The 130974-nt window shown below is 34.4% G+C and overlaps 12 protein-coding genes and 2 non-coding genes across 19 annotated transcripts in view; 9 read left to right on the top strand and 5 right to left on the bottom strand.

The window, feature by feature from the left end:
• The window catches only part of LOC18108053 (uncharacterized), a 257452-nt gene extending 247843 nt beyond the window's left edge, over positions 1-9609 (top strand). The window contains exons 29-31 of the mRNA XM_052449711.1: positions 4653-5195; positions 5375-5917; positions 6097-9609. Coding sequence (XP_052305671.1) covers positions 4653-5195; positions 5375-5917; positions 6097-9495 — 4485 coding nt within the window. The 3' untranslated portion in view covers positions 9496-9609. The remainder of the gene's footprint in view (positions 1-4652; positions 5196-5374; positions 5918-6096) is intronic.
• Positions 9610-15908: 6299 nt separating this feature from the next.
• Positions 15909-19388, bottom strand: LOC18108148 (squalene monooxygenase SE1). 2 transcript variants are annotated; one of them, XM_024592148.2, is made up of 8 exons: positions 18721-19371; positions 18463-18574; positions 18201-18363; positions 17881-18049; positions 17300-17515; positions 16805-17080; positions 16345-16626; positions 15909-16224 (listed from the first exon to the last, which is right to left on the bottom strand). In XM_024592148.2, the coding sequence occupies exons 1-8, from the start codon at positions 18952-18954 to the stop codon at positions 16093-16095; spliced, it is 1584 nt and encodes a 527-aa protein (XP_024447916.1). In that variant the 5' UTR covers positions 18955-19371; the 3' UTR covers positions 15909-16092. The 2 variants fall into 2 exon arrangements, with proteins under 2 accessions (XP_024447916.1, XP_024447918.1); XM_024592150.2 differs by lacking the exon at positions 17300-17515 and having other exon boundaries at positions 18721-19388.
• A 2646-nt stretch (positions 19389-22034) lies between these two features.
• LOC7465918 (squalene monooxygenase SE1) lies at positions 22035-26893 on the top strand. Its single transcript, XM_024592399.2, has 8 exons — positions 22035-22656; positions 22803-22914; positions 23014-23176; positions 23328-23496; positions 25386-25601; positions 25821-26096; positions 26255-26536; positions 26653-26893. Exons 1-8 carry the CDS (start codon positions 22423-22425, stop codon positions 26782-26784), a joined length of 1584 nt encoding a protein of 527 aa, XP_024448167.2. The 5' UTR covers positions 22035-22422; the 3' UTR covers positions 26785-26893.
• Positions 25680-33646, bottom strand: LOC112325600 (probable disease resistance protein At4g27220). 3 transcript variants are annotated; one of them, XR_008058175.1, is made up of 4 exons: positions 33369-33646; positions 29567-33031; positions 27776-27855; positions 25680-27180 (listed from the first exon to the last, which is right to left on the bottom strand). XR_008058175.1 is itself a non-coding variant. In XM_052449387.1 (3 exons), exon 2 carries the CDS (start codon positions 33023-33025, stop codon positions 29588-29590), a length of 3438 nt encoding a protein of 1145 aa, XP_052305347.1. In that variant the 5' UTR covers positions 33026-33031; positions 33369-33646; the 3' UTR covers positions 25680-27855; positions 29567-29587. The 3 variants fall into 3 exon arrangements, 2 of the variants coding, with proteins under 2 accessions (XP_052305347.1, XP_052305346.1); XM_052449387.1 differs by having other exon boundaries at positions 25680-27855; XM_052449386.1 differs by lacking the exons at positions 25680-27180; positions 27776-27855 and having other exon boundaries at positions 29393-33031.
• A 6463-nt stretch (positions 33647-40109) lies between these two features.
• Positions 40110-61457, top strand: LOC7465917 (patatin-like protein 2). Its single transcript, XM_002325714.4, has 9 exons — positions 40110-40270; positions 40363-40490; positions 40597-40886; positions 41029-41272; positions 41396-41539; positions 41689-41964; positions 42165-42277; positions 42401-42802; positions 61375-61457. Exons 1-8 carry the CDS (start codon positions 40267-40269, stop codon positions 42456-42458), a joined length of 1257 nt encoding a protein of 418 aa, XP_002325750.2. The 5' UTR covers positions 40110-40266; the 3' UTR covers positions 42459-42802; positions 61375-61457.
• On the top strand, positions 49385-52192 carry LOC18110583 (patatin-like protein 2). Its single transcript, XM_024592392.2, has 8 exons — positions 49385-49464; positions 49586-49713; positions 49831-50117; positions 50282-50531; positions 50645-50788; positions 51027-51305; positions 51616-51728; positions 51849-52192. Exons 1-8 carry the CDS (start codon positions 49461-49463, stop codon positions 51907-51909), a joined length of 1266 nt encoding a protein of 421 aa, XP_024448160.1. The 5' UTR covers positions 49385-49460; the 3' UTR covers positions 51910-52192.
• On the top strand, positions 57838-61457 carry LOC112325601 (patatin-like protein 2). Its single transcript, XM_024592393.2, has 9 exons — positions 57838-57936; positions 58638-58843; positions 58936-59063; positions 59170-59459; positions 59602-59845; positions 59967-60110; positions 60260-60535; positions 60736-60848; positions 60972-61457. The coding sequence occupies exons 2-9, from the start codon at positions 58840-58842 to the stop codon at positions 61027-61029; spliced, it is 1257 nt and encodes a 418-aa protein (XP_024448161.1). The 5' UTR covers positions 57838-57936; positions 58638-58839; the 3' UTR covers positions 61030-61457.
• Positions 58380-58499, top strand: LOC112325604 (small nucleolar RNA snoR86). Its single transcript, XR_002979583.1, has one exon. It is a non-coding gene; the product is annotated as a small nucleolar RNA snoR86 (small nucleolar RNA).
• Positions 61458-64578: 3121 nt separating the features above from the next.
• On the top strand, positions 64579-70922 carry LOC7465915 (patatin-like protein 2). Of its 2 annotated transcripts, none has more exons than XM_024591169.2 (8): positions 64579-64715; positions 64811-64938; positions 68377-68663; positions 68823-69069; positions 69193-69336; positions 69730-70008; positions 70348-70460; positions 70581-70922. In XM_024591169.2, the coding sequence occupies exons 1-8, from the start codon at positions 64712-64714 to the stop codon at positions 70639-70641; spliced, it is 1263 nt and encodes a 420-aa protein (XP_024446937.1). In that variant the 5' UTR covers positions 64579-64711; the 3' UTR covers positions 70642-70922. The 2 variants fall into 2 exon arrangements, with proteins under 2 accessions (XP_024446937.1, XP_052305485.1); XM_052449525.1 differs by lacking the exon at positions 64811-64938 and adding an exon at positions 65047-65174.
• A 13121-nt stretch (positions 70923-84043) lies between these two features.
• LOC127904795 (uncharacterized) lies at positions 84044-97086 on the bottom strand. The gene is made up of 3 exons (XM_052449665.1): positions 97050-97086; positions 94068-94321; positions 84044-84940 (listed from the first exon to the last, which is right to left on the bottom strand). Exons 1-3 carry the CDS (start codon positions 97084-97086, stop codon positions 84440-84442), a joined length of 792 nt encoding a protein of 263 aa, XP_052305625.1. The 3' UTR covers positions 84044-84439.
• On the top strand, positions 96709-98192 carry LOC18110579 (peptidyl-prolyl cis-trans isomerase CYP19-3). The gene is made up of 2 exons (XM_006388840.3): positions 96709-96814; positions 97516-98192. The coding sequence occupies exon 2, from the start codon at positions 97538-97540 to the stop codon at positions 98060-98062; it is 525 nt and encodes a 174-aa protein (XP_006388902.1). The 5' UTR covers positions 96709-96814; positions 97516-97537; the 3' UTR covers positions 98063-98192.
• LOC112325603 (small nucleolar RNA snoR86) lies at positions 97258-97377 on the top strand. Its single transcript, XR_002979582.1, has one exon. It is a non-coding gene; the product is annotated as a small nucleolar RNA snoR86 (small nucleolar RNA).
• A 1209-nt stretch (positions 98193-99401) lies between the features above and the next one.
• LOC7487163 (patatin-like protein 2) lies at positions 99402-103044 on the bottom strand. Of its 2 annotated transcripts, none has more exons than XM_024591314.2 (8): positions 102824-103044; positions 102546-102667; positions 102104-102426; positions 101798-102032; positions 100683-100898; positions 100310-100585; positions 100023-100138; positions 99402-99917 (listed from the first exon to the last, which is right to left on the bottom strand). In XM_024591314.2, the coding sequence occupies exons 1-8, from the start codon at positions 102846-102848 to the stop codon at positions 99860-99862; spliced, it is 1371 nt and encodes a 456-aa protein (XP_024447082.2). In that variant the 5' UTR covers positions 102849-103044; the 3' UTR covers positions 99402-99859. The 2 variants fall into 2 exon arrangements, with proteins under 2 accessions (XP_024447082.2, XP_024447083.2); XM_024591315.2 differs by having other exon boundaries at positions 102836-103043.
• Positions 103045-108653: 5609 nt separating this feature from the next.
• On the bottom strand, positions 108654-112716 carry LOC18110585 (patatin-like protein 5). The gene is made up of 8 exons (XM_006388838.3): positions 112570-112716; positions 112286-112410; positions 111743-112005; positions 111263-111545; positions 110985-111131; positions 109880-110152; positions 109227-109339; positions 108654-109123 (listed from the first exon to the last, which is right to left on the bottom strand). The coding sequence occupies exons 1-8, from the start codon at positions 112571-112573 to the stop codon at positions 109066-109068; spliced, it is 1266 nt and encodes a 421-aa protein (XP_006388900.1). The 5' UTR covers positions 112574-112716; the 3' UTR covers positions 108654-109065.
• Positions 112717-130974: the final 18258 nt, after the last annotated feature.

Genomic DNA, 130974 nt, shown 5'->3' on the forward strand with positions numbered 1-130974 from the left:
ACTTATTAGTTGTATTAAAAATATTAATTTGTCTATCAAAGTGCTAATGAGTAATGCAACTCAAAGTCGTTCGATTTACTGTGCTCTTGGATATTGATAGCTCTTATTTAAGGACTTGGAAAGAAAGCATATCTCCTCCTGCTGATTCGTTGCCATCAAATATTGATCCAAAACCCTCTTTAACCATGTTGGTGATTGATTAGCTAGTAGTTTTGGTATAATTCACGAGCATTTTTGTGCTATAATGGGCCCAAACCCTCTTTAACCATGTTGATGATGTTTCTAATTTGCAAGTGCTGATACACACACACCACAAAACGTAATGTATATAGCTCACATATATTGACACATGAGCATAAACTACCCATGAATAGGAGGAAATTATCATAACAAATATTAGGAGCTCAATGTTTCTCAAAAATTGATTTGTGATTTAAGTATCACCGGTTAAGGATTAGAAATGATGATATTCCTAAATCTGTATTTAGAACTTGTTATGGACACTATGAATTTCTAATATTGTCTTTTGGGTTAGCAAATACACTAGTAACCTTTATAGACATGATCAACAGTGTTTTTAAGCCATTTATTGATAGATTTGTTATTGTATTCATTGATGATTTTTTAGTGTATTTGAGGAGTGAAGAGGAATATGAAGAGCATTTGTTACTGGTTCTTTAAACTCAGAGAAATCATCAATTGTATGAGAAATTTTTGAAAAGTGAGTTTTGGTTGGAGAATGTTGGGTTTTTGGACATGTGATGTTGAAAAATGGGATAGAGGTTGATCCACTAAAGGTGAAGGCAACTAAGAAGTGGCCTAGACTGACTATAATATCTAAGATTAGGAGTTTCTTGAGTTGAGCACGATACTATAAGTGGTTCATGGAGAGCTTTTCACAAATTGCAGCTTCATTGACCAAGTTGACAGAAAAAAATCAAGTTTTAGTGGCCAAAATAGTGTAAGAAGAGTTTTCTAGAGTTGAAGGAAAGGTTAATTAAGACTTTGATTTTGATAATACCTTCAAAGTTCGGTGGCTTTACTGTGTATTGTGATGCATTAAGAATTGGATTGAGTTGTGTTTAAATGCAAAATGATAATGTAATTGCTTATGCCTCAAGGAAATTGAAGAAAGATAAACAAAATTACCCCACACATGATTTAGAGATGGTTATGGTAGTGTTTGCTCTTAAGATTTGGAGACACTACTTGTTTGGAAAGACATGTGAGATGTTTTCAGATTATAAGATTTTTCAATATATCTTCCAATAAAAGAATCTGAATATAAGACAAAGAAGGTGGATAGAATTTTTAAGTGATTATGAATGCATGATTCAATATCACCCGAAAAAAGTGAATGTTGTTGCCGATGCCTTGAGCATAAAATCTATGGTGGTTTGGCTTATATTCAAGAGGTGAGGAGGCTATTGATTAGGGAGTTACACAAGTTATTGGATGAAAAGGTTAGTTTTGAGATTGGGGAACTAGGAGCATTGTTGGCTCACTTTCAAACTAAATCGAACTTGTTAGACCAGATTGAAGCAATTGACGAGAGATGAGCAGCTATATAAGATTCAAGATGAGTTAGAGTTAGGAAAGGCTCCAAGTTTTGTTGATGGTGAGGATGGTTTGTTGAGATTAGGTTTTTGTGTGCTTGAGGTGAATGATTTGAACAGAAATACGATGACGGAAGCATATCAAACCACCTATAATGTACATCCTAATTTTAACAAGATGTATAGACTTGAAACAATTCACTAATGAAATGGCATAAAAAACATTATTGAGAATACTTAACCTATCAAAGAATTAAAAGCGAGCATCAGAAGTTATTAGGGTTTTTACAACCATCGTTAATTCCTGACATTTTCAATCATTATTGATTTTTGAATGGAAATGATATAAACTCATTATAGATTTTATGTCAAGTTTGTCTCGGAAGAGTTATAATTCAATTTGGGGGATAGTTGATTGTTTCACCAAGTCAGCTCATTTGTACCTTTCCCATGAACTATCTGAATGAAATTAATTATCTGGTGGAATATTGTTGGTGGTATCCGACGTGATTAAAGTTACGTAACATGATCCATCATCACTAGTCTCTCCTCATTGCTGCTATCCGACATGATCAAGGTTTCCAAAGGGAGAACCTTTAATTTGGAAAATTTTATCTTCATCTGAAACCATTTGAGCCCATGATCTGGACTTTTGTTCTACTTTTTAAGCCTTTGTCTTTGTCTTTCTGTTTAGATGGCATTGGGTCGTCTTCCCTGCCAAAAAAACCTCTTATAAAGGTAGGAAATTTGAATTTTCTTTATACATTTAATATAGAATCGAAAATGCTTAAAATAGCTTGTTTTTTTGGGCAAAAGATATCCCATTTATTCTAACTCTTCTCCAAATAATCATAGGATTTATGCATTTTATGCATTCAGTCACGCTTTTTCTAGCTATTGAATGGATTAATTATTTTAATACACTTGAATCATTTATTTATCTGTATTGATTTAATTTTTTTGCTGTGATATTGCTACTCGTGTATATTGTTGTTGTCATTAAATTTTATTGATAGGAACAATTATTAATTTTATAAGATTTAAAGTTAATGACTATATAAACATCTAGTGATCTTGATATTTTTGAGATTTGAACTGATGATATTTAAGGAGTAAATCTAGAAGCTGACCAGTTAAAGATGAAGATTGTTAGGATACAAAAAAGATATAATTTGTTTTTTTATTTAAAATTGTATATATTTTAAAAATTTATTTGTCTTGAAAAAATATATTTTTAATATAATAACATTAAAAATAAAAATAAATTAGTTTGATTAATCAAATCTCCAAGCAACTTTAATTTTCCAGGCAGCTTCTTCAAAGTTTCAACATTAGGGGGGTCCACACGTTAACTTTCTATATCTTATAATATAATGCTTGGTAGGTAAGCGGAGGGTTCCTTCCTAGCAACTTCCTTCCTTCCTATCAAACAATACAATAATTATTTATTTATTATTATTATTACCATTCTCTGTTTTCCTTTCCCTCTCAGCACTGCAACTTTATTATTTTTCTAAATCATATAATCTTCTCTGATTTGTGATTTCTCCTCTTTTAATCCTCAGGACGTACTAATCATCTTCTACCTATTTTCTTTTCCACATATCTTATATTCTTCTCTGATCTGTGATTTCTCTTCTCTTTTTTTGGCTGATTACTGCTCAAGCAAACCAGCCCTTGAAGAACATCTTGAATCCAGGTAAATTATTTGTACTTCATCTTCTTCATCTTGTTGGTGTTTTTGTTTTTATATTTGTAACTATGGTTTGAATCTTTAAAGTAATCCATGATAAATAAATTGATCTTTTTCTCAGATTTGTCATATGTATATACTCTTCTCTGATATGTGCTTTCTCTTCTTTTTTCACCTCCTGTACTATTCATCATGTACTTGTGGTGAGATGGAAGGAGTTCCCACCATCTGTAAAAAAGTTTATTTTTTCAATCAGGAAAGAAACATCATAGCTTGAACATGAACCCAGCAAACTAAACATAAGTTTGTAATGCTTCATATTGTTTGCGAATGATTTTGGATTCAGGAGTCAATATTTTTGTAATCAAGCTGCTGTAATTCCTAATATAGACAATATACAACAAGAGAACTTCGTGCCTCGGCACTTTGGAAACTCTACTAGGTACTGATTGACTTCTAGCTGTTGTGTTTTAACACAATATTAATACCTTTTTGATAATTAGATACACCATTGATTTTTGGTTTTATAATATGATCACTTCATTTTTATACAGGTCACATATGGATAACCTCAAACTCAGAGGATTGCAAAATCAAACTACTAGGTCAAATGCCTCAAATCCTGGCCTTGACACTGCCCTGCAAAGTCATATTAGGGGTTTAAATGCTCAACAAGTCGGATATGATTCATTTTGGAACTATGTTGAAGAAAGGGCTGATGATGGTAGAATGAAGTGTAAGTTTTGTCCACATACATATGCCATTAAAACTTCCATTTCAAGGATCAAATGGCATTTATCAGGAGCAGAAGGGCATGGTGTTGCCATTTGTCGTGGGGTGTCTAAAGAAGTTCAAGAAGCAGCCTTTCTAGCTATGTGTGGTGGCAACAAAAGACTTAAAAGGACAGAAAGTTCAATCAATGTTAATGATTCTGGAATTTCAACTTGTCCACAAGAACAAGACATTAAGATTGAAAATATGGGAGGAGGTATTGGAAGGGTACAAAGAGAAGTTCAGGTTGTAGAACCTGGAGCAGAGGAAGAGAGGATTTCTTCACAAGCAATAGCAAGAAACGACGAAGTAAGCTCCAACTCCGAGGATGACCTCCAAGTCACAGGATTGCAAATTCAAACTGCTAGGCCAAATGCCTCAAATCCTGGCCTTGACACTTCCCTGCAAAGTCAACTTAGGGGTTTAAATACTCAACAAGTAAGAAGTATAACTGAATTATCGTCGTCTTCCCCCCCCCCCCCCCCCCCCTCATGATTGTGCAATAAACTAACTATCAATTTTAATAGTAAAATAAGGGTAACAGAGCTGAAGTAGTTTCTCATCCATCCGGATATGGTGTAACCTCCATCGATTTTTACTCTTTATTTTGACCCACATTTTTTTTTCTATAGGTTGAAATGGTTGGATCAAAGGATCCATTTTGGAATTATATTGAAGATATGGCTGATGGTAGCATGAAGTGTAAGTTTTGTCCACATACATTTGCCAATAAAACCTCCATTTCAAGGATCAAATGGCATTTATCAGGAGAGGAAGGGCATCATGTTGCCATTTGTCGTGGGGTGACTAAAGAAGTTCAAGAAGCAGCCTTTCTAGCTATGTGTGGTGGCAACAAAAGACTTAAAAGCACAGAAAGTTCAATCAATGTTAATGATTCTGGAATTTCAACTTGTCCACAAGAACAAAACATTAAGATTGAAAATATGGGAGGAGGTATTGGAAGGGTACATAGAGAAGTTCAGGTTGTAGATCCTGGAGTAGAGGAAGAGAGGATTTCTTCACAAGCAATAGCAAGAAACGACGAAGTAAGCTCCAACTCCGAGGATGACCTCGAAGTCACAGGATTGCAAATTCAAACTGCTAGGCCAAATGCCTCAAATCCTGGCCTTGACACTTCCCTGCAAAGTCAACTTAGGGGTTTAAATACTCAACAAGTAAGAAGTATAACTGAATTATCGTCATCTTTTCCGCCTTATGATTGTGCAATAAACTAACTATCTATTTTAATAGCAAAATAAGGGTAACAGCGCTGAAGTAGTTTCTCATCCATCCGGATATGGTGTAACCTCCATCAATTTTAATTTTTATTTTGACCCTCTTTTTTTTTCTATAGGTTGAAATGGTTGGATCAAAGGATCCATTTTTGAATTATATTGAAGATATGGCTGATGGTAGCATGAAGTGTAAGTTTTGTCCACATACATTTGCCAATAAAACCTCCATTTCAAGGATCAAATGGCATTTATCAGGAGCAGAAGGGCATGGTGTTGCCATTTGTCGTGGGGTGACTAAAGAAGTTCAAGAAGCAGCCTTTCTAGCTATGTGTGGTGGCAACAAAAGACTTAAAAGCACAGAAAGTTCAATCAATGTTAATGATTCTGGAATTTCAACTTGTCCACAAGAACAAAACATTAAGATTGAAAATATGGGAGGAGGTATTGGAAGGGTACATAGAGAAGTTCAGGTTGTAGATCCTGGAGTAGAGGAAGAGAGGATTTCTTCACAAGCAATAGCAAGAAACGACGAAGTAAGCTCCAACTCCGAGGATGACCTCGAAGTCACAGGATTGCAAATTCAAACTGCTAGGCCAAATGCCTCAAATCCTGGCCTTGACACTTCCCTGCAAAGTCAACTTAGGGGTTTAAATACTCAACAAGTAAGAAGTATAACTGAATTATCGTCATCTTTTCCGCCTTATGATTGTGCAATAAACTAACTATCAATTTTAATAGCAAAATAAGGGTAACAGCGCTGAAGTAGTTTCTCATCCATCCGGATATGGTGTAACCTCCATCAATTTTAATTTTTATTTTGACCCTCTTTTTTTTTCTATAGGTTGAAATGGTTGGATCAAAGGATCCATTTTTGAATTATATTGAAGATATGGCTGATGGTAGCATGAAGTGTAAGTTTTGTCCACATACATTTGCCAATAAAACCTCCATTTCAAGGATCAAATGGCATTTATCAGGAGCAGAAGGGCATGGTGTTGCCATTTGTCGTGGGGTGTCTAAAGAAGTTCAAGAAGCAGCCTTTCTAGCTATGTGTGGTGGCAACAAAAGACTTAAAAGGACAGAAAGTTCAATCAATGTTAATGATTCTGGAATTTCAACTTGTCCACAAGAACAAGACATTAAGATTGAAAATATGGGAGGAGGTATTGGAAGGGTACAAAGAGAAGTTCAGGTTGTAGAACCTGGAGCAGAGGAAGAGAGGATTTCTTCACAAGCAATAGCAAGAAACGACGAAGTAAGCATGACCGGAGTGAGAGCACATGAAGATAGTGTTTCCAAAGAGGCACTCGAGAGTAGACTGAGGACAGAACCAGTGGATCGAGCGTTGGAACAAAGCAATGCAGTACTTGGCAATTTGGCAGGGTGTGCTGGAAGGATACAAGTGGGAGTTCAGGGCATGGAACAAGGTCCCGGAGAAGAGAGAATTCAGTCACATTTACAAGCAGAAAATGACATAGAAAACACTGGTGAAGGATCTTTTCAGCATGATGCATTTGAGAGTATACCAAGAACAGAGCAAGTGCAGCTTCTGGAGCCGCGAGGAGATTCATCCCAAATTTGTCTTGACATTGGAAGATGTTATGGTCAACCTTGTGCTTCATCAGTAAACAATGAGGTAACTATGCATGATGAGCAGGACATGGTTAGAGTGAGGACAGAACCAGTGGAGGAGGAGGATGTGGAGAGTAGTGGAAGATCAGTAGTGCAGGCTGGCGCAGGAGCTAGATCTTCTAAAAGTCTGAAATACAACAATTCTACAGGAGTTCCATTACCTACTAGCTCTACAAAGCCAGTGGGTCAAGCATTTGAAGAGAATACAAAGGTGATATGGTCTTTGTTAATGGATGATGAAGTCCCAACTATTGGTGTTTATGGGATGGGGGGAGTTGGTAAAACAACAATACTGCAACATATCCATAATGAACTTCTACAAAGACCAGATATTTGTGATCATGTTTGGTGGGTGACCGTGTCTCAAGATTTCAGCATTAATAGATTGCAGAATATTATTGCTAAACATCTTGATCTTGACATTTCAAGGGAGGTTGATAATCTGCATAGAGCTGCCAAATTATCAGAAAAACTAATGAAGAAACAAAAATGGATTCTTATTTTAGATGATTTGTGGAACAGTTTTGAGCTCCAAAAAGTGGGAATTCCTGTCCGGTTGAAAGGATGCAAGCTGATTATGACAACTAGATCAGAAACAGTTTGTCATCAGATGACTTGCCAACACAAAATCAAAGTGAAGCCACTTTCTGAGGGAGAAGCTTGGACTTTGTTCATGGAGAAACTTGGAAGTGATATAGCACTTTCACCAGAAGTTGCAAAAGCTATTGCTAGGGAATGTGCTGGTTTGCCTTTGGGAATTAGTACAGTGGCAAGAAGCTTAAGGGGAGTGGATGACCTACATGAGTGGAGAAATGCATTGAAGAAATTGAGAGAATCAGAATTTAGGGACAATGAAGTATTCAAGTTATTGAGATTTAGTTATGATCGGTTAGGTGATTTAGCACTTCAACAATGTCTCTTGTATTGTGCATTATTTCCTGAAGATTGTGAGATTGAAAGGGAGATGTTGATAGGTTATTTGATCGATGAGGGAATAATTAAAGGAATGAGGAGCAGGAAAGATGCATTTGACGAGGGCCACACGATGCTTAATAAACTTGAACGTGTCTGCCTATTAGAAAGTGCTCAAATGACACATGTCAAGATGCATGACTTGATTAGGGACATGACCATTCATATACTGCTAGAGAACTCTCAAGTCATGGTTAAAGCAGGTGCACAATTAAAAGAGTTGCCAGATGCAGAGGAGTGGACAGAGAATCTCACAAGAGTCTCACTAATGCAAAACCAAATTAAAGCAATTCCTTCCAGCTATTCACCTAGGTGTCCCTATCTATCAACTCTATTGCTTTGTCAAAATCGTTGGTTGGGATTTATTGCAGATTCATTTTTCAAGCAATTGCATGGGCTCAAGGTCCTCGATCTGTCTTGCACAGGTATTAAAAATTTGCCAGACTCTGTCTCTGATTTGGTGAGTCTCACTGCATTATTGCTCAATGATTGTTGGAAGTTAAGACATGTTCCATCATTAAAGAAGCTCAGAGAACTGAGAAGGTTGGATCTCTCTTGCACTACACTTGAAAAGATGCCTCAAGGAATGAAATGCCTAACCAACCTAAGGTATCTTAGAATGAATGGATGTGGTGAAAAGGAGTTTCCTAGTGGGATATTACCAAAACTCATTCACCTGCAAGTCTTTGTACTAGAAGAGTTTTTTAAGGATTTTTATGCTCCAATAACAGTTGAAGGAAAGGAAGTAGGATCCTTGAGAAATTTGGAAACTTTGGAATGCCATTTCAAAGGTGTCTCTGACTTTGTGGAGCATCTCAGATCTCGGGATGGGATCCTATCATTAAGCACATACAGAATTTCAATAGGAATGGTGGATGAAGATTTTTGGGAATACATTGATTTTTTTCCAAGTAAAACAGTTGGGTTGAGTAATTTGAGTATCAACAAAGATAGAGATTTTCAGGTCAAGTTCTTAAATGGCATTCAAGGACTGGTTTGTCAATGTATCGATGCAAGAAGTTTGTGTGATGTTTTGTCATTAGAGAAGGCAACTGAACTGGAGGAAATCAGCATTCGGGGTTGCAATAACATGGAGAGCTTGTTTTCATCTTCTTGGTTCTGCAATGCTCCACCACCATTACCATCATATAATGGTATATTTTCTGGTCTTAAAGAGTTTTATTGCCGTGATAGTAAGAGTATGAAGAAGCTGCTCCCACTTGTGTTGTTGCCAAACCTCGTAAACCTGGAAATGATTGATGTTAGTGATTGTGAGAAAATGGAGGAGATAATAGGAACAACAGATGAAGAAAGCAACACCTCCAGTTCCATCGCCGAATTAAAACTCCCAAAGTTAAGAGCTCTGAGACTGAGATATTTACCAGAATTGAAAAGCATTTGTAGTGCAAAACTGATTTGCAATTCTCTTGAAGATATTACTGTAATGTATTGTGAGAAGCTGAAGAGAATGCCGATTTGTCTTCCGTTGCTTGAAAATGGCCAGCCATCCCCTCCCCCTTCTCTTAAAAATATCTATTCAAGTCCACAAGAATGGTGGGAGACAGTAGTGGAGTGGGAGCATCCTAATGCAAAGGATGTCCTTCGTCCCTTTGTAAAATTTTGGCCCTTAATATAATATAATATAATATAATATTATAGAATAAAGGGTAAGCATCATCTTTTATGTCATGTTAATTTCTGATTGATTGGACTCGTTAAGCGTTTATTAATAAGAAATATTTCTTATTTATATCGTGTGTTTACAATTAACATAAATAATATTTTTCATTTTTTTTAATATAATTCATTATCTTTTAAGACTATTGAACTATCATTTTTTTTTTTGAACTCTGATAGATAAATAATTATAATTTTAAGTTTAATTAATATTATATCTTCATCCTTTTGAGCATCTCCAAGATGAAAATCCCCAAAAAACAAATACTATAATGATTTATTAACCTAATAAAATAATAGATCTATTCACTAGTACAAATCATCTTATATCATCAACTAGTAATAAATTATTTTAAAAAATATATATATAATTCATATTAAAAAGAAGAGAGAGAGAGAGAGGACACTTTTAAAAATAGAATGATAATACTTGAAATTTTGAAATCTTTACAAGGATATATTTATAATAAAATTCCAAACCTCCATCTATTTTTCTCATGTTATGTTGTCTTATTTGGAGGGATAAAAATTCGTTCTATTTTTTTTTTATTTTCCTCATGATTTTTAAACCTACCAATATAAGAAAACTAAAAAGATTGGTTAATCCACTATACATGAAAACACATGTTCCTGTGAATTATACTAAGGATTTGTTTAAGAGGGGTGAAAATTGCGTATACTTTGCATTTGAAAAATATTAAAAAAATATTTTTTTAATTTATAATTTTTTTTTATATCATCATATTAAAATAATTTAAAAGTATACAAAAAAAATTAATTTAAATTTTATTTTTTCCAAAATAGTTATGAGCATTTTTCCATTCTGTTGGGGGTGATGTTGGTGGGCTTGGTGTTGCCTCAAATAGCTTTTAGTCTTATTTAGTTGCTTTCCAAAGTTTTAACAGTACAGTTAATTGCTTTCCAAAGTTTATCATTAAAGTAACGTAATAAAATAATACATCTATTCACCATTACAAATCATCTTATATCATTAACTAACAATAAATTATTTTTTAAAAATATATAATACAGATTAATAAAAAAAAAAGAGAACGAAGATACTTAAAAAAAAACTGATAATCAATTACATGACTTGGAATTTTGAAATTTTTATAAAGATATATTTAGAATAAAATTTCATATCTCTATTTATTTTCCTTGTGTCGTCTTTTAGTTGGAATTTGGAGGTATAAAATTCATTCTAATTTTTTATATTTCTTATGATATTTTAATTTGTATTTTTAAGCTTTTTTAACCTTTATAAACAACATAAAAAAACTAAAAGGATTGGTTAATTCACTATACATGAAGACATGTGTTTTAAAAATTGTGTTTTTTTCATTAGAAAATATATTGAAATAATTTTTTTAAACTTATTTTTAACATCGTTATATCAAAATGATTAAAAAAATTAAAACAATTATTTTAAAGAAAACAATTTCCAAAATAATTATAATTTGAAGTTTAATTAATATTATATTTTCATCTTGTTAAGTATCTCCAAGATGAAAATTCAAAAAAAAAAAAAACCCTATATAATTTATCATTAAAGTAACCTGATAAAATAATAGATCTATTCACTAGTACAAATCATCTTATATCATTAACTAGCAATAAGTTATTTTTTTGAAATATAAAATTCATATTAAAAAAATGATAATCGAATTATATGAAGGATATATTTAGAATAAAATTTCATTCCTCTATCTATTTTCCTTGTGCCGTCTTAGTCTTCTTTGAAGCTACAAAAATTCATTCTAACAATTTTTAAATTTGTATTTTTAAGCTTTTTCTGTCTTTATGAACAACATAAAAAAACTAAGAGAATTAGTTCATCCACTACACAGACACATGTTCCTTAGACTGAGAGGTTTTTTTTAGGAGTATTGTAAAAATTATATTTTAAAATGTATTTTATTTAGAAATATATTAAAATAATATTTTTTTATTTTTTAAAATTTATTTTTAATATTATCATATTAAAATGATATAAAAATATAAAAAATTTCAAAATGGTAATGAGCATATTTCCGTTCTGTTGGGGTGATGTTGGTGGGCTTGGTGTTGCCTCAAATGGCTTTCCAAAATTTTAACATTACAGTTAATTGCTCCAATTCTTTTGCACATTAACTTTTACAGAGCAGTTGAATTGAGAAAAGAATTAATGAAGAAACAGAAATGGGTTTTGATTTTAGATGATTTGTGAAACACTTTCTGTCAAAGTTAAAGAATACAAGCTTACTCTCACAACTCGATCAAAAAAGATTTGTCAATAAATGAATACCCAACACATAATCAAAGTGAAGCCTATTTCAGAGGAAAAGGCTTGGACTTTGTTTATTAAGAGCCTCGGACATGACATAACACTTTGTCTAGAAGTGGAACAAATTGCAAAACCTATCACAAAGGAGTGTGATGGTTTGCCGCTAGGAATTATAATGGCTGGAGCCATGAAGGGGGTGGATGCCATAAATGAGTGGAGGAATGCTTTAGAGGACCTGAGGCAATCAAGAGTTAGGGAAGATGATACGGAAGAGGATGTATTCCCTATAGAGGATTTGATAGCTTATTTGATTGATGAGGGAGTTATAAAACGGCAGAGTAGGGTGGCAGAAGTTTACAAAGGCCATTCGATGCTTAATAGACTTAAAAGTGCTACAAGATATGGGGATTGTAGCTGTGTCGCGATGCATGACTTGATTTGGGACATGGTCATTCAACTACAACAAGAGAACTCTAAAGGCATGGTTAAAACAGGTGCACAACTAAATGAATTGCCGGATTCAGAGGAGTGGACAGAGAATCTTGTGAGAGTTTTACTAATACAAAACTAAATTGAAAAAATTCCTTCGAGCTATTCACCAAGGTGTCCCCGTCTTTCAACTCTATTGTCATGCAATAATAAAAACTTGAAATTTATTGCCGATTCATTTTTCAAAAAATTGCATGGGCTCAAGTTCCTCGATCTATCTTACACAGATAATGAGAATTTGCCTAATTTTGTCTTCAATTTGGTGAGTCTCTGCATTGTTTCTCATTGCTCATTGCTTGTGATAAGTTAAGACATGTACCCTCGTTAAAAAAGCTTACGGCACTAAAGAGGTTGGATCTCTATGGTACTGCACTTGAAATGAGTCCTCAGGCCAAGGAATGTGTATCCGACCTCAAGTATCTTAGACTCAATGCATGCGGTCAGAAGATGTTTCCTACTGGGATATTGCCTAAACTCCCTCACCTGCAAGTCCTCGTGCTACAGCAATTGGGTCTCGATGGATTTGGTGTTTGGCGTGCAGCTCCAGTAACAGTTAAAGGAAAAGTGTTGTAAAAATCTTATATATAAAGAACAGATTAATGTTTATGAACTGAGAAAAAAAACAAAGAACAAAGTCTTTACAGTTGAAAGAACCAGGAGGAGAAAATGTCTCAGTTGGTTACTGCCATCCCCAATGTTTTATTTATAGAAGGAAACAAACATTAAAAAAAAATAAAACACTAAAGAAACGTACCAGCTATGTTCTCCTTTATCAAAGGAGTTGTATAACAAGCTAGTCTAATCATAGATAAGCTTAAACAAATGAATTGAAAGAAACATCCTAAACTAGATAATGCTATCAGTTAACAGATAGATAGCAATGCAGTAAATTACTACTAAGTAATCCTGTTCCAGCTTTGGTACCAAACTTCAACACTCCTCCTTGGTTCCAAAGCTACACATTCCAATTCTTCCCCTCAGATCTTCAAACCTATTTCATGTTTCTAGTTCAACTGCTGCTTTAAATTTAACAAACTTAGCAAACACATAAGATTTTGATTTCAAAAAGTAAATCCAGCAGAATCTACTATAATCATCAACAAATAGAAAAAAAAACTTTGAATCATTCAATGATTCATTATGCATCGGCCCACACACATCTGTGTGTACAAGCTGGAGTTTTGACAGTGCTTTGAATGCATTGTCAGGAAAAACAACTCTAGTTTGTTTTCCTAACTGATAGGCTTCACAAATACTCTTTTGTTCCTGTATATCTGGTAAACCGTGAGTCATCTGCAGGTCAGCCATTCTTTTTAAAGTTGTATAATTGAAGTGCCCCAACCGTTTGTGCCAAAGAACAGATTCATTGTTCTCACAAGTGTTAGCACTCAAACATACTTCTCTCCAATCAACATTAAAACTTATGTTCATCATTTTTGCAGAAAGCAGTAGCACTCCATTTTTATCTTTAATATCACATACTCCATCATTAAAGAATATTGAGTAACCAGATTCAATTAATTGTCCCACACTAACTAGATTCTGATTGATCTTGGGCACATAAAGAACATTTTTAAGAGTTTTTCTACCTGACAAAGTTTCTACTTCAATTGCTCCTTTTCCTTCAACCTTCACATAGTCTCCATTCCCAATTCTAACTCTAGATAGATAGCTTTTATCCAAATCTTTGAATAAGCTCAGATCTGCAGTCATGTGATTAGTGTAGCCACTATCAATAAGCCATGATGAGTCATTTGCCTTGGTTGTGCTACACATCTTCTGTATTGTAGCCATGAATAAAAAATCTTCCTCCACTTCTGAACTCTCGGCTACTTGAGCTTGTTTTTTTGGTTCTGCTTTATTTTTGCAGAATCTTTGAATGTGACCAAATTGCTTGCAGTTTCGACATTGTGCATTCTTGAGCCAACACCAGGCTTCAAGATGATTTGTTTTCTGACAGAATTTGCAAGCAGGAAAATGTTCTTTCTTCTCTTTCCTTTCAGTGAAGATGTTGTTGTTGTTCTGTTGCCAGTTATTAGATTGCCAGCCTCTCCCTTTTTCTCTTTTTTCTTCTTGATTGTTTCTGTAAAAATTCTTAGCCCGACTCTTCTCCTTGTAAACTGCAACAAGAGCTCCTTCACTTGTTCCTTCTTGTCTATAAGCTTGTCTTTGCTCCACAGCTTGCAATGCATTTACCAGTTCTTGCAGACTCATTTCTGAGAAATCTTTAGAATCTTCTAAAGAGCAAATTTTATGTTCAAATTTCTCTGGTAGACTTACCAGAACTTTCTCTACTATTATTGAATCTGGAAAACCTTCTCCTAAAAGTCTCACTTGATTCACAAGTTTTGAAATTTGAGAAGAGAAGTCTTTGATGATATCGGTTTCTCTCATCTTCAGACCTTCAAACTGCCTTCTGAGATTTAAAACTTGCATCTTTCTTGACTTCTCATCACCATGAAATTATGCTTTTAATTTATCCCACGTTTCTTTGGTAGATTTACAAGCCATAATCCTTGTGAAGATTTCTTCACTCATAGCATTATGAAGACATGTAAGAGCTTTGAATCGCTTTGCCTTTTCTTCATTGAAAAATTTCATCTGTGCAATCGTAGGATTGTTTTCTAGTGGAGTGGGTTACCTATCACTCTCCACTATCTCCCACAAGTCAAAAGCTTTGAGATATGTTTCCATTTTTACAGCCCACACACCATAATTCTGCCCTGTGAACACTGGTGTTTTTGCTGGAAAATTTGCAGAATCCATTGCTTAAAAAAAAACTCACTTAATCTCTCGTGTTTCACTCACAAACCCTTCAAAGCAGAAAGCTTTGATTTAACCTTATTATTCTCTCATGTTTTCACTCACAAACCCTTCAAAGATCAAAAGAGCTCTGATACCAATTGTTGTAAAAAACTGATATATAAAGAACAGATTAATGTTTATGAACTGAGAAAAAGAACAAAGAACAAAGAAGAAAGAACAAAGTCTTTACAGTTGAACGAACAAGGAGGAGAAAATATCTCAGTTGGTTACTGCCATCCCCAATGTTTTATTTATAGAAGGAAACAAACATTAAAGAAAAATAAAACACTAAAAAAAGTACCAGCTATGTTCTCCTTTATCAAAGGAGTTGTATAACAAGCTAGTCTAATCCTAGATAAGTTTAAACAAATGAATTGAAAAAAAACATCCTAAACTAGATAATGCTATCAGTTAACAAATAGATAACAATACAGTAAATTACTACTAAGTAATCCTGTTCCAGCTTTGGTACCAAACTTCAACAAAAAGAAGTAGCCTACTTGAGGAAGTTGGAAACTGAAGATGAAGACAAGTGAAACGTTTAGAGAGGAACACCTCATCCATTTCTGGCAATTTCAGATATAAGGTTTTCTCGATGCCTTCATACTCCATATTTTTGTTGTTATCCTCGAAACCTTATAGCTTCTTCTTCTTTTAGTTTATTGATTGCTCTGTTTATTTATTATTTTTATCAATATATATTTCATCTGGAATCGGATGACTATTTCTGGAGTCAAATCGTGAAGACAAAGATCTTTCATGTTTGTGTACAATATCAAAACCCTTTCTCAACGTTATTTAACTAAATGGATTCATGATCATTAACAACAACATTTATATATATTAAACTCAAAATACAATGGAGATACAATTTTGAGATTCATCTTATTCGTTTCATGTGGTACATCATGAGGATTGTTTCATGTTTGTTCATTTTGTACCTCATGCTTCATAAATTCAGCTGATAAGAATCGGTTCCTTTACCAATAAAATAAACAACTATTTCCCTGTTTCTTTATCACCAGTGGATTGGACAGGAGGAGTTCTGTAGTAAGCAGGCTTGGTTGCCGGGAAGAATGTTGCTCTTATTCCTTCTGCCTTTAGTATAGGGAAGATGATGCCTGATCCAACCTGAAAATTGACAAAAATAAAAATAAAAATTTAAGTTTGTGTAGGAAACTCATGGTGAGAATAATAGTTCAAACAAATAAGTTTCTGATAGTAAGAGTAATGAAAGCTGGAAATACAGACCAAAATTAGTTTTGCCGCAATACACATGCGTTTTGGTGTAGGAAATGGAAGCAATAAGCGGCCAACAGCATAGGCAAGCATGGCAAAGCAGTGGAAAACCAAGCTCAACGGGTCAGGGTTGAGACCAGACAGAAGAGCCATCAGTCCTTCTGAGAACACGCCTCCAAGGCTCAAATAATTGAAGAATGCTTCTTTCATTTCCTTCCTTGATGGATCCTGATCCGATGAAGAGAATACTATGTGCAGGGTGCTTGCCAATGTGTTTATTGCAAATGCCGTTGGCTGCATCCAATATTCAGTTATTAGTATCTACCAACAGCATAGAAATATGGTTATGTTGTGTTTCACTCAGCAATGCTTGAAATATGAAGTTTCTTTAAGCAATTCCTGTTCAGAGTTTGTTCCGAGGAAGACTGGCAGAAGAAATATTAGATAAGCTTGTGCATGCAAAAGCTGATACCTTACGCAGAATGTAAAAGGATTCAAGATATTTGCAAATCGAAGCTGCATTGCTAAGATCATTCAGAGGCCTTAGAAGATCTCGCAGTAGAACAACATCAGAAAGTCCCACAGTCATTCCTCCTCCAGTTACAGCATGGCGCATATTCAACGAATCCCCTATTAGAAATGCACCAGGGGTTGGATAGGGAGACGCAGACATGATTCTGTTTGGCATTGTTCTTATGTTGCCCTTATCAATTGCACATATGAAAGCATTATATAGCTCAGGTGGCATCTGAAATGTGCAGATCTCTGCATTAGTTCAAACAACATATCTATATTGAATAAAAAGAACTAGCAAAGATGCTAAAATGTCGCCTTGGACTGGCATTATGAGACATTTTGCATTTTGCTTTCTGATATTATTAACAATAAATTCGCGATCAAGCATGCTCTATAAATTAATCAGAATAAGCTTCAATTCAGTAACATTATGTCAAGCAACTATACATACTTGAGGTGCCACCACTGTTTTCAAGTAGCTTGCCATTTCGCCATTGAAAATAGGTGGTTGTTTCGAGCCAGGTACATCAACTAAACAACGAATTTCATTGCTGCTAATAGGATAAGCTATGACAATTGTATCCTTCAAAATAAAGTACGCACGATTTGCATATGGAAGATTATAATCCTCCAGGAGCAAACCAACAAAGTAAGATGGGACTTCAATCTAAAAGAAATGTAACGAACATGTGTTAGATAATAATATTAAATTAATTTTAGGTTGAATTAGTTCTTTGATATAATATCAGAGTCTTAATAACCAAACATTCACAAGTTTGAATCTTACTGCTCTCATTCTAACTAATTATATTAATAATAATTAAGCCGAAAATAATCATGGTTCTGTGCAAATTTCAAGTTTAAAAAGATTTTAGTTCGACAAAAGTATTTTGAAAAGTAATATAAAACTATTATTACCGATTCACCTATAAGGTATATCTACCGGTCTATATCCTTACCAACAAAATAAAAAATTATAGTACCTTCTCTCATTAATTACATCTAAATTTACTCATAATGCAAGATTTTCACCTTTGGATTGCAGAGATTGCGTCGTAAATTTGAAAAACAACCATCACATACTATTGTGAGTGAAGCTGAAGCTGCTAACTCCTGGCCTGCCTTTGTTTTGTATAGCACACCTTTGATACTGCCATTTTCTTCGACAAGAGATGTTACAGTTCCTTGTTCGAGTTTAACACTGCACAAACATCAAAGAAATCTGAGAAAGAAAAATCTTCACATCATGAAATGATACCGACTAACATATATTCAGTCCATGGTTGGTTATATTGAACTCAGTACTCGCAGGCTACTCTGTTCCTATAGGTTGCAGGGGAAAGGACGAATACTTGGGAAGAGATGCAGCTTTTTCACGTAGTTTTTGGATGAAGCGGCCATTGTGAAAGCTTCTGCCACTCGCATTGGAGGGATATGAAATTGCAGTTCTTTTTCCATCTTTGTTAATAGCAGCGAAACTGAGGACTATCTGAGAATCAATCCCATCTAGACAGTCTGCTACCACACAAAATGTTGGACATAAATAAGAGTAGTTGTTGATTAATTGAACGGAAAGTATGTTCAACAAAATTTCTACAGCTAGTAATTCTTCACCTTCAAGACCTAACGCGGCCAATTTAAGGCAACCGCCAGCATGCAAGAGCTCACCAACAATTCTGTCGGGCTCAGCCAAGTCTCTTTCAATAACTTGCACGCGCCATCCATCCTGCAGTTGTAGGAGAAGACAAGGTTGCTGTTGCTTAGCACACACAGAACAACAATAGCTCTGCTTGCTAGGTTTCGGTCTTTGAATTATAAGCAAGATCAGGCACTTAGAGTTAAGTGTGTTACCATTGTGAAAGAGGTTATTACCTTTGCGAGAGCATAAGCAAGAGCTGAACCAGCAACACCAGCACCTACGATGATCACATCAGTATTTCCAGCAAAATTTGATCTGCACACTCCATTTCCAGAGCTTTTCAAAGTTTTCTTGCTTCGATTTTTCTCTGAAGCTTTGATATTCTCTCTCCCTCTTGAACTGTAGAGGACAACAAACCCGAACAAGAAAGCTGCTACAACTCCTCCAAATATATGTTTGGAGTCCATTTTTCTCTTTCAGTACAAGCTCTCTCTCTCTCTGGATGTGTTGTCGAGAACCCTGCAGTGCTACCAAGGCACATAGTATGGTATCATTTATGGGTTTTTTGAGTTACCAAAAAGACTACTATTTATACAGCTGAGGAAACGAAGAAAACTCCGGTCAAATGGGAAAGAGAAATGCTGATAGACATAAAATTCATATCATTTTTTTCGTCATACTGTGATAGAAAACTAGTGATAAAGTGATAGAAAACTGAAGAGGGAGCTAATGAATTTTAAGAAATATGAGCTTTAGCGGTTATCATAAGCATCTGCAGGGGAGCCACCTATGGACGTAAGAGAGTGACTTTATTGGTAGAAGAGACATGCAAATGGATAGGTTGTTGATAGGGTTGTCTTCCTCTGCATGGTGAGATTATTTTTTTCCTTGGAAGTTTATGGTATACCCCAGATTCCATAATAATTTAGTTTAGCTGTTCTTTGGGGAAATGATAGTCATTTTAAATGGTTAGTCCAATTATTGAAGGAGTGGAAAAAAGAAAAATTGGAAACAATTAAGAAAAATACAAGCTTCTCCATCCCTCTCAACCAAAAAGTGGGGTTGCAAAGCTCATCATTCATAGAAGATCGAGTGGATCTGGTAATCAGCTTGGATTGTTTCTTCCAAATTTTTTTGGCCTTCTATGGCTAGTTCTTGTATTGTTTTTGAGTGTTGTGGTGATATGGGATTTGAATTGCCTTCCATTTTCTCTTCTTTCGTTGGATTTTTCTTCTTCTTTTATCTCTGCTTGTTTGAGTAAAAATTTGTCGAGTAAGAGACTTTTCAGGTATGATTATGATAGGGGGTTTTATCTTTGTAAGTACGTTTTCTAATTCTTTTGAGATTTTGTATTCTCTTCTCAGTTAAACCATGTTCTAATCGGCAATAACAATTGTTTAATAAATCTCTCGGATTTCATTAAAAAACAAAGTGCCAATTCTCCACTGGAAAAGTTTGCTGCCAAATAATTGTTATTTGAAAATCACGTTCTTGTTGCATTTTGCTCTAGTCGAGAAGACCATAACATGCATTGCAAATTACAAGCAAGCTAAATTACATCAGACGAGGTGTGCACATTCTACTAAAACATGAGATAATCCTGAGCTAATCCTCGGAACACACTTACTTGAATTCATAATTTTATAAAACAGTGCAGCATGAAATCCAAATACTCAAACTTGAAATCCATAAACTAAAAAAGAAACCGAATACATAAATCTAACATAAAATAAATCCATAAATATGGAAAAACATTTATATTTGCGTAGTTAAGCTAGATTGAACAAAATTGAATAAAAAAAATAAACTAATAGCCTCAAGAACAAGCGAGGCATACCCAACTCAAAGTAGTAGGAAAAAAACAACCAAAGATCTTGCAACTGAAACTAAACTAAAAACCTAAAAAATAATAAATGGAGGGGTGAGTCTAAATATTTAGTGAGAGATAATAACTATTATACATGGTAACATATAATATGAGATATGTGAATATGACTGTACAAAGTAGGGTATATAATAAACAAATATATTCCAAGGATCACAAATAAATGATGAACAAAAGTAACCCATAAAATCCTGACCTGTAATTTGTCCTAATTCTATCCAATTTCAACAACACATTCAACAACATTAAAATAGTTCTAACCCAACCCTAAACAATCTAGATATATATAATAAAATATTCTAACAAGTTTTTCATAATTAATTCCATCAAAAACATCATAATCATTCTAACCCCAAATTCATTCATTAAGCCATAGCATGCCAACTTATTGTTCATAATTCAAAAACCGAAGAGTTAGGGATCATCTTACCTAAGAAATTGCATAGAGAAAACTCCAAAATTCACATTGCTTGTTTAAACATTGTTTCCCTTTTACTATACCAGATGAGTTCCCTTAAATATTTGGATTATGGACTGTTTTGACTCAGTAATGGTCTTGAGCTCTTTTAGCCCCTAAGCCACAACCTGGGTTTTACAACACCTAATAAATTAAAGTGAAAGATGCATCAATCAAATTAATTCATTTGTTTCTTATTCTTATTCCTAACAACAATTATAGATTGAACAGAATTCAATAGCATATATGTTGTCTCAAACAATTCAATTAACATGGACAAAATTCAATAGCATAGATTTAAAACCAGGATGAATAAGTACTTGAATGAAAAAAGAATTACAAAGACAAGTGTTACTTCTCACAACAACTAAGGGAGATAGATTCTATTCCCCTCGTGAACTCAAGAATTATTTGTTTATCCTCTAGGAATTTCCAGGCGCTAAGAAGATTTTCCTCCTGTTGTAACATAATGATCTCCCCTATTTTTATTCCAATAGATAGCTTTTATGATAAAATATCAAGGAAGAAAATTAGGAGATTGAAAGCTATCAAGAACCTCCCTCTAATCCCATTAGATTTCTTCTTAATGATAAGAATCCTCTTGTCTTTTTTGAAAACTCAATGGAACCGTCAAATTTGACTTCAATCTCATTGTAGCAAGATGCGTTTTTTCTTGTTATAGATAGCAGTTTGTTTGGACTTTGAGCAGTAGCTGGACATCTCCATCATACTGTCATGTCACCTGCTGGCCGGCAAGTGGAACCCCAAGAATGCAATCAAGCGTGCCAATTGATAAGGGGAAAGTGATAGAATGCATGTGGTTCATAAAGACGGATAAAACTTAAAAATACAAATTAAAATTGGATGAAAATATAATATTAAATTTCGAATTACAATTGTTTATCTATCGATTGTTTTTCTTACAGGAAAAAAGTACGACAATTCAGTAGTCTTAAACGATAATGAAACAAAAAAAGAAGCTTGAAAACGACAATTCAGTATTTTTCTTATTTGATTTCCAATTTTTCTTTTTCCCACTCCTTCAATAATTGGCCTAACCATTTAAAATGACCATCATTTCCCCAAAGAACAGCTAAACTAAATTATTATGGAATCAGTGGTATACCATATACTTCCAAGGAAAACAAATCTCATCATGCAGAGGACTGACAACCCTATCAACAACCTTTCCATTTGCATGTCTTTTAGCAATAAAGTTACTCTCCTACTTCCGTACGTAGGAAGCTCCTCTGCGGATGCTTACGATAACCGCTAAAGCTCATATTTCGTAAAATTCAATTTGAAAATTGTGTAGCCATCATAGCCTCCTCCAGTTTTCTATCACTTTATCACTAGCTTTTATAATATAAACAGTATGATGAAAAAAATGATATGAATTTTACGTCTCTGTCAGCGTTTCTCTTTCCCCTTCGACCGGAGTTTTCTTTGTTTCCTGAGCTGTATAAATATTAGTCTTTTTGGTGACTCAGAAAACCCATAAATGATACCATACTACTATGTGCCTCGGTAGCACTTCAGGGTTCTCGACAGCACATCCATAGAGAGAGAGAGAGCTTGTACTGAAAGAGAAAAATGGACTCCAAACATATATTTGGAGGAGTTGTAGCAGCTTTCTTGTTCGGGTTTGTTGTACTCTACAGTTCAAGAAGGAGAGAGAATATCAAAGCTTCAGAGAAAAATCGAAGCAAGAAAAGTTTGAAAAGCTCTGGAAATGGAGTGTGCAGATCAAATTTTGCTGGAAATACTGATGTGATCATCGTAGGTGCTGGTGTTGCTGGTTCAGCTCTTGCTTATGCTCTCGCAAAGGTAATAACCTCTTTCACAATGGTAAAACAGTTAACTCTAAGTACCTGATCTTGCTTATAATTCAAAGACCAAAACCTAGTAAGCAGAGTTATTGTTGTTCTGTGTGTGCTAAGCAACAGCAACCTTGTCTTCTCCTACAACTGCAGGATGGATGGCGCGTGCAAGTTATTGAAAGAGACTTGGCTGAGCCCGACAGAATTGTTGGTGAGGTCCTGCATGCTGGGGGCTGCATTAAATTGGCCGAGTTAGGTCTTCAAGGTGAAGAATTACTATCTGTAGAAATTTTGTTGAACATACTTTCCGTTCAATTAATCAACAACTACTCTTATTTATGTCCAACATTTTGTGTGGTAGCAGACTGTCTAGATGGGATTGATTCTCAGATAGTCTTCAGTTTCGCTGCTGTTCACAAAGATGGGAAAAGAACTGCAATTTCATATCCCGCCAATGCGAGTGGCAGAGGCTTTCACAATGGCCGCTTCATCCAGAAACTACGTGAAAAAGCCGCATCTCTTCCCAAGTATTTGCCCTTTCCCCTGCAACCAATAGGAACAGAGTAGCCTGCGAGTACTGAGTTCAATATAACCAACAATAGACTGAATATACGTTTGTCAGTATCATTTCATGATGTGAAGATTTTTCTTTCTCATATTTCTTTGATCTTCGTCCAGTGTTAAACTCGATCAAGGAACTGTAACATCTCTTGTCGAAGAAAATGGAACTATCAAAGGTGTGCTATACAAAACAAAGGCAGGCCAGGAGTTAGTAGCTTCAGCTTCACTCACAATAGTATGTGATGGTTGTTTTTCAAATTTACGACGCAATCTCTGCAATCCAAAGGTGAAAATCTTGCATTATGAGTAAATTTAGATGTAATTAATGAGAGAAGGCACTATAATTTTTTATTTTGTTGATAAGAATATAGACCAGTAGATATACCTTCTAAGTGAATCTGAAATAATAGTTTTATATTCATCTTTAAAATACTTTTTTTTGAAAACTTGAAACTTGTTTACACCATGATTACTTTCGGCTTAATTATTATTAATATAATTAGTTAGAAAGAGAATAGTAAGATTTAAATTTGTGAATATTTGGTTATTAAGAGTTTGATATTATATCAAAGAACTAAGGCTCCGTTTGTTTGCAGAAAAGTTGTTTCCTTTTGGAAAGTGAATTCCGGGGAAAATGAATTCCGGGAAAGTACCTTCCGATGTTTGGTAGTGTTATGGAAAATGAACTGGAAAACACTTTCCAGTGTTTGGTTATGTTATGGAAAATGAACTGGAAAATAATTTATTAATAAATTAATTTTTTTTTCAAGTTTATCTAATATATATAAAATATTTAATATAAATATTTAATCACTTACAATAAAAGAATGAAATCTAAAAAGTATAATGATGAATTTTTTTTATTATAATATATATTCATACATAGCTTATTTTATAAAATATAACTATATATGTCATATCATATTATATAGAAATAAGCTTGCGAAATGTTTTTTAAGTAAAACCTATTACTATATTTTTTTTAATTTTAAAAGCAAAATAAAACAAGCACATCTATACATATAGCAAAATAAAACAATAATTGTGGCAAAAAAATACATGCTTTTTAGTGTTATCAACGTTTTTATATTTGATTATGTTAATTCCTCTTATTAAACTTCCTCTCGGTCTCGGTTCCCCTGTAATCCTCATCTAATTCCCCTTCCCCCGGTTTCTCTCATCTAATTCCCCTCCCTTCCCCTGGTTTCTCTCTTCCCCTTCCCCTGGTTTCTCTCTTCCCTTTCCCCTTCCCCTTCCCCTGTTCGGTTTCGGTTTCGGTTTCTCCCTTCCCCTGTCATCCCCTTCCCCTTCCCCTTCCCCTGTTCGGTTTCGGTTTCTCTCTTCCCCTTCCCCTTTCCCTGTTCAGTTTCGGTTTCTCTCTTCCCCTTCCCCTTCCCCAGTTTCTCCCTGTTCGGTTTCTGTCATCCCCTTCCCCTTCCCGCTCCTCCTTCCCAGTTCTTCTCCCTCTCTCCCCCGACTACTTCTACTGGGACTTGAAAAAAAAAGAGCAAGGGTTGATTAATTCCTTGATATGGTGGCTAATTCCAGTTCTACACATTGCCTCTCTCTCTTTATGCTTCCACCCGGGATATGGTGGCTGGATCCGGGGACGGGGAAACCGGGTAGGGAATGCTTTTTGCTGGGGAAGTTTGGCCAGTTTGCTTTGATTGATTCACAGTCATCTTCAGGGTAGGGATTTTGCTTTGATTTGTGGTTTGTTTGGTTCTGCCGGTTCTGCAGAATGTGAGTGAGGAAGAATGGAAAACATGTGTGTTTTTATGGCTTGCTTTGTGAATTTGGGTTGTTTTGAACACAATGAATGTGACGAGAAAAGATGAAGCAAATTGTGTTATGTTATGGGAAAAATATGACAGGCAGCAGATTTATCAAGAAGATGAAGAATTTATGTTATGAGAAAAATATGTATAATGAAAGAAAAGGAAAATGTTTTCCGGTTCTTATCAAAAGGAAAACATTTTCCTTTGTTAAAGTTGTGTTTTCTGTGTTGACCGGAATTAAGTTTCCGTTGACTAGTTTTCCATGTTGTTGCCAAACATGGGAAAACAAGGAAAGTGAATTCCAGGAATTCACTTTCCTGCAATCAAACACAGCCTAATTCAACCTAAAATTAGTTTAATATTCCTATCTAACACATGGTCGTTACATTTCTTGTAGATTGAAGTCCCATCTTACTTTGTTGGTTTGGTCCTGGAGAATTATAATCTTCCATATGCAAATCGGGCATACTTTATTTTGAAGGATACAATTGTCATAGCTTATCCAATTAGCAGCAATGAAATTCGTTGTTTAGTTGATGTACCTGGCTCGAAACAACCACCTATTTCCAATGGCGAAATGGCAAGCTACTTGAAAACAGTGGTGGCACCTCAAGTATGTATAGTTGCTTGACATAATGTTACTTAATTGAAGCTTATTCTGATTAATTTATAGAGCATGCTTGATCGCGAATTTATTGTTAATAATATCAGAAAGCAAAATGCAAAATGTCTCATAATGCCAGTCTAAGGCGACATTTTAGCATCTTTGCTAGTTCTTTTTATTCAATATATATATGTTGTTTGAACTAATGCAGAGATTTGCACATTTCAGATGCCACCTGAGCTATACAATGCTTTCATATGTGCAATTGATAAGGGCAACATAAGAACAATGCCAAACAGAATCATGCCTGCGTCTCCCTATCCAACCCCTGGTGCATTTCTAATAGGGGATTCGTTGAATATGCGCCATGCTGTAACTGGAGGAGGAATGACCGTGGGACTTTCTGATGTTGTTCTACTGCGAGATCTTCTTAGGCCTCTGAATGATCTTAGTGATGGAGCTTCCATTTGCAAATATCTTGAATCCTTTTACATTCTGCGTAAGGTATCAGCTTTTGATGCACAAGCTTATCTAATATTTCTTCTGCCAGTCTTCCTCGGAACAAACTCTGAACAGGAATTGCTTAAAGAAACTTCATATTTCAAGCATTGCTATATTTCTATACGGTTGGGTAGATACTAATAACTTAATATTGGTTGCAGCCAACGGCATTTGCAATAAACACATTGGCAAGCACCCTACACACAGTATTCTCTTCATCGGATCAGGATCCATCAAGGAAGGAAATGAAAGAAGCATTCTTCAATTATTTGAGCCTTGGAGGCGTGTTCTCAGAAGGACTGATGGCTCTTCTGTCTGGTCTAAACCCTGACCCGTTGAGCTTGGTTTTCCACTGCTTTGCCATGCTTGCCTATGCTGTTGGCCGCTTATTGCTTCCATTTCCTACACCAAAACGCATGTGTATTGCGGCAAAACTAATTTTGGTCTGTATCTCCAGCTCTCATTACCCTTACTATCAGACATTTGTTCGAACTATTATTCTCACCATGAGTTTCCTAGACAAACTTAAATTTTTATTTTTATTTTTGTCATCTTTCAGGTTGGATCAGGCATCATCTTCCCTATACTAAAGGCAGAAGGAATTAGAGCAACATTCCTCCCGGCAACAATGCCTGCTTACTACAGAACTCCTCCTGTCCAATCCACTGATGATAGAGAAACAGGGAAATAGTTGTTTATTTTATTGGTAAAGGAACCGATTCTTATCAGCAGAATTCCACCCCGGTTATTCTTTAATCAAACAAGAAACAAATTATAAAACCTGCAGTATTTTAATGTCACGACCCGAATCCCGGATCCATGACCGGCACATAGGCAAGGTTCCTCTCCAAAGTTCTATACCTATGCGAACCCAAACTTACATACCAACTTATCATAACTTAATAAGAGTTCAACGCAGCATTAATAACAAAATCAACTTCATAATATAATTGAATTGTCTTAATACAAGAATTAATATAATTCATAGTTTTGGAGCACTAACTTGACATAAAAGGAAGATACAAATTACAACTAAAAAGCAGGTTCGAAAGGTTCAACAAAAATAACCTGCTATCAAGCTATAAGCCTGAAAAGAATAATAATGAGAGGGTGAGTTCAACAACTCAGTGAGTAGATAATGTTCAATATACACACACAAGGTAATATATAAATAAGAAATATATATACAAGTATGGCTCTAGGTTCTTATAGAAAGGTTTCTCAAATAAACCATAACAAGAATATCATATGGTAAAGCTCGTTAGAAAATCAAAATGCAATGAGCATGAGGCTCCGTACTGTGGGATGATCAGTCCACACAGGTTGGTGACTCCCCTGACCAACTAGGGTTCAGATGCGATGTACACAAAGACTAACACTACCCTGTTAGCATGGGTATTCTGACTGACATACCATAGGTTCATAATCATAATCAAACAGACATATTCATTTCTCAAGGCTCAACTCATGACATCAATCAAATGAGGAGCTATCAATTTAGAAGTCAATTCAGAATATATATATACTGGTTCATATCAATAATTCGGATTCAACAATTGATCATGCTTATCATAACAAGGATAATAATCAACATATATATTATCAAGAAGCATGATCCAATTCATATTAACAAATTAAATATTTATAATATTTCTCATGCATATGGAAAATTATACACTCACCTGACTCGAAAGCAACAAAACTCAAAGCTGATATCGAAGAAAATCCTACTGACGTCCCGCCGGTAGAATATCAGGATTATCTGAATATAAAGGAGACATATTCAAGAATGACTCAAAAGAACATATAACCTATTTAATACACTTATCTAAGGGTATAGTCCATAACCCTATATGTTTTTGAACTAACTAGTCAATTTTCTCAAAAACCCAAAATTTAACGGTTTTCCCGAAATCTAATCCATAATAAAACAACTAATAAAATTGATAATAATTCACTAAATAACCCTCAATTATTCATCAAACCAATCTGACAAAGCTAATATTACAGCTAGGGACTAATCTGTAATTTATCATATTTTTAAGGGTCAAATTGCAACTTTTGTCAAATTGGAGGACCAAACTAAACATATCATAAATCCATTACTATACTGAATTTCTGACCATAATTAGTCCTCATTTCTGTCCAGATCATCTCATTATACTCCAAGGACCATTCTGGAATTTTACCAAATTTTTAGGGTCAAATTGTAATTTTTGTCAAATTGGAGGACTAAATTGAAAGTGTTAAATTCTCTTATCTATACAGTAATTCTGTCCATAATTCATATGTTATTCTGTTCAGAATCTCGGAATAGGCTCCAGGGACCAATTTGTAATTTTCCAAAGTTCGGGGACTAAACTGTAATTTTCACAAATTGAGGGACCAAATTGAATTTTCGTCATCTTCAACCTCCAATCCAGAATTTTAACAGAAACCTACTGTTCTCCCCTGATTTTTAACTCAAAAATCACCATTCAAACAAAACTATAACTCAAAATCATCACAATCTTCCATAATCAACTAAATCATCAATTAACCACAACAATTAACCCTACAACATCCAAATTAACTCATCAATCAAACTCAAAACACAAATTTCATAACCCTAACATTTATCAAAATCAAAATTAAAGCTTAATTAACACATATTTATACATAATCTTATCTTTTTACTTATTTCCTTCAATTCCTTTCTATTTCCCTTCCAATTTCCATCTTTTCTCTTCTTCTTCTTCCTCCTCCTTTTCTCTCCTGCCGGTTTGCTCTCTTAATTTCAGATCTCTCTCTCTCTTTTTTTTTTTTTTACTTCCAATTTATTTTTATCAAATTTTATTGAATTACCTCTATACCCCTTATTCATTTATTCCAACTTTTAAGCCTCCAAGAGCTTTATTGTATTTTCCTACCCCTTTAATTCAAAACATTACATTTAAGATATAGCTAGTTGTTTTGCACTTTTTTTTCTTCTTTTTATAATATAGCAGTACCGTTGGTGTTCGAATTCCCTATAAGCTTTTGAATTCCCGCTAACCATCTTTTGACTATTTCTTTTTTATTTCTTTTTTTGCTTCAAAAGAAAAGGGTCCATAAGTCTAATCATGACAGATACCATTTTTTGCTTCCATTTTCCATAGAGGAAAGGGTGCAGAAAGCGATCACAAACCAACCAGATGCAAGCAGACTAACTTAACCTGTATAAAACAAAACGATCGGACCATGAAATAGCCAACTACCCTTCTACACAGAACTTGCATAACATAATCTGCTTGACATGTACTGGAATGAAACTTAAAACCAACTCAGAAATAATATATTTATTTCATATCAATCAACGTTAATAAGATGTTAATTACATGTTAGTTAGCATAAAGACATGAGAAGAATCAATAGAAATGCAGACTTGTGCCACTTTACACGCATAATTCTATTACCACATTCACTAGCACCATGAATTAAAACAAGATGCTTACCAGTAATTCAATAATATATCGTCATTTAACAAAGGGACTAAGGACTTCCTTAGCGTTAGGATTCTCCCACTCTACCACTGACTCCCACCATTCTTTTGGATATACTTCAATTTTTTTAAGTGAAGGGGGAAGAAGACGAATTGGCAACCTTCTCAGCTTTTGACAATTGTCTACAATAATTTCTTCGAGGGAATCGCAAATCAGTTTTGCACTGCAAATGCTTTTCAGTTCTGGTAGATTTATCAATCTCAGAATTCTGAACTTAGGGAGTATGAATTCCATGATGGAATTGGAGCTACTGCTTTCTTCATCTGTTGTTCCTATTATCTCCTCCATTTTCTCACAGTGTTGAACTTGAATCCTTTCTAGGTACATAAGGTTGGACAGCAACACAAGAGGGAACAACTTCTTCATACTCTTACATTTATAGCAATAAAGTTCTTTAAGACCAGAAAATATACCATTATAAGATGGCAACGGTAGTGGAGCAGAGTAGAACCAAGAAGATGAAACCAAGCTCTTCATGCTATTGCAACCCTTAATGTCGATGCGCTGCAGATCAGTTGCATTCTCTAATGACAAAACATCGCCTAAATTTCTTGCATCGATACATTTACAATGCAGTATTTGAATGTTATTTAAGAACATGACCTGAAAATCTCTATCTCGATTGATATTCAAATTACCCAACCCAACTATTCTACATGGATAACAATAATTATTTATTTCCGAATAAAAATCATCGCCCAGTAGTCCCACAAAAATCTTGTACGTGCATAATGAAAGGGTCTTATCCCGAGAGTTCAGATACTCCACAAAGTCAGAATGTTCTTCAAAATGACATTCCAAAATTTCCAACTTCCTCAAGCATCCTACTTCCTTTCCTTTAGCTGTTACTAGAGCATACATTCTTAAATCCCTAAAAGACATAAAGTCCTCTAGTATAAAAACTTGCAGGTGACAGAGTTTAGGTAATATCCCACTAGGAAACTCCTTTTCACCACATCCATTCATTCTAAGATACCTAAGGTTGGATAAACATTCCATGCCTTGAGGCATCTTTTTAAGTGAAGTATGATAGAGATCTAACCTTTTTAGTTCCCTGAGCTTCTTTAATGATGGTACATGCCTTAAGTTCTCACAATTATTGAGCAATAATGCAGTGAGACTCACCAAATCAGAGACAGAGTCTGGTAAATTTTCAATTTCTGTAGAAGACAGATCAAGAACCTTGAGCCCATTCAATTGCTTGAAAAATGAATCTGCAATGAATTGCAACCAACGATTTTGACATAGCAACAGAGTTGATAGATAGGGACAGCTTGGTGAATAGCGGGAAGGAATTTCTTTAATTTGGTTTTGCATTAGTGAGACTCTTGCGAGATTCTCTGTCCACTCCTCTGCATCTGGCAATTCTTTTAATTGTGCACCTGCTTTAACCATGACTTGAGAGTTGTCTTGCAGTATTTGGATGACCATGTCCCTAATCAAATCATGCATCTTGACACATCTACTACCATCATACTTCATTTTAACACTTTCTAATAGGCAGACATTTTCAAGTCTATTAAGCATCGTGTGGCCCTCGTCAAATGTTGCTTGCCAGCTCCTCATTCCTTTAATTATTCCCTCATCGATCAAATAGCCTATCAACTCCTCCCTTTCAATCCAATGATCTTCAGGAAATAATGCACAGTATAAGAGACATTGTTGTTGTGCTACATCACCTAACCGATCATAACTAACCCTCAATACTTGGAATACCTTCTCATCCATGTCCCTAAATTCTGATTCTTTCAATTTCTTCAATGTATTTCTCCACTCATGTAGGTCATCCACTCCCCTCAAGCTTCCTGCCACTGTAATAATTCCCAATGGCAAACCAGCACATTCCTTTGCAACAGCTTCTGCAATTCGTTCCACTTCTGGTGAAAGTGCTATGTCACGTCCAAGATTCTCCATGAACAAAGTCCAAGCTTCTCCCTCAGAAAGTGGCTTCACTTTGATTTTGTGGTGGCAAGCCATCCGATGACAAACCGTTTCTGATTGAGTTGTCATAATCAGCTTGCATCCTTTCAACGGGACAGGAATTTCCACTTTGTGTAGCTCAAAATTGTTCCACAAATCATCTAAAATGAGAATCCATTTTTGTTTCTTCCTTAGTTCTTCTGACAATTTAGCAGCTCTATGCAAATCATCATCTTCGCTTGAAAGGTCTAGATCAAGACGTTTAGCAATAAGATTCTGCAATCTATTAATGCTGAAATCTTGAGACACAGTCACCCACCAAACATGATCACAAATATTTTGTCTTTGTAGAAGCTCATTATAGATATGTTGCAGTATTGTTGTTTTACCAACTCCCCCCATCCCATAAATGCCAATGGTTAAGACTTCATCATCCATTAACAAAGACCACATCACCTTCATATTCTCTTCAAATGCTCGACCCACTAGCTTCTTAGAGCTAGTAGGTAATGGAACTCCTCTAGTCTCACTTGTGTTGTATTTAAGGCTTATAGAAGATCTAGCTCCTGCGCCAGGCTGCACTAATCTTCCACTATTCTCCACACCCTCCTCCACTGGTTCTGTCCTCACTCTAACCATGTTCTGCACATCATACATAATGACATCATTGTTTACTGATGGAGCAAATAGTTGATCATAATATCTTCCATGATCAAGACACAAAGGATCTGTTGGTTGGGATGAATCTCCTCGAGGCTCATCAGCTTGATTAATTGATGGCCTCTCACAAGAGCTACCTCTCTCCAGACGCTGCACTTGTTCTGTTCTCGCTACAGTTTCAAATGCATCATGCAGACGCTCCACATCCTCATCTTCCTGCATTAAATAGGTAGAGATTTCATTCAGCTTCTGCCTCTTTGAAAGGGCAGAGTGTATCTGAACCCATGTACCATCAGCAAATTGATCCACTAAATCTGTTCCTTGTGTTGCTTCTCCTCTATTCTCATGAGCATCAACTCTGAGTCTCCAAGGAGAGACACTTCTGTCAACATGCTGAAACGATCCTTCACCAGTGTTTTCCATGCCATTTGCCTCTTCTAAACGCGAATGAATTCTCTCACGCCCAACACCTTGTTCCATGCCTTGAACTTCCACTAGCATCCTTCCAGCATCCCCTGCCAAATTACCAAGTACTGCATTGTCTTGTTCTCGTGGACAGGTGGAAATGGCATAATCATTAACATTGCTTAAACTTGCTATGCTTTTATGTCTTTTGTTGCCACCATTCATAGCTAGAAAGGCTGCTTCTTGAACTTCTTTAGGCACCTGACCACAAATGCCAACACCATGCCCTCTCTCTCCCGAAAAATGCCATTTGATCCTCGAAATGGAAGTATCCTTGGCAAATAAATGCCCACAAAACTTACACTTCATGCTTCCATCATTCATATCTTCAACATCATTCCAAAACGGATCATTTGGTCTAACCATTTTGTCCTATAGATAAAAAGGGTCAAAATATTGAATTAAAATTAATGGAAGTACATTAATTGGAAAAGGAAGGTTGAAACTAAAATAATAAGTTACAAACAGCAAAGAAACTATGAAGAAAAAACAATGAATTCAAGGTTAACTTGGGGTCAATTTATTATGAACTCCAGAAGGCATGGATTGTTACAACTGAGAAAGATCAAATTATTTATTTCTGGAAACTGTTGATGATCCTTTCTTCAAAGTTTCTCATTAGAATTTCTACAACTTGTGTTTTACTTGAAAGATTCAAACCATAGTTGCATGTGAAAAACAAAATGAAGATGTATTATAAATAATCTACCTGGATTCAAGTTGTTCTTCAAGTGCTTGTCTGCTTAAGTAGTATTCAGGAAGAAAAACAAGAACAGAGAAGAATATATGGTTTAAAAATAACAAGGAATTTTCAAGATGTTTAGCTCCAGATGATTCGATTCAATCAGAAAAGGAAGCACTGATCATCACAAAGGTTTAAGAAATTTGATGAGGGAAATTGGGAAATCGGGAAATCAATGGTATAATGAGATGAATGTTACAGTAGCAAAGATTATTGTATTGTTTGACAAGAAGGAAGTTGCTAGGAAGGAAGCCATAACTTTACCTAGCAAAGATTATATGACAAGATACAACAAAAGAATCAGAAAATAATTGCTGACTAAGTTAACGTGTGGACCCACCCCATTGTTGAAACTTTGAAAAAGCTGACCTGAAAATGTAAGAGCCTGAAGCTTAGCTTCAAGAGCTGTAAGTACTATGCTGGGAATGATGCCTCTCACTCCTCCCCCATCAATGCCAAGGATTGTAGCAAAGTATTGACAGTCATTATCTGATCCACTCCAACTTCCATTCCCTAAAAAATTAACGAAGAACAGCATTAGCAATAAAAATAGTTATTGGGGGTACTGAAACAACCGTTTTATATACAACTTAAGAAATTCTAGTTATGAATACCTACTTAGTTCACACCTTGACCTTGAGATATCAGGCAGCAACACAAGTTTAATCGCTTCTAGCTAGGTTCAAAAACTGCTTTTCCTAGTTAGCATTTCCATAATGATTCCTGAGCAGTAAGCATCCTATTCGTTTTAGTTTTACAACTAGTTTCGTCGTCCAAGCTTTTTATGGGTTCGGATTTGAGGTGTCAGCAACGTTCTTATGAGCATAATTAAAAAAAAAAAAAAAAACAGAAGGCGTATATGGTTATTATAAGGCATAATCTTGGAAAGTGTGAGTGCTTTTTTGCCTCTATGACATGGATATGGCTTGGAAATTATAGAGAATCTGTGAGCAGTTGGGTATATATCTTGGTGTGCCTCTCGTTAGTGAAAAATCTAAATGCTGTTTATTGCACGCTGCTAATTGGGAAATACAACACCACTTCACAGCAGTGGAATTCCACAACCTTGGAAGGAAACCATCATTACAGTGCTGTAATTTTGTTTCCAGCAAAAAGTAACAACACTCAGCATCATTTTTCAAAAGGGTTGAAGACAACAACTGACGCTGTGAGTTGATGAGTGGCCTCAAATATTCGTAGAAAGAAATGGAATATTCCCCCGTATACCCACACCACAAATATTCCAGCCTGTAATCTTCATAGAAAGAAATACAAAACCTTGAAAAACATCAGAGCACGTCAAGTTACAGAGTGGCCCTCCATTCCTCTCTCTCCCTATCAATCTGTTCTTGCAGATCATTTGTGTACGTCCCAAGTTCATGTATGTTCCCAAGACTAAACTTAATTCCCCCCACTAGAATCATATTACTGATTTCCTCAGAATCAGCCAGTCTCTCTTGTGCTGTGTGATCATAATTGGCAAGGAGTCTGTGCTTAAATCTTTCAATAGCTGAGGTCATTGAGTCTTCTGAAGCAACATCAACTGACCCATGAAGGCTTCCACCATTAACAAATCTTTTCATTTTTCTCCTTCCATGGCAAACAGTCACGGTTTGGCTGTGTCTTGTGATTGGGGGCCTGCTCTGTTTCCCTTATAACACCAACATTACTGCTGCTGAACTAATAGAAAGGCTTGGGCTGAGTAGCTTAGTTGGAATATTTGGAAGGAAGCCCACGGAGTTGAGTGGCCCAAATACACAAGGTCCAGCCCACCTTTTACAAACGGGGAGATGTCGAACGTTGGGCTTGTATCGGTGAGTCCAGATTCACATTTATTAAGACCAACCCTGCTTGAATGTACAGAAGTGACTAAGGGATAATAACATTTTTATATCTATTATACTATTTATTTTTATGGTTTAAAAATATTTTAAAAATATTTTTTTAATATTTTTAAATTATTTTTATGCAATGATGTCAAAAATTATTTTTATAAATAAAAAAATATTATTTTAATATATTTTTAAATAAAAAATACTTAAAAAAAACTAAAATTATATACTCAAACACCGCTCGTGGAGGTGAAGCTAGAATAGAGTCAGCCGCAATTTCAGGGTTTAAATCTTGATTTCTTCCATCTAATTGGTTTCGTGTCACCAAAACCTTTTTTTATTTTAAAAGTATTTTTAAAATATTTAAAAAAATTAATTAATATTTTTTGTATTTTAAAATTATTTTTATATGTTAATATTAAAAATAATTTTAAAAAATATTATTTTAATATATCAAAATAAAAATTACTTTAAAAAATAATCTCAAATAAATGCTTAAAAAAAATGACAAGATTGCTTTGGCTGCCCGCTGAACATAATCCTCTCTCTGGAGGTGCCTCCCTGAATGAACTCGCTGTTATCATACAACTATGTATGAAACTTATGTGAAAAGAGAATGACACGGTTTTTTTAAAAATATATATTTTTTTTAAAAAATTAATTTTTTATTTTTTTAAATTAACTTTTTATGTTTTTAAATTATTTTACCGTTTTAATGTCAAAAATAATTTTTAAAAAATAAAAAAAATATTTTAATATATTTTTAAAAAAAATATTTTAAAAAATAACAGCCAAAAATCCCCTAACTGCCACGTTGTCTCCCGCCATTCAACAACTACTCCTGCTTTAGCTGTATCCCTCTAACGTGGCAACCATATTGATAACAAAAGCATCCAAAACAAAAGCACCAATTATATGCCGATTAGCACAACTATGGAGACCATTGTTGTTCAGCTTATCTCACTGCTCACCAAGTCGTTGCCCTTGAGGCCAGCAATACAATAATTAATATTAGTAATATTAATCCGCTTAGCTCATTGAGCTGACGTGTACGTTGGGTGACCGTACAGTAATTAATATATTCTTTAGGTATTAATTAAACAATGTATTAATTATTTTTTCTTAATGAATTTGATGTATTTATGATCCAATCTCACTTTCAATTTATCAAACTGGAGTATGATTAAGAACTTGTTACGAGTTTTGGATATAGCAGCAATTTCTTTCACGTCTGATCTCATTATACTATCGGCATTAATTTCTAGTTTTCGATGCAATCCGCCAGAAAAAGCTGAAAGTTTTTAATAATTAGATCAAATTATACAAATATTTTAATATATGTTTTGATGGATTAGTAAGGCATAGTAAAGTTTAAGAAGAGATTTGCTTGTGCAAAACTATTATAATAGCAATAAAAAATAATATTCTTTTATTTAATTATTAGATCATACTCTAATTTTTTCAAAAAAATTCCCGAGATCGAATTTCATAATACTGCTTCACCAGGCTAAACAATTTGCTAAATATTATCATTGGTTGTGTTTGTTTCCATAATCAAAACACATTTTCTTCTTCGAGTCTCGGTCTTTTATATCTTTAGAGATAGGGGTGGAATTAAGGGGAGGCAAGCAGGGCTCAGCCCTGCAAAACATTTCAATTTTTTTTATTATTTGGTTCTTAAGTGTGGGAAGATAGAATTTTTTTATTATTATTTTAAATAGATGGCCCTTCCAATAGTAAATGTGTTTGCTATCATTGACTTTAAAACTCTTTATTTAATGCTATCTATGTGTAAAGAAAAAACATAAAGTTATAAACATCTTTTTCAAATAAATTGACTTTACAGTCATTTCTGTCTGAGCCCTAACATGTCGGTAAATAATAGAAATAAAAATATAAATTTTAAGCAAAATGGTATTAATTTATTTTTCATCAAATAAATAAGATAATTGGTTATTAGTAACCCAAATTAAAAAAAAAATCAGTAACAATTATGCATCACTATCAAGTTGATATATTTACTATTATCATTGATTAACTATTACAAGAGCTAAATAATAAATTCAATGAGCAGGCGATCGAGCTTCTTAAGTTAAGCACAACTTTAGATTCTAGAAATAGCTATAAATTATTCAATATTGAAAATATATGTTTACTTGTTGACAAGTTCTATCTTGAAGATTTTTCTTACAAAAAAAAATTATTTGAGATTTCAATTGCAGCATTATAAGCTTGATGTACTCAATCATCCAAAGTTAAAGAATATGTCATCGATTGTTGATTTATGTCAAAGATTGGTTAAAATAGAAAAATTAACAATTTATCCTCTCATTAACAGGTTGATTCAACTTATTTTGACTCTTCCTGTTCAACAGCAACTACTGAACGAGCTTTTTCAATGATGAAGATTGTTAAATCAAGACTTTACAATCGGATGGAGGATAATTTTCTTGCAAATTATTTGATTGTCTATATATAAAAGGAATTGCTGAAAGATTCATAATTGATATGATAATCGATGATTTCTATTCTATGAAAGAATGATAAGCACAATTAAAATAAATATATAAGAATCATTTTTTATTATTTTTTTTTACTTTATTTCAAAGTTTATCAAACATAAATAATGCTTCAGTTTAACTAATATTTTTTATATGCTTTGTATGTTTATATTTGATAGATACAAAGACTAGCAAGATTAAAGTGATGGATAGATTATGAAAATGAAATTAACTTCATTGCTTTGACTCAATTTGGTATTGCTCTAAACCTCTTATTCTGTACAAAGATCATTATATGTTTATAATAAGTTCATCGGATAAAACTAAATTATATAGTTTTTTTTACAACTTATATACAATAGATTAAAAAAATATTATATCTTGTTATATTAGTTTTGGCCCTCCCTAACAACTAATCCTAGCTCTGCCCCTGCTTGGAGAACAACTAAACACTAACTATAAATCATGAGTCAAAACCCAAACTCTATTTTCAATTCAACCAGCTGAAAATAAAAGTTTCAAAATAGTTTTTACTAAGGTCCCGTTTGTTTGCTGGAAAGTAGTTTTTTTTGGAAAATAGTTTCTTTGAAAAGTAGATTCCTGGAAAGTGAATTATTCTCGATGTTTGGTAGTGTCATGAAAAATAAGTTGGAAAGTATTTTCTAGTATTTAGTTATGTCATGGAAGATGAGCTGAGAATAACTTATTAATGTTTTCTATTCAAGTTTATTAAAATAATAAGGAATAAATCTTACAAATTAAAAGGTTGAATGAGAATGAAATTGAAAAAAAAAATATAATTTCATAAATTATCTCAAATAAAATAAATCACAATCAAAATAATTGAAATCAAATCTACCACATAATATTGAAAGATGATGAAATTAAAATAATAATAAAAATAAAAATTTCATAAATTATTTCAATTTTTTTTATTATGTGGTTCTTAAGTGTGGGAAGATAGAATATTTTTTTTTATTTTAAATAGATGGCCCTTCCAATAGTAAATGTATTTGCTATCTTTGACTTTAAAACTCTTTATTTAATGCTATCTATGTGTAAAGAAAAAACATAAAGTTATAAACAACTTTTTCAAATAAATTGACTTTACTGTCTTTTCTGTCTAGAGCCCTAACATAAATGGTTAATAATAGATATAAAAATATAAATTGGAAAGGTTGAAGCAGAGCCACCAATTAATTCATTTTTCATTAAACAAAACAAGGTAAATGGTCATTGGTAACCCATTTTTTTTAAAAAAACTCAGTAATAGTTAAGCATCACTATCAAGTTGATATATTTACAGCTATCATTAATCAATAATTACAAGAGTTAAATAATAGATTCATTGAACAGGCAATTGAGCTTCTTAAATTGAACATAGCTTTAGATTCTAGAAATAGCTATAAATTATTCAATGTTGAAGATGTATGCTTATTTGTTGACAAGTTCTATCTTGAAGATTTTTCTTACCAAGAAAAAATTTATTTGAGATTTCAATTGCAGCATTATAAGCTTGATATACCCAATCATTCAAAGTAAAAAAAATATGTCATTGATTACTGATTTATGTCAAGGATTTGTTGAAACAGAAAAATCAACAATTTATCCACCCATTAATAGGTTGATTCGGCTTATTTTGACTCTTTATGTTTTGACAGCAACTACTGAACAAGCTTTTTCAGCAATGAAGATTGTTAAAATAAAACTTTGCAATCAGATGGAGAATGATTTTCTTGTGAATTATTTGATTGTCTATATAAAAATTTTTTTAAAAAAATTTTACAATTGATATGATAATCAATGATTTTTATTATATAAAAGAACGACGAGCACAATTAAAATAAATATGTAAGAATCATTCTTTATTATTTTTTACTTTTTTTCAAAGTTTATCAAATATAAATAATGTTTCGTTTTATCTAATGTTTCTTATATGCTTTGTATATTTATATTTGATAGATACAAAGACCAGGAAGATTAAAGTGATAAATACATTATAAAAAAAAAATTAACTTCATTGCTTTGACTCAATTTGATATTGCTTTAAACCTCTTACCTTGTACAAATGTCATTAAATGTTTGTAATAAATTTTTTGAATAAAACTAAATCATGTAATTTTTTTTATTTTTATAACTTATGTACAATAAATTAAAAAAATATTATATCTTATAATATTAGTTTTAACCCCTAATAAATAATTCTATCAACGCCACTGGATGAGACCAATGAGAAATGTTATATGATCGGACAAAATTTAAGCAGATGAGATTTTTGTTTTTTTCTTTGATGTCGGTGTGAAAGCAGCTCAATTTAATCTGATGACGTTTGACAATGGCAACCTAAGTTTCAATCATGTTCTAAGCATATTCAAGAAAAACATTAAAAAAAAAAAAAAGACAATACTTTTGTTGCTAAGCTACCGTACGAAGCCTCAGTAGTGCTATAAAAGGGGAGCGAAGCAGATGCTAAAGTTGTAGTGAAGCAGAAATAGTCACAGACTAAAATACTTTTATTTCAGTTTTCACAAGATGGGTGGGCACTTCATTAACCCTATTACTAGAGTTGTAATCATAGAGATTAGACTATGTAATAATCAAAGCTAATTTTGTTCTTGTTGTTCTTAGGGAATGGAAGTTCGAGTGGATCAGGTCGTGATGATCAAGGCTTTGCAACAATCCTCAGCATTGACGGGGGAGGAGTGAGAGGCATCGTTCCTAGCGTAGTCCTTACTGCTCTAGAAGCTAAGCTTCAGGTTCTTGAATCTATCAAAAACTCTAGTGTTACCCTCTTGTTACTTTTAATAACATCGATCAGAGAAGCCTTATACTAACTGCTATTTTTGCTGTATGTATATATAGAAGTTGGATGTGGATAACAAGGATGCGAGGATCGCAGATTATTTTGACTTTGTTGCTGGGACAAGCACAGGAGGTCTTATGACTGCCATGCTCACTACTCCGAATGCTGAAAAACGACCAACTTTTGCAGCAAAGGATATTGTCCAGTTTTATCTGGACAAGAGTCAACTCATATTTCCTCAAACCACCGAACAATATGAAGACGATGAACTTTTCGATGATGAAGCTGCGATCAATTCTGTCCTGGATGAAGCAAGAAACCAGATCCAGCAATATAAAAATGAAATGAGGTGAATTAAATCAAAGGGTCGGGATTGTGCACTTAATTTTTTATTTAAACAATATATATCCTGACAAAATACTAACATAATTTTTTTTCAGAAAAAAAGTTTAAATTTCGCATAATTAAATCGATGTGATTCTCTTAAACAGGAATCATATCATTGTAGATCCTCTTATTTCTGTATTACGGTTTCTTTTAAATTGGGGATTGCTTCCTAACTTTATCCGTAAGAAACTTCGGAGTCTAGTTTTTCCAAGGTATGATGGTGTCAAACTACATGAGATAATTAACGAAGAAGTGGGACAGAAACTTCTCAGTGATGCTCTGACTAACGTGATAATCCCCACTTTCGACATCAAGCTTTTTCAGCCAATCATATTCTCCAGCTTAAAGGTCATTGATTCTTTTTAATTATGTAGCTAATAAACACATACCAATATTCCGAAAGGTGCTTCACACACACACACACACACATATAGTGATCTCATGCATCATCTATTGTGAATAAAATTGCAGGCACAACGAGATAAATCAACGGACGCTCGAATAGCAGACGTTTGTATTGGCACGTCTGCAGCGCCATATTACTTCCCTCCATATTATTTTAAAACAAAAGTTGATTTCAACTTAGCTGATGGCGGTCTTGCAGCCAACAATCCTGTAAGTTAAGGGTTGCTATATGTTGCTATACAGGTGTTGTTAACGTTGCTAAGTGGATCTAAAACTCTCTGGAACACTTGGGTTGAGTTTTGTGTGCTTGCTTAACAGTCAGAATGCTTTCTTTCAATTAATGTTATAAATTTTATCAGTCATTGCTAGCCGTGTGTGAGGTGATGAAAGAACAAAAGATGGATGGTCGTAAGCTTCTTATTCTTTCACTTGGAACTGGAGCAGCTGACCAGAGTGGCAGGTATGTGGTTGGAGATCCCAGCAAATGGGGCCTCTTAAGATGGCTTTGGTATAGCGAGAACAACGGCAGCCCATTGATTGATATCTTGACAACCGCACCAGATGAGATGATTTCTACGTATATATCCACAATCTTTAAATATTGTGGTTGGGAAGATAACTATTATCGGCTTCAGGTATGAGTGACTCACATTTGAAATATTTTTCCAAATATACATATATATTGTAGGTGTGTAGAAATTAAGGAAAACATTTCCAAAGATTTACCTCAGTACGTATTTAAACTGGAGAGTTTCAGTCATAGTCTTTATCATGCACTTGTATTTCATGTTCAAATGATGTGCTGCAATTTGATAATCAACACTACAATTTTCAGGCTAAGATGGAACTCACTGGGGCCAGGATGGACGATGCAAGCCAAGAAAATCTGAAAAAACTTGAGAAGATCGGTAAAGATCTTGCAGCAAAGCACGATGCCGAACTTGAAGCGTAAGAGCTTGATTAAATGATAAATTTGTATTACTTTTTTTCTTTGGTGGTTTTGCTCCAAAATTAATAGCCTTGAGCGTTATGTGGGTCTAATTTTGCAATCTTTGCATTGATTTTTTGCAGCCTTGCGCAAAAACTGATTAAGAACCGGAAAGCTCGCTTGGCCAGAATTTCTGGTTGATACATTCTGAAGTACACAAATGTTTCTCCTCTGAAGACACTATGATATCTACTATTTTATATGATGTTTTTTATTTGAGAAATAAACGGAGGCCTGCAATAATGTTAGTGCTGGAGTCAACATGATGTCGAGGCCGGCATCGTTGCAAAACCAAAGCCATGTTGTGTGTTCTAAATTCAGGCTTCTTTTGTGAGTTTGTGTGGAGTGATCTGTTTGAAATTAAGACTTCTTGACGACTTGGTGTAAGAAAAATAATGTATTCTTTTCTTGAGTTTACCATAAAACGAAAGAAAAAGGATCTCCATGGTCGTGTTGTGTAAAAGTTCATGTGTTTTGAATACTAGGTGATGAAGTTCTATTTGGGTGTCTGAGACATGGCAAGTTTGTGTTCTTTACTTCAAATTAATGCATATTTTGGTATGATAAATTGTATGATTTTCTCAAACTGAACCCATTGTAACTTTTTATTCTTTCACCCAAAAAGCTTATTCCATGCTCAACAAGTTGCCTCGAGATGAACTTTAAATTAGTGTTATTAAACCCAAATTGGATCAATAGGTCCGACCAAAAATCTGGTGATCTAGCCATCAAACCAGTTTGTACTCGGATGAAAGACCAAAACGGCAAAACCCACAAGAGATACTCTCCAAACCGGTTAAAACCGGCCAAGTCCAATAAAATATAGACACTTTAACCAACGGGTCAAGCTCTGACTCATTTATAAAATAAATTATTTTAAATTGTAAAATTTTAACCAGTTCGTCATTAATTGTATTCCATGCTCAAATGATGTGTTGCAAGAAAAAAATTATATTATAGTACAATTGAATTGATTTGATTAGTGATCAAATTATTAAACTGGTAGATTAGAGACTCAATAATTGAACCGATAACACAAAGACCTAGTAGCTTGACCGGTCGTTTTCTAGGTTAGATTTAATACCATTGTTTTAAAAAGTCGAGTTAGTATATAAGGCATAGAGTTCCTACATTGACAAGCATGTCATTATCTTTTTTTGGAGCCAAAATTTGTTTTGCATAAACTAGTAGAAATTTTGAAAACATAAGATTTATAATTTAAAACATTCTGAATTTCTTGGTAGTGATTTGTTTAATTAAATCTTTTAGACTTTAAAATTAATCTTAATCTTGATAAATCTTTGAGAATTTAAATTTTGATGTCTATTTGCTACGATTAGAACGTATCTGTAAACTTTAATTTTAATTTTTTTGTGATAAATCTAAATTTTAATAGATTAAAAAAACCTTAAAATTGAAATATTGAAATATTTGCAATAATGCAAGTTTCCAAACATTTTACGGACTTTGGAAAATTGTTAGGGTTGCGATATCCATAAGCGATAATATTATACATCTAAATAAAACAAATAAAACATAGTAAAATGAGAAATAAGATACATAAAGATTTATATGTTTCATCCTATGAGATTCATGAGCAAGCATAAAAAAAAACCCATTAAAAAATTATAAGAATTAGTAAATTACAATTACTCTCTATTAATGAATTAATTAATAGAAGAATAATTAATAAGAAACACCTCGCATCTTTTTCTCACAAATAGCTCATAAAGTGTCACTCTTTTCTTTTCTTTTTATGGTATCATGGAAGATTTAGAATACAGCCTATTTATAGGCTAAGCATCCCAGCCATTGCAATAATTTGGCACCGAATCAGTGCCTATCAATTTTGACTTTAGACACCAATTTAGTGCATGCACATGCTTTGTCAGGAGACCCTTTCTTTCTGCCAACAAAAAAGGGCATTCCAAGATCGGACTAATAAATCTCACTTCGTTTTGGAGTTTTTTGGGTTTTTTTTCTAGCACAGTTAAAAAACAATTGGTAATGTAACAAACGATAAAAAATATTTGGGGATATATATAATTTCATGAGTTACAGATATTAGTTATGATTTTATTTAAAATAATACTTTTAATTATAATAATATAGTGAATAATGATATTAATGCCCACGCTATATTATAGGTATGTTGTGGGTCTGTATTAATTTTTTAGTAAAATATTTAGATGTCATAAGTAATTTTTTTTTAAAAAAAAATTAATAACTCATGTTATAATTTCGATCAACTAAATAAAATGATTTTATTTGAATCATATTTAAAAAGAAGACAATGATAGTAAACAAGAAAATATATATATAAAAAAAATAATCACAATAACATGGCAGAAAAACTTTTATCCAAAGGTAAATAAAAAAAGAGGTCATTTACTAAGTTGTGTTTAATGAAAATTTTTATTGAAATCAATTTATAATAAAAATCGACACACATAAAATTTATTGAATAAAATAAAAGCAAAAAAAAATATTATACAAGACTGTATATATTAAAAATATAATAAAAATTATAAATAAATCATAATAACCTCTTAAAAAATTAAACACATTCATTATAATTAAAAAAAAAATTTCTATTTAAAAAAGGTCTAAAAAACCAAAAAACAATACTAGAGAAAAGGTATTTATTAAAGCATAAATTTTAAAAAATATTTTAAAAAAGACATATATAGAAGGAATTAACAAAAAAAAATAAAAAAAGAGAAGAAAAGAACCAAAATGAAAAAAAATACATTATCAACTTGGATTGGAAATTGAAAATAAAAATTATATGAATAAAAATCAAATTGAAAACACCAATACATGATAAAAAAAAATTGAACAAGTATAATTTCTCAACATGTTTTTTGACATCAACAAATTTACAAATGTAAATCGAAAAACTTATTTACCCATCTAATTAAATAAATTACAAGCCATTACGTAAATAAATGTAAACAAAGTCATTAACAATAAATAAAAACATAAATAAAAAAATGAAAAACTAATATAGATCAAGATATTTTATATTACAATAGAAGTCATTTACTTGGTTGTGTTTAATGAATTTGTTTATTAAAATCAATTTATAATAGAAATCAACACACACATAAAACTTATTGAATAAAATAAAAGGAAAAAAAATACTATACAAGGTTGCAAATAATAAAAATATTATAAAAAATAAATATTTAATCTATATAAAATAAATAAGAAAAAATTATAGATAAATTATACTAATCTCCTAAGAGAACACATTCAATATAATTAAAAAATAATTGTTATTTAAAAAAACTAAAAATGCAAAAAACAAAAATAGATAAGAGGTATCAACTAAAATATAAATCAAAAAAATATTTTTAAAATACCTAAAAAAGATATTTATTTTAAAACATCAAAAAAAAATAAGATCTGATATTTTTGGATCTGGTAATTCAAGCCAAATACATGTTTCATCAAGCTCACGTGAGTTCATGATTTTTTCACTCAAAAACTTATTTAAAGCTAATTTTTTATCCAAAAAAACCTATGAAATATTTTAAGAACCATGTTAATCTAATTCATGGCTTTAAAAATGCAAAAAATCGCCCCAAAAGTTTTCAAGTTCAAATATGTTTTTTTTAATTCTTTTCAAAGTAAAAAAAACATATAATTTTAACCTCTTTTATTATATGGAATTATTTAATATAAAAATAGGTTGTTTTGATGATTAAAGCCATCCTAGGTTTGAATGAAGGGAGATGGTGAATGTAGGTGGGATCCAGAGTGATTCAGATTCGTCACTTGATCTTGATCTTAACCTGCCCCAGCCACCAGAAGTCGCATGATTTTGTGGTTTTGTATAGAGGTATCTGATTTTGGAAGTCGTTTTATGGCTGCAGTGCTTGTCTAATTTCCTGCGTACGACAGGGTTGGGAAACTAAACCTAATCCACCAAAAAGAAAAAGAAAACACAACGACAAACAAATCAGAAAGAAAATAAAATCAAGCAGCGATGCATTACGTCTATAAATTGCTATTGTTATTGTATGGAGAGGCTGAGGAGAGGAGTTTACAGTGGAGAGTTGTTTGTTTTCTCTCTCTTCAAAGTAACGGTTCCTTTCTTTCTTGAGTGGGAGATGCGAGCATTTAATATTACTCCACGAGAAAAAGAAAAACTAATGGAAGAGCAGAGGGAGGGCCAGGTATGGCGGAGGAAGGAGAGTGAGATCGTTGCTGTAGATGAGAGGAAGCCGTGAGGCAGTCGTCGATATCAAAGATTTTCTCTTCAGAGATAAGGAATTTAGGGTAAAACATGGATGAGTGACAATTGGCATGCCGCTGGTGGTCTGGAGAAAACATATATTGCACTATTGCAGTGCAGTATATCTTTTCGGCTGAAATCGTTAAAACGTTTTTGAAATCGTGTTTTTACACGATTTCATTTGATTTTAATTTCATTCATTTTCAAGTTTTAATTTCATCCATTTTCAAGTTTGTTAAGTATGTATTAACTTGTAAAATTATATAATTTTATAAATTAATTCGTAATTTTAACAACCTTGTTTCTTTTTCTAAAAAAAAAATACGACAACATTTGAAATATAAAAAGGATAGGATAACATTTGAAATATAAATTCAATATATTTTGGCATCTTTACAGTTTTTTTATTTTTGATAAAATGGACTTTCATATATTCAATGAAAATGGTCGTGTTAACCCCAAGTTTTTTTATTAATAAATGAAGATTACCATTAGAAAAATATTACACGACAAGCACATGATAAGAAAAAAATTCATGTATTTTTTATTAGTACTGTATTTAGAAGTGTGGTAGGGGTTATTTTTAAAAATATTTTTTATTTAAAAATATATTAAAATAATTTTTTATTTTATTTTTTAAAAATTATTTTTGACATTAGCATATTAAAATAATCTAAAAATACCAAAAAAAATTAATTTAATAGAAAAAATAAAATAAAAATTATTTTTTAAAAAAATATTTTTAAAATACAAAAACAAACAACATTCACATTAATATAAAAATATTTCTTGTGATTCATTTACTTCTGATCTCGAGAGTGTTTTTAAAAATCAATGGCTAGATGATGATGCCTAAGGAAGTGTTTGGGAACGCGGTTCAACCCGTGTTCCCAAAAAATTTTAATTTTTTTTCTAAAATTTAATATGGTTTGTACGTTTTGGATCGTTTTGATGTGCTGATGTTAAAAATAATTTTTAAAAAATAAAAAAACATCATTAACATGCATTTTGGTACGAAAAGTTATTTGAAAAGCACCTACAACCATACTGCCAAACACGCTCTAAGTGGATCCAGTGCGGGTGTGTCCTATTGTAATGTGTAGTATTGCAGTCTTTATTTGTGACTCTTGAGTTGTAGAAGAAAAATGTAATTATTGAGTTATATATTGTATCTGTGACGACTCGTGTTGTATTTTTTATTTGTGACTTGATTACATATACTAAATTTTTAAATAATTTTTCGCATTTGCTACTGTACTAAATTTGTTTTCAACCATATAATAAAATACATTTAAAGTAGGGATAACTATCACTTTAAAAACAAGGAAACTTATTTCCTTAATTAATAGTCATTTATCCATTTTCAGTTTTCCATACACACCAACATTTCTAATTAATGGTAAATTAGAAATTTTATTTACATTTCTTATAAATTTTTAATAATTAACCATACGTGATAAATACTAATTATTAATAAATTTTATTTTTAATTAAGCACAAGTGATGTTAAAATGATATAAGAAAAATCTGCATACCAAAACATCTTAATATATCAAAATTTTATATAGTAAGATTGATAGTTTGAGTCTCATAAATCTTAGAACTATTAAAAATTTATATAATTATTAATTTTAAAATTTATAAAATTAATCGAGATGCATATAAATTATCTAGAAATTCATGTTAATAATAAAAAAAAATATGTTGTCATTTTTTAGTGACCATTCATTAGACACAGGCTATATATAGCACAAAGTACGTAACATGAACGGGAGAAGTCAAGCAGACAAGAAACACTTGACATTGCATGATTCTTCCATCTTTCTACACTAGGTTTTGAGTCTCGATTTTTTTATTTATAAAATCCTAATTTTAAAATTTAATATAAATATTTGGTTATGTGAACTCTAATTAACGATGGAAAAACTATATATAAAATTTAATTTCTTAGTCATCAAAACTGATGACGGGATGAACAGAAGTTGTCAAATCGCAAAGGCCATGTTATGCATCCTCCCTTTCTTTTCTTTTCTTTTTTCTTTTTTTTGATAATCTGCATCCTCCCTTTCTTAATCACAAGGAAAAAAAATTATGTTATGAAAAAAATGAATATAACTTGTTTTATTATATTTTTTTGTTTTTGTTTTTTTTTCCTTTCATAACTTCAATTTTAGTTGTTTTAGGTCAAATTAATAACCGATCATGATCAATCTAACATAAAACATGGACGGAAAGGATTAAACTAACCTACATTTGAAACTAAAGGGTTTAACGTGGCCAAATTCAAACAGTAGAACAAGTATAGATTATGCATTTCAAATTTTACCGAATTTGATAATTAATTGAGCATTGGTTTTATTTAAAAATAAATAAATCTTATTGTGTTTTAATGGTAAAATATAATTTTATTTAAAATTTTAATGAATTTTTAGTAATGAATCACATACAATAAGTAAAAATTAGTAATTAAACACAAGTTGCCAAACATTTTAATATGTAAGAGTTTTATGTATTATTTGTTTAGTAGCCATTTATTAGACACATTATGATAACACAAAGTAACGTGAGTGAGAGAAATGAAGCAGACAAGCAACCCTTGACGCTGCGAAAGAGACAACCTGCGACATTTCACATTGCATTATTATAAGAATTACTAAGTCTTGAGTCTCGATTTAAAAACAAAATCCCAATTTTAAAATTGAGTTCATGCTTGGTTGTGGGAACTCTAATCAACATTGAGCTGACTTTACTAATATTATGGTAGCAATTTCTTATACATCTGATCTCATTATGCGCAACCTGATTTGAGCTATAAAAGGGCAGCAGAGCCGATCCTTGCTGCTCAAGCTGTAGTGAAGCAGAAAGAGTCGCGAAACAAAAAGTTGTATTTCAGTTTTGACAAGATGGGTGAGCACTTGATTAACACCATGTTTCTATATTTTTCTGTACAACCCTATGACTAGAGTTGTAATCAGAGATTAGACTCTGTAATTATTAATGCTACTTTTGTTCTTTATTAATTTTTCAGGGAATGGGTGTTCGAGTACATCAGATCATGATCATCAAGGCTTGACAACAATCCTTAGCATTGATGGGGGAGGAGTGAGAGGCATCATTCCTAGCATAGTCCTTGCAGCTCTTGAAGCTAAGCTTCAGGTTATAGAATCGAAAACTTCAGCGTTACCTTCATGTTACTTTTAAAAATATCCATCAGAGAGTCCCTGATTGTTACATCCTAATTGACATTTTTGTTGTATGTATATATACATATAGAAGTTGGATGTGGAAAACAAGGATGCGAGGATTGCAGATTATTTTGACTTTATTGCTGGGACAAGCACAGGTGGTCTTATGACTGCCATGCTTACTACTCCGAATGCAGAAAAACGACCTTCGTTTGCAGCAAAAGATATTGTCAAGTTTTATCTGGAGAAGAGCCCACTCATATTTCCTCAAACCACCAAACAGTCACTTGAAGACGACCACCTTTTCAATAATGAAGCTGCGATCAACTCTTTATTCTATGAAGCAAAAAAGCACGTCCAGCAATGTTACCAAACGTAGGTCAAATGATTAAAAGGGTCGGGTTTAATTAGTACTGGCATGATTTAAACAATATATATCCTCATAAAAATGCTAGAATAATCTTCTTCTTTTTTTTCAATTCGTAGAACAAAAAATATTGGTTTTTTCATAATCAAATTAATGTCATTCTCTCAAACAGGATGTGTCATGAAATTATAGATCATCTGATAGCTACACTGCGGTATCTTTCAGCGTGCACATGGCTTCCTAACTTCTTGCGTGAGAGACTTGGAAAGACTCTACTGTTTCCAAAGTATGATGGTGTCAAACTACATGAGGTAATTAACGAAGAAATGGGACAGAAACTTCTCAGTGATGCGCTAACTAACGTGATAATCCCCACTTTCGACATCAAGCTTTTTCAGCCAATCATATTCTCCAGCTTAGAGGTCATTGATTCTTCTTCATTATCTATTAAACACATACCAAAATCCAGGAAGGTACTTAGCATATATATATATATAGTGATCAAATGCAGCTTCTCTTGTAAATAAAATTGCAGGCACAACGTGATAAGTCAACGGATGCTCGAATAGCAGACGTTTGCATTGGCACGTCAGCAGCGCCATCTTACTTCCCTCCATATTTTTTTAAAACAACCGTTGATTTCAACTTAGCTGATGGCGGTCTGGCAGCCAACAATCCTGTGAGTTAAGAATTTGTATGTAGTTGCTACTCTTTAAGATGAAATTGATTAGCCAGTAGTTAGTTAAGAGTATGCAAGTATGAAGATTACAAAAATGCGGTATAGAATTTTTATTTCATTTCAAGATGATGGCTTGAATCTAAAGATCTCTGGAACACTTGAGCTGAATTTTGTGTTGCTAGTCAGAATGCTTCCTTTCAATTAATGTCTTGTCTCCCCTTGTTTTCAATTGTATCAGTCATTGATAGCCGTGTGTGAGGTGATGAAAGAACAAAAGACGGATCGTCGTAAGCCTCTTATTCTTTCACTTGGAACTGGAGCAACAAATCAAAGTGACAGGTATGAGGTTGGACCAGATCCCAGAGAATGGGGCATCTTAAGATGGCTTTGGTATAGCGAGAACAACGGCAGCCCATTGATAGAAATCTTGACAACTGCATCGGATGAGATGATTTCCACGTATATATCCTCATTCTTTCAATATTGTGGTTGGGAAGATAACTATTATCGGCTTCAGGTATCAGCGGCTCGCATTTGGAATGGAATATATAGCAATTTGCCAAAATCATGAGAATTATAGAATTTAGTTAACTTACCATATATATATATATATTCCCCCCCCCCCCCCCCCCCGTATGCATGCTATAAATTATTTGAAGTAATCATTTATCTATGTGTAGCTAGCCGTAGAAAATAAGGAGGGGATATTCCAAAGATTTACCTCAGTACCTTTTTAAACTGGAGAGTTTCAATCATAGACTTGGTCATGCAATTGTATTTCATGCTCGGAAGATGTGCTGCAATTTGATAATTAATACAATATTCAGGCTGAGATGAAACTCTCTGACGCCAAGATGGACGATGCAAGCCAATCAAATTTGAAAAATCTTGTGAAGATCGGTGAAGATCTTGCAGCAAAGCACGATGCCGAACTTGAAGCGTAAGAACTTGATTAAATGATAATTTTTTATTATCTTTATTTTTTCTTCGGACACCCAAATCAATAGGATTGATCATTATGTGGGTCTAATTTTGCAATCTTTGCATTGATTTTGTGCAGCCTTGCGCAAAACTTGATTGAGAACCGGAAAGCTCGCAATATGGCAAGCATGGCTGTTTGATGATTTGTCAAGTACACATATGTTTCTCCTTTGAAGAAACTATGATATCTACTCATTTTTATAGCATATGTTTTGATGATTTGTAAAATAATTGGAGGCCTGCAATAACGTTAGTGCTGGGGTCAACATGATGACGTCGAGGGCATCGTTGCAAGACATTAGACATGTATTGTGTGTTTCTTCTTTTGTGAGTTTGTGTGGAGCGATGAGTTTCGTGTTCGAGTTGTGTCAAAGTTCGAGTTTCATGATTCTTTTAATTAAATCTTTGAGATTTTAAAATTAATCTTGATAAGTCCTTGAGATTTTAAATTCCGATGTATGTTAGCTACTAGGTATGTTGAAACAAAATAATAACGTTGAAAAGCACCGCACCCGTACAGGCAATTAGAACACATGCATCTGTAACTCTAACTCTAATTAATCCCTTTGCATATATTATCTTACCTTTCTTTAATCAACTTTTCCTTTTTAAAAAAGAAAAATCTTCTCCAAAACATTGTATATCCTCCCCTCCAAGAAGTTTTGGTTAGAGACGCTTTTTTATCTATGTTTCAAAAAGGAAATTTTGTTTTTCTTCATGACAAAAGATGATGCGGATCTCCAGAATTGGGCAAGTAGATCATCAATAACCATATAAAAGCTTTTGTTATCAAGATTTTTAAAAAAAAAAAAAATTGTTGTGGGTATCCGGGCCAGCTTGCGTGCACCGTGACTAATCTCACGGGCCCTAAAGTTAACAACCATGTAAGCCTCTAGTAGCCTGAGATTTATGAAACTTGAACTGGTGACCTCTAGAGAACAAATCTAGAGTCTGACCAGTTAACCGACACTCCTCATGGTTATTATCAAGACTTTCTTGATTATATGAGAGAAAGGAATTTGAAATCTAAACATTATTTATGTGATTATCTTCTCAAATGATGGAACAGTTTAGATGCCAAGCAAGGGAGATGTTTGTGACTTAATTATTTAATTGTAGTAATGATAGCGAAAACTTTGAAGTAACTAGATCTAGAGATCTAGAATAAACATATTTTAAAAGACATGTTCTATTATTCAATGACAATTCAAACTTGTCTTCACATGGCAGTTTTAAGAAAGACGATCATGATTTTGGGTCGAAGTACTAATACAAATATCGAACATATATGATCGTGGTTTTAACATTGAATTCTTCTAGATATTTGTAATATAGTCCACTTATGCAAAATTGTATTATCAATATTAATTATGAAGTATGTAATATCTATGGAGAGCAGGCTTCTTGTTCCTTTTTGTGATTCTCATTTTTTAAATTGTCCTAACTAGGCTTTTTTTTTTTCTGTTAAAAAATGATTCTCAAGGGCAATTTATTTTAATTTCTTATGGGTAAATAGTTTTTTAGTATTTGAGATTGTATTCTAGAAGAAAGTAGTGGGATAGTTATATATAAAATCTCAAACCATTTTATAGGTAGAGAAATATAAAAAATTAAATACAATCAATCATAAAAGCATTTACGGAATTTACATGATTCAACACCTTATAATCTTATACTTTTTTATAGTAAATATCTATAAATAAAAAATTACAAAGTGTCGCACAAAATTGTTTTTTTACGTAAAATTCAAAAGTAACCCAATTTTTTTTTTTTGACCTCTCTCTATCCAATAAAGTGTAAAGAATGGAAGCACAAACAAATAAGTTTTACCCTGAAATATGATAATTTTAGACTTTAATATGGACTATGTATATGGGTATTTATTTTGTCACTTGGACCTATAATTTAAGACAAACCCAACAAATCTCAATATTATCTTAAATTGAGCAAACTTATGAAACTTGAATTCTTCTTTGCTCACCTCCACCGAGTACCTCTCAAGTACTACACAATCCAATTTAGTTTAAGCAATGATTGAACTTCATTGTAGAAATAGACTTCATCAGCATATTCGATTGATATCTAGATTGAAGTGATATCTCACATTAATATGTATGGTCATTTCATGATACATTTAATTCTTGACCAAATGAATAGAGCTCTAACTATTACTATGCATAACGATCAACTCATGTAACAAATAGTGATTACCAACCAAATTAACCTCCCAACCATAAATCTTCTTTAACTACCTCTTTCAATATCATATATTTACCCTCTATTTTAAATAAGGTAATAGTGGATTGTGGAATTTCTTTTCAACTAATGACATACCTTAAAAGAGTTAAAACATAACTTGTTAGTGACCTCCTATCTATATCACCAACATATTTTGAATCTACAAAATTCTCAACACTATTTTTAGTTCTATAACCGTTGCTATTTATCAAACCAACATATGTAATACATCAAAGATAACAAAGCATCAATTCAATAGTCTACTAATGAAGTTTACCAAGATTTTTCACAAACTTGTTGACCATATTAATGATATGTGAAATGTCTAGATAAGTATAGACCATAGGATACATAATAATTCCAACTACATTAACATATGGAACACTTGACATGTGCTTCTTCTTCATCTTAGTTTTTTATAATAAAGTTGAAGAAAACTTGAAATGGGATACAAGTAGAGTACACTTTGACTAGCAATCTTGAATATCAAATGCTCAAGTATCTTCTCAAGCCAACACTTCCACCTCTACGTAACTTTATACCCATAATCTTTTTAGTTGAGTACAAATCTTTCATTTTAAAATCACAACCCCATCTTTTGAATTGTTGATCCAACATATGTTTTTGGAGGGAATCAATATATATCAACAAATACGCAAATGAATTATTTAAGAGCTTCTTGGAATGCATACAACTATTATAAATTATGAAGCATACACAATAAATACATATTATTAATAAATTTCAATTTTAATTAATCACCATTTTTTTTAACAGAAGGATATGTAAATAATATATATTCAATTTTGAGTGACCATTTATAAGGCTTAGATTATGGTAGCACAAGTTCATTAATATGAACGAGAGAAGTCAAGTAGACAAGCAACCCTTACACTCCACAAATGAATAAAAACTCAAGCCGACAACCTGCACCATTTCACAATATTGCAGTATTCTTCCATCATTGTAAGAGTTACTAAGTGGTCATTTCACATTGCATTATTCTTCCATTATCGAATCTCGATTTTTTTTAAAATAATCCTAATTCTTAAATTTAATTTAATTTAATGTTTGGTTGAGGGAACTCTAATGGGTAATATAAAAACCATATATATAACTAGAAAATTCGTACATAATTAAATAGAATAAGACTTAATTTAATTCTTATACTTTTTAATATAGATATCTTTAATTAATAAATTTTATTCAATTCTAAAAACATAATTTACTCTAATTCCTTCTTTTCTTTTTAATTGTAACTTATTATTAAATTATATAAATAATTTATTGTTTATTTGAGCAATTGATGTTTCTATATACATTTGATGAAATTAAAAATCAAACTTTTAATACAATTATATTTTTATAAAGTATTTTTAAAAATTGAAAAATTTATATGTGTGTGATAAAAAATATATTAAAAAACTAATAAATTAAAAAAAATAAAATATATGGTTTAGAATCAAGCCCAATCACTACTAGGATTGGAATCAAGCCTAGAACCCTCGGCTGAAATATTAGTTTTTGGCTTTATTTTCTTTAAAAAAGAAGAAGAAGACTTAAGATAACTCTACTCAACAATATAAACATAAATTTAACATTTAAAATCACTTTTAAACAACTTATCAATACATAAATTCAATTTTAAACTTTTTAGATCTAGAATTTCAAATCCATATATATCTCTCAAATCCGATGAGAAAATTGTTCAAATTCTATGTGTATAAACTCCTTGCGATGAGAACTTTCATTTGATGGTGATTTTATTCAGTAATTTAGCTGGATTCCATTTAGTCGACATTTCTCTTTCTTCTCCCTTTTCTCTTTCCTTCTCTTATTTATATTTCTTATATATTTTTTTAAGAATTTTGCTTTTATATTTTCTAGTTTTCAGATCTAATAGTGTAAATTGAGTTAATTAAATTCAATAGTCCAGATATGAATATAAAGATAAAAATTTAAAATATAAAATGTTTAAAGAAATATTTGTGAAAAACATTAAATTGAATATCGTTGTTTCTACCTTTTTGTCTCTCCTTTTTAAAGGAATACTTAGAAGATATTGTAGTTTCGTTCTTACCTGTTCATTTTGCTATCAACTTCAACGAACATATCTAAGAACAAGGATCGAGAATTTCTTCCAAATTTTTATTTCAGATTATTACCTGGCAGTCTCTTTTTCTGACAATTATTTTGAAATCCATTTGTTACTCAAAATTTATTATATCTGAAGGGCCGAAGAAGAAAGAAGATGAAAATGGTTAGACAAATGATCCATTTTGGGATTATGTTAAGAAGTTAGATGATGGGATCTTATAAAATTCAAAATCTCAAAAGATAAATTGCAAGTGAAAAAGAAAATTAATAAACATGTTTTACATAAAACAAATATAAATATATAAATGAAAATAAAATATGAAGAATGAGCTGCTTATTATAATAACATTTGGTTAATTTCTCAAAATAAAAATAATAATAGGTATAATAAAGAGATGAGATGAAATAGAAGACAGATATTGACCTGTGTTTAGTGATAATATACAAAACAAAGTGAGTATTTTTATATTTTTTTAATTGATAAAGAACAAGACAAAATAAACTCTAGAAAATTTTATTTTATTTTTGATATATATTATCATTAAACTTAGAATATTTAAAACAATAAATAGATTTTTTTTACTATAGTTTATAAAAAGTGTTATTTTATTACATTAAATTAAAATAAAAATTTCTATCCTTGTTAAAATCATGTTGAAAAAAACATTTGTAATTTATTGCTAGGAGCATATAAGTTATTTTAAAAGATAAATTGAAAGTGAAAAACACCACAATCAAGAATTTTTTTAAAAAAGAATTATAAGAAATAAATTTGTCAAAACTCTATAAAAGATAAATAAATCTGTAAAATTTAAATACTGAAAACCCGAAACATGTGATACAAAACATTGTTTTATGCTATCAATTACGCTTTAAATTACATAAAGTTAGAAAATTAAACTTACCAAGACATGTTATAAATTGGATTACCAACTTTCTCGATAATCTAGATTTTAAACTTTAAATGGTTTTTGCAATTTAAAATACTTTAATAAATCATTGTAATTTATCAAAAAACATTAGATGGGGGCAATTGCCTGCCTTTTCACAATATATATCTTTATTTATGCTTAATTGATGTTGAAAAAAAGAAAAGAAAAATAAATGGTCTCCATTGATACTAGAATGAACCATCATCCAACTCTTAAAAAATCCTGGATGTGAAATTTATTAACCGACCATAGTAAGGAAACTAATAATAATAATAATAATATTAAGTAAAAAGAGAAATTAGAAGAGTCATGTTGCAAGCCAAGTAATTTTTTTTTTAATAAAGTTGACTTAGTAGTTTGATTTTAATTAATTAATTAATTTAATATTTGTTTTGTTTGACTATGATTATAGCTAGGTTTAGTTTTGCTAGTAAGTTCTCCGACTCTCCCGAGTATTATTTTTGTACTTTTCTATGGTAAACCATGTTCTTAATGGTTATAATAATTAATTAATAAATATCTCATATTTTAAAAAAATAAAAATAAGAAGAGGATTCCTGTTTGCTTGAGGAATCTAGCTTGAGGTCTCATGTTTCAGTTTCATTACTATCCTTTTAAAGATATGTTAAATATACATTTAATTGGCCTTTGTGGGCTCTTAAATTAAACTTCAAGGCTTTTTGGTCCAACATGCATCAAGGCTTCCTTCCATCTTTTAGCCCGTTCTTGTGAAGGGCGATAATGAAAATAGTCAAAACATAAAGGGGTACAATTGAACAAATAAAAAAGTTCCTTGTAAAACCCTAAACCCCCAACACCTCCGCCTATATAAACCACAGCTAAAATCCTTCTCCTCCATCTCTTCACCAAGCCCCTGCAACTCCAATCTCACGTGTCAAGGTGCGCGCTTTCTCTACACTACTTTCAACCTCTCTCTTTCTTGTTTCACAGTTTGCGCTGCATTTTCATTCTCTTTTTTATTAATTTTGAACTAATTGATGTAAATCTTTCGTGTTTTGAGTGTTGAAGAGCACATATCGAAGGCTTGCAGGTGGTTTATTTCAAAAAATCTGTGAGCTCAAAGCTTGTGCAATATCATAAATCACCCATTAAAAAAACCCTTTTGACAATATACCTGTTTGCTTGAGGATTTTTTGTGGGGTGATGCACATTTTTTGATTCATTTGGTATTATTTTTGAAGGTTATGTTTTTGTATGGATTTGGGTCTTCGTTTTTATAAGAAATGAATGTTTCTGGATCTGGGTTTTTGCCTGTCTTTATGTTTGATGGCTTTATCTCTTTGGAATTTTATTTTTTTTGGGTTTTGTAAAGCCAATTTGCAGAGCAAGGGTGTCGAAAATGGCACAACTTGCATTGAAGGTTGGCAATACTAATAGCAATTCTCCGTGCCTATCAAATCTTGATTTCATTTTGATTATGGCCTCGAACAAGTTGCTACATTAGTTATTCTTTTCTTTGTTCTTTTTTATTCTGTTTTGATGTTATAGTTGGTGTGGGAATCTAGTGTATGAAAATAGGCAATTAGGAATAGTTGCTAGTTTAGGTACTGAAATTCCTTTGTTCTTTTGATGTTTAACAGGGTTTGAATTGTGTGATTGAAGATGTTCAGTAATGTTCTAAGCATATTCAAGAAAAACATAAAAAAAAAAAACAATACTATTGTTGCTAAGCTACCATACGCAGCCTCAGTAGTGCTATAAAAGGGGAGCAAAGCAGGTTTTCAAGTTGTAGTGAAGCAGAAATAGTCACAGATTAAAAAGTTGTATTTCAGTTTTCACAAGATGGGTGAGCACTTCATTAACCCTATTACTAGAGTTGTAATCATAGAGATTAGACTATGTAATAATCAAAGCTAATTTTGTTCTTGTTGTTCTTAGGGAATGGAAGTTCGAGTGGATCAGGTCGTGATGATCAAGGCTTTGCAACAATCCTCAGCATTGACGGGGGAGGAGTGAGAGGCATCGTTCCTAGCGTAGTCCTTACTGCTCTAGAAGCTAAGCTTCAGGTTCTTGAATCTATCAAAAACTCTAGTGTTACCCTCTTGTTACTTTTAATAACATCGATCAGAGAAGCCTTATACTAACTGCTATTTTTGCTGTATGTATATATAGAAGTTGGATGTGGATAACAAGGATGCGAGGATCGCAGATTATTTTGACTTTGTTGCTGGGACAAGCACAGGAGGTCTTATGACTGCCATGCTCACTACTCCGAATGCTGAAAAACGACCAACTTTTGCAGCAAAGGATATTGTCCAGTTTTATCTGGACAAGAGTCAACTCATATTTCCTCAAACCACCGAACAATATGAAGACGATGAACTTTTCGATGATGAAGCTGCGATCAATTCTGTCCTGGATGAAGCAAGAAACCAGATCCAGCAATATAAAAATGAAATGAGGTGAATTAAATCAAAGGGTCGGGATTGTGCACTTAATTTTTTATTTAAACAATATATATCCTGACAAAATACTAACATAATTTTTTTTCAGAAAAAAAGTTTAAATTTCGCATAATTAAATCGACGTGATTCTCTTAAACAGGAATCATATCATTGTAGATCCTCTCATTTCTGTATTACGGTTTCTTTTAAATTGGGGATTGCTTCCTAACTTTATCCGTAAGAAACTTCGGAGTCTAGTTTTTCCAAGGTATGATGGTGTCAAACTACATGAGATAATTAACGAAGAAGTGGGACAGAAACTTCTCAGTGATGCTCTGACTAACGTGATAATCCCCACTTTCGACATCAAGCTTTTTCAGCCAATCATATTCTCCAGCTTAAAGGTCATTGATTCTTTTTAATTATGTAACTAATAAACACATACCAATATTCCGAAAGGTGCTTCACACACACACACACACATATAGTGATTTCATGCATCATCTATTGTGAATAAAATTGCAGGCACAACGAGATAAATCAACGGACGCTCGAATAGCAGACGTTTGTATTGGCACGTCTGCAGCGCCATATTACTTCCCTCCATATTATTTTAAAACAAAAGTTGATTTCAACTTAGCTGATGGCGGTCTTGCAGCCAACAATCCTGTAAGTTAAGGGTTGCTATATGTTGCTATACAGGTGTTGTTAACGTTGCTAAGTGGATCTAAAACTCTCTGGAACACTTGGGTTGAGTTTTGTGTGCTTGCTTAACAGTCAGAATGCTTTCTTTCAATTAATGTTATAAATTTTATCAGTCATTGCTAGCCGTGTGTGAGGTGATGAAAGAACAAAAGATGGATGGTCGTAAGCTTCTTATTCTTTCACTTGGAACTGGAGCAGCTGACCAGAGTGGCAGGTATGTGGTTGGAGATCCCAGCAAATGGGGCCTCTTAAGATGGCTTTGGTATAGCGAGAACAACGGCAGCCCATTGATTGATATCTTGACAACCGCACCAGATGAGATGATTTCTACGTATATATCCACAATCTTTAAATATTGTGGTTGGGAAGATAACTATTATCGGCTTCAGGTATGAGTGACTCACATTTGAAATATTTTTCCAAATATACATATATATTGTAGGTGTGTAGAAATTAAGGAAAACATTTCCAAAGATTTACCTCAGTACGTATTTAAACTGGAGAGTTTCAGTCATAGTCTTTATCATGCACTTGTATTTCATGTTCAAATGATGTGCTGCAATTTGATAATCAACACTACAATTTTCAGGCTAAGATGGAACTCACTGGGGCCAGGATGGACGATGCAAGCCAAGAAAATCTGAAAAAACTTGAGAAGATCGGTAAAGATCTTGCAGCAAAGCACGATGCCGAACTTGAAGCGTAAGAACTTGATTAAATGATAAATTTGTATTACTTTTTTTCTTTGGTGGTTTTGCTCCAAAATTAATAGCCTTGAGCGTTATGTGGGTCTAATTTTGCAATCTTTGCATTGATTTTTTCCAGCCTTGCGCAAAAACTGATTAAGAACCGGAAAGCTCGCTTGGCCAGAACTTCTGGTTGATACATTCTGAAGTACACAAATGGTTCTCCTCTGAAGACACTATGATATCTACTATTTTATATGATGTTTTTTTATTTGAGAAATAAACGGAGGCCTGCAATAATGTTAGTGCTGGAGTCAACATGATGTCGAGGCCGGCATCGTTGCAAAACCAAAGCCATGTTGTGTGTTCTAAATTCAGGCTTCTTTTGTGAGTTTGTGTGGAGTGATCTGTTTGAAATTAAGACATCTTGACGACTTGGTGTAAGAAAAATAATGTATTCTTTTCTTGAGTTTACCATAAAACGAAAGAAAAAGGATCTCCATGGTCGTGTTGTGTAAAAGTTCATGTGTTTTGAATACTAGGTGATGAAGTTCTGTTTGGGTGTCTGAGACATGGCAAGTTTGTGTTCTTTACTTCAAATTAATGCATATTTTGGTATGATAAATTGTATGATTTTCTCAAACTGAACCCATTGTAACTTTTTATTCTTTCACCCAAAAAGCTTATTCCATGCTCAACAAGTTGCCTCGAGATGAACTTTAAATTAGTGTTATTAAACCCAAATTGGTCAGTCCGACCAAAAATCTGGTGATCTAGCCATCAAACCAGTTTGTACTCGGATGAAAGACCAAAACGGCAAAACCCACAAGAGATACTCTCCAAACCGGTTAAACCGGCCACGTCCAATAAAATATAGACACTTTAACCAACGGGTCAAGCTCTGACTCATTTATAAAATAAATTATTTTAAATTGTAAAATTTTAACCAGTTCGTCATTAATTGTATTCCATGCTCAAATGATGTGTTGCAAGAAAAAATTATATTATAGTACAATTGAATTGATTTGATTAGTGATCAAATTATTAAACTGGTAGATTAGAGACTCAATAATTGAACCGATAACACAAAGACCTAGTAGCTTGACCGGTCGTTTTCTAGGTTAGATTTAATACCATTGTTTTAAAAAGTCGAGTTAGTATATAAGGCATAGAGTTCCTGCATCGAAAAGGCATGTCATTTGTCTTTTCTGGAGCCAAAATTTGTTTTGCATAAACTAGTAAATTTTTTGAAAACATAAGATTTATAATTTAAAACATTGTGAATTTCTTGCTAGTGATTCGTTTAATTAAATCTTTGAGATTTTAAAATTAATCTTGATAAATCTTTGAGAATTTAAATTTTGATGTTTGTTTGCTACATGTATATTGAAACAAAATAATAACATAGAGAATCTTTTGTATAGGCAATTAGAATGCATATGTAAACTCTAATTCTAATGTTTTTATGATAAGATCAAATTAAACGGATCTAAAAACCTTGAAGTTCATCTTTTTTTGAGCTCAGCGGACCCATCCTTTCTTTGGCAGAGTAAAGGGAAGGACCCATCCTCTCATGGGCAGCTCTAAGAAATGACCCTTTCCTTGAACATGCCCAAGAGAATGAGCAATTTCCTCCCTTGGGCTCTCTCCGGGACAGATCCATCTTCCCTATTGTAACCTTTTTTGGGCTCTCACATAAACATAAAAAAAAAAAAGAGAGCATACAAAAATTAAAAAATGTTGGAAGAAAGTGTGTGTGTGTGTGTATCAGTCAGAAGAGTTTACTAAACGCCCATAAAGTTCTAAAAGATTGGTCGAAGAAGATAAAATATATAAAATTAAAAAATTAATAATGTATTTTTTATTAATGAAGGTCCTATTGAAAAAGAAAATTCAATTTGAGAGAGAAAATTTAAAATTGGATGATTAAGATCTTGATTGGAAATTTTTTTGGTTTAATTGAATTTGTTAAGGGCTAAATTTTTTAAAAAAATTTAAAGTCAATATAAATTTTAATTAGAAGACATTAAAGCTTAGGGATGGAATTGTAATATTTAAGAGTTAATTTCATGAAATTACTGGCTTAAGCTGAAAAGAAAAGAAGAAATATTATATATAGTATGAGCAAAAATCTCAGGTCGTAACACGCGCGTACGCCTCTGACGTTCAGCTTTATCTCATTGTTCACCAAGTCGTTGCCCTTAAATTATAATTGAGGGCAGCAATACAATAATTAATTATTATTGAGCTGACCCGACAAATACAATGGTAGTTAGCCGCTGTGAAAATCATTAAAAAATAAAATTAGAGGAAAGTGCCTGGCTGGTTTTGAACTTTTTGGAGGTAATCCAACCATTTATGAAGGCTTATCCGAAGAACGTCTAGACCGATGGATTCTTTAATGATTATCTCTTTAAGCAGAAATTGACAATGGGAAAATATACAATAATTAATTGTTAGTGATGTCAATCCGCTTAGCACATTTAGCTGACATGTACATTGGGCGACCGTACAATAATTAATATGTTATTTAGGTATTATTGAATCTTTACCTTTAATTAACATGTATTAATTACTTTTTTTTAATGAATTTGATGTATTTATGATCCAATCTCACTTTCAATTTATCAAACTGGAGTATGATTTAAAATAAATAAAAAAACTTGAGGGTCTAGCTGCTGTGGTCAACCATGTGACTTGTTCCGCCCCCGTCCCGGGTTCGACCCTCTATGTGCACGCCTGTCACCCCCGCGGTGCCTTACCTGCTCCTGGGCTTGCAGGATGTCCAGTGGGCCGTGGGGAATAGTCGTGGTGCGCGTAAGCTGGCCCGGACACCCCACGTAAATCAAAAAAAAAAACTTGTTATGAGTTTTGGATATAGCAAGTAGCATTTGATTGTTGTTTCAAAAAAAACAAAAGTTGAAATACTATCGGCATTTCTTGTTTTTGATGCAATGTGCCAGAAAAAGCTGAAAGTTTTTGATAATCAGATCAGATTATACAAATATTTTAGTATGTATTTTACTGGATTAGTAAAGTTAAATCTAAAAAAAGATAATTTACGTGTGATTGTTAAAAAATAATATAAATTATATCTTGAAATTTTACCTAATAGTTTAAATTTTTAAATTGAGATGGTTTTTTGATAGTGTTAAACCATCTTAGTACCAATAAGAAGTAATAATTTTCTATTCAAATTTTACTCTAATTTTTCTAAAAAAATTCCTGAGGCTCAATTTTATAGAATATAGAGCTTAAGACCGCTTCACCAGGCTAGACAATTTGCTAAATATTATCATTGGTTGTGTTTGTTTCCATAATCAAACACATTTTCTTCTTCGAGTCTCGGTCTTTTATATCCTTGGAGAACAACTAAACACTAACTATAAATCTCAAGTCGGAACCGAAACTCTATTTTCAATTATTCAACTAGCTGAAAATAAAATTTTCAAAATATTTTTATTAAGAAACAAAAATATATATGTCTCTAGGTAAAATAACACGTAGCAGCGACTAACCAACCAGGAAAAAATAAAATAGTACGTGGATGAGACAAATGAGAAATTGTTATATGATCGGACAAAATTTAAGCAGATGAGATTTCTTGTTTTTCTCTTTGATGTCACTGGAACTTTTTTAATTTAATCTGATGACGTTTGACATTAATGGCAACCTAAGTTTCAATATATTTTAAGAATAGTACAGTATTGTTCTAAGCATATTCAAGAAATTAAAACATTAAAAAAAGACAATGCTATTGTTGCTAAGCTACCATACGCAGCCTCAGTAGTGCTATAAAAGGGGAGCAAAGGAGATGCTCAAGTTGTAGTGAAGCAGAAATAGTCACAGACTAAAAAGTTGTATTTCAGTTTTCACAAGATGGGTGAGCACTTCATTAACCCTATTACTAGAGTTGTAATCATATAGATTAGACTCTGTAATAATCAAAGCTAATTTTGTTCTTGATTAAATAATTAGGGAATGGAAGTTCGAGTGGATCAGGTCCTGATGATCAAGGCTTTGAAACAATCCTCAGCATTGACGGGGGAGGAGTGAGAGGAATCGTTCCTAGCGTAGTCCTTACTGCTCTAGAAGCTAAGCTTCAGGTTCTTGAATCTATCAAAAACTCTAGTGTCACCCTCATGTTACTTTTAATAACATCGATCAGAGAAGCCTTGTACTAATTGCTAATTTTTTTCTTGTTAAATAATTAGGGAATGGAAGTTCGAGTGGATCAGGTCCTGATGATCAAGGCTTTGAAACAATCCTCAGCATTGACGGGGGAGGAGTGAGAGGAATCGTTCCTAGCGTAGTCCTTACTGCTCTAGAAGCTAAGCTTCAGGTTCTTGAATCTATCAAAAACTCTAGTGTCACCCTCATGTTACTTTTAATAACATCGATCAGAGAAGCCTTGTACTAATTGCTAATTTTTTTCTTGTTAAATAATTAGGGAATGAAAGTTCGAGTGGATCAGGTCCTGATGATCAAGGCTTTGAAACAATCCTCAGCATTGACGGGGGAGGAGTGAGAGGAATCGTTCCTAGCGTAGTCCTTACTGCTCTAGAAGCTAAGCTTCAGGTTCTTGAATCTATCAAAAACTCTAGTGTTACCCTCATGTTACTTTTAATAACATCGATCAGAGAAACCTTGTACTAATTGCTATTTTTGTTGTATGTATATATAGAAGTTGGATGTGGATAACAAGGATGCGAGGATCCAGTGCGGGTGTGTACGTGTTGTTACAATTAATTTTTATTTGTGATTGTAGAAGAAAAATATAATTATCGAGTCCCAGATTGTATCTGTGACTCGTATTATATTTTTTATTTGTGGCTTCATTATATCTACTAAATTTTTAAATATTTTTTCACATGTGCTGCTGTACTAAATTTGTTTTCAACCATATAACAAAACAAGTTTTTAACTTGATGGGTATGTAGCTTAATTATCACTTTAAAAACAAAGAAACTTATTTTTTTAATTAATAATCATTTATCCATACTGAATGATGGTAAATTTTTTCAGTTTTCCATACACACCAACATTCTCTAACAAGTTTTAATGGTAAATTACAAATTTTATTTACATTTCTTACAAATTTTTAATAATGAACCATACATGACAAATACTAATTATTAATAAATTTCATTTTTAACTAAGCACAAGTGATGTTAAAATTATATAAAAAAATCTGCACACCAAACATCTTAATATATCAAAATCTTATTATACAAATTTTTTTTAATACTAATGGGTGTAACTCAACTGGTCAGACATTGAATTTGCTCCCTAGAGATCACTAGTTCGAGTCTCATAAACCTTCAGGGCCATTGGGACTTATATGATCATTAACTTCAGGGCCCATGAGATTAGTCGAGGTGCGCACAAACTAACCCGGACACCCACGTTAATCTAATATATATATATATATATATATATATATATATATATATATATATATATATATATCAAAATTTTATGAAGTCATTTTTTAGTGACCATTCATTAGACACAGGTTATAACACAAAGTACGTAACATGAACGAGAGAAGGCAAGCAGACAAGAAACACTTGACATTGCATTATTCTTCCATCATTCTAAGAGTCACTAAGTTTTGAGTCTCGAATTTTTTATTTATAAAATCCCAATTTTGAAATTTAATTTAATATTTGGTTATGTGAACTCTAATTAACGATAGAAAAACTATATATAAAATTTAATTTTTTAGTCATCAAAACTGATGACAGGATAAACAGAAGTTGTCAAATTGCAAAGGCCATGTTATGCATCCTCCCTAATTTCTTAATCACAAGGGAAAAAAATTATGTTATGCAAAAAATGAATATAACTTGGTTTATTATTTTTTTTGTTTTAGTTTTTCTTTTATTTTTTTTTGTTTCTTTCATAACTTCAATTTTAGTTGTCTTAGGTCAAATTAATAACAGATCATATATGATCAATCTAACATAAAACATGGATGGAGAGGATTTAAAATTACCAACATTTGAAACTAAAGGGTTTAATGTATGGGTGATTATTTTTTATTCGGTTTATTTATTATTAAAAAAATAACCAAACCGGTTTTTTTTTTAAAAAAACCAAAACCGAACCGAAACTGGTTCAGATTGACTGGTTTTGGTTCGATTATTTTAGGGAAAAAATCGTTTCAAACCGATTTGACATGGTTTTTTTCGGTTTGTCTCGGTTTTTTTCCAGTTTGGCATGGTTTTTTCGGTTTGGCTCGGTTTTTTTTCGGTTTAGCTCGGTTTTTTTTCGATTTCGGTTCGGTTCAGTTTGGTTTTTTTGGTTTCAGACTTATAAACCAAAACCAAACCGAACCGAACCGATCAGTTTTTTCAAAATTCTAATCGGTTTAATCTGTTTTTTTTCACGGTTCGGTTTTTTCGGTTATTTTTTTCTAATTTTCTCAGTTTAATCGGTTTTTCGGGTTTTTGCTTACCCCTAGTTTTTAATGTGGCCAAATTCAAACGGTAGAACAAGTATAGATTATGCATTTCAAATTTTACCGAATTTGATAATTGAGTATTGGTTTTATTTAAAAATAAATAAATAAATCTTATTGCGAATGATTAATTCCCAATCTTTTATATTATTATTTTTCATTCGATTGTTACTTTTTCTGACAGGTTTTAATATTGGTAAAATATAAATTTATTTAAAATTTTAATGAATTTTTAGTAATGAATCATATACAATAAGTACAAATTAGTAATTAAACACAAGTTGCCAAACATTTTAATATGTAAAAGTTTTATGTATTATTTGTTTAGTAGCCATTTATTAGACACATTATGACAACACAAAGTCAGTAACATGAGTGAGAGAAATGAAGCAGACAAGCAACCCTTGACGCTGCGAAAGAGACAACCTGCAACATTTCACATTGCATTATTATAAGAATTACTAAGTCTTGAGTCTCGATTTCAAAACAAAATCCCAATTTTAAAATTGAGTTCATGCTTGGTTGTGGGAACTCTAATCAACATTGAGCTGACTTTACTAATATTATGGTAGCCATTTCTTATACATCTGATCTCATTATGCGCAACCTGATTTGAGCTATCGAAGGGGAGCAGAGCCGATCCTTGCTGCTCAAGCTGTAGTGAAGCAGAAAGAGTCGCGAAACAAAAAGTTGTATTTCAGTTTTGACAAGATGGGTGAGCACTTGATTAACACCATGTTACTATATTTTTCTGTACAACCCTATGACTAGAGTTGTAATCAGAGATTAGACTCTGTAATTATTAATGCTACTTTTGTTCTTTATTAATTTTTCAGGGAATGGGTGTTCGAGTACATCAGATCATGATCATCAAGGCTTGACAACAATCCTTAGCATTGATGGGGGAGGAGTGAGAGGCATCATTCCTAGCATAGTCCTTGCAGCTCTTGAAGCTAAGCTTCAGGTTATAGAATCGACAACCTTAGCGTTACCTTCATGTTACTTTTAACAACATCCATCAGAGAATCCCTGATTGTTACATCCTAATTGCCATTTTTGTTGTATGTATATTTACATATAGAAGTTGGATGTGGACAACAAGGATGCGAGGATTGCAGATTATTTTGACTTTATTGCTGGGACAAGCACAGGTGGTCTTATGACTGCCATGCTTACTACTCCGAATGCAGAAAAACGACCTTCGTTTGAAGCAAAAGATATTGTCAACTTTTATCTGGAGAAGAGCGCACTCATATTTCCTCAAACCACCCTAAAATCACTTGAAGACGACCAACTTTCATATGATGAAGCTGCGATCAACTCTTCGCTTGATGAAGCAACCAAGCAGATTCAGCAATATTACGAAATGTAGGTCAATTGATTAAAAGGGTCGGGTTTAATTAGTACTACTGCCATGATTTCAACAATATATATCCTCATAAAAATGCTAGCATAATTTTTTTTCAATTTGTAGAACAAAAAATATTGATTTTTTCATAATCAAATTAATGTCATTCTCTCAAACAGGAGTCATAAAATTATAGATCCTCTGATAGCTACACTGCGGTATCTTTTAACGTGCACATGGCTTCCAAACTTCTTCCGTAAGAGACTTGGAAAGACTCTACTGTTTCCAAAGTATGATGGTGTCAAACTACATGAGGTAATTAACGAAGAAATGGGACAGAAACTTCTCAGTGATGCGCTAACTAACGTGATAATCCCCACTTTCGACATCAAGCTTTTTCGGTCAATCATATTCTCCAGCTTAAAGGTCATTGATTCTTCTTCATTATCTATTAAACACATTCCAAAACCCCGGAAGGTACTTAGCATATATATATATATATATATATATAGTGATCGAATGCAGCTTCTCTTGTAAATAAAATTGCAGGCACAACGTGATAAGTCAGCGGATGCTCGAATAGCAGACATTTGCATTGGAACGTCTGCAGCGCCATCTTACTTCCCTCCATATTCTTTTAAAACAACCGTTGATTTCAACCTAGCTGATGGCGGTCTGGCAGCTAACAATCCTGTGAGTTAAGAATTTCTATATAAATGCTACTCTTTAAAACTGCTCTTTAAGATGAAATTGATTAGCCAGCAGTTAGTTAAGAGTGGGGAAGGTGGGATGCAAGCATGAAGATTACAAAAATGAAGTACAGAATTTCTAAATTACATTACAAGACTACCAATTTTTAGTATATTATCTGCAAAATATAGTATATTGTTATTACGTTTAATTTTTTCTGTAGTTAGATTTTATATAAGATTGATTAATTTAATAATTTAATCCCTATCTCAACCTACACCTAGATGATGACTCGAATCTAAAGATCTCTGGAACACTTGGGCTGAATTTTGTGTTGCCAGACAGAATGCTTCCTTTCAATTAATGTCTTGCCTCCCTTTTTTTCAATTGTATCAGTCATTGATAGCCGTGTGTGAGGTGATGAAAGAACAAAAGACGGATGGTCGTAAGCCTCTTATTCTTTCACTTGGAACTGGAGCAGCAAATCAAAGTGACAGGTATGAGGTTGGATCAGATCCCAGCAAATGGGGCATCTTAAGATGGCTCTGGTATAGCGAGAACAACGGCAGCCCATTGATAGAAATCTTGACAACTGCATCGGATGAGATGATTTCCACGTATATATCCTCATTCTTTCAATATTGTGGTTGGGAAGATAACTATTATCGGCTTCAGGTATCAGCGGCTCGCATTTGGAACGGAATATGTAGCAATTTGCCAAAATCATGAGAATTATAGAATTTAGTTAACTTACCCCATATATATATATATATATATATATATATATATATATATATATATATATATATATATTTCCCCCGGTATGCATGCTATAAATTATTTGAATTAATCATTTATCTGTGTAGCTAGCCGTAGAAATTAGGGGGGGGGAATTTCCAAAGATTTACCTCAGTACCTTTTTAAACTGGAGAGTTTCAATCATAGTCTTGGTCATGCAATTGTATTTCATGCTCGAAAGATGTGCTGCAATTTGATAATTCATACAATATTCAGGCTGAGATGAAACTCTCTGACACCAAGATGGACGATGCAAGCCAAGAAAATTTGAAAAAACTTGTGAAGATCGGTGAAGATCTTGCAGCAAAGCAAGATGCCGAACTTGAAGCGTAAGAACTTGATTAAATGATAATTTTTTATAATCTTTATTTTTTCTTCGGACACCCAAATCAATAGGATTGATCATTATGTGGGTCTAATTTTGCAATCTTTGCATTGATTTTGTGCAGCCTTGCGCACAAATTGATTGAGAACCGGAAAGCTCGCAATATGGCAAGCATGGCTGTCTGATGATTTGTCAAGAACACAAATGTTTCTCCTTTGAAGAAACTAAGATATCTAGTCATTTTTATAGCATATGTTTTGATGATTTGTAAAATAATTGGAGGCCTGCAGTAACGTTAGTGCTGGGGTCAACATGATGTCGAGGGCATCGTTGCAACATAAGACATATATTAATGTGTGTTTCTTCTTTTGTGAGTTTGTGTGGAGCGATGAGTTTCGTGTTCGAGTTGTGTCAAAGTTCGGGTTTAATGATTCTTTTAATTAAATCTTTGAGATTTTAAAATTAATCTTGATAAGTCCTTGAGATTTTAAATTCCGATGTCTGTTAGCTTCTAGGTATATAGAAACAAAATAATAGCGTTGAAAAGCACCCGTACAGGCAATTAGAACACATGCATCTGTAATAACTCTAATCCCTTTGCATATATTATCTTACCTTTCTTTAATCAACTTGTCCTTTTTAAAAAAGAAAAATCTTCTCCAAAACATTGTACATCCTCCCCTCCAAGAAGTTTTGGTTAGAGACGCTTTTTTATCTATGTTTCAAAAAGGAAATTTTGTTTTTCTTCATGACTAAAGATGATGCGGATCTCCAGAATTGGGCAAGTAGATCATCAATAACCATATAAAAGCTTTTGTTATCAAGACCTTTCTTTTTTTTTTTTTTTTTTAATGTGGGTGTCTCGGCCAGCTTGCGCGCACTGCAACTAATCTCATGAGCCCTGAAAATAACGACCATGGAAGCCTCTAGTAGCCTTGAGGTTTGGGGAACTTGAACTAGTGACCTTTAGGGAGCAAATCTAGGGTCTGATTAATTGAGCTACACTTTCCAGGATTGTTATCAAGACTTTCTTGATTATATGAGAAAAAGAAATTTGAAATCTAAACATTAGTAATGTGATTATCTTCTCAAATGATGGAACAATTTAGATGCCAAGCAAGGGAGATGTTTGTGACTTAATTATTTAATTGTAGTAATGATAGCAAAAACTTTTAAGTAACTAGATCTAGAGATCTAGAATAAACATATTTTAAAGGACATGTTCTATTATTCAATAACAATTCAAACTTGTATTCACATGGCAATTGTAAGAAAGACGATCATGATTTTGGGTCGAAGTACTAATTCAAATATCGAACATATATGATCGTGGTTTTAACATTGAATTCTTCTAGATATTTGTAATATAGTCCACTTATGCAAATTTGTATTATCAATATTAATTATGAAGTATGTAATATCTATAGAGAGCATATTTCTTGTTCCTTTTTGTGATTCTCATTTTTTAAATTGTCCTAACTAGGCTTTCATTTTTTTTTCTATTTAAAAATGATTCTCAAGGGCAATTTATTTTAATTTCTTATGGGTAAATAGTTTTTTAGGATTTGAGTTTGTATTATTGGAGAAAGTAGTGGGATAATTCTAAAATCTCAAACTATTTAGTAAGTAGAGAAATATAAAAAATAAGTACAATCAATCATATAAAAGTATACATGAAATTTACGTGGTTCAGCACCTTATAATCTCCTACTTTTTTATAGTGAATTGTTCTCTTACCTAAAATTCAAAAGTGAATATCTACTTTTTTTTTTGTCCTCCCTCTAGCCAACAAAGTGTAAAGAATGGAATCACACACAAATAAGTCATACCCTGAAATATGATAATTTTAGACTTTTATACGGACTAAGTACATGGGTATTTATTTTATCACTTGGATCCATAATGTAAGACAAACCCAACAAATTTCAATATTGTCTTAAATTGAGCAAACTTATAAAACATGAATTCCTCTTTGATCACCTCCACCGAACACCTCTCAAATACTACACAAACCAATTAAGTTTAAGCAATGATTGAACTTCATTGTAGAGATAGACTTCATCAACATATGCGATTGATATCTAGATTGAAGTAACATCTCACATCAATATGTATGGTCTTTTCATAGTACATTCCATTCTTGACCAAATGAATAAAGCTCTAACTATTACTATGCATAACAATCAACTCATGTAACAAATAGTGATTACCAACCAAACCTCCCAACCATAAATCTTCTTTAACTACCTCTTTCAATGTCATATATTTACCCTTTATTTGAGACAAGGTAATAGTGGATTGCAGAATTTCTTTTCAACTAATGACGGATCCTAAAAGAATTAAAACATAACTTGTTAATGATCTCTTGTCCAAATCACAATGTAGTTTGAATCTATAAAGTCCTCAACACTACTTCTAGTGCTATAATCGTTATCATTTACCAAACCAACATATGTAATACATTAAAGATAACAAAGTATCAATTCAATGGCCTACTAATGAAGTTTACCAAGATTTTCCACAAACCTGTTGACCATATTAATGATATGTGAAATGTCTGGATGAGTATAGACTATAACATCATATATAATGCTTATGGAACTCTTGATATGTGCTCCTTTTCCATCTCAATTTTTTATGATAAAGTTGAAGATAACCTAAAATGGAATGCAAGTAGAGTACTCTTTGACTTGCAGTCTTGAATATCAAATGCTCAAGTATCTTCTTAAGATATTTTCTTTATGACAAGTATATAACTTGCCAAAACTTCCATCTCTATGTAATTTTATACCTAAAATCTTTTTGGTTGCGTCTAAATCTTTTATTTTAAAATCACTACTCAATTGATCCTTAAAATTATTGATCCAACACATGTTCTTGAAGGTAATTAATATATCATCAATATATATATAAAAAATACATAAATAAACCATATGTAAGCATTCTAAAAAACACACAACTATTATAAATTATGAAGCATGCATAATAAATACATATTATTAATAAATTTCAATTTTAATTAAACACCATTTTTTTTAACAGAAGGATATATAAATAATATATATTCAATTTTTAGTGACCATTATAAATAATAGATTATGGCAGCACAAGTTCAGTAATATGAACGTGAGAAGTGAAGTAGACAAGCATCCACAAATGAATAAAAACTCAAGCCGACAACTTGCACCATTTCACATTGCAGTAATATTCTTCAATCATTGTAAGAGTTACTAATTAAGTGGCCATTTCACATTGCATTATTCTTCCATTATTGAATCTCGATTTTAAAAAAATAATCCTAATTCTTAAATTTAATTTAATGTTTGGTCGAGGGAACTCTAATGGGTAATATAAAAACCATATATAAATAGAAAATTCGTACATTAATAGAATAAGACTTTATTTAATTCTTATACTTTTTAATATAGATCTCTTTAATTAATAAATTTTATTCAATTCTAAGAACATAATTTACTCTAATTCCTTCTTTTCTTTTTAATTGTTACTTATTATTAAATCATATAAATAATTTATTGTTTATTTGAGCAATTGATGTTTCTATATACATTTGATGAAATTAAAAATCAAACTTTTAATACAATTATATTTTTATAAAGTATTTTTAAAAATTGAAAAAATTATATGTGTGTGATAAAAAAAATATAAAAAAACTAATAAATTACAAAAAAAAAAAATGGTTTAGAATCAAGCCTAGAACCCTCGGCTGAAATATTAGTTTTTGGCTTTATTTATTTATTTATTTATTTTAAAAGAAGACTTAAGATAACTCTACTCAACAATATAAACATAAATTTAACATTTAAAATCACTTTTAAACAACTTATCAATACATAAATTCAATTTTAAACTTTTTAGATCTAGAATTTCAAATCCATATATATCTCTCAAATCCGATGAGAAAATTGTTCAAATTCTATGTGTATAAACTCCTTGCGATGAGAACTTTCATTTGATGGTGATTTTATTCAGTAATTTAGCTGGATTCCATTTAGTCGACATTTCTCTTTCTTCTCCCTTTTCTCTTTCCTTCTCTTATTTATATTTCTTATATATTTTTTTAAGAATTTTGCTTTTATATTTTCTAGTTTTCAGATCTAATAGTGTAAATTGAGTTAATTAAATTCAATAGTCCAGATATGAATATAAAGATAAAAATTAAAAATATAAAATGTTTAAAGAAATATTTGTGAAAAACATTAAATTGAATATCGTTGTTTCTACCTTTTTGTCTCTCCTTTTTAAAGGAATACTCAGAAGATATTGTAGTTTCGTTCTTACCTGTTCATTTTGCTATCAACTTCAACGAACATATCTAAGAACAAGGATCGAGAATTTCTTCCAAATTTTTATTTTAGATTATTACCTGGCAGTCTCTTTTTCTGACAATTATTTTGAAATCCATTTGTTACTCAAAATTTATTATATCTGAAGGGCCGAAGAAGAAACACTACAACATTATCCAGTTTTACCAACGGATTAATTCCGTCGGTGATAGCAATGAAATCCGTCGGTGAAACCAATACCGACGGATTCACCGACGGACTCTATCCGTCGGTAAACCAGTCGTCGGTAAATCCCATTTCCGTCGCTAATTCTGTCGCAAATAAAAAAAACCATCCACCGACGGAAACACCGACGGTAATACAGACGGATACGCGCGCCCAAAAAAAATTCCTCGCGGGAACATTACCGATGGCCAATCCGTCGGTAATTTTAAGGGTAATTACCGACGGCATCACCGACGGGTTTTCCGTCGGTATGTATGGCATGGCTTGTAATTTTGTTGCAACTCTCTGTGTAATACCGACGGATATTATCCGTCGGTAAGGCCGTCGGAAGTTAATCACCGACGGATAATATCCGTCGGTGATGCCGTCGGTAAAGATGGCATGGATGGTAATTGTTCGGTATATCCGTCGGTAGGTATTTGATATATATAAAAAAAAATAATGAATTAATTGTAAAAAACATTAATAAACAAATAAAAATGCATTAAACATTAAAAATGTAAAAGTAATAATATTCATTACAAATTTAATGTGTTTAAAAAACAAAATTAAACTAGAATAGCGGCGGAGCTGGAGGAGGAGGCGGAGGAGGAGGAGGCTGGTTGTTCCCGGGACCAAACGGCCAAAAAGAAGCTGCACAAGTATCGTCACCCATCTTTGATCTCATCTCCATGACTATTTGACGGAGCTCATCATAATTCGTCGAGAGTTGTTGATATTGTTGTTTCAACGCAATGAACTCCTCAGACTGGGTGTTCGATACTGATGGAGAGCTTCCAACAGTTGAGACACTACGAGTCGAACGCAAGTTGTCAGCCGTAGTGTTGGAGAGCCCGTAGACCCTGTTTTTATCGGGTCCACCAGACGATCCCGCCTCCATCCACAAATCTGGATCAAAATCTGGATGGGTCAACGGATTGTCCCCATATCTCTCCCTCAACCGGCTATTATAGGTCTCCTGAAAATTCCATCGGTAAAAAAATCATCAAATGCAATTCAAGATGCAATTCAAGAAAATAATAACTTACAAAATAAAATGAATGAACGAACATACCACGAAGTGCTGAGCACGGTTGTCCACGAACTGCTGCACCCCTTTTTGGCGGTCTTGACTCCTCACATGCGTCTCTAGAAACAGCTCCATTGGACTCGGTTCACGTCCAAGAGATGCAGCCTGTAAGGCAAAAATAGGTTGAAAGTTAAATATATTATAAGGAACGACAAATTAATTATCGATATATTTCAATAAAATTAATCTTACCATCCGCTTTGCATGTGCGCTGAATGGGACGGATCCGCCAGTGTGCGTGGTCACCGAACCATAAATTTGCCGGTTCCGGTTGTCGGCGCCAGACTGTGAGCGCCGTGAGAACCGCTCTGAGGTCACGTGCTCAATATATGCCGTCCATATTTCCCCCGAGATGAATGGCGGTTTGAATTCCTGCCAAACCGCCACCTCATTCCATCCTTCAAGACCGTTATCCCTCGCATGTTTTTTTGATTTTTTTTGGGTGTCATACCAAAAATCACGCAACCTACTTCCATAGTAACAAATTAGAATTTAAAACATTAAATTATAAAACAAAAATAAATATTATTTTTGATGTTACCTAGTTGCCGCGTGATTCTCCCATACCCTCCTCACAACATTGTTGTCCGCCCTATCCCACTCAAATTTGTTCTGTGTATATAAATAATTCATATAAAATAAAAATAGTACAAGATATAAAATTATAAAAATCATTTATTAAAAATAAGCTGGAAATTAAAAATTAACACCGACCTGAAATCGCTTAAACCATGCATCGATATTAGGTTTCCACTCAGGATGTTTGGAAACCTGGCTCCATTGAAACAATGGAATCTCCATTGACGATTTAAACGCCAATGTTATAGTCCTTGCAGCCTCAATGTTTGTAAACCTGAAATTAAATAAAAGTAGTAATTAATATTAATTAGTTGTTCATAAATTATGTTATAAGTATATAAAAAAAAATCTAAAACCTAAACGAACTTACATTGAGAGGTCATCCTTCCATTGTGCCTGGTACTTGCGGGTGAATTGACCCCGCTGTGAAGGCACACCGCTTCTGCGCTGTGAAACCGCGCTAGAAGAGGCAGCATCACAAGTTGGCGTAGATTCCTCGCCGTGATCAGCACCTAAGGATACGTCCTCCTCGCTGCTAGAAGAACTAGCTGCAACCGTCTTCTGACGACGTGTTGTAGATTTCATTCTACGCATCTACACACATGTATACGAATAATTAACTTCGATTATTTAAAAAAAAAATTCGACAGAGTCTCCCCTGTACTGGGGGGGTCCCAAGTTGTCGACAAAATCAAATTACACTTCCAATTTTATTTCACATCCCGATCCAATCATCCTGGATCTCAACCCAACTCATCATCATCAACACAACATTTTATTCAATAACATCATATAGAATTACAACTATGAACATTCATTTAATTATTTTATCCTAAATTAAGATAAACTAATAATTAAATGCAATTCTATATATATAAATTAACATTTTTAAAATAAATCAACAATAACAATTATATTTATAAACTAACATTTTTAAAATAAATCAACAATAACAATTATATTTATAAACTAACATTTATAACATAAATTCAACAATAACAATTATAGCAATACAAACAATAATATCCTAAATTAAGATAAACTAATAATTAAATGCAATTCTATATATATAAATTAACATTTTTAAAATAAATCAACAATAACAATTATATTTATAAACTAACATTTTTAAAATAAATCAACAATAACAATTATATTTATAAACTAACATTTTTAACATAAATTCAACAATAACAATTATAACAATACAAACAATAATATCAAAACTAAAAAACTAAAATTAATAAATAAAATTAAAAAACTAAAAAACACTACACAACACACAAAATTAAAAAACATTATATCAATTCAAAATAAATTTGGGAATAAAAAATGCTTACCTTAATAATGTGTTGAATTTAAGATTTTATCTACAAACAATATACAAAACAAAGAACACCAAAAAAATAATCATAATTAAAATAAAAAAAATACAAAGATAAAGAAAAAAAAATACATACCTTTTGAAACTAAACTTGAGAAGAAGATCACACTTGAGAAGAGGAGAAGAGAAAGGGAGAAGAGGAGAAGAGGGAGGAGAAGAGGGGGAGACGACGGGGGAGAAGAGGGAGGAGAAGAGGGAGGAGACGACGGGGAGAAGACGGGGGAGAAGAGGGGGAGACGACGGGGGAGAAGAGGGAGGAGAGGGAGGGGGAGACGACGGGGGGAGAGGAGGGGAGGGAGGAGACGGTGCGGGGGGGGGTGGGGGGCCGGTATATATAGTGAAATTCCGATGGAATTACCGACGGCCCTTAATTGCTGTCGGTGCGATTAATTTCCGTCGATAATTCCGTCGGAAATTAATTGAAATGCGCACCAAAAAAGTTCGAAAATCCCGCCAAACTTTTCGATCCGTCGGTAATCAGTCGGAAATGCCGTCGGTGATGTGCAGACGGGACACGTGTCAGACATGCGTGCGGACAATTCCGTCGGTGATGCCGTCGGTATTGGCGTCGGAAACGCCGTCGGAAAACCGTCGGTGAATGTGGCAAAATCCCGTAATTGTTTTGCAACTCTCTGTGAAATATCGACGGGTTATATTCCGTCGGTATATCCGTCGGTAAATGTGGCAAAATCCCGTAATTTTTTTTGCAACTCTCTGTGAAATACCGACGGGTTATATTCCGTCGGTATATCCGTCGGTGAATGTGGCAAAATCCCGTAATTGTTTTTGCAACTCTCTGTGAAATACCGACGGGTTATAGTCCGTCGGTATATACGTCGGGAAACCCGTAATTTTTCTTAATTTTTATATGTAACCCTCTCAAAAAATCTTGAATTGCTAACTAAAAAACACACACAACACAATAACAACGGCTGACCCTTAAAGAAGAATAAATATTTCATGTTTCAAATTATTACATTATAAAAATAAGGCTTTATAACATGTTTAGTTAGTCGGAATTTTCATCTTCATCCTCCATTGAATTGTTATCATCAGCTTCATCGCACTCTTCAATTTCGTTATCATCTTCTTCAACAACATTCTTTTTTCCACTAGTGGAGCTCAGAACAACATTCAACTCCTCTGCGTCAACATCAACAAGACTATCGTTGAAAACGCGAAAATTTGAATTTTCTTCTAAGTCAATCGACGGAGCAACTCGGTATGGTTCAACCAACTCACTAGCTTGAAAAACTTCATCTATCACACTTGTGTCTTCGTTCTCATCCTGAACAACCTCGACACGACCCTTGGGTTTTGTTTTTAAAACTAATAACCAATCAACTCTTGATCGGTCCTTTCTAAAGGAAAGGGTGTATGTGTAATAAACTTGTTGGCATTGCTTTGCGAAAACAAAGACGTCGTTTACGTTGCGGTGTCTAGCTTTTGAATTGATTTCAACGAGACCATAGTGAGGATCTACTCTGATTCCTCTGTCAGTTGTGTCATACCAATAACATTTGAATAAAAACACTCTATTTTGCTCGCTATGATATTGCAGTTCGATGACCTCTTCCAATCTACCGTAGTAGTCAACTTCAAACTCACTAGAAGTCGATCCCTTAATACAAACACCGCTGTTGTATGTCTTTCTTCCATGCCCGTATTCTTCAGTATGAAAGACATATCCATTGACAAAATATCCATTATAGCACTTGACTTTTCTTTCAGGGCCCAGACATAGTAAAGACAGTGAAATAGCAGCACTACCTCCCATTTGATAAACCTAGCTTGTAAATTAAATACAACAATAATCAATAAACGGATATTATGTAACATTGACTACAATTAATTACATTGCAAGAGATAATGAGTTTGTGCTAGGACTTACATGTGTTCTAAACCATGTGGCAAATTGTTCATCTTGTAATTGAAAGATCTGGGATTCGGTCAGCTGTGAGTTATTGGACAGTAAGTATCGTCGATGTTGCCTGCAAGGTTGTTCCAAAGTATATGAGTGTATGGTATCACAAAACATAAATAGTACACTCTTGACAAAGTTTAAGTCGAACATCTACTTACTTAATAAAAGGTCTCAGCTCATCACAGTTAAATAGGACATAATTGTGTGCTTGTCTGAACTCTATTTCAGACAAATATCTTCCCCTCACGGCATTTTTAGGTGTGGGTCGTCCAGGATTGGAGAATATTGACAAGTTCCTACTTGAATGCACTTCACCACCATCATCATGCCGTGGAACACGGTTTATCCTCGTTCTCAAATGAGGTTCGAAATAGTATGAGATAAATGTTGAGATCTCCTCAACAATATACGCCTCACATATTGACGCCTCAACATGCGCCTTGTTCTTAACCTTTTTTTTAAGATTGAACAAGTACCTGCATATATATATATATATATATATATATATATATATATATATATATATATATATATAAAATTATCAATTAAAAACATTAAAATAAAAACATTTAATTATAAATGTCATAGCAACTGTAATATCTAACCTCTCGAATGGATACATCCATCTGTACTGGACCGGTCCTCCAACTTTTACCTCAAACGGTAAATGTACGGGTAGATGCTCCATTGAGTCAAAAAATGATGGAGGGAATATCATCTCAAGTTTGCATATTGTCTCGACGATATTCTTTTCAAGCCTCTCAATGTGATCAACATTCAACTTGCTGGAGCATATATCTCTGAAGAAATGACTAATCTCCGTTAGTGCATCCCATATCCCCTTTGGCAACAAATCACGAAAAGCTAATGGGATGAGTGTTTGCATAAACACGTGGCAGTCATGACTCTTCATTCCATATAATCTGCATTCCTCCGTATTAACCAGCCTTGATATGTTCGAGGCATGTCCATCGGGAAAACGCAGACTCTTAAGCCATTTGTAGACTAGTAGTTATGCGTTTTTCTCTAGCACGAAGCTTGCTCTTGGTTTTGCGACCCGTGACCCATCACAAACCAACTCCATATTTTTACGGTTACAGAACAGCGCTACATCCAATCTAGCCTTGATGTTGTCCTTTGTCTTCCCCTTCACATCCATGACGGTGTTGAAAATGTTCTCAAACACGTTCTTTTCAATGTGCATGACGTCAAGGTTATGGCGGAGAAGATTGGTCTTCCAATAAGGAAGCTCCCAAAATATACTTCGTTTCACCCAATTATGGGTCAAACCAAAACCAGGAAACTTCTGCTTACCTGATTGGAGACCAAACACAATTTCACCGTACTCTGACACAACATCAAACAATTCTTCACCGGAAAGACGCGGGGGTGCAACATCATTTTCAACCCTGCCAACAAAGAAATCCTTTCTGTTTTTTCTGTACCTGTGGTTATGTGGCAAGAAACGACGGTGACAGTAAAAAAAAGAAGCTTTACCCCCATTTGTTAGCGTGAATGCCTTGTTGTTCTCCATACAATATGGACATGCTAGCTTTCCATGCGTGCTCCAACCAGAAACCATTCCATAAGCTGGGAAATCATTGATAGTCCACATCAAAGCCGCTCTCATAACAAAATTTTGTTTCCTCGAGATGTCATAAGTCAAAGCTCCAGAGGACCACAACTGCGTCAACTCATCAATCAACGGACGAAGACAAACATCTATATTCCGCCCCGGACTGCTCGGACCTGGTATGACCATAGATAAAAACATGAACTCCGGCCTCATACACATCCCCGGTGGCAAGTTATAAACTGTCAGTATGACCGGCCAACAAGAATAAGGAGCAGCAAATGACCCGAATGGATTGAATCCGTCTGTACACAACCCAAGACGCACATTCCTTGATTCAGCTGAAAAGGAAGGATGCATACTGTTAAAGTGTTTCCAGGCTTCACCGTCAGAAGGATGAACCATCACTCCATCAACCGCATGGTGTGATTGGTGCCATGTCATGTGCTCAGCAGTCCTTGGTGACATGAATAACCTCTGCAGTCTAGGTGTGATTGGGAAGTATCTAAGTTTTTTATATGCCACAAGAGTCTTCCCTCTACCAGTTCTGGGTTTGTAACGGGAATGCCCGCACGTCATGCACTCGGTCATCTCGGCATTTTCAAGGTAGTATAACATGCAGAAGTTAGGGCATATATCAATTTTCTGGTATCCTAAACCGAGGGGTTTCATCATGGACTTGGCAGCATAGAAGTTCTCTTTCAGCCTGTTCCCTTCAGGTAAAATGCTTCTCGCCCATTCAATAATCTTGTCATAACCGGCCTCACTCAACTCGTGATCTGACTTGATGGTGAACACCTGTGCTACGGCTGATAATTTACTGTGGTTCGTGCAGCCATCCCATAATGGTTCGTTAGAATCTCTCAACAGATCAAAAAACCTTGCTGCATCTGCATTAGGTTCTTCTTCTACGATTGGACATCCCCTGACATTATCTTCACTCATTCTCATTGCATCCATAACCATATTCCTGTAAGGATTACTGTTCTCATTTCCAACTTCATGCATGTTACTAGCACTAGAAGTTGACCCAACCACCTGTTCTTCCATGCTCTCATCAGGAACAAATAGTTCTCCGTGAGCATACCAACACAGGTAATCTTCCATGAATCCTTTGGTTAGAAGATGCATCGTTACAACATCTTGATGCAGAAACTTTAAATTTTTACACTTCCTGCATGGACACCTAATACCGCCATCAGTAAAATTCCTCGGAATAGATGTTGCGAAATTAATAAAACCCTGGACACCGTTACAATAATCCATCCTCCGCAATCCTTGGGGTGAGTTCCGATACATCCATGAACGATCATCCATGACTTCTATTGAACCTCTATAAAACATAACAAAAATATTGGTTTTCCCCGACATTATCCAACAAGCTAAAACAACACTTATGTTAAATATTCATTATCAATTATCAACTATCAACGTTCATACATACAAATTTATACATATATAAATTTACAGAATTACTCACAACTTCGAAATATAATTGATAACAATTAAACAAGACACTTAAATAAGCTATTAATTATTTATTTCATCACAACGACACATTTAATTCGGTGTAATTCAAACAAAATTTCAACAATTTACAAACAAATAAAATTTGACAAAATCTAAAACAACCTATAACAACTACAAAATTATACATTCATACTACAAGTTTCTTTGACAAATAACAATTAAACAAGTACAAACGTTAACAAAATACATATACTAAAACAATAAAATTCACAATTAAATATTAAAACTAATTAAAAAGGATAGATTTACTTACAAAAAAATGATAAAATCTACAAGAAACGGATATTGTGACCACGTACAAGATATAAGAAACTTGAGTGCTCGTGTTGAGAATAGTGGAGAGTTTGGGATGGGTGTTTGGCTGCAGTTTGGGAGGAGTTTGGGAGGGGAGAGGTGGGATGGGAAAGAAGAAGAAGGAGAAACAGAGGATGAGAGTGTCGGCAGATGGGTGCATATAATGGTTTTTTCCGACGGTATCACCGACGAAAGGAATCCGTCGGTGATACCGTCGGTGATGCCGTCGGTGACAGCGCCACGAATCCCTCGGTACTTTCCATCGGTAAAATCCCCTGACGTCACCATGCCGTTGCGTATTTCCAGACAAAATGTATATTCCGTCGGTGAAGTCGACGATATATACCGACGGAAATATTCCGTCGGTATATGCCGACGGAATTACCGACGGAAATATTCCGTCGGTATATACCGACCGATTTGGAGACGGAATTATGTCCGTCGGTAATTATTACCGACGGAATATTTCTGTCGCGCGTCGGAAAACACCGCGCGGCGTCCCCGTCCTGGCGATGACGGTTTTGCTCTCTGTTATTGGAATTGATTTTGTTGGGAGTCGCCACCTAGTATTTAATTGAGGGTTACTAGGAAACCCAAGTTGACTGGTCTTGTCAGAGATTCGCGGGTAAGGGACTGATTGTGGTTAGGGAAGGTGTTAGCACCCCTAACACACCCTACCTGAGGTAAGCTGCTTTGTAGTTGTGATGTGTTAAAGAAGTTTTAAAAATTTTGTCTTTTCATCGGAATTTAGAAATACAACTTTCGTACAAGTTTGTACTTCTACACCGTGATCCAATCAAAATATTAAATCCTTCTTTATTCTTTTGCCGTCTTGTTATGAAAAAATTCCTGAAATAAATACAAACATGCATTTTTTGTTTTTTTTTTTTTGCCTTTTTTTTATTTTTTATAACATAATAAAAAAACAAACACAAACACACATTTTTTATTATATTTTATTCTTTTGTCTTCTGTTTTCCTTTTCTTTTCTTTTTTTTTTGCTTTTTCTTCTTTTTTCTTTTTCTCTTTTTTTTTTTTACATCCACAATACAAGTTATAAAATTCAAAAATAAATAAAAATTACATCAAATAATCCAAATTTTACAAAACAGTCCTCAAAACTCCAGAAATTTGCAAGGGAACCACTGAAACTACAGGAATTCGTGCGCAGGAATGCTGGCGGCGCGTGTTCCAACGCGCCACCGTTCCTGGCGGTGGCGTGGCTTCACGCGCCGCCGCTGATGCCGGAAGCAGGCGGATCTGCCCTGCTTTCTCCTTCTCTTCCCTTCCCTGCCGGCTGTGAGGAACACCACTACCTGCAAAACACAAAAAACGCAAGCAACAGTCTTTTGGTTTTGTTTTCCTTAGATCCGGTTCCTTCGGGTCTGTCACGGTTGGATCTGCTTCACTGCAGATCGGTTTCCTCCGGTCATCTTCTTCTTCAAGTGGCCGGTCGCTGGACCATGGAGCTGCTGGTCTGTGGGCGCTGGTTGAAGGAGACGGCGAGGTGGCTTGCTGGGAGGAGCTGCTACAGGTGTGGGTTTCTCCGGGTGTGGCCGGCTGCTGTTGATGGAGACGAACTGCCGCCAAGAGGAGAAGGAAGTGTTTCCTGGGCGCAGGGAGCAACCGCGGGTCTGTGGGCACAGCCGTGTGTGGGTCGGAGCTGAGGAAGAAGGGAGCCGCTGTGGAGGCTGTTGGGTGGAGCAACCGGGTCTGCTGGAGGAAGACGGACTGCTGCTGGCCGGTGAGGGAGACGCTGCTGCGGAGAAGGAGAAGAACGGGACCTGCGGCTGAAAAGAAGAAGGAAATGGGGGCGCCGGCTGGAATGGGAAGAAGAAGGTGCTGGAACAAGGCTTAGGGAGGTGACGAGGGAGAAGATTGTGTCGGTTTTGGGAGAGAAAATGGAGTGGGGAGCAGCTGTGGAGAGGGGAAGGAAAATGGTGAAATGGCGTGGAGGAAAGGGAGGAAAATGCTGGCCCCTGTCTTGGTAGAGAAGATGGAGAGGCAGCCAGCAAAAATGGGTTGAGCGGCCGGTTTCTGAGAAAGAAAATCAAAGCCGGGTGGGGGCGGCGGCTCTAGAGAAAAAGATGGGTTTAGGGTTAGGTTTTTTTTGTATTTTTTACTGATGTTGTCAAAATTGCCCCCCTTTGCTTGGCTGAAAATAAAGGCTATTTATAGGCAAAGTAGTTTTTTCGGGCTTCAAAATTGGTCCCTCAAGTTTTGTGTTTGGCCCCTAATTTCAAACAATTCACTTGGTAAAAATTAAATTGGGTCTCTTAAAATTCCGATCTTTTCAATTAAGTCCCAATTGAGCTCCCAAACTTAATTTTCACCAATTTAGCCCTCCAATTAATTTTGACCCGCTTAAAGTATAATTAAGTCCTTGCACTTAATTAACTCCTTCAATTGGACCCAAATTAATTCTTGAACATAATTAAAATTTAATTTGGCCCATTGTCGCACGTGAGCGACGTCGCGGCGATCGTCCACCCACAAAAAATAAATATGGGGATATATATATCTGGTAAATATGGGGAGACAAGGAATTCGTTGTCTCTTAGTAGTGAAAAATGGTGTGGGAGTCGCCACCTAGTATTTTGGTCACTAGGAACCCTAACTGGTCTCAGAGATCGGGCACGGGGACTGGTTGCGTAAAGGGAAGGTATTAGCACCCCAAATACGCCCTACCTAAGGTAAGCTGCATTGTTTATTTGTCTGATAAAATTCAAGGTCTCGTTGTGTTTCCTAGTTGTTGGTCTGTCTACGGTTCAAGAAAAGTCCTCCTCAATAAGGAGGTCCTTATCTTATCGGGTAAAACCTAACCGTTCTAATGTCTATGTATGTTGGTCCGTCTATGGTTCAAGAAAATTCCTCCTCAATAAGGAGGTCCTTATCTTATCGGGTAAAACCTAACCGTTCTAATATCTATGTAAAAAAACCATATTTTTAATATCAGGAATACGTTTTATGTATAAATTCGTAATCCCAAATACTAAAAGAAGACAAAAAGATTTTTTTAGAATTTTTGAAATATTGGCCTAGTTCTCATGGCTTGAATAAACTGGTTATTAAAGCCAAAATGCATGCTAATACATATATCGTTTTGAAATTTCCTTTGTTGTGTGAAAATATGATGTTATAATATTTATATATATACGTTGGAGAGACTAGGCCGTATGCACGAAAACAAAACATTTTTAACTTATTTTATTTTTTATGTCTTGACGAAAACCGGGTATTTTAATACCGGATTTGTATCGTTACAGTATAAAAATACAAACCGGTATTGATCAAAATACAGTAATAAAATTATAACAAAATCACATATTTTTTGAAATAATTTTTAAAGAATTTTTTGTTCGAATGGGCCAGTCCCGGCTCGAAAGGAGACTGGGCCGAAATCGGCCCAAAATAAATTGGGGCCTGGTTTCTACAGGGCTGGACTCAGCCCAGCCCAACACCACATGGCTGGTTACTGTTCACTGTACACACAGTGCAGGTGAACAGTAACCCGTTAATTAATTAGCCAGTTACTGTGCACACAGTAACCGGGTAATTATTTCCTTGCTTGCAGAACGTGCACAGTGCACGTTCTGCATGCAAGACGATGAACAGTAAACAAAGATAAGGGTCAGAGGGCTGACCTGTGGTGGCTCTGAAGGCGGTGCTGCTGGCGGGTTTGGCGGTGGCGTTGCCGCGGCTGCTCTTCCTCCTCTCTGCTGTTTTTTCTTCAGCTCTGTTCTCCCCTGTTTCCTTTGTTCCCTCTGTCAACCTTGTTCTTCCTTCTCTGCAGCAGCTTTGTGGAGGGGTTGGTGGCGGCGGCGTGTGGGAGAAAGATGACAGTGACTGGAAAGTCCAATGACAGCAGCTGTTTACTCCTTCCCCGTGCAGAGGAGCAGGTGCTGCCTTTTCTTCAAGTGGTGCAGCGCCGGGTGGGAGGAAGATGATGAGCTGAGGCAGGATGGTGGCGGCGTTTGGCAACGCTGGTGCAGTTGGCGTGTTACTGGGGAGGATGGCTGGGATGGTGTTGGTTCCCGAGGGTAAGACACGATTCTTCTTCTTCTCCGTGCAGAGACCCCAGTCTCTGTTTTTCTTCCCGGTTGGCTTCTGTTTGCTTTGCTTCACTGTTTCTGTCACCTTGCTTCTCTGCTTCTTCTTCCAAGTGGTGGTTCTAAGAGAAAGGTAAGCGGTGCCTTGTTGTTCTGACTGCTTCGCTGGCGGTGGAGGCCGGTGGCGGTGTAGTGGCTCACGGATGGCAGCTCCAAGCAGTGGCGAGACTCGACTGTTCACTCCCCTTGGTATTTCATTTTGCTTTCTCTTCTCTTCATTATCAAACCTCTTCCCCTTCTACACTCCCTATTCCTCTTCTCTTAAATTCCCTCCCCTGTTTCAAACTTCCCCCTTTTTCTCCCTTCCCCCTTTTCAGTTTCAAAAGAGCCCTCTCCCATCCAAAAAAATCCTCCTCTCCTCTGTTTTTTTTCGTTTCCCCCTCTCCATGTACTGCTGTGTTGGGTGCTATTTATAGAGCCAAGTGAGTGGGGCTTCTTACCGTTGCGCATGGGAGCAGGGCAAGCGGCGGCTGGTCGGCCATTGGGTGCTACTGTCGAGGTTCGGCTCCAACGGCATGGGGCCTCGGGTAGAGGAACAGTGTCAAAACGACACTGTTCAAATTCTTTTTTTTTTTTTATTATTATTATTATTATTATTATATATATATTTTTTTATTTGTGGGGACCCAAAAATGAGTTACAACACCCATGATTAAATCAAATTGACCCATTAAAAATTTAATTATGTCATTGGACTTAACTTTTATGCAAATTCGTCCAATACTCATTTAATTTGACATTTGAATTTGCATTTTTCTATTTTTGGGCCTAACAGCGTACACTTGGGCCTTGAAATTCCTCCGAAAATTGCAGCTTGATTTCCGCCTATTTTGCAGCCTTTCTTGGTCGGCTTTCTCCGCATTGCCAGCCTTTATTTTATTTTTTTATTTTTTATTTTTGGGAAAAAAAATGAATTTTGGGGAATCACCCAAAATTGGGTGATGACAGTTGCCCCCCTCTTTACAATGCTTATGGTAGAAAGTCTCGTAAGAGACTTTAGATAGTAAGCGTTGTAAAGAAGAAAAAAAGGATGAGATATGATTGACTCATCTTGTTGAGGAATGATGAATCCTCTTGAGGGCTAGGAAGCGCACTCGGAGTAAAAACTGGAAGAGTTTTTGAAAATTCAAAGATTTTGAAATGGTCGAACTGTCATGGGTGACCTACCCGGTGAAAATTTTTTTTTAGATGGTCTCATTGTAAAGGGTGACCTACCTAGGTGAAAAATACAAAGATTTTAAAGTGGTGAAAAATATATATTTTTCAAGGTGGTGAAAAATGCAAAGATTTTCCAAAGGGGTGAAAAATACAGAGATTTTTCAAAGTGAGGAAAAATACAAAGATTTTTCAAAGTGGTCTTGTTGTAATGGGCGACCTGCCCGGGTTGAAAATGAAAAGAGTTTTCAAAGTGGGGAAAAATACAGAGATTTTTCAAAGTGGGGAAAAATACAGAGATTTTTCAAAAGTGGTCTTGTTGTAATGGGCGACCTGCCCGGGTTGAAAATGAAAAGATTTCAAAATGGTGAAAAATACAAAGATTTTTCAAAGTGGTGAGAAATGCGAAGATTTCTCAAAATGGTTTCATTGTTATGGGCAACCGGCCCAAAATGGAAAAAGTTTGAAGGTGGGGAGAAATGCAAGGATTTCTCAAAAATGGTTTCATTGCTATGGGCAACCGGCCCAAATGGAAGATGAAAAGTGTTTTGAAAGAGGTCTGATTATAATGGGGGACCTACCCGGGCGAAAAGACAAAATGTCTGAAATGACATGATATGACTCGATGGGGAACGAGGGCTGAAGAGTGCACTCGAAAGGAGGTAGGGTTAGAAAACATACTACCTGAGAGGTGAGCGCTCAAAGGCGCACTAAAAAAGAGGCAGGGTTTGGACAACGCACTACCTAAGAGGTGAGGGCTCGAAGGCACATTCAAAAGAGGAGGCAGGGTTAGAAAACACACTACCTAAGGTGATTGATGACTCGCAGGTGCACTTAAAAAGAGGCAGGGTTGGAAAACAAACTACCTAAGATGGTTGATGGCCCTAAGGCGCACTAAAAAAGAGGCAGGGTTGGAAAACACACTACCTAAGATGGTTGGTGGCTCGAAGGAGCACCAAAAAGGGAGGCAGGGTTGGAAAACACACTACCTAAGGTGGTTGATGGCCCTAAGGCGCACTAAAAAGGAGGCATGGTTGGAAAACACACTACCTAAGATGGTTGTTGGCCCTAAGGCGCACTTGAAAAGAGGCAGGGTTGAAAAACACACTACCTAAGATGGTTGGTGGCTCGAAGAGGCACTAAAGGAGGCATGGTTGGAAAACACACTACCTAAGATGGTTGTTGGCCCTAAGGCGCACTTGAAAAGAGGCAGGGTTGGAAAACACGCTACCTAAGATGGTTGGTGGCTCGAAGGAGCACCAAAAAGGGAGGCAGGGTTGGAAAACACACTACCTAAGGTGGTTGATGGCCCTAAGGCGCACTAAAAGAGGCAGGGTTGGAAAACACACTACCTAAGATGTGAGGTCTCGAAAGCCCACTTAAAAGGAAGTAGATAAGGCTATAAAGCATACTATCTAAGGTGTGAGGGCTCGAAAGCCCACTAAAAAATGGAGGCAGATAGGGCTAAAAAGCATACTATCTAAATGGTGAGGGCTTAACAGCCCGCTCAAAGAGGTGATGGTGAGACACTGATCGGTCAAGGATGAAAGTAATGCATCATGATCAATATGCATGTATACTTACCTGAGAAATGTAGGTCCCCTTTCTTCATGGAGTTCTCCTTTCCTCAAGGAGTTCTCATTTCTTCATGGAGTTCTCTTTTCTTCATGGAGTCCTCATTTTCTCAAAAGTTTGAGTCTCTGATTGTAAGCTTCGATGGCTCTTTTCGCTCTTGCTTACTCGAGTCTTCTCTTGCGATATTGACCCCTGGGAAAGACTTGATATCATCATACTTCTTTGTCCTCCGCCTTTTTATCTCAAGGGTTGCCAATTTTGCCCGATGTTTCTTAGAAAGGGAATCATGGAGCCAACTCAACTAGATGTTTTTGATTGCCCCTAGCTTGATCATGTCCGCAAGTATTCAAATCAGGTTTGGGGATGAGGCTATATGAAGGAAGGTTTGGTTATTTACAAGGAGTTGTTTTCATGCAGAATTTTTGGAATTTCAAAGCTATTCCACAAACAGAAATCATTTTGACATCGATTCAAAGCAGACTCATTCTGAAGAAATTCAAATGATTCCTATGGAGAGGTTTTCAGATGTGATGAAAACGTTTTGTTTTGATTTTGGTGAAAATATGAAGTGACATTTGGTTGGTCACAAAAGGGTTGAAATATCAATTTCAGGGTTATTGAGAACCGTGTTTCAAAGCATTCATTTTATTTGCATGAATAATGATTTTGTTTCGCATGAGAAAGCACTGCCTACCGATCCAAATTGCTTGCCTTTGATTAGAAAGGGCTTGATTAGGCACGTAATGTAGGCTTGGGCTATTGGCTATGAAGAAAAGGATATTCGTAGGCTCAAAAGGTGTTTAAGGGACTTTAAGACTAAGGATCACTAGTGCTTATATCCCAAACTCTTTTGTTCATACACTTCTGGACCTTTGATTTGATTTGTAAAATGGTCCACGGTGCCCCCCAATGTTGGGCTTGGGCTCTTTCTCTTTGTTTTTGTTTTCTTCATTTGATTTTGAGCACCATTGCATTGACTCTTTTTTTATGCTCAGAATTTCGGATCCTTTGAAATTTTTTATGCCCCCCAGCTTTGTATGGGCACCTTCGATGATTGAGAATTTTCTTTTATGCCCCTCAGTATTGTTTGGGCACTTTCATCGTTGAAGACTTTTTATGCCCCCCAGTATTGTTTGGGCACTTTCAATCATTAAGGATTTTTTGGCACTTGCCCCCCCAGTGTAGGGTGTGATCCTAGTCAAGGTTATTTCCAAAAAACACTACTAGGCTCAAAAGGGGACTGCAAAGGATATATTTTAGCCTTGTGAGAGGATTATCAAAGATGGCCTTTCTTCATCTCAAATGCATGCATTTAGGATCGGTAAGCCTTACTTTCATGCGAGTATGCAGAGTGATTTATCATTATTCATGCAACCAAAACTCAGCTTTTGGAGTCACTTCATTGTGTTGTTTTTTTTGGTTTTCTAGGTGTATGGTTACCTCTCTAAGGAATCACCTGAATTTCCAGAACTCGTTTGTTTCGGACAAACATCAAAATGATTTCTGTTTTTGTAGTAAACTTTGATTTTCCAAAAATCCTTGTGAAAACATGGGGTCATGCTTGTTGTTTTGGGAAAAAGGGAAAACACCAATGAATTCTTGGCGCAATGGTTTTGTAAGTACAAAGGTGTGCTCAGTATGTTATTTGCATGAACACAAAAAAAAAAAAAAAAACACATGATTTTATTAACAGGAAAGGCTCATTTGACAGAGAAAGTCTTGTGGCATTTTGAGCCAAATTACCGACAAAAACTGGAATAGGTTGAAAAAATCAAGAAATTTTTGCAGGCATGATCAAGCAGGGGTCATGATTTTTTTTTGAGCAGAACAAAAACTGGCTCCATTCTGTGAAGCAATTCCCCTTCGGATTGTGTTGAGGCTTTTGATCATGTTTGCCCCCCAGTTTCTTTGGGTTGAGTTGTTGTTGGGGTTGAACAAAGATGATAGGTCAGTTGGAAGGAATCAGTTTTTGCTCGAGTAAGCTAGAGGCAAGTCAAGCTTTTGTTCAGAGACTCCAACTCTTTTTGAAAATGAGTGCTGCGACGAGCACGTTTTTTATCTCCCATGTTTTTCGCTCAAAATTGGGTGTTGCAGACTCATAGGGGACCCACCTTTTATTCTGGTGCATGCATGAGAAAATGTATGAACATGCAATCTATATGATGAACTTGCCCTTCGAGGGGTGACATATGATCGTCACTTTTGTATGATGAAACAAGAATCTTGATTCTTGCCCAAACTCTACAATGAAAATTTTCGGAGTGACGATCATTCTGTCACCCACAAGTCTTGAATTCAAGATGCTTCAAGAAGGGTTCGCCCCAATGCAGATAAATGATAGCACATACAACCTCAGGACAGGTTCTATTCATTATGTGAACATGGGTAGGTTTTCTACCTGGTCTCAAAAGGGTCTATGAGCTGCCCAGTGACCACCTCTCATGAAGGCAGTATAGGGGTTAACAAGGAATGGTTGGGGCACTCTGTGACCGCCATTACCGAGTAAACACTCAGCTCATAGTTGGATGTTTCACGAATCTGAACCCCGACTGAAAGTCATGAGGCAGGCCGCTACTTCCCACCTAGCTTAGAAGATTGTGTGTGCATTCAAAAATAAATACAAGTGATGCATGAAACAATTCTAACAATGCATGGATAAAATAAAACAAGACAAAAATGGCAAAACTTAAACACATCAAATACACAAAGCTTAGTCCAATATTGTCAGAAACAGTACCTCCCCAGTGGAGTCGCCATTCTGTCGCGCGTCGGAAAACACCGCGCGGCGTCCCCGTCCTGGCGATGACGGTTTTGCTCTCTGTTATTGGAATTGATTTTGTTGGGAGTCGCCACCTAGTATTTAATTGAGGGTTACTAGGAAACCCAAGTTGACTGGTCTTGTCAGAGATTCGCGGGTAAGGGACTGATTGTGGTTAGGGAAGGTGTTAGCACCCCTAACACACCCTACCTGAGGTAAGCTGCTTTGTAGTTGTGATGTGTTAAAGAAGTTTTAAAAATTTTGTCTTTTCATCGGAATTTAGAAATACAACTTTCGTACAAGTTTGTACTTCTACACCGTGATCCAATCAAAATATTAAATCCTTCTTTATTCTTTTGCCGTCTTGTTATGAAAAAATTCCTGAAATAAATACAGACATGCATTTTTTGTTTTTTTTTTTTTTTGCCTTTTTTTTATTTTTTATAACATAATAAAAAAACAAACACAAACACACATTTTTTATTATATTTTATTCTTTTGTCTTCTGTTTTCCTTTTCTTTTCTTTTTTTTTTGCTTTTTCTTCTTTTTTCTTTTTCTCTTTTTTTTTTTACATCCACAATACAAGTTATAAAATTCAAAAATAAATAAAAATTACATCAAATAATCCAAATTTTACAAAACAGTCCTCAAAACTCCAGAAATTTGCAAGGGAACCACTGAAACTACAGGAATTCGTGCGCAGGAATGCTGGCGGCGCGTGTTCCAACGCGCCACCGTTCCTGGCGGTGGCGTGGCTTCACGCGCCGCCGCTGATGCCGGAAGCAGGCGGATCTGCCCTGCTTTCTCCTTCTCTTCCCTTCCCTGCCGGCTGTGAGGAACACCACTACCTGCAAAACACAAAAAACGCAAGCAACAGTCTTTTGGTTTTGTTTTCCTTAGATCCGGTTCCTTCGGGTCTGTCACGGTTGGATCTGCTTCACTGCAGATCGGTTTCCTCCGGTCATCTTCTTCTTCAAGTGGCCGGTCGCTGGACCATGGAGCTGCTGGTCTGTGGGCGCTGGTTGAAGGAGACGGCGAGGTGGCTTGCTGGGAGGAGCTGCTACAGGTGTGGGTTTCTCCGGGTGTGGCCGGCTGCTGTTGATGGAGACGAACTGCCGCCAAGAGGAGAAGGAAGTGTTTCCTGGGCGCAGGGAGCAACCGCGGGTCTGTGGGCACAGCCGTGTGTGGGTCGGAGCTGAGGAAGAAGGGAGCCGCTGTGGAGGCTGTTGGGTGGAGCAACCGGGTCTGCTGGAGGAAGACGAACTGCTGCTGGCCGGTGAGGGAGACGCTGCTGCGGAGAAGGAGAAGAACGGGACCTGCGGCTGAAAAGAAGAAGGAAATGGGGGCGCCGGCTGGAATGGGAAGAAGAAGGTGCTGGAACAAGGCTTAGGGAGGTGACGAGGGAGAAGATTGTGTCGGTTTTGGGAGAGAAAATGGAGTGGGGAGCAGCTGTGGAGAGGGGAAGGAAAATGGTGAAATGGCGTGGAGGAAAGGGAGGAAAATGCTGGCCCCTGTCTTGGTAGAGAAGATGGAGAGGCAGCCAGCAAAAATGGGTTGAGCGGCCGGTTTCTGAGAAAGAAAATCAAAGCCGGGTGGGGGCGGCGGCTCTAGAGAAAAAGATGGGTTTAGGGTTAGGTTTTTTTTGTATTTTTTACTGATGTTGTCAAAATTGCCCCCCTTTGCTTGGCTGAAAATAAAGGCTATTTATAGGCAAAGTAGTTTTTTCGGGCTTCAAAATTGGTCCCTCAAGTTTTGTGTTTGGCCCCTAATTTCAAACAATTCACTTGGTAAAAATTAAATTGGGTCTCTTAAAATTCCGATCTTTTCAATTAAGTCCCAATTGAGCTCCCAAACTTAATTTTCACCAATTTAGCCCTCCAATTAATTTTGACCCGCTTAAAGTATAATTAAGTCCTTGGACTTAACTTTTATGCAAATTCGTCCAATACTCATTTAATTTGACATTTGAATTTGCATTTTTCTATTTTTAGGCCTAACAGCGTACACTTGGGCCTTGAAATTCCTCCGAAAATTGCAGCTTGATTTCCGCCTATTTTGCAGCCTTTCTTGGTCGGCTTTCTCCGCATTGCCAGCCTTTATTTTATTTTTTTTATTTTTTATTTTTGGGAAAAAAAATGAATTTTGGGGAATCACCCAAAATTGGGTGATGACAATTTCCGTCGGTAATTCCGTTGCTTTTCTCCGGTTTTCTGGTAGTGAAAGATGATGAAAATGGTTAGACAAATGATCCATTTTGGGATTATGTTAAGAAGTTAGATGATGGGATCTTATAAAATTCAAAATCTCAAAAGATAAATTGCAAGTAAAAAAGAAAATTAATAAACATGTTTTACATAAAACAAATATAAATATATAAATGAAAATAAAATATGAAGAATGAGTTGATTATTATAACAACATTTGATTAATTTCTCGAAATAAAATAATAATAATTATAATAAAAAGATGAAATAAAATAAAAAAAATATTGACATGTGTTTAATGATAACGAACAAGACAAAATAAACTCAAGAAAATTTTATTTTATTTTTGATATAAATTATCATTAAACTTATAATATTTAAAACAATAAATATATATATTTTTTTATTATAGTTTATAAAAAAGTGTTATTTTATTACATTAAATTAAAATAATAATTTCTATCCTTGTTAAAATCATGTTGAAAAAACAATTGTAATTTATTGCTAGGAGCATATAAGTTATTTTAAAAGATAAATTGAAAGTGAAAAACACCACAATCAAGAATTTTTTTTTAAAAAAATTATAAGAAATAAATTTGTCAAAACTCTATAAAAAAATAAATCTGTAAAACTTAAATACTGAAAACCCGAAACATGTGATACAAAACATTGTTTTATGCAATCAATTATGTTTTAAATTACATAAAGTTAGAAAATTAAACTTATCAAGACATGTTATAAATTGGATTGCCAACTCTCGATAATCTAGATTTTAAGCTTTAAATGGTTTTTGCAATTTAAAATACTGTAATAAATCATTCTAATTTATCAAAAAACATTAGAGGGGGGATTGCCTGCCTTTTTACAATATATATATATATATATATATATATATATATATATATATATATATATATATATATATATTTGCTTAATTGATGTTGAAAAAAAAGAAAAGAAAAATAAATGGTCTCCATTGATAATAGAATGAACCATCATCCAACTCTTAAAAAATCCTGGATGTGAAATTTATTAACCCACCATAGTAAGGAAATTAATCATAATAATAATATTAAGTAAAAAGAGAAATTAGAAAAGTCATGTTGCAAGCCAAGTAAATGTTTTTTTAATAAATTTGACCTAGTAGTTTGATTTTAATTAATTAATTAATTTAATATTTGTTTTGTTTGACTATGATTGTAGCAAGGTTTAATTTTGCTAGTAAGTTCTCCGACTCTCCCGAGTATTATTTTTGTACTTTTCTATGCTAAACCATGTTTTTAATGGTTATAATAATTAATTAATAAATATCTCATATTTCAAAAAAAATAAAAATAAGAAGAGGAATCTAGCTTGAGGTCTCATGTTTCAGTTTCATTACTATCCTTTTAAAGATATGTTAAATATACATTTAATTGGCCTTTGTGGGCTCTTAAATTAAACTTCAAGGCTTTTTGGTCCAACATGCATCAAGGCTTCCTTCCATCTTTTAGCCCGTTCTTGTGAAGGGTGATAATGAAAATAGTCAAAACATAAAGGGGTACAATTGAACAAATAAAAAAGTTCCTTGTAAAACCCTAAACCCCCAACACCTCCGCCTATATAAACCACAGCTAAAATCCTTCTCCTCCATCTCTTCACCAGGCCCCTGCAACTCCAATCTCACGTGTCAAGGTGCGCGCTTTCTCTACACTACTTTCAACCTCTCTCTTTCTTGTTTCACAGTTTGCACTGCATTTTCATTCTCTTTTTTATTAATTTTGAACTAATTGATGTAAATCTTGCATGTTTTGAGTGTTGAAGAGCACATATCGAAGGCTTGCAGGTGGTTTATTTCAAAAAATCTGTGAGCTCAAAGCTTGTGCAATATCATAAATCACCCATTAAAAAAACCCTTTTGACAATATACCTGTTTGCTTGAGGATTTTTTGTGGGGTGATGCACATTTTTTGATTCATTTGCTATTATTTTTTAAGGTTATGTTTTTGTATGGATTTGGGTCTTCGTTTTTATAAGAAATGAATGTTTTTGGATCTGGGTTTTTGCCTGTCTTTATGTTTGATGGCTTTATGTCTTTGGAATTTTATTTTTTTTGGGTTTTGTAAAGCCAATTTGCAGAGCAAGGGTGTCGAAAATGGCACAACTTGCATTGAAGGTTGGCAATACTAATAGCAATTCTCCGTGCCTATCAAATCTTGATTTCATTTTGATTATGGCCTCGAACAAGTTGCTACATTAGTTATTCTTTTCTTTGTTCTTTTTTATTCTGTTTTGATGTTATAGTTGGTGTGGGAATCTAGTGTATGAAAATAGGCATTTAGGAATTGTTGCTAGTTTAGGTACTGAAATTCCTTTGTTCTTTTGATGTTTAACAGGGTTTGAATTGTGTGATTGAAGATGTCGAATCCGAAGGTTTTCTTTGACATTCTAATTGGCAAGATGAAAGCAGGTAGGATTGTGATGGAACTATTTGCTGATGCTACTCCGAAAACTGCTGAAAATTTCCGTGCTCTATGCACCGGGGAGAAAGGGATTGGAAATGCTGGGAAACCATTACACTATAAGGGTTCGACTTTCCATCGCATAATCCCAAACTTCATGTGTCAAGGTGGGGATTTTACTAGGGGTAATGGAACTGGAGGAGAATCAATCTATGGCGCAAAGTTTGCAGATGAGAACTTTAAGCTGAAGCATACAGGGCCTGGTGTTTTATCAATGGCAAATTCTGGACCGAACACTAATGGTTCCCAATTCTTCATTTGCACTGAGAATACCTCATGGCTTGATGGGAAACATGTTGTTTTTGGGAAAGTTGTAGATGGCTATGGCGTTGTTCAGGAAATGGAGAAGGTAGGGTCCAATAGTGGGACGACAAAGGAAACTGTTATTGTTGAAGATTGTGGTCAAATAATAGAGAACTGAAGTGCATGATCAAGATAATGTCTTAGATGTATTTCACGTAATTAAGTGTTGCAAGCTTTATCTTTTGCAACCATGTAGTTTTTCATTTGAACTTGTAAAGCAATGCTCATCTTGTCATTTGCAACCTTAATCCCTGTTGTGCATATAAGAGCTACGTTGCTGGGAAATATTAAATTCTTGCTTAAACAATTTTGACACAAAAACAGAAGGGATTCATAAATTAAACTTATTTGAATAAAACTTCAAAAAACTTAGCAATCAAATATTAGGGATTGCAAATGCTAATCAACCACACATTCAAATATCTTGTTATCCAAAAACCGAAGCTAGGTTACACAAGTTCATATCCAACTAAGAAACAAGTGCCAAGCCGAAGTTCAGATCTTATTCTATTTCTTGGATGAGAGGCAATGTATACAACTCTATTTACTTGATTAAATCAAGCAATCAATTCAAGCCACCTCATTATTCAATTTAAGCCATAAATTCCACCAGTGTCTGGATACCATGGTTTGGAATTTGCAGGCAATGTTTGTTTTGTTAACGATTAATGTTCTATGACCTGTTTTAGTGTTTGCATAGTTGTTTATGGGCAATATGCATAGAAAAGATTCTAGTCAAGCTGCGTTGAACTGGATGACTGTTTTGAAGAAGTTTTAGGTTCATTTTCTCTTTAAGTTTAGCTAAGAGCAGTTGTAAGCCCCAAAACACCCTATAATAAGATCAAACAAGTCTAATTATATTTAGGTAAGTTTAGAGCTATCCATAGGTTCATCATTTACTTGAACAATCCAAATATTCATTACGAGCTTCTTCTTGTAGATTACTAATGGCGACAATCTGCTAATTGTTGCACAAAATGGAAGCTCGGAGGCTTTAATTTTATTTCTTCCTACCTTTTTCTTGGTTTCTTGGTGAAGCAGAGAATCTTCATGTCGAACTTTTATGAATGCTGCTGCTTTGTTTCTTCCTTTTCTCTTTTCTTGGTACAATAGAGAATCCACTGGTCAAACTTGAGACATAACTGCTCAAATCCTACCCCTCTATCACAATTCAAGAGCAGCTTTCGTTCCTTATGGTATTCTTTGATATGGGTTATTATTCTCCATACAGAGTACACTACTCTATCACTCAGAAGTCTGGCTTGATGTGTCAGTGTACTCTGTGAAGTTTTCTTTGCTTGCAAATCCTCTAGTTATGGAGTTATCCCCAATGATCTATTGTTCATATTAGCAGTTTAGCATAGAAGTTTTATCCTCACACACAGACAGAGCGAGCTTCTTTGCATGCATCGCTAGTATTTCCAATCTCATTCTTCAACGACATAAAAACTCAGACCTATTTTCAGATGTTGCTGCTTTATTTATGTATTACAATAGAGAGTCTACAACTCAAATAACCTTAGGATCACTGCCCAGATCCCCACCCAAGCTCATACAGCTCGAGCCAAATGCCATCTCTTGGTGGACATATTTATTTTACTACAAATTATTTCTTATATAACATATATAGCTTATTTTCTTATTCTTCTATAAATACTATTACGTACTACAGCTGATGAAGAAGCAACCTGGCCTGAAGTGTCAATCTCTGAAGTTGAAGTTGGTTGCCAAATCCTTCTAGATAGCTGGTTATAGAGAAGCCATATATATGCTCTCTGACTTTATTCTGATACTAGACTAGAATTACAGGGCCTTTTTTTTTTTCCCCTCTTTTTTCTTACTTTCTAAGTTGAAAACTAATGGAACTAATAACGGGTGTCTGGTGTCAGCAACATCCTATGTACTTGACAAAATATCATCCAGAAAGACTTGATCGGCTAGCATGTCTTATGGCGGACAATCTTTCGGCAAGCCTGCAGAACAACAGTGCATAAATAGCTATAAATTACACTAATTAATTAAGAACTAATGATCAGCAGAGAAACAGCAAAGCCAAGAAGCACGTATCTTGTCCTTACTTAATGAGCTTTTCTTTATTAGCTTCCACTAGCTCTTTACCAATCTTCTCGAGATTGTCAAGGTTTTCTTTGCTCGAGTTGTCCATCGAGGCTTCGGCATATGTCAAGTTATCAACCTGGTTAACATTCAAGGAAAATGTATGATCATTTAGTTTTCATTAGACAATGTCAATCATTCAAGCATTGCAACATCTTTGATCATGAATTTGGCAGCATAAAAAACACATGAACAATTGTAGCTACTGCATGTGGAGCTTCATACGGAAAGGAAGGTGGGTTGTAAATACCTGAATGCGGATATAGTTGTCTTCTAAACCAGAGAACTGAAAGAAACTGGATGTATATATTTCAACCATCTCATTCGATCCTGCCATCAAGACATCAGTCAATGGGCGAGATTGTTCAGGTCCAAAAAACCAGTTGACGAGTCCCCATGCGGTGTCAGGGCTTCCAACCTCGAGCTTGTTAGTTCCTTTTGATGATCCAGTTCCAAGGGAAAGAACAAGAAGTTTACGAGCATTGATTTTCTTTTCTTTCATCGCCTCACATATAGCCAGAAAGGTCTGATAAAAACATTGTCAAAAGCAATTGACTATCTCCTTCAAATTTATTGAAGATAGATAATATACATTGAACAAGGTTACATAAACTGTGACTTACAGGATTGTTAACTGCAACGCCCCCATCAACCAGGTTGTATTCCCTGGAAGTTTTAAGAGTGCGAGGAGGGTGACGATCAAATATACTCGTGCCATGACAAACCTGTTTGAGCTCGGTGGTAGTTGAAAAATAGCGAGGAGGAAGGTAAGTTGGTGCTGCAGACGACCCAAGACATACTTCTGATAGCTGAACATCCATTGACTTCTCATGCTTTGCCTGCATTTTTTCATCAGAAAGGATGATGGCATGACATTATATACCCAGTTGCCTTTTGATTTTGACAAAAAATTTAAAACACACCAAGCCATTATTTATTACTGTTACATTTTTCAAAGTATATATGGACAAATGATTAGCAGACAAGGCGATGTTGCCTGTTTAGGAATAGTGGGAGAATTGACATGCACATCTAGTAGACATGACAAATCCATCATGGCTTGAACTTTAATTTAAATTAATTTTAATCTTGAGTTAGTTAAATTAAAATGTTCTAATTGATTAGTTTATAATTAAGTTGACGTGCTTAGCATGGTGAATTTTAAAAAATATTTTTTAAAAGATAAAAATTAAAATAAAATCATTTTGGACACACAATGACAAGCAAATTAACCCAATGACCTCATATAAACTACAAAATAGTATCATGAAATTATAAAGGAAATCCCCACAGATTCAGCAAATAATCCCTTGCCCCCTGCACAGGATTGTGCAACCATCATTCAAGCCTAATATCAAGCTTGTAACGGCAAATAAATCTTCAATGTAAATGCAGTGTAAATGCTAAGACGCAATCTTAGCTTTGTTTCTAAATTCAAACCTGCAATCCTGTGTATATATATATGTTAACAGTTGTATTATTCAGTATGACGAAATATATACTATTCTGAAGTTTATCAATTAGCTCAATTCTCTAAAACTTCCTATCTTCATCAGAAATTACCAATTAGCGGTGTATTTTCTACAAAACGAGGATATTATACGTTTTTTTTTTTTTTTTGAAATTACGTGTGAACAATTTACACAGAATTCCTCTGTTATTCAGTAGCATCGCGCGCCACAGCTTGCTCTTGACGAATAATTTTCCTATATTTTACCACAGAATCAAGAAGAATAACCTTTGATGTGCAGAAAACTGTTGGCTGTAGAAGCTTGATATCAAAAGAAGGAATTATCACATTAGTCAGACTCTCAGAGAGCATTGTCTCTTTCAATAATTTCTGGATTATGTCACGCAGATGACCGCCATCATACCGGGGATACCACAACGTTAAGATAAGAGACCAGATGGACCGGATGATATCTGGAAAGCTAGACCTCATCAATTTGTCACCTGAGCTCTTGCCATTATACCTGTTAACATGAGGTAATAAGTGCGTGCAAGTTTTTCCATCTGGAAAACAAATTAACAAACAAGTACTAACGTTTCGACGAACTGAAGAATTTGCTCCGACTCCTCAAGGTTAAACTTTGCAATGTCTTTTGCAGCATTTGGGATTTGGTTACTTTCTTTTAGCGTGGTAACCAATTCTCCCAGAAGAGTTCCAACGTCAGGCTCGGTTTTCTGAGGAAATATAACAGCAGCATTTTTATGATAGAAGTCGTTGATATCTTTTGCAGCAAACAAAGGTCGTTTCTGATCATTTGGTGCAGTAATCATAGCTGCTATGAGCCCTCCTGTGCTAGTCCCAGCAATGTAGTCAAAGTAATCTGCAATCCTCACATCTTTGTTCTCAGGATCCAACTCCTACGAAATTAGATAAATAAATTGACGTTGAATTAGTCTTCCATGTTTAACATTTATGATTTTGATGATAGCAGTGCTTTGTTGATCTACGACGAGAATAAGGCTAGCAACCAACCGACCTGGAGCTTTGATTCGAGAAAGGCAAGGACTGTGCCAGGAATGATGCCTCTCACTCCCCCACCATCAATACTCAGAATGGTGATAAGTTCTTCGTCCGATCCATTCACAAACATTGTATTGCCTACATTTTTTTTTAAGTATAATAAGAACACGTACAACAATAGCAACAAGATTAATACTTGTTAATGTCAATATTGCAGAAGTTATAGGATTTCTCAAACAAAAGATTTTGGTTAGGAAACTTTGAAATGCTGGAGAATGCATGAATGCAAATTACACAAGTGCTCACTGCGGGTTGCCATCTAGAACTGAAACTTGAGCTTGTTAGGAAGTGTACGTAGCTGCCTCTTTACCACTTGAAGAGAAAGCACCAGCTCTTCTCCATCTTATATAGAAAAACGAAGGCTTGTTTGTCAATGTGAAAAGCAGGAAACATTTACTCAAAAGGCGGAAGAATTCATATCGGAGGAGGAGGGGACCAAAGCAAGTAGTTGATACCAATATTGCTAAACTCCGTGTAAGAGTGAGGATGTGAGTGGACCGCTGGAAGATTTATGGACATATGACAAATTAATAAATTCCAGCCCCATGAGATTGTTGACTTCTTGTCCACTCTTTGAGAATGGACCAGCTCTTCTCCGTCCTATATAGCAAAAGTAAGCGTGATTTAAAAATGTGAACACAAGGAAATATTACTCGGGCGGAAAAATTAGGTAGTTCCCTGCAATTCTCGTGTAAAAATGGGGATGAGAGCGGACCACAACAAGATTTAAGGACATTTTACAAATTAATAAGTACCACCTATATGATATTTTTGGCTAATTTGTTTACAGTTTTAGCAGTTTACTTTTTATGCATTTATATGAAGCCGGAAAAGTTGTTGAAAATTGAAGTTACGTTCTTGGCTTAGCTTCAGGAATGCTTGTTTCCGTAACCATTCTTTTGCTAAAATTTCAAGAAGACAGCTCCAGCATAAACCCATCTTCCATGGAAGCTCCCTTGAATGTTGTAGTAAACTCCATCCAGAAGTCTGGCTTGATGTGTCAGTGTACTATGTGAAGTTTTCTTTGCTTGCAAATCCTCTAGTTATGGAGTTATCCCCAATGATCTATTGTTCATATTAGCAGTTTAGCACAGAAGTTTTATCCTCACACAGACAGCGAGTTCGATTAATATTTTCATTTGTAACCCCAATACAAATAAGTAGGTCATACAATCAATATCTCTATACCAACAGCTTAATGTCCTTGATGAGTAGAAAACGAAGATGAGCAGGTTCAACATGATCACTAGTAATCATGGCCACTTCTAGAAAATCACACTCCAAAAACACTTTGCAGCGACCCCTATCCGAAGAAAGCACAGCCCAAACCTAATAGTATTAAGCTCTGTAACAGTGCAACCATATTTAAATACCAAAAAGAAAAAAGAAAAAAGAAATCATATATATATATATAGAATTAATGATTTTATGCTTGTGATAGCATTGGAGAGAAGTTTGGACACTTTCGGACTACAACTATGTTGATTATCTTCGTTGTTATGTAACACTTTATATCAGGTTCTTAAGCCTTTTTTGAGGCTTATATATAAAATTGATTTCAATTATTTGATTATGCTTAATACAATATAAGTTAAGATGAAGATTATTGAGTTTTATGCCTCAATTGTAGGATGAGTTGCCTTCGTTACACATTATTTTGATTATCCTTACCTCTTATATGAGTGTTTGTTTTTGTATTTCAACTTATTTTTTAAAATGCTTTTAATTATTACCTAAATAACCATTAAAATGATACTTTTTAAGTATTTTTTGTTGGTTTTTATATGTATATTGTTGTTATTCATTTTTAGAACCACCTAAAAAAATTACCAGAACACCTAAAAAATTGACAAAAATTGTTTGAGGAAAATTAGATTTTACAAGTATATTTTCAGCTAATAAAGATCCTATTGATAAAGAAAATTCAATTGGAGAAGTAAGGAGGAGTAAAATTCAAGTTTGTATGTTTAAAGACTCAATTGAATCTTTATTCAAATTTGTATGTTTAAGGACTCAATTGAATCTTTTTCAAGACTTAATCAAATTTATTGAGGGTTTAGCTGCAAGAAAAATTATTTTTTTGAGATCGATTTAGGCTCTAATTAGAAGGAATTAAAGTTTGGGGGTCAAATTGAAATTTTTAAAAGTTAACTTGGTCAAATCAGAGATTTAATTACATAAATTTTGAAGATTGATGGGCAATTAGGAACCCAACTGAAAAAAAATAAAAAACCAAGGACCAACTTTTAAGACACGCAAGACTTCAAAGCTTAAAATCGTTGAAATCAGGGGCTGAATTGAAGACAATTAAATGTTTGAATGGTTAATTAGGGACCCAATTAAACAAATCAAGAACTAAGGATTAAATTGTAAAAGGTGCTCAACTTTGTGTATTTTCTTCTTTGACAATTTTTGTTGATCAAGTAGGAACATTTGGGTGAATGAATGTAGTGTTTTTTATCACATCCGAGGTTATAACCATCATCATTTAATTGAGAAACACCCCTTATACAATCATATTTTCATGAAATTGAACGTTTACATCCCATTTTCTCTAACAATCTTGACAACATCTTATCCCTGATTAACCATCACTGAATTTTTAGACTGCTGATCGGTTTGACACTTTCAAATAAGAAAAAATAAATTCAATTGAAAGATATGCACTCCTCTACTAAGTTTAAGTGATCTCAGTTAACATTGACTTCAGAGTTGCTCTAGTGAAGCCATAAAAGTGGCCAACCCAATCAGTTTTAAGTGAGATACCCATTTGCACAAAACCACCCAACTTTTTCATGTTCTCTATCGCACGTGTGCGGCGTCGCGGTGATCATCCTCAATGTGGATTAGGAAACTATCAGGAAATGGAAAGAGAGAATGAGAGTTACCACCTAATATTTTGGTTATTAGGAACCTTTATTGATATCAGAGATCAGGCATGGGGACTGGTTGCATAGAGGAAAGGTATTAACACCCCTCATACGCCTTACCTAAGGTAAGTTGTATTATTTTAAATGTCCGATATAAACTAAGGTATTGCTATGTTTTTTTTTTATCTGTTGGTCTGTCTAAGGTTTAAGACAAGTCATCTTAGTAAAGAGATCTTTATCTTATCAGGTAAAAACCTAACTATTCTAATGTCAAAATATAAAACTACCCTTTTATTTAATATAAAGAATACGTCTTACGAATAAGTTTGTAATATCTGATACTAAAAGAAAACAAAATATTTTTTTTTTAGTTTTTTTGAAATATGAGCCTAGTTCTTATGGCTTTAATAAACTAGTTATTAAAGCCCAAAATGCATGCTAATACATACTTTTAAATTTTTTTTGTATGAAAACATGATATGAAATTTTTTATATTTTAAAGAGACTTGGCCGTATGCATGAAGCAAGACATTTTTTTTTATTGTTTTTTAAGATTTTTTTGCAGCATTTCAAAGAAACCAGACTATTTTAATACTAGATTTGTATCTTTACAGTATAAAAATACAAACTAATATTAAGAAAAATTCACAGAGAACTTTGCGAGAAAATTATAATTTTTTTGAAAAGATTTTTTATTTTTTTTCCATAATTTTTTGTTTTTTTAATTAATATATGATATTATATTATATATTATTATTAAATTATAATAATATATGGGGATGAGCCTGACCTAATTATATGGTCTGAGCCTATCTTGGCTGGGCTAAGATCGACCCAAAAGAGCTGGGCCAACATCGGCCCACGAAAGGGGTTGGGCAGATGTCAGCCCAACAAATCTTTTTTTTTATGGGGCTGGGCCTGACTCGACCAAACATTTTAGTCTGGGCCGACACTAGTCCGACCCAGTAAACAATGGAGAACTCTCCATTGTTCACATGCAACGTGGATATTAAAGAAGGGAGTGCGGATAAAGAAGAATAAGGAAAGGCTGACCTAATGGTGGCTTCACAGTGGTGCTAGTGGCGGGGACGAGGAAAGGAGGCGGTGGTTCCAGGTGGCAGTGGGGAGAAAGACAGTGGTTGCTACTATGATTTTTTCTTCTCTATACAGGGGCACAAGATTTCTCTCTTTATTTCTTTTTCTTTTTCTTGTTATTTTTTGTTTTCTTCTCTCATTCTTGTCTCTCTTGTTCTTTCTTCTTTTTTATATATTTTTTATGTTTCTCTCATCTTCTCTCGTTTCTTTCTTCTCTTTTTTGTTTTCTTCCTTTTACATCCCCCTACACTTCCTAGTGAAGGGGTTTATTATAAAAGGAAGAGAGGAAGAGAGTCACCCTACCCCTATGCAGTCTCACTGAATGAGTAGGGTGGCTGGGCAGCCCCAGGGCCATCCACAAGGCTTGTCCCCTCTATTTTCTCATCATAGTGGTAGGCCATGAGAGGGTTGTGAGTTGTGTTGGTTTTTTGGGTATCTGGGGGGGGGGGGAGAGACACTACACAGGAGGGGAAGAAAAACCTGCTTCCCCTATCTACAATGCGTCTAAGGGAAGAAGATGACAAACAATGCCATCAAAAAGACACCATTTTCAGCTCTGTTTTGTTTTTAAGGAATAGTGAATGAAACTGTGTTGTTTTGCTGTTTCATTTAAAACAAAAAGGCACTAAAAAGTTTCTATTTCTAAAGCAGTCCTCAATTTTTGATTTATTTAATCAAGTCCTCAATTGAGATTTTGATTTTAAGAATCAATTCAATTTAATCCTTGCCAAATTCAAATATCGACCCTAAAATTGGTCGACTTTTAAACTTTGATAATTGGTTTTGAATTTCTGCATTTTGACCCTCAATTGATCAACATACTTTTATTTTTTTCAATTTGGCCCTAGATTCGGTCAATTTCAACTCCTATATTTATGCATCTTTTTTCTAGTTTGGTCTTTGGTTTTAGATTTCTTTGATCAAGTCCCAAATCACCCATCAAACTTTAATATCTGTGTTGGTGGCGAAATGAAGGTGGTCACTGCGATGGTTCTTCTTCTTCTCTCTCTCTTATACTTCTCCCCTGGTTTTCTTTCTCTCTTTCTTCTCTCTTCCTTCTTCTGTTTTTGTTGTTGTTAACGATGGTTGTGTTGCGGATTGTAGACGGCAAGCGATGATTCGCGACGAGAAACGGTTCTTCTTCCCCTCTTTGGTCTCTGTTTCTTCCTCGATTTTGTTTTCAAAAATCTCTCTCTTCTCCAAACTCTCTCCTCTGTTCCTCTCATCTTTCTCTGTTTTTCATCCCTTCCCTTTCTGTTTTTCGCTCTATTTCCACCTCCCTCTTGCTCTTCTCTCTTTGTTGGTATTTATAGGGGAAAAAAGGAGAAAGAGAGTTACTACCCCTGTCTAGTCATGGCACAAAGGGTAGTAGGGTGGCCAGGCGGCCACTAGGCAACTGCCCGCAGGGCTTGTCCCCTTTGTTTTTTCATCTAGTGGCTGGTAAGGGGCGTGAGTTTTGTCAAGGTTTGGCAAGTAAGGAGAAAGAGGGAAGGCGAGTAAAAAAGAATAAAAAAATCTGTTTTCGTAAGGGAAGAAGAAGCAGCACAGTGTCGTTCAAAACGACACGTGTCGTGTTCCATTCTTTTTTTTTAGGTTGGAAAAAAAATGAATTTTGGGAATAACCCAAAAATGGATTATGACAAGAATTATTCTGAATATTTATCAATTTTAATTGAGAGTATTTTTTTTGCCAAAACACACAAGTTGGGGAAGACCCTTCCACCTTCCAAGATAGGTGAACCCTGTCAGCGCACCTACATGGACCCTTTCCATAAGAATTTATTTGGGTACACGAGCCCATAATAAATTCAAAACGCTAGATTTACTCGCAGAGTAAATTTTTATCCTAAGCTATAGACAAACTACTGGTTATGAATTCATTAAAACCTTTAAACCACATTCAGACCATACAATGTAGCTTACCTCGAGTAGGGTGCGCTAGAGATGCTCATACCTTCCCTTGCCACAACTAAGGCGACTCCTAAACCCCCTGACGTCACGCGCGGTATTGATGTTAAAAATAAAATAATCTAAAAAAAAATCATTTTGATATATTTGCAATTCAAAGTAACTTTAAAAAGTACTTTGCACCACAACACTAAACAAACAACCTATATTAATTTATGCTTGGTTCATCCTACTATAATCAACATATAATGTTTTTATTGTACATATTTATGATACCACAAAATATACAACTCACTTCAAATCCTCTCTCAAACATGTTCAATAAAAAAAACACAAGAAAATTCACTCAAAAAAGAAAAAAAAAAGTCACGGCACATGAAGACTCTTTCAAGGAAACTCAAGGAGAGCCTTGTGTCCTAGTTACTCGAGGATTACATGAATTGATATCACTCCACACAACTCACAAACAAGCCTAGCTAGAAGTGCCAGTCTAGAAGGCTAAAGTTGATTGCAAAACCCTCTTGTTTTCGAGCTATGCTCATTGACCTTATGCTGATACTAGCACTTCAGTTTTATTTTATAAATCCGAAGGTAGGAAAAACTTCAGAGGAAACACTTTAGAGAGCGAGCCTTCTTTATATCTACCAATTTTTTCGCGAAGCTGCACAACATGAATGCAGAGGTAGCAATAAATATACTATGAAGAAGCTTGTATCGGTGCTATAGAAATAAATTTAGATAAATTATTAAATGTTATTCAGTACTCTGTAAGTATGTCTTCATTCTTTTCCACCAGATCTTGACCAATCTTCGTGAGACATTTTAGATTTTCTTCACGCGAGTCGTCGAACGCGGCTTCAACAGAACTTAGGTCAGCCTGATTGCAGTCATTTGACCATAAAATATAGAGTTCCATTAGTATAACTTTCGAATTATGACTTTTGACTTCAAATCGTAATTCAAAATTTGTTTTTTATAAACAATTTATGATAAAAATAAATTTGATTTTTATTTATGATATAAAAAAATCAATGTCTCATCAGTTTGGAAACATTTATTTTGTTCAGATAAGTTTTAAGAAAATCTTTGAAAGTATTTTACTTTCTCGTCCCTCTATAGATGGAAAACTCAGCCAAAATTCATGGCATGGAGAAAAATATTTGATATAAAATGCATATTTAAGGAAATTTCAATTTACTGTTTCTTTGGAAATAAGATGCAGTGCAAGCTGTTTCTGTAAAAATAATATTTAATAAAAAAATGTATTAAATAATTTTGTATATCATCACACGTCAAGATTACAAGAAATAAGTTTTAAAAATATCAATTTAATATTTTAAAAAATAATTGAAAAAACAATTAAATCGTATTTCCAAACTTAGAATTATTCTGTATCCTAAATTCAAGTGAATGGTACCTGGATACGAATATAGTTATCTTTTAATCCACGTGATTGAAAGATGCTGGACATGTAAATCTCAATCATTTCATCTGCTGAAGTCATAAGAATATCAAGCAATGGATTGGACTTGCCATTTTGCCATATCCATTTAACGATGCCCCACTTGCTAGGATCTCCAACCTCCAGCTTATCCTTTCCATTTTGTTCCCCAGTTCCAAGGGACAGAAGAAGAATCTTACTGTAATCGACCTTTCTCTCTTTGATCACCTCACATAAGGCTAGCAAAGACTGGTAATGTTATCGCATTGTGAGAAGCGAGAAGGCGTTGTTGTTATTATCAAGTATCCAACACTCAAGCAACTAATTAAAACGCATTTTAAATTAATAAAACCATATTCAATCCAACAACATGTAAATTATAAATTATTTTTTTTTAATCTTAAAAGAATAAATTATAAATTATTTTCGTTCCTTCACCAATGTCGACCAAGCTTAACTTGATATTATTTTATTTTATAAAATATCTTCTTCTTCTTTATCAATCTTTTCACACTATATATCTTATTTTTTTATTTATTAAAACCAAAGAAAATGATTAAATTAAGAATGAATTTTAAATAATAGGAGTAAATATATAATTTGTAGAGGATTAATTAATTAATTAGTTTTAATAAACTACATGACTAAGTTATAATTAACTCATCCAAAACCCTAAAGAAGAGGAATATAGGTTAGATAACTTAGATTTTTTCTTCTTACTCCTAAACGATATGGGATTCAGTACTAACATATCTACTTTAATTTTTTTTTCAAAATATTAGTACTAACATTCCACTTTTTTTCCCATTTCTTTAAACAAATAAAAGATTAAGTTATGAATGGATTTAAAAACATAGGGATTATACACACACACACTAGAGGATTAATTAATTAGTTTTAATAAACTACAAGCATTAAGTTATAATTAACTCATCCAAAACCCCTAAAGAAGTGTACTCTTGGTTCACTTTTATCTATAAGTCAATTTTTTGTTCATACTCCTAAACGATATGGGATTCAGTACTCACATGTCTAATTCAACACAAATGCCTTGTTTTATTATAGGGTTATAGCAACTTACAGGATTATTGGCTGCAACACCACCATCAACTAAGTGGAATTCCTTGGCGCTGGCTGTCAAAAGATGAGGGGGGAAGTAATATGGTGCTGCTGACGTCGCAATACAAACTTCTGACAGTAGAGGATTCATTGAGTCGTCCCTTTTTGCCTATAATTTATTCATTAAAAAAAGAATATGAGATAACCTTTCGATAAATATGTTAAAAAAACTGGTATGAAATCATTCGAAATTCAAGAAAAAGAGTATGAAATCATTAGAAATTCAAGAAAAAGAATGACCTTCAAGGTAGAGAAGATGATAGGCCGAAAACGCTTGATGTCAAAAGTGGGAATTATCACATTAGTGATAGTCTCACTGATTCGAGGTTCCTTTCGTAAGCATTCCTTGATGGCCTCCTTCAGATTGTCACTATCATATTTTGGTTCTAGGAAATGCATAACCATTTCACGGATTGTTTGAGGAATTTGATGCCAACTTATAAAGCGCCTCAAGAAACTATCCAAAATGTTGCTGCTGCTGTTGCTGCTGTTGCTGCTGATGCATTTGCTTATGCTGTTCATACTATAGATTATCACAAGATAATTCATTTTAGTGTGTTTGTCTACGTGGCCAACCGCGTTTCAAATTGATTCTAGGCAAACAGGCGCTTAGTTACATATTCATGCAAATGACTATTGAATGTTTCTAGAGAAAAGACTTTTTATAGGGATATTGTTTAAGAGGAAAAAAAATAAAATCATCTCATCTATTTCACTTACATGTCCTTCATAACATCAGTAAATCTTGCGTTGTCGGACTTCGTCTTTGCTACTAGACCATGGCTGTTTTCATCAGTAGGATTTTTTTTAAAGATATTCTTACTGTGATCCATATAAAAACCAATAATTTTTTTTGCAGATAACAAAGGTCGTTTTCCATCTTCTGTAGCAGTAAGCATAGCTGTGATGAGGCCTCCTGTGCTTGTCCCAGCAATGAAGTCAAAATAGTCTGCAATCCTCACATCCTTATGATTCTCTAACCCCTATATCAACAGAAATAAAGTCATTTTCTAGCAATAGATATTACGATGAATGCTACTTTTTAAAGTCATATATGTATAGTGTGCATGAACATTATAATATATCTAGTCCAACAGTTGAGCACGAAGTGAGTGTCTTCGGATAATATTCAAAGACGTTAAAAACCTCACCTATACCATGTAAAAATCATGTCACTTACAAATACATTATTATATCCCTCATACACAAAACATACACACACAAACACATGAGTGCATGTGTATAAGCATTGAGCAACAAAACCTGGAGTATTGATTCGAGATAGCCAAGAACTTCGCTAGGAATGATGCCTCTCACTCCTCCACCGTCAATGCTAAGGATTGTGATAACTCCTTCATTAGGATGTGGTTGAATTGCACATTCGCTCCCTAAATATACCAAGATTGTAATAAAACAGCAGTATCAGCAATATATTAATAATATGTAGGGTCGAATATGTTTTAGTACATAGGTTTTGCTACCAAATATGTTATAGAAAGGAGAATATATGAAAACCTTAAGCATCAATTGAAAGCTTTGGTACTCACCCATAGTATGAAGATTAAACTGGAATTATTTTGATTGGTTAGTGGTTACTACAACTGGAGGAGAAAGACCGATGCTACCGCTTTTTATACCAAACAAATAAAAAAAAGGTAATCCATTGATGGGACAAGATGAAAGATTTTAACAAAAAAAGGAAAGTTCAAAGACAACTGGACCAACAAAGGTGCTTCATGAGTACCATGTCCATACTTATCAATACACTTTGGTTGATTGGTGAACATATTTTCTTTCCTTTTCCTTTCTCTTTTTTCTTTTACAAAAGACAGGTTTCAACTACCTGAAACTCAACGAATACATGTACTCCACACAATACTAATGCAGGTGAAGCTACGGAAACCTATCGTAAGTTTATTCTGCTTCTGTCAAAAATGTCTTTCAACAAAAACCTCTCAGAGAAATTGAGACTTAGGTGCTAGCTAGATTTGTTTTTGGTAATAGTCGAAAGTTTTATTAAGAAAATGACTACAAAAATAATAGCCTAACTTACATGGATTGATGAATAAATAATATTGGAGCTTTTAAAAAATTAAGTCTATAACTCTAACAACCCAACAACATGTCAAAGTAATCCACCACCTCTGTTAGGTCTCTCAGGTTACGTCCATAAGAATTGAGAGGGAATAGTTATACACATGCTACTTGACGAGTTGTAATCGATCGAAGTCTAACAAACCCTAATAGTATAGAATAAATATGCTTGAATGTGTTGCTGCTTACTTAATCCAGGTGAAGGCTTAGTATTTATGACGAGTGTTGCTATCCAATTTTTTATTCTATTTTTTAAAATGTTTTGAAAAAATAACAAAAAAAAAATTAAAAAGAAACTCACAAAACATGTTCCTAACGTATTTGTACTATTTTTAGTGTCTTTTTCAAAGAATTTAAAATTTTTTTAAAATACATTTATTATTTTAGTGATCTAATTGTAATTGTAGAAGGGAGATGACTGATTTGAAAATTAAAAACCCTTTCACCAAGCAAATAAATTTTTAATCAAATGGTCCACAATCAATTTTTTTAATTCAATGGTTGATCTCGGTTTGCTTTGTCTTCAAGTCAAAATAGGTAAATACACACCTATTTAAAAAAAAACAAATTGTTTATGAAAAATAAATAATGCTTTTAACTTAAACTCATTTAATTTATTCTTATCATAAATTATTTATGAGAAGTAACTTTTAAATTATAACACGAAGTTAAAAGTAAACTTTTATACATCATATCAAATTATATTTTAATTTTATAAAAAAATTTGTAAAATTAATTTTATTAGTGGTTTAATTGGTGAAAAATTAAGTTTGAAAGCCTCATTTGAACTTAATTGAGAAGATTGAAATTTTAAGAGACCAAACTTAATTTTTACAAAGTTAATTGGTTCAAATCAGGGGTAAAATCACTAGAAAATCAAAGTTTTTGGGTCAATTAGGAATTAAGATGAAGAAATTCGAAGCCAAAGTCTGAAAAAAAAAACAGTCATTCCCCTTGTTTCCATTTTCTTCTCTCCTCACCAAGTTTCCGCCACTCCCTCAGCCGCGCCTCAGCCATCCTTGCGACCACCAACCACACGCTGGACTTCCCAACACCACTAGGAACACTATTGACAACTCCTCTCCTTCGTCCAAGTGATCCTTATTCTTCTTTTTCTTCTTGCCCCCCCCCCCCCAGCCACTGCATTCAAAATTTGCATGCAGTGATGGCTTACTTAAGAAAATATGATGGGCTAGACCCGTTTTAGCCCAGCAGATAAGGCTGGGTTGAGTCCAACCAATTTTAAAAAAAATAGAAAAAAGGTTGTTGGGTTGTCAGCCACCCCAACCAAGCCGAGTTGGACTCGTTTCAACCCAGCCTAGATGGATGGGCTAGGTCCAACCCACCCGAAAAAAAGAAGAAGAATGGTTTGTTGGGCCAAGTTCAACATAATTTATAATAATAATAATAATAAAATTTCCAAAAAAATTCCAAAGGCTGCATATTTAAATTGTAAGATACAGATCTAATATTAAAATACTTGATTTTCTCCAAAACTTAAAAAAAATTTGAAAATTCAAAAAAAAATTAATTTAATTTCCTCTTTCAAAAAATTAAAAAAAAAACAAAAAATATTTTTTCTTCATGCATACGGTCGAAGCCTAAAAGTTTTCCAAGCATATTTTCATAAAAAAATAAAAAACAATTCATTGTTCTCAAAAAATGCAAAAAAAAAAAAATAGATATCATAACCAGCTGGTTATAGTTATCCATTAGAGTTTGGCCAAAATATGAAAAATCCTTCAAAAATTATTTTGTTTAATTAATATCTCTAGTGTTAGGATTTAGCTGTAGACTTTAATACTTGAGGTATAAAATTATATTATAAAGTATGCCCTCAGGTATTAAAGGCACAAAGAGCAAAATAAATACTATGCTAAAATTTAAACTTTAATTAAAATGATTAGGATTTAATTCGACAATGTAGAGACCTTTTCACGAAGGGATATTTACCTTAAAACTTAGACAAGACCAGCAAATAGAAATTTAACCCAAAAAAACAATCAAACAACAATGTAGTTTGTCTTAAGTAGGGTGCACTCAGGGTGATGCGTCTTTCCCTTACACAACCAATCCCTTACCTGGACTCTCACAGACCATAGGTTTCCTAATAATCATAATATTAGGTGGCGACTCCTGAATCTTATAATGAAAATTTTATGATTATACCTAAACTCTTCAACACACACTCTCAAGAGACAGGTTCATCGTCGCTCGATGCCCCGTGACAAGATGGCGACTCCACTAGGAAACTCCTTGTCTAGTTAGACTAAACTTTGCTTGTTGAATTAAATATTTAATTTTATCTTGCATTTTTACTTCATGTTCATGCATAGGGACATCCGGTATGGATTAACACCCTCATGCATTTTGATTTTGTGAATAAACTCATTTTTAGGTTAGGTCAGGAGTAGCAGTTTGCCTCATGACTTTCAGTCGAGGTTAAAATTTGTGAAACATTCAACTATGAACTGAGTGTTTACTTGGTAATAGTGGTCACACCGTGCCCTAAACATTTCTTGTAAACCCTTATACTGCCTTCATCTAAAGTGATCACTAGGTAGTTCTTAGACCTTTTTATACCAAGTAGAAATCTTACTCTCATGTAATGTCCTAGAACCTTCCTTTAGGGTATGGACTCTTTAATAATTCATTTTCATCAAGGCAAACCTAATCAATAATCCTGAACTCCGCAAGATTTTCTGAGCTAAGACCATGATTTTGTTTTTTGAATATTGGTAAGAATTTGAGATGATTAGTTGGGGACATTTCCTAAAGACCAAGTTCAAAATTATCGCGTATTTAGGAAGACCTGCCTTTTTGTTTTGAACTCTCCACTTAGGAAAGATCCTTTCAAATTAATCAAACTATGAGTTTTTGCCCATATTTAATAATAAAAAAAAGTTATGGATTAGCCCTTCGAACAGGTTAATCCATACCTAATATGCATGTACATACATTTGCATAAATATACATTCAGTTTAAATGACATACATACATGCGCCAGGTTGACATATAGGTCCCTAAAAAGCTCTAATCCGCAAAGTCTATAACACCCGACTCTAACTAAGAAACATGGAAGATGAAGAATGTGCTCATCATGATGTTCACTTCTAAGAAGTATTGGATTCTCTAAAAGGTAGTGTGGCTTACCTCACTAGCTTACTTGAGCAAGCACTTAGAAATGCCTCTAGTGAAGGTCTTTCCAACTGACCCATCACTTATGTTCATACCCTGACAATAGCTGAGTCCAAAGAAAGAATGGGCAATCAATAGCACTGACACTAACCCTTATAGTAATAGATGCATTCGTCTATGAGTCCCATAAGACAAAGTCATATGATGACATTGATCAAGATAAGATGGTAGTACTGGAAGCTAAAATCAGGGCTATTAAAGGGGTAGACTTATATGACCCAGTACAAGCTGTAGAGATGTGTCTGGTCCTGAATGTGGTTGTATCAAAAAAGTTTCATGTTCCTAAGTTTATCAAACACACTGGAACTCAATGTCTCATGACTCATATTAAGTCTTATTGCAATAAGATAGAAAAAGTAGTACACGATAAAAAAACTATTGATGCACTTTTTTTCATGATAGTTTAAGTGGGGTAGCTTTGAACTGGTACATGAGATTGAACAACACAAAGTTCTAAAGATGGAAAGATCTGATGGATGTTTTTGTCAATCAGTACAAGTATAATATGGGCATTGCTCCCAACAGAACCAATTTGTCCAATCTGGAAAAAAGGGACAAAAAAAGCATAAGGGAATATGCCCAAAGGTGGAGAGATCTAGCTATACAAGTGCATCCCCTACTATTGGATAAAGAAATGGTCACTCTATTTGCCAACACGCTCAAGGCGCTATACTACGAGCATGTGATAGGTAGTTCGGCACAACAATCCACTAACACTGTGGCAGTAGTTGAGCACATAAAGTAAGAAGTCAAGAGTGGTAGAATTTCGACGCCAACAAAGAAAAAGAGCTTTGAAGGGAAAAGGAAGGAGATCGACCATATTAATGATGACTACAGGAGTAAGAAAAACCAATTTCAAAGCTACCACACTCCATCCCCTTCATCCCAAATTGCCAACAACAATTTCAACTGCCATAGCCTGACCCAACCTGCCAAATATTGTATGCTTTGGGCCTTACTACCCTCACGAATTTGTTCTTGGTGGCTTATCAAAGCCCCAAAATACATCTGACAAGTCAACAACCAACACTACTAATAAGGCCAGCTAGCAAATCCTCACACGTCCAATGTGGGATATTACAATCCACCCCCCTCAAAGAGCCCGACGACCTCGTCGACACAACTAGACAACCAGTGAGGCCACCTCTAATATCAAATGTCACAGCCCGACCGAACTTGCTAGATATTATGTACTTTGGGTCTTACCGCCCTCACAGATTTGTTATTGGTGGCGTTTTAGAGCCCCAAAACACGTTTCAGAAGTCAGCAACCAGAACTACTAATAAGGTTAGCTATCAAATCCTCATCTGTCGATATGGGATATTATATCAACTCTTCATTTCCTGTCAGAAAACTCGAGCCTTGAGTTAAGAACCAAACTAAGAGTTTTCAAATAATCTAAGAATAGCTACCCCCATTACCGTTTCCTTCAAAAGTTACTAAGCATTAGACATGTAGCTCCCTAACCCTTGGCACCTCTGCAGCCACCTTACCCCAACTAGTACTAGTTAGTCCTCATCTATGAGTACCATACTAGTGTTGTAGGATATAGCATTCATACTTGCAGTGCATTTAAGAAGAAGCTCATGTAGTTGATTAAAGATAAGTGGATAACGTTCGAAGAAACTCTTAACATGAGTGCGAACCCTCTACCCAATCATGCTTCAGGTAGTGGATTGGTAAATGCACTAGATACAGAATGCCCAAAAAGTTTTAAAGCACCAATAGTAAGAGCAAAGTGCGAAAAAGACAACATAAATTCTTGAGGGGCTCGAATTTAAAAAGATGTTCATGATAGAAATAGAGGATGAAGTTCTACCGTAATTTTATGTCTACATTGTTGATGAGATCCCTACAAGAGCGCTTATGAGGAGGTTAGCTGGAGGAAAGTGTACTAGAATTGGAAGATGGAGTTTGTCCCTACTATGTTCAAAATGTAGTTGCTTGATCATATCTGTAAAAGTGTTTAGACCTATAATGTTCTTTTGAACTGAATAAAAACCAAAATTGAACAATTAGGGGCATGATCAGGCTGGGGGGAAATCCAATGAACATAATAGGGATGGCTCTCTTTTTGAGAAAATAGAGGATGTTGAACAAAACTAAAGATAAAGAAATTTAAGCGGGGGCAATGTAGATACAATCTAAAGATTTGTTATTTCCATAAATTAATACCATAAGTGATGGCTTGAGTAAGAAAAAATAAGAAGCCACTAAAGCTAGTTAATAGAGATCCAACTTCAGAAATGGGTAATCCATGAAGAAAATGGACCTATATTTCTCCGGTAAGTATACACACATCATAATGCATTGCACTTGGGTCCTTGTTGAGAAGCTAAGGAAAATAATCCTTGATAGGTTTATAGTTTTCTAGCCATATCTCTTGCCCTTTTGAGAGTGTCTTTTAGCCCTCAACTTAGATAATGTGCTTTCTAACCTTATCTCCCTTTTCCTTCGGAGTGCGCTTTCTAGCCCTTGTCTCTCAGATAGTGTGCTTTCTAGACCTATCCCTATCTCTTTCGAGTGTGCTTTCTAGCCCTCATTTCTTACATAGTGTACTTTCTAGTCCTATCTCTATCCCTTTCGAGTGTGTCTTTGAGCCCTCTAGTCCTATCTCTATCCCTTCTGAGTGTGTCTTTGAGCCCTCATCTCTTAAATAGTGTGCTTTCTAACCCTATTTTTCTTCCTTTCGAATGCACCTTTAAGCCATTATCACTCAAGTAATGTGTTTTCTAACCCTACCTATTTCAAGTATGCCTTTGAGCCCTCATCTCACAGGTAATGTGTTTTCTAACCCTACCACCTTTTGAGTGCGTCTTTTAGCTCTCATCCCCCTTTGAGCCCTCATCTCTCAGATAATATACCTTCGAGCCCTATCTCTTTTCATTTTAAATGCTCATTTGAGCTCTCATCTTCTAGATAGCGCACCTTTGAGCCCTATCTTGTCATCCCTTCAAGACATCTCTAGCCAAACCTTTTTTCAAGGTTAGTCGTATTTCCACCTAGATAGGTAATCCATTACAATAAGACCACTTGAAAAAAAATTTGCATTTTCACCTAAGCCGGTTGCCCATTATAATGAGACCACTTTGAAAATCTTCGTATTTTTCATATGGGCAAGTCGCCCATTACAATGAGATCACTTTGAAAAATCTTTACATTTTTCACCTAGAGAGGTCACCCAATACAATGAGATCACTTTGAAAAATCTTCACATTTTTCACCTGAGCTAGTCACCCATTACAATACGACCACTTTGAAAAATCTTTGCATTTTTCACCTACGCAGGTCACCCATTGCAATGCGACCACTTTGTATTCTTCATTACAATGAGATCATTTGGAAAAATCTTTGTATTCTTCATCTAGGCAGGTCACCAATGATAATTTGACCATTTTAATTTTTTTGAATTTTACCAATAAGTAGATTATCTGGTAAAACTATACCACTTTAAAAAACATCTTTTAGTTTTTCACAAAGATCATCTTTTTCTTGACAAACCATATCTCCTTTTTTCTTTGAGTGTGCTTTCTAGTCCTCGTCTTTCAGATAGTGCGCTTTCTAACCCTATCTCTTTTTCCTTTGAGTGCGCTTTTAAGCCCTTACCTAAAATAAGAATTAGATGTTCTAAGTTATTTAACATTACTATGATTCTTTGCTTGTTCTTAGTGCAACATCCTAGATGGCCTTAACTCCTACATCATAGGGGTAGGATGTTGTTATCATCTCCATCCATCGAAGAGACTAACATATTCTTACCAATTGATGCAACATATAGTATGGATAAGGTTTCTCAATAACTAAAGTTTTACAACCGTAAACTATAGAGAAAAAAACTAGTGTTCTCAAGCCTAAGGTTTCAACCCATAACTATAGAGAAGATCGAAGAAAACATTACTCTAATACATTTCAAAAGATTTCTTTTATAAATTCTCTTTCGAAATATAGCATATATATATATATATATATAACCATATTAATTAGTAAAATCCTAATTAAATTAAGAGTACTCCTAATCAAATAGGAAAAAGAATTTAAAAGCAACTAGTGTTCTAGGACTAATGTGAGCCTAGAGAACAAGCATCTTCTCCTGTATAATTAGGTTTTTAGAACAATTTAATAAAATTTATGTCTGATCCAATAGTTGAATCAAAAGTTAGGTCTATTTTTATTAGACTACGCGTTGGACTTGTTTGAAAATCTTCAAAACCTAAAAAATCTTAAGAATTAAGAGCTAATACAATAAAATCAATTGTGACAAAATTTTCGTAGGGCATGCGGTGTCAAGAATGTCGGGTGTGCCTTCTAAGAAGCGTGTTGAAAAGAGAGTTTGGGTATAATCATAAAGTTATGATTATAAGGTTTAGGAGTCGCCACCTAATATTATGTTTACTAGGAAACTTATGGTCTGCAGTGCCCGAGTAAGGGACTGGTTGTGCAAGGAAAAAATGCATCACCCCTAGTGCACCCTACCTAAGGTAAGCTGTATTATTGTTTGATTGTTATTCTAAGTCGCATTTCTATCCATTGATCTTATCTAAGATTCAAGGTAGATCTCCTTTCATGAGTAAGTTTCTATCTTATTGAGTTAAATATTAATCATTCTGAGGTCTAAATTTAAGCATTGCATTTGTATCTTTGTATCTTTAATAACCGAGGGTGTACTCTACCATGTAGTTTCACACCCTAAAATATTAAAGTCTACAGCTAAACCCTAACACTTTAAATATAAAGTGAACAAAATGATTGGTGAAGGGTTTTTGATATTTTGACCAAACCCTAACGAATAATCATAAACTAGTTATGATATATTTTTGCATTTTAAAACATTAGAAAAATGCATTTTTTTTATAAAAGTATGCTTGGAAACTTTTAGGATTTGACCGTATGCACGAAAAAAATATATTTTTTTTAAAGGAAATTAATTTAAAGGTTTTTTTAATTTTTTAAAATTTTCAAAAAAAATTTAAGAAAAATTTCGGATAAAACCAGGTATTTTGATACTAGATTTGTATCTTACAGTGTAAATATAGAGCCTGATATTATGCAAACTTTTTAGAAAAACATACAAGACACCCACAAATGTTTTTAAAATGCCCTCTAAAAATTTGAAGTTTTTTATTTTTTTATTTTTTAATATTATTATATTTTAATATTATTTTATTATATATATTGGGCTGCACCCGGCCTAACCAAACCATCCAGGCTAGGCTGGAATGGGTCCAGCCCGACTTAGTCGGGTTCAACTGATTAGTGGCCTAATAGCCTTCTCTCCTTTTTTTAGGGCTAGGCCCGACCCAACCATCTAGTTTGTTTTGAAACAGGTTTAGCTCACGGCCCATATGGTTGTTAACCTAGCCCAGCAACCATGTTAATTATTTTAGTCGCTACATGCAGAATTCATTCTATATGCAGTGGCCATGGGAGGGGGGAAGAGGAAGAACAAAGGAGAAGGAAGCTACCTGGAGTGGAGGGTGTGTCTAGAGTGATTAGAAGGTTCAGCTGGTGGTCTAGGAGGGTCAGCGTGAGGATGGTGGTGGTTGCCACAAAGGCTGTGGTGGAGGAAGAAAAAGAAACTTGTAGCGGCATGGCCACTATTGGAAGGGTTGCCTTCTAAAGTGGGGGTGGCCGACTAGTGGTTGTTTTGGCAGCTCGTGGTAGAGCAGTAATTGGATAAGCTAGCGGTGAGATGGTCGGTGGATGAAGAAGCGGTGAAGAGAGAGAGAAAGAATAAAATTGTAAGAAAAAAATAAGGAAGAGATTAATTTTTTCCAACTTTGCACACTGATTTTTTTATGCTCAATGCATAGAATCCACCCTTATTTATAGGAGGAAGAGGGATATTTTGTCATTACTAATGCCAAATCTTGGCCCTTGATTCGACCTGAAAGGATCCTAATAGTTGGCTCAAAGTAGCCATCATGAACTATCAAAATGGTTGCAAAAAGGTTAGCCGAGTTAGCCACTTTAAGGCGCACTGCAATGGTCATAGGAATAGTTGGCCAACGAGACCTAGCTACTTTGTGGTGTAGTACAATCTCAGGTCGTCCTATTGGTGTGTGGTTTGCTTGGTATTGGTAGGGAGAAGAAGCATTAAATGCCCCTAAAAAGTAGCTACCCAAGTAGCCTTTTCAAGTAAAAAAAAGAAGAAGATGATGAACAGTAACCAAAATGGCACCGTTTGCTAAAGTTCAATTTAGTCCTTTGGTTTTTAATTCCATTCAATTACACCCTAATTAGCTTTAAAATTTAAATTTTATGCAATTTTGCCCCAACCTAACTTCAACATCACCCTTACATTTCTACGTCTTTTCCATTTTAATCATTGGTCTTGGATTTATGCAAATGGACTCTCAACTGACTATTAAACTTTCAATTCTTTTCAATTTCACCCCTGATTTCAATCAATTAAGCCCCATAGTTTAGTGCCTTTTTCAGAAAGGTCCTTGGCTATAATGTTTTTCAATTTGACCCCTAATTGACCCTAAATTTTTTATTTTCTTCTAATTTCACCTCTAATTTGATCTCAATGCAATCCACCATCTCTATTAGCTAATTGACCCTAAATTTTTTATTTTCTTCTAATTTCACCTCTAATTTGATCTCAATGCAATCCACCATCTCTATTAGGTCTTTTAGTTTAGGTTTATAAGAATCAGGAGGGAATAGTCATACATGTACACCTCACGTCTAATTAACAAGTTGTAATGAATAGAAATCTAACAAACCCTAATAGAAACAATAGAGTGCCTTTATCAGATAGTTTGATGGACCAAAATCAGAAAATTAAAAAGCCAAATGCGTGGTTGAGTTTGATCAAAAGTTCTAAGGTTTTTTTTTCTTTAACCAATTAGCCTTTTATGCAATATTGTGCAATATTATGTGTATTATAGAATGTATAGCATGTATATATCTGAATAGGAAATTAATGTAGGATTATTCAAGTGTTGTAATCCTTACAGTTACTCCCGTGTTCTGCCACATATATATAAATAGGAAAGGTTGGCTAAGGTACAAGCTAGGCCATTGTATTATTCTCAACTTGGTATCAGAGCCCTAAACAAATTAAAACACTTCCTCTTCTCTCTACCATGGACTTCTCAAACCAGTCGCAAGCTGCCTACCTCCTCTGCTGCCGCAATCCCTGCCTCCTCCAACGCTTATGTTCTATCGTGGCCACAGCTTACAAATGGTGGCCACGCCCTTCTCAACCAAATTCATTCTCCTCTGCCGCAACCTTCTTCTGCTGCTACTACAGATTTTGCCGCCAGCATTGTCTCTCTCCCCCACACTCACCAAGTCATCTCTCTCAAGTTAACAAACATCAATTATCTATATTGGCGAATGCAGATGAAACCATATCTCCTAGGCCAAGGAATTTTTGGCTTTGTTGATGGTTCAAATTATTGTCCCTCTCCACATGTTTTTGCTGCCGATGGTACCTATCTTCAGGTAAATCCGTTCTTTCTTCGTTGGAAACATCAGGACCAACTCATTCTAAGTGCTCTAATTTCTTCACTCTCCATGGAAGTTCTCCATCTTGTTGTTGACTGCCAAACTTCAAGCTCTGTTTGGCACACCCTTGAGCAAGCTCTAGCTTCCAAATCCAATTCCAGAATTATGCAACTTTATGGCTCCATTCAAGATCTTCGACAAGGTGATGAGTCGGTAACTCAGTTTATGCAAAAAGCTAAGGCCTTATTTGATGAATTAGTCGCTGCTGGCCAGCCGATATCGCTAGAGGATTTCAACTTTTATATGTTTCGTGGCCTTCGAGAAGAGTTCAAGGACTTAGTAACAAGTCTTGTGACCAAAGCCGAACCTCTTTTGTATGCTGATCTTCATAGTCATCTCCTAACACACGAATTCCTTCACTAAATGTCCTTGTCCTCCATGGGGTCTGCTGTCATCAATCAACCTTTGCTGCCCATGCCCAATACTCCTCCCACAGCCTTCTTCTCTAACCGTCAGTCTCCTGGAAACCTTGGTCGCAACAGAGGTCGTTTCCATGGAGGATGGCGTCCCAACCAGTTCAACAGTAGAGGCCACAGATCTGCTGCATCCAGACTTGATTTCCACAGCCTCCCTAACTCCTCAAACAATGACAGCGATAGGCAAGGCCACTGGCAAGGCAACTAGCAACGCAACAGGGGGCAAAATCCCCACTGCCAGTTATGCCAAACATTCAGCCATACAACCCCTCACTACCCTCAACTCCAGCATCGGGGCTATGGACAACAGCCTAGTGCAAATATGACACTGAGTAATATTTCCTCAACCGGTACTGACGATTGGTTTCCAGACACCAATGCAAATCAACACGTTACACCTGACCTTGCAGGTTTGGCTGCCTCAGAACCATATCTCAGTAATGATAATTTGCATGTTGGTGATGGTAAGGGACTCCCCATATCTCATATTGGTCATACAAAAATACATACACCTCATCATTCTTTCACTTTGTCTAATGTTCTTCATGTTCCTGCCATCAGGAAACATTTGCTTTCTATTCAAAAATTTTATCTTGATAACAATGTTTATTTTGACTTTCACCCTTTTGTGTTTTATGTCAAGGATTGAAACACCAATGAAGTCCTGCTCTCAGGTCAGAGTCAAGATAGTCTCTATGTCTTATCCAGGTCTTCCATCACGTCCGTTCCTCAAGCCTATTGGTCTCCCTGTATTTCTCCTTTTGTCGAGTTATAGCATCGTCGACTAGGTCATCCTACCTCTCGTATCTTTCATTTGTTAGTCTCCAAAAATAAGATTATTTGTAACAACAAATGTCTTAATCTTCAATGTCAAAGTTGTCTGTTAGGAAAAACATCGTGTTTGTCTTTAAGACCTATGGGTCACAAAACTTCTGCTCCGCTTGAATTAATTTTTAGTGATGTGTGGGGTCTTGCTCCCCTTTTTTCTTTGGATGGCTATCATTATTTTGTTATCTTTGTTGATGCATACACAAAATATATATGGTATTATCCTCTTGTTGTCAAGTCTGATGTTTATTCTCTCTTTCACCAATTCCAGACTCTCGTTGAGCGTCAATTTTCATTAAAAATAAAATCTATTCAAACTGATTGGGGTGGTGAATACCGCAAACTGTCCACTTTCTTTAACACCATTAGCATTCAACATCGTCTAATTTTTCCTCACAGTCATGAACAAAATAGCACAGTAGAACGTTGTCATAAGCATATTATAGAAACAGGACTCACTTTTCTAGGGCAATGTAAAGCACCATTCCGCTTTTGGAATTATGCTTTTGAAACCTCAGTTTATCTTATTAATCGCATGCCTACTCATATTCTTGCAAATAGATCTCCATTTGATTGTTTGTTTATACGGTCTCCTGATTATCATTTTTTACGTACATTTGGGTGTCTCTGCTTTCCCTTTTTATGTCCATATAACAATCATAAATTGGATTTTCGTTCCTCTCCATGTGTGTTTCTTGGTTACAGCTCCTCGCACCTTGGCTATCGGTGTTTTGACATTGCATCTGAACATATTTATATCTCTCGTCATGTCCGCTTTCATGAACATGTTTTTCCATTTAAAAATTTTGAACAGATTGCAAAGGTCTCCTCCCCTCCCCAACCCTAACCCGCCACTACTGTCCTCCAAAATCTGCTCCACTCATCGTTGTTCCCCACCCATACAGCCCTCTCATCCCCTACAGCCTACCCGCCATAACATCCACCATTCCTTTGCCCATCATCACATGCATGTTTATCTAACCAATCTGCTGCAGATACAGCTTGCAAATCAGTGTATTCCATATTCCAGCATGAATCCTCTGCTGGTGATGGGACATCCCCTACTTCATCCTCTGCTCCTCCTCATTCGGCCAGCGTCTCAGCTACTACCGACTCTGCCTCTGTTGACAATCCTGTTTCTGCAGGCAATCCCCTTATTGCGACAGATTCTTCCTCAGCCACTTTGACTGGCCTGGATCTTGTGGTCGATTTATCCTCCTATCCGCTGCAGCCGAACATCTTATGGCCATCTTCTTCTCCTGCATCGCTGCCCTTGATCAGCAAACACCCTATGGTTCTTCGACCGCGGCAGCCGAAGACAGCCAATCTAGTTGCTTCCCCTGCCGCTGTATTGCTCCCCCTCGGGTAATGCACTCTCCCTCTTCAGAACCTCTTGCTTTCTATGCTGCTGACAGGTATTTTGTTTGGCATGATACGATGTGTGATGAAATCAAGGCCTTGCGCTCTAATCACACTTGGTCTTTAGTTCCCTTTCATCCTTCGATGAACATTGTTGGCAGCCGATGGGTGTATCGGATCAAGCGTCGTGTCGATGGCAGCGTTGAGCGTTAGAAAGCACGCCTCGTTGCTAGAGGTTTTACTCAGTAGGAAGGCATTGATTATTCTGAAACCTTTAGCCCGATTATTAAGCAGGCCACCGTCCGCCTAGTCTTCTCCATTGCGGTCTCGCGCAATTGGAAGATTCATCAACTTGATATTCGTAATGTCTTTCTCAATGGTGTTCTTACTGAAGAGGTCTACATGAAACAACCTCCAGGTTTTGTTGACTCTACTCTCCCATCTCATGTGTGCAGATTGCGAAAGTCATTGTATTGTTTAAAACAAACACTGCGGGCATGGTACACTTGTTTGAGTGATTTTTTGCTCTCCATTGGTTTTCTTGCCTCCAAGGTTGACACCTCCCTATTTATTTTGTCTGATGGCACTAACATCTTCTATCTTCTGGTGTATGTTGATGATATCCTACTTACGGGTAGCAACTCTGCTATGCTTCATCGCCTAATACAGTTACTCAGCTCTGAATTCAAACTTCGTGACTTAGGCGCAGTTCACTGCTTTCTAGGTATTGAGGTTCAGTCTACAATACTTGCTCGCTCATCTACTGAAGTTGAGTATAAAGCTTTAGCAGATGGTACTACTGAGGTCATTTAGCTTCAATATCTGTTAACAGATCTACAGGTTCCCTCCATTTGGTGTGATAACCTTGGCGCGACCTATCTCTCCGCGAATGTATAGCTTTTCAATTCAAGCTTCGAGTCGATCCTCCACCCTCAACTTGAGGAGGCATATTATAGAATGTATAGCATGTATATATCTGAATAGAAAATTAATGTAGGATTATTCCAATGTTGTAATCCCTACAGTTACTGTCGTGTTCTGCCACATATATATATAAATAAGAAAGGTTGGCTAAGGCACAAGCTAGGCCATTTTATTATTCTCAACCATGTGGTATAATGTCAAGTGGTTGAAGAGTGTATTTAATAGGAAGGCACCAAAGTCAAATACAAAAGGATCCAACAACTCTCAAGTATTTTAGTTTCAAGAGGAAAGTTAAAAAAATAAAATAAGAAACATAAAAATTTAGTATTTATAATGAATGTGTTTCACATGACTTGATTCTATTCGTGTATATATAAAGACGTCTGACAAGGATATTATGACATGAATTTTCTTTTATTATGATTGCTTTTTCTTTTAAAATCCTTACGGTAAGAATTTTCTTTTCTTGTTAGAACTTTTTCTTTTCCAATCCTTTTGTCTTTTGCACTTTTTTATCATTTGTCTCTTCTCGTGTTACACACATATATAAGGATTAACATATATGATTTGTAGCTAGGTTTGTTTAACTGAAGTAATCCTATCTATCTTTGTTAATCATATTAACATGTCTTGGAGAAAATTGAACAAAAAATGATTTAATTCTCACTTTATAGTGGTTGTTCAAGCATTCCCTCGTCAGGAGATTTACACTATTCTGTAAGCTTGGAAACTAATATCAAAGCAACACCATTACGTTGGTGACGATGGTTAAGGAAGTGTATTTCATCTTTAACTATAAATATTTAATTTCAAATGATGGTATAAAAAATAAAGTTCCTATAAATTCGTCTAGTTATTCAGTGTTTGGAGTCTATTTTTAACCAGACTAAAGAAATTAATTTTATCTTAATATATGAATTCCAATTAAAAAGTACCACGTATAAATAAAATAAAAACAGAAAAAAGAAAAGAAAATTTTATTTTTTTATGAAAATTTAGTTGCAAGGAGATATTTTATTTTAAATTCATAATTGTGTGACAATTTCCACGATATATGCGACAGTCAAAATATTGTTTTTATTATTATTATTATTATTATCTAAATCACGCCTCTAAAAATGTTAAATAATCATGTTATTAATTATGGGAAAAGAAGAATTAAATTCTCCTGAGAAGTACCATCCAAGTAGTCTTTTCGGAGTTGTTTGGTCAAAGTTTAATTTAGTCTTTTGATTTTTAATTACATTCAATTACTCCATGAATGGCTTTAAAATTTTAATTTTGTGCAATTTTGCCCCTACCTAACTTCAACATCACCCCTGTATTTTGATATCTTTTTCATTCCTTGATCTTGAATTTATGCAAATTAATCTTCAACTGCCATTAAACTTTCAATTCTTTTTAATTTCATCCCTGATTTCAATCAATTAGGCCCCCATAGTTTGGCGTCTTTTACGAAAAGGTCCTTGCACATAATTAAATCCTTTAATTGGACCCAAATTAATTCTTAAATATAATTAAAATTTTATTGACCCATGATTAAATTAAATTGGCCTATTAAAAATTAATAAACAACTAATAATTACATAGTGTACATCCTCCGAATTTAGTATTTATAAATTTTATTTATAATGCATGTGTTTCACATGACCTGATTCTATTCGTGTCTATATACAGACTTCTTACAAGAATATTATGACATGAATGCTTTTCTTTTTAAATCCTTACGGTAAGAATGTGCTTTGCAATCCTTTTGCCTTTTGCACTTTTTTATCATTTCTCTCTTCTCGTGGTACACACATATATGAGGATTAATTAAAATAGATGATTTGTAGGTTTGTTTAACTGAAGTAATCATATCTATCTTTTTTTAATCATATTAATTAACATGTCTTGGAGAAAATTAACCAGACTAAAGAATTTTAATTTTATCTTAATATATGAATCTCAATTAAAAAAAAGTACCACGTATAAATAAAATCAAAACAGAAAAAAAAAATTATGAAATTTTAGTTACAAGGAAATATTTTATTTTAAATTTATAATTGTGTGACACTTTACACGATAAGATTTACACTATTTTAAGATTTACACTATTTTATTATGACACTTTACACGATAAGATTTTGTAATAATGTCTCATTTTACTTAGATGATTTGTATAGTGGTTGTTCAAGCATTCTCTCGTCACAATATTTAAGCAACACCATATTAATTATATGTAGAGGATTATTCTAATATTATAATTTCTATAGTACTATTATATATATATATAATATTTTATTTTAAATTCATAATTGTGTGACACTTTACACAAAAAGATTTTGTAATAATATGTCTTAATTGACATATATATTAGTTCAAAGATATAAGTGACAGTCAAAATATATATACATGCACACATATCTATACATGTGTGTGTTTTTTTTTTAATCTACATTATGCTTTTAAAATGTTTAGTCATCACGTTGGTATATGATTTGACCAGTTTAGTTGGGAGAAGAAGCATTAAATACTCATGAAAAATAGCTGTTTGAATAGCTTTTTCAGATTAAAAAAAAAGAAGATATGAACGATAACCAAAACAGCCTAGTTTTGTTAAAGTTCAATTTAGTCCTTTAATTTAAAATTCTGTATAATTACACCTCTGATTGATTTTAAACTTTTAATTTTGTGCAATTTTGCTCCTAACTAACTTCAACATCACTCCTGCATATCGATGCCTTTTTTATTTTGATTCTTTGTTTTGAATTTATGTAAATTGACCCTCAACTGACAATTAAACGTTTAATTTTTTAATTCCATCCCTGATTTCAATCAATTGGATCCTTATAGTTCAACACCTTTATAGAAAGGTCCTTGACTGTGATTTTCTTTAATTTTACCCCTGATTGCCCTATACTTTTGATTTTCTTCCAATTTCACCTTTGATTTGAACCAATTGACTTATAACAATTAAGTTGGTCCTCTAAAATTTCATCTTCTCAATTAAGCTCAATTTGGGCTTCCAAACTTAATATTTCACCAATTAAATCCCTAATAACATTAATTTAACATGTTTAAAGTATAATTAAGTACTTGCACTTAATTAAATTCTTAATTAGACCCAAATGAATTCTTAAATATAATTAAAATTTTAATTTGGCCCATGATTAAATCAAATTGACCTATTAAAAATCTAATTATGTCTCTGAGCTTAATTTTTATGCAAATTCGTTCAATAATAATTTAATTTAACCTTCAATCTGCATTGTCTTTTCAATGTTTGGTATAATTAAACTCTCATTTCATCCAAAATTGCCCCCTTGATTCCTCCATAAAACCAGTCTCCCCTTGTTGTTATTATTTTATTATTTTATTATTATTATGAAAAGAAAAAAGAGTAGATTTGGAGGGAATAACCCAAAATAGGTTATGATCAAAATAATAAAGAAATTCAATTCCCATATCACTTTGGTAGAGAAGAAAAGGTCGAGTATATTTTCTAATATACCAATTCGTCAAAAAAAAATCCATCAAAATTAACAGCAACAATTATTATACGTAATAGCTTAGTTATAAATTAAATTAAATATCCTTCCCAAGAATATGTAAAAAGAGCGATCGGATATTTTAAAT

Source organism: Populus trichocarpa, chromosome 19 (genome assembly GCF_000002775.5).
Source record: "Populus trichocarpa isolate Nisqually-1 chromosome 19, P.trichocarpa_v4.1, whole genome shotgun sequence".
NCBI classification, from domain to species: Eukaryota; Viridiplantae; Streptophyta; class Magnoliopsida; order Malpighiales; family Salicaceae; genus Populus; species Populus trichocarpa.

What these genes read in the sequence shown, in the direction of transcription:
- LOC18108148 (XM_024592148.2), bottom strand. Translation starts at nt 18,954, where the DNA reads ATGGACTCCAAACATATATTTGGAGGAGTTGTAGCAGCTTTCTTGTTC. An exon ending in GCAATCTCTGCAATCCAAAG is followed by an intron (nt 17,516 to 17,880) that starts GTGAAAATCTTG and finishes CATTTCTTTTAG; the next exon opens with ATTGAAGTCCCATCTTACTT. An exon ending in AAACAGTGGTGGCACCTCAA is followed by an intron (nt 17,081 to 17,299) that starts GTATGTATAGTT and finishes TGCACATTTCAG; the next exon opens with ATGCCACCTGAGCTATATAA.
- LOC7465918 (XM_024592399.2), top strand. Translation starts at nt 22,423, where the DNA reads ATGGACTCCAAACATATATTTGGAGGAGTTGTAGCAGCTTTCTTGTTC. An exon ending in TTGCTTATGCTCTCGCAAAG is followed by an intron (nt 22,657 to 22,802) that starts GTAATAACCTCT and finishes CTACAACTGCAG; the next exon opens with GATGGATGGCGCGTGCAAGT. An exon ending in AAAGCCGCATCTCTTCCCAA is followed by an intron (nt 23,177 to 23,327) that starts GTATTTGCCCTT and finishes ATCTTCGTCCAG; the next exon opens with TGTTAAACTCGATCAAGGAA.
- LOC112325600 (XM_052449387.1), bottom strand. Translation starts at nt 33,025, where the DNA reads ATGGTTAGACCAAATGATCCGTTTTGGAATGATGTTGAAGATATGAAT.
- LOC7465917 (XM_002325714.4), top strand. An exon ending in GTCTTGCAGCCAACAATCCT is followed by an intron (nt 41,540 to 41,688) that starts GTAAGTTAAGGG and finishes AAATTTTATCAG; the next exon opens with TCATTGCTAGCCGTGTGTGA. An exon ending in ATAACTATTATCGGCTTCAG is followed by an intron (nt 41,965 to 42,164) that starts GTATGAGTGACT and finishes TACAATTTTCAG; the next exon opens with GCTAAGATGGAACTCACTGG.
- LOC18110583 (XM_024592392.2), top strand. An exon ending in GTCTGGCAGCCAACAATCCT is followed by an intron (nt 50,789 to 51,026) that starts GTGAGTTAAGAA and finishes CAATTGTATCAG; the next exon opens with TCATTGATAGCCGTGTGTGA. An exon ending in ATAACTATTATCGGCTTCAG is followed by an intron (nt 51,306 to 51,615) that starts GTATCAGCGGCT and finishes TACAATATTCAG; the next exon opens with GCTGAGATGAAACTCTCTGA.
- LOC112325601 (XM_024592393.2), top strand. An exon ending in TCATATTCTCCAGCTTAAAG is followed by an intron (nt 59,846 to 59,966) that starts GTCATTGATTCT and finishes ATAAAATTGCAG; the next exon opens with GCACAACGAGATAAATCAAC. An exon ending in GTCTTGCAGCCAACAATCCT is followed by an intron (nt 60,111 to 60,259) that starts GTAAGTTAAGGG and finishes AAATTTTATCAG; the next exon opens with TCATTGCTAGCCGTGTGTGA.
- LOC7465915 (XM_024591169.2), top strand. An exon ending in GTCTGGCAGCTAACAATCCT is followed by an intron (nt 69,337 to 69,729) that starts GTGAGTTAAGAA and finishes CAATTGTATCAG; the next exon opens with TCATTGATAGCCGTGTGTGA. An exon ending in CAAGATGCCGAACTTGAAGC is followed by an intron (nt 70,461 to 70,580) that starts GTAAGAACTTGA and finishes GATTTTGTGCAG; the next exon opens with CCTTGCGCACAAATTGATTG.
- LOC127904795 (XM_052449665.1), bottom strand. Translation starts at nt 97,086, where the DNA reads ATGTGCATCACCCCACAAAAAATCCTCAAGCAAACAG. An exon ending in AAAAATCCTCAAGCAAACAG is followed by an intron (nt 94,322 to 97,049) that starts GTATATTGTCAA and finishes CACCTCCCTAAG; the next exon opens with CCTTGTTCCAGCACCTTCTT. An exon ending in CTGCGCCCAGGAAACACTTC is followed by an intron (nt 84,941 to 94,067) that starts CTTCTCCTCTTG and finishes CCCAGGAAACAC; the next exon opens with TTCCTTCTCCTCTTGGCGGC.
- LOC18110579 (XM_006388840.3), top strand. Translation starts at nt 97,538, where the DNA reads ATGTCGAATCCGAAGGTTTTCTTTGACATTCTAATTGGCAAGATGAAA.
- LOC7487163 (XM_024591314.2), bottom strand. Translation starts at nt 102,848, where the DNA reads ATGGCAACCCGCAGTGAGCACTTGT. An exon ending in CAGTTTTCTGCACATCAAAG is followed by an intron (nt 100,899 to 101,797) that starts GTTATTCTTCTT and finishes GAAAAAATGCAG; the next exon opens with GCAAAGCATGAGAAGTCAAT. An exon ending in AATAAAGAAAAGCTCATTAA is followed by an intron (nt 99,918 to 100,022) that starts GTAAGGACAAGA and finishes GTTGTTCTGCAG; the next exon opens with GCTTGCCGAAAGATTGTCCG.
- LOC18110585 (XM_006388838.3), bottom strand. An exon ending in ATCTCGAATCAATACTCCAG is followed by an intron (nt 112,006 to 112,285) that starts GTTTTGTTGCTC and finishes CTGTTGATATAG; the next exon opens with GGGTTAGAGAATCATAAGGA. An exon ending in TCATCTTCTCTACCTTGAAG is followed by an intron (nt 111,132 to 111,262) that starts GTCATTCTTTTT and finishes AATAAATTATAG; the next exon opens with GCAAAAAGGGACGACTCAAT.